General features: G+C 37.6%; 14 protein-coding genes and 1 pseudogene across 15 annotated transcripts; 9 read left to right on the top strand and 6 right to left on the bottom strand.

Annotated features, from left to right (window-relative positions):
• Positions 1-2,499: 2,499 nt before the first annotated feature.
• Positions 2,500-5,352, top strand: LOC145209259 (uncharacterized). The gene has a single exon (XM_080079526.1). The coding sequence runs from the start codon at positions 2,500-2,502 to the stop codon at positions 5,299-5,301; it is 2,802 nt and encodes a 933-aa protein (XP_079935652.1). The 3' UTR covers positions 5,302-5,352.
• A 3,491-nt stretch (positions 5,353-8,843) lies between these two features.
• LOC145209256 (uncharacterized) lies at positions 8,844-12,244 on the top strand. Its single transcript, XM_080079522.1, has 2 exons — positions 8,844-8,919; positions 9,312-12,244. Exons 1-2 carry the CDS (start codon positions 8,844-8,846, stop codon positions 12,242-12,244), a joined length of 3,009 nt encoding a protein of 1,002 aa, XP_079935648.1.
• Positions 12,245-26,280: 14,036 nt separating this feature from the next.
• Positions 26,281-29,618, bottom strand: LOC145209249 (putative adhesion G protein-coupled receptor E4P). The gene is made up of 5 exons (XM_080079517.1): positions 29,452-29,618; positions 28,445-29,160; positions 28,022-28,253; positions 26,992-27,507; positions 26,281-26,441 (listed from the first exon to the last, which is right to left on the bottom strand). The coding sequence occupies exons 1-5, from the start codon at positions 29,564-29,566 to the stop codon at positions 26,281-26,283; spliced, it is 1,740 nt and encodes a 579-aa protein (XP_079935643.1). The 5' UTR covers positions 29,567-29,618.
• A 5,218-nt stretch (positions 29,619-34,836) lies between these two features.
• LOC145233778 (striatin-3-like) lies at positions 34,837-50,990 on the bottom strand. Its single transcript, XM_080098565.1, has 18 exons — positions 50,858-50,990; positions 47,996-48,109; positions 46,108-46,211; positions 45,974-46,041; positions 45,194-45,269; positions 43,831-43,989; positions 42,885-43,050; positions 41,955-42,036; positions 41,615-41,719; positions 41,243-41,341; positions 40,701-40,822; positions 40,097-40,320; positions 39,218-39,339; positions 38,693-38,857; positions 37,779-37,916; positions 37,343-37,435; positions 36,880-36,966; positions 34,837-36,618 (listed from the first exon to the last, which is right to left on the bottom strand). Exons 1-18 carry the CDS (start codon positions 50,903-50,905, stop codon positions 36,449-36,451), a joined length of 2,142 nt encoding a protein of 713 aa, XP_079954691.1. The 5' UTR covers positions 50,906-50,990; the 3' UTR covers positions 34,837-36,448.
• Positions 50,991-51,940: 950 nt separating this feature from the next.
• LOC145233798 (WD repeat-containing protein 25-like) lies at positions 51,941-55,364 on the top strand. Its single transcript, XM_080098588.1, has 7 exons — positions 51,941-52,265; positions 52,460-52,597; positions 52,665-52,802; positions 52,961-53,075; positions 53,382-53,552; positions 53,835-53,975; positions 54,543-55,364. Exons 1-7 carry the CDS (start codon positions 52,060-52,062, stop codon positions 54,771-54,773), a joined length of 1,140 nt encoding a protein of 379 aa, XP_079954714.1. The 5' UTR covers positions 51,941-52,059; the 3' UTR covers positions 54,774-55,364.
• LOC145233805 (peroxisomal membrane protein PEX13-like) lies at positions 54,487-59,526 on the bottom strand. Its single transcript, XM_080098596.1, has 9 exons — positions 59,391-59,526; positions 59,150-59,246; positions 58,651-58,823; positions 58,203-58,333; positions 57,915-58,008; positions 57,719-57,837; positions 57,373-57,503; positions 55,373-55,578; positions 54,487-54,927 (listed from the first exon to the last, which is right to left on the bottom strand). The coding sequence occupies exons 1-9, from the start codon at positions 59,520-59,522 to the stop codon at positions 54,877-54,879; spliced, it is 1,134 nt and encodes a 377-aa protein (XP_079954722.1). The 5' UTR covers positions 59,523-59,526; the 3' UTR covers positions 54,487-54,876.
• A 34-nt stretch (positions 59,527-59,560) lies between these two features.
• Positions 59,561-62,032, bottom strand: LOC145233788 (vacuolar protein sorting-associated protein 45-like). Its single transcript, XM_080098575.1, has one exon. The coding sequence runs from the start codon at positions 61,623-61,625 to the stop codon at positions 59,982-59,984; it is 1,644 nt and encodes a 547-aa protein (XP_079954701.1). The 5' UTR covers positions 61,626-62,032; the 3' UTR covers positions 59,561-59,981.
• Positions 62,033-62,644: 612 nt separating this feature from the next.
• Positions 62,645-65,226, top strand: LOC145209003 (cytokine receptor-like factor 3). The gene has a single exon (XM_080079253.1). The coding sequence runs from the start codon at positions 62,896-62,898 to the stop codon at positions 64,315-64,317; it is 1,422 nt and encodes a 473-aa protein (XP_079935379.1). The 5' UTR covers positions 62,645-62,895; the 3' UTR covers positions 64,318-65,226.
• An 818-nt stretch (positions 65,227-66,044) lies between these two features.
• LOC145239331 (uncharacterized) lies at positions 66,045-69,260 on the top strand. Its single transcript, XM_080102643.1, has 6 exons — positions 66,045-66,211; positions 66,561-66,665; positions 67,078-67,237; positions 67,579-67,726; positions 68,125-68,270; positions 68,610-69,260. Exons 1-6 carry the CDS (start codon positions 66,056-66,058, stop codon positions 68,738-68,740), a joined length of 846 nt encoding a protein of 281 aa, XP_079958769.1. The 5' UTR covers positions 66,045-66,055; the 3' UTR covers positions 68,741-69,260.
• Positions 69,261-69,327: 67 nt separating this feature from the next.
• LOC145232275 (uncharacterized) lies at positions 69,328-71,842 on the bottom strand. The gene is made up of 3 exons (XM_080096860.1): positions 70,951-71,842; positions 70,633-70,749; positions 69,328-70,257 (listed from the first exon to the last, which is right to left on the bottom strand). The coding sequence occupies exons 1-3, from the start codon at positions 71,804-71,806 to the stop codon at positions 69,521-69,523; spliced, it is 1,710 nt and encodes a 569-aa protein (XP_079952986.1). The 5' UTR covers positions 71,807-71,842; the 3' UTR covers positions 69,328-69,520.
• A 1,938-nt stretch (positions 71,843-73,780) lies between these two features.
• On the top strand, positions 73,781-78,233 carry LOC145205886 (GPI inositol-deacylase-like). Its single transcript, XM_080078484.1, has 5 exons — positions 73,781-73,894; positions 73,967-74,128; positions 74,518-74,667; positions 74,892-77,218; positions 77,591-78,233. The coding sequence occupies exons 2-5, from the start codon at positions 73,988-73,990 to the stop codon at positions 77,832-77,834; spliced, it is 2,862 nt and encodes a 953-aa protein (XP_079934610.1). The 5' UTR covers positions 73,781-73,894; positions 73,967-73,987; the 3' UTR covers positions 77,835-78,233.
• A 1,488-nt stretch (positions 78,234-79,721) lies between these two features.
• Positions 79,722-99,839, top strand: LOC145233769 (protein dispatched homolog 1-like). The gene is made up of 6 exons (XM_080098553.1): positions 79,722-80,015; positions 80,384-80,507; positions 81,008-81,142; positions 94,464-94,602; positions 96,914-98,783; positions 98,915-99,839. The coding sequence occupies exons 1-6, from the start codon at positions 79,906-79,908 to the stop codon at positions 99,786-99,788; spliced, it is 3,252 nt and encodes a 1,083-aa protein (XP_079954679.1). The 5' UTR covers positions 79,722-79,905; the 3' UTR covers positions 99,789-99,839.
• Positions 99,840-105,505: 5,666 nt separating this feature from the next.
• On the bottom strand, positions 105,506-106,466 carry LOC145209244 (uncharacterized). The gene is made up of 3 exons (XM_080079511.1): positions 106,203-106,466; positions 105,848-106,023; positions 105,506-105,782 (listed from the first exon to the last, which is right to left on the bottom strand). The coding sequence occupies exons 1-3, from the start codon at positions 106,464-106,466 to the stop codon at positions 105,506-105,508; spliced, it is 717 nt and encodes a 238-aa protein (XP_079935637.1).
• Positions 106,467-109,408: 2,942 nt separating this feature from the next.
• On the top strand, positions 109,409-110,625 carry LOC145209366 (protein dispatched homolog 1-like). Its single transcript, XM_080079642.1, has 2 exons — positions 109,409-109,569; positions 109,701-110,625. The coding sequence occupies exons 1-2, from the start codon at positions 109,415-109,417 to the stop codon at positions 110,572-110,574; spliced, it is 1,029 nt and encodes a 342-aa protein (XP_079935768.1). The 5' UTR covers positions 109,409-109,414; the 3' UTR covers positions 110,575-110,625.
• A 6,144-nt stretch (positions 110,626-116,769) lies between these two features.
• On the top strand, positions 116,770-119,696 carry LOC145209238 (protein dispatched homolog 1 pseudogene; annotated as a pseudogene). Its single transcript, XR_013855038.1, has 3 exons — positions 116,770-116,785; positions 116,845-118,302; positions 118,418-119,696. The product of XR_013855038.1 is annotated as a protein dispatched homolog 1 pseudogene (transcript).
• Positions 119,697-128,069: the final 8,373 nt, after the last annotated feature.

Raw genomic sequence — 128,069 nt, 5'->3', positions numbered from 1 at the left:
TGACTAAAATAGTACATACAAAACGATCGTGTACGTCATATATTCATGTAGACTAAGAAATACCAAAAATAGTTGATTCGCTGAACTATTCATTTGTTAAAAAATATAATTATGTTGATTTGTAGCATTTTTGTGGTGAGTCAGCAGTAATTGCGCAATGCAATTCGTCACCGTCTTTTATTTACCTTGTAATATGTTGCAGTGATTTGTCATGCTGCAATGATTAATTCCTGCTATAAAACTTTCTCTTCGCAAACCAACATGTATAGCAACCTCTTATTTCTACATAACATTGAAACTATCCGACAGGGTTTCGCTTTATAATACGGTGTAGCTGCAGCGCGTTTTGGTATCATCCACCAACTGTGCCCTTTACTGTTTTGCGCTTAATAACGTTTTAACGTTGCGCAGCTATTTCCGGTTTGGTGACTGTTTTAGTGCAATTGTGTCACTATGTTTTTTTTTCACCAAGCGAAATAAACTGAGCTCAACATAAGAGTTAAAAAAATAGGTTTCTGCTCTATAACTTCTCATGGCAAAAATGATAGTAAAAATAATTAAACAGAAACACAAGTCTCCACCGAAAGTTTTTCTAAAAATCTGAAAAACTCAAAACTCAAAAACTCAAAAAAGTAAGCAAAGCATTGGTTCTCAGTTAAAGAACTTAGACACCGAAATACATTATAGCATGCGTTTACGCCTTAATAAGATTATGTTAAAGCAGATTTATTAGCAGAACCAATATTTTTGGATCTTAAACTGGTAAACGTTATGCAAAAAAATTTCTCTTTTTAAAGTAGTTTTAATTTTTCATGAAACCATAGGTTCTTTAAATTAAGAAAACATTATGTTGTAAAACTTTATTAACTGCAAGAATCTTTCTTAAATATGCAACGTGGTGGATAAGCATAATAAATGTTTGACATCTGCCCGCTGCTTCTTTATAAACTATATGACATCAGTTGCATCAATTGAAATATTACCCCGAAAATTCGGTGAAGTTGCTCGAAAAAACGTTGAAAATTGAAAATAATCGCGATCGGTTTCCCATCGTCCTTACGTCTTGTCCCCTGATCGATGGCAGTGATGCTTACAATGTTTTCAGATGATTAGCGTTAGTTAAATCGTTTATCAGCGTTAGTTAAATCGTTTAGTCACGAAACAGAAATATTAATTTCGCCTATTTGGAAGGCATCGTCAATTTTCGTCCAAAAGAAAACAACAATAAAATGAAACGGAAAAGCTATAACGTAAAATACTAAAATGTTTTGGTATTTCCACATGTTGCTATTTGTTCTTTAAAAATACGCGAAGATTGATAAATGTTGTAAGTTAGTTTTTTATTTTTTTTATTGATTGACAGCTTATGTTGAATTAATTTTTGTAAAATAATGCGCTAGTTTTACCCCGAAACAATACAGCGTAAAATTTAAATTGGTAATCGTTCAACATTTCGTCCTGGATATACAAACAAGATATTACAAACCAGCTTTCAATTAAAAATGCAAAAATCACCATTACTAAACATATACGATGTGATTATTGCATCACATGTGACGAAATGAATAAATCACCATGACACTAAATGAAAAAAATTAGCATGTGACTAAATAAAAGCAAACCGATATGAAATGAAATATTCAGTGCATGTTATACAATCATCATTACATCACCATAGCGCTGATTTGGTCAAAATAAGTAGTTGTTTTCTAGCTTTTTGATGTTACCATCAACGAGTAATAGTTGTCAATGACGCCCATATTGTGTCACATATTTTGAATCCTACGTAACGTATTGTTTCCGCTGCAACAAATCCTTACTCATCGGTTGAAGTCAGGCAAGCGATATTTGTTGAGACCGTGTTTGAGAATATATTCATCAGCAAACATTTAATTAAATATAAATATTGAAAATTATTTTAGAAACACCTTTGCAAATTTTGCCCGTTTGTGTCTTCTTTGTGCTTTAGATAAATAATTAAAATGATTAGGACCCTGATATTGTTTTCTGTGGTTCGGTTGATCAACAATTTCCCATCGGACGGGCTTGTAACTTACGGTAAGTAAATTTAAGTTGTATGTGTAGTCTTTGATTAGTAGTTGAAATAAGTCATTATGATTTATAGTTTTTTAACTTAATACCCTAAGGCCTAAGCTGATTCACTTGTGTCAAAGACCAGTCATTAATGTCATTGATATTGTCAGAGAAAGTCTAAGATGTACTGATGACGATGATGAGTTTATTTTATGAAGTGCCCTTTTTACAATCAACATGGTTGCTTTTATTTTTGCTGCAAGTTTTTGATTAATTTCGAAGATAAATTACGGTATCATTTTTCAAAGTTTGTAACTGAAACGATGTTTTGCAGAACAATGTCGGCTTGAGCAGCAGTATTGTTACCCCGAAGAGCTTGTGGTGTGTGGTTGTCCACCAACAAGGCCGGACAATAGTTCATCTACATTTCATTCGTATTATTGTTTTCCTTTCGAATGGTGTGATATGTTCAACAAAACAGCGTGCAATGCAAACCAATACCAATGCGGCTGTTTTCCAAGAGACAATAATTGCACATATGGATTGGGATGTTATGAAAAGACACAAATATGTGATGGAATCTACGACTGCTTAGATGGAACGGACGAAGTGAATTGCACTTGCCCAGTTGATGAGTTTCAATGTGCATGTTATGAAAGTAACACATGTGCTGGATTGAGTGGCTGTTTGCCAAGCTCGAAGGTATGTGACAGGGTCGATGATTGTAAAGATTACAGCGATGAAGTCCTTTCCAACTGCCCTTGCTGGGAACATGAATTTGAGTGCGATTCTAAATGCATTCCTTTATCTTTAAAATGTAACGAGAATTTCGACTGCGAAGACACCAGTGACGAAACTAATTGCACATGTAGTGGTGATCAAGTAATGTGCGGATGCATTTATGGTGAACAGATATGTCCTGCTACTGGACAATGCCTAACTAACACATTGGTGGCCGATGGTACACTAAACTGCATTGATCAAAGCGATGAGCCTTGTCAGTCGTTGGGTGAACTTTACGGCATAAACTGCAGACATAATTTATTTAACTGCACCAGTAAAAAATCGATGGAGAGATTTTTGAAGTACAAAGAAATGAATTCTTCGCATTGCATTCAGCATCACAGACCGTGTCAAGGCCAGAAGGATGAAGTTTGTACTGATGATTACTGGATATGCAGCATTCCTAAATGCCAACCCCTTGGCGGGGTACTGCCAGCACCACCGGTTTTTTATCAGAATCATAACAAAAAAATTCTGAGCGCAATGTTTCATTTCTGTCCCTCAATATTTTCATGGGACTACCATATCCATGCACACCCAAGTTTCAAATGTCTTGGATATTGGTTAACATATCGATGTAGCTTGCCCCAAATCAATCTCTACGATCAAGACGCCCAGTGCGCTGACAAATCCGATCTGTGTTTCGTCAACGGCGAATTCCGATGCTTCCTTTGCTTGGACAAGAGACTGGTTATCTCAAAGAATCAGGTGTGCGATGGAGTGATTGACTGCTACGACCTGTCAGATGAATGCTTGTGCGAGAATCAGACGGTGTGCAAAGCTGTCCTTGGCGATTCCCAATCCACTTGTCCACTAGGTCATATGCACTGCTACAACCAAACAGATTGTCTTCCAATAGATTCTGTGTTGTGCAACCAATCGATGAATTGCTTGGACATTAATAACACCAAATATTGTTATCCACAACTTGACTTGACCTTATGCAGATCAACGTATGTCGTAGCATGCGACGGAAGACCTGAATGTGTTGGTTTAGGGGATGAGTGCGACAATTGCCCCAATCCAGCACCTTTCTGCAATGACACTGAGTTTATGGCAAGTACAACATTTGTGTGCGATGGGATACAGCGTGGCTCCTACAACGAATCACTTTGTCCCAAACGCTATATTTGCAGCAGTGGAAACTTCATAAGCATTGACGTCATGAAAGTTTGCGATGGAAACTACGACTGTGACGATAAATCGGATGAGGCAAAGGATCGTTGTAAGAATAAGAGATTTTATTGTCTTAATGGGAATCCACTCTCAGTGCCCATTGCAGAAAAGGAAGACGGAATCAAAGACTGCTCGGACGGCAGTGACGAATGTCCACCTGTCAGCTCTCGTAACACTGTTTTCTCCAATCAGAAAGAAATGATTGCCAACCCTATTTTGACTGCGTTTATATGGATCATGGGTATCCTTGCATTGATTGGGAATATCCTAGTGGTTGCAACCACCGTCAGAAAGTCATACCGAACCTGGAATCTTAATAACAGTGTAAACAAAGGCACTCAAATTTGCATTGTCAACCTATCAGTTTCCGACATGTTAATGGGAATCTATTTACTTGCTATTGCAGCTAAAAGTGCCCAGTTTTCAGGAAGTTATTGTTATTTTGATTCTGAATGGCGTTCAAGCACACAATGCTCGATCCTAGGTGCATTGTGCGTCATTTCATCTCAAACATCGGCTTTAACCATGGCATTGATATCAGTCTATCGACTTGTGTCTGTGTGGAACCCATTTCTTACTATGTCTCTGGGGCCTAAATGGATTTTATTGGGGTGTTTCTTCACTTGGTGTGTTGCTTTGGTCATTGCCATCATTCCCACAATTAATTTTGCATCTGGTTACTTTGTAACAACAATCTGGTTTCCTAATTTTGTTCACAAACGTGATTTTGTTTCTTTTGAAGCTGCAATGCTTTTGGCACAACGTATATCACCCACCAACAGCACCGTGTTATCATGGCATGACGCTAAACGAGTCATCGACATTAACATGCCAGGGCAATCAATCAAAGGAGAGTTTGGTTACTACGCCAAAACCAGCGTGTGTTTGCCGAGACTCTTTGCTTCAGAAAGCCATTCAGCTTGGGGATATTCACTGTTTATTATCACATTGAATTTCATCATGTTTATTTTCATGGTTGCCGCTTATGTCCTCATTTATCGACGCAGCAATCGCATGGCCAAGTCCAAAAGCAATGATACCAGCGCCAAAATGCAAAAGCGCATTTCCAGATTGCTTCTTACCGATTTCTGTTGCTGGATTCCGATTTGCATCCTCAGTTATCTGTCGCTTGGTGGTGTAGTATTGTCGGATATCGTTTATGTGCTTGCAGCTGCGGTTTTGCTTCCGATCAACAGCGCCCTCAATCCGTTGCTTTATTCTTCTGTGATTGACAACGCATTGGAAAAATGTAGGAAAGTTCGAGTTGTTTCTGAGGGGCGGACGACTACAGAAATGGTTACTACCTGAAGCTTCATACTTAATCCTTGTTCATAACTTGTTGTTTTGTTCCAGTGTTTCCCAAACATTCTATCTATGCACTTTGTGATCAATGTGTCTGTTTTAGAGCTTTAAGGCTTTGTCATTATGCTCTAGTCTAGAACTTGATTTGCAAGTTGCACTCTTGCACAATGGCGGCGAGGTAAAAAAACTACTTGATTCATCTGTACAAATTTTCTAGCCCTGGGAGAAAGCATGGCCTAGAAAAGATAAGTTGTTGTATTTGTGTTAAATGTTGCTTCAGTAGATGTCAATCATGGAGCAATTGTTGTTTATGTTTGTTTTGTGTTTAAATGTAAATAAATGTACAGCGTAAAAAAATATGTCGCAAATATTACAAAAGAACCTTCGATAACACGAAGCTCAAAGTTTAGCTGTTTGAGTTTAACAGTCACATTTTTATGAGAATAAATGTAGAAACACGTGTGCACCCGCTGAAGAGGAAAGAGTCAAAAGCAAAGTAACTAGGAGTTTGTAGCCGCCAAATAGCGCTTTCCGAATTTCGGTTTAACTAGCAAAAGAGATTGTAAAACAAATGTGCAAATAATTTTTTTGCTTCCAACGTCTGGTTGTTAATCAAATACACCAATGAAAAATGCACAATAAACATGCTTTGATCAGATATTTACATATATACGTCAGCTGCGCTAAGCTGCAGTAAACTTTGGTTACTCCCGACTCGTTTGGACCAAAAATATTGCCTGGATTTGGCAAAAATCCAGGCTGCATTTGTAGGCTTAAACAAAGTCTATGTAGATATCTGCTACAGTATTTTAGTGGTCAATGTCAAAAGATTGTGCATTTTTACACGAGACCATGTAACAGCATAAATAGGTTTTGGTTAGTTACAGCAAAGGAGTCAAGGATTTTCAGCTTTTAGTTTAGTTTTGCTTTTCTTTCCAGAGATGTAATTTTTTCCGGCCTCACATTTGTAGAAAACATCCTTTATTTGACAATGTGCTTGTAAGTAAGCTCCCAGTCACTTTTTGTCATCACACACATTGTGTTTCGCGACGTGATTGAAATGGAAAATTAAGTTTTCTAGCCATATCCGCACTGGAACCGCGACCAAGCTCTCTTCACAGCTTCTCTCACTTCTTCTTGCATCACACAGTAGATGATGAAGATGAATAAACCGTACAATTTGGATGCATGATTTATCTTTACTTGTTTAAAAAACACTAGCTTGTAAAAACGTTTTTAGACCCTTTTGAGCTGTAATAATTTCGTTCTCAAATTTCCTGTGTTGAAGATGGCAGTTACCAATGCATTATGACAGTTTTAATTCTCAAATGTAGTGAGTGACCAACACTGATATGCGTGAGAACCGAACAAATATGTCCTGTTTGGTTCTAGTAAACAACGCTGCCAATCTATCTTTGACAAGGGACACTTGTATGGTAATACTTAAGAGGTCGGTTTAAATTAGTGTAATCATTCATTAAGGCTGTCCTACCATGATCTATCTTCAAAAAGCGTTGTTGTTAAAAATTAAACACTTTTTAAAATGCAAGCATATTCAACATTGAAAGTTCCTTGATGGGATGTTTAGAAGCGTGTTGTGCGTCTTTTAACACTAATGTGGGAATTTGAAAACGTCAACTTTTGGGAACGTGCTCGTCAGTCGGGTGTTCGCGAGCAATTAATGCATAATGTCAATGTACTACACTTCTGCTTCTAAATTGCACGGTATAAAGTGTTTGTGATGACTCACCCAATTTGAAACAAAGCTTGACACTGGGCGTAACATTGCAAAACATGCGTCAAAGGTTTAAACCTAATTAGTTTTGTGGGCTGAATTGAATAATACATACAAACTCATATATTCATGTAGACCAGATGTAATTGCGCAATCTGATTAGTCAACGCCGTTTTATTTCTTTTGTACATATGTTACAATGATTCATTTCTACGATAAAACTTTCTCTTCACGAACCAACATGCATATCAAGCTCTTATTTTTACATAACATACTGGTGTAAGAGTGGAAAGATATTTTACTATTAGCGTTGTAAACAGGTTATATAGATTTTACAGTGTTCTTACATAAGAAGTTATAGAACAGAAACACAAAATTTGTACACAGAAATTTCATTTGAATTCAATAACTAAAATCTAAAAGTAAGTAATGCATTGCTTCTTAAGAACATAGCCACCAAAATACATTTTAGCATGGGTTTACGCCATAATAAGATTATGTTAAAGCAGATTTATTAGCGGGACAAATTATTTCGGATCATTTTTACATATTTTTTAAAACTGGTGGAAAGTTATGCAAAAATTCTCTCCGTTAGTTTATTTAAAGTAGTTTTATTTTTTCATGAAACCATCAGTCCTTGAAAAAAAGAAAAATTTTGTGTTAAAATTTTACTCTAACTGCAAGAATCTTTCTAAAATAAGCAACGTGTTGGAGGATAAGAATAATAAATGTTTATCATCTGCCAACAGCTTCATAATAAACTATATGACATCAGTTGCATCAATTGACATTTGGTTAGGTTCGCTTGTAAAAAGTTGCTAAAAATAATCGCGACCTGTGTCCAATCGTCCTTACGTCTTGTCCCAGATCGATAGCAATGATGCTTACAATCATTTAAGATTGTTGCTTTAACTCAGATAATTACTAAGTGTAATATGTATTAACATATTACAGAATTAGCCTGTGTAACAGAGCAGTGACCGACGGATCTGTCTTCAGCATCAGTTAAATCAGTTTTTGTCCTAAAGAAAACAACAATAAAAGAAAACATAAAAGCCAAAAAAACGTTAAATACAAAAAAAGTATTGCTGTTTGCAGCTATTATTATTTACTATTTAAAAATACGCAAAGATTGATAAATATTGCAGTTTTATTACTTATCATTGATTGTTGGCGTTTGTTGAGTCGAAGTTTGCAAAGTAATCCCTTAGTTTTAACCAGAAATCGAACAAAACAGCAAAGCAAAGTAAAATAGAGTTCAACCTTTTGGCCTTGATGACAAATAATAGGAAGCTTTTACAAACTAGCTTTTAATAAAATGTACAGTACATGCAAAAAACATCATTACTCAACATACACAATGTGATTCATTCATTAATATGTGACGAAATGAAACAATCACATCAAATTAAATGAAAAGCATGTGACTAATAAAACGTAAACCGATATAAAATGAAATATTCAGTACGTGCAACAATCAACCACTATGACGCTATTTTAGTCAAAAAGGGCGTTGTTGTTTTGTAGGTATTAACATCTACGCGTAACAGTGTTCATGACGCTCATATTGTGTCAGATATGTCAAGCTTAAGTACGAATTGTTTCCGCATATGCTGTAACAAAGCCTCGCTGATCGGTTTAGGCCAGTTAGGCGAAATTTGTCGGGACTGTTTTTGAGCAAGTAATTATAAGGTTTAAAAAAAATCGTAAAAATAAAAAAAAAATAAGAAATATTTTTGAAAACACTTTTACGCAAACTTTGCTCTGCTTAAAAAAACTGTGTCTTCTTTTGTGCTTCAGATCAATGAATAAAATGATTAGGACTGTTGTGTTGTTTTCTTTGGTTCTGTTGATTAAAAAGTTCCCATCGGACGGGCTTGAAACTTACGGTAAGTAAATATTAAGTTATGTGTGTAGTCTTTGATTAGTAGTATAAATAAGTCATTATTTCGCAATAGCTGCCAGCGCCTTTCTATAGGCCTTTGCAATAGCAAATTGGGCGCATTACATTGCATAATTAGATCAACGATTTATACTTTTACTTTAATACCCTAAGGCCCAAGCTAATTCACTTGTGTCAAAGACCAGCCAATCATGTCTAAGATATTGCCACAGAAAGTCTAAGATGTATTGATGATAATGATGTCTGCAATTGTTTACTAAGTTCCATTTGTTCTGCAGTGTAGCATGGAAATGGTTGCTTTTTTTGAGTACTGTTGAAACTAAATTATGGTATTCAAATTTTAGCAGCGTGTGTAACTGCAACGATTTTCTTTTTTAGAACAATGTCGCCTTTGGCACCAATATTGCTACCCCAAAGCGATTTGTGGATGCCCACCAACCAACTCAGACAACAGTTCATCTACAGTTGATTCGTATTATTGTTTTCCTGTCGGCTTGTGTGATGCATTCAACAAAACAACGTGTAACGCAAACCAATACCAATGCGGCTGTTTTCCAAGAGACAGTAATTGCACATATGGATTGGGATGTTATGAAAAGACACAAATATGTGATGGAGTCTACGACTGCTTAGATGGAACAGACGAAGTGAATTGCACTTGCCCAGTTGATGAGTTTCAATGTGCATGTTATGAAAGTAACACATGTGCTGGATTGAGTGGCTGTTTGCCAAGCTCGAAGGTATGTGACAGGATCGATGATTGTAAAGATTACAGCGATGAAGTCCTTTCCAACTGTCCTTGCTGGAAACATGAATTTGAGTGCGATTCTAAATGCATTCCTTTATCTTTAAAATGCAACGGGAAGTTGGACTGCGATGACAGCAGCGACGAAACCAATTGCACATGTAGTGGTGATCAAGTAATGTGTGGATGCATCTATGGTGAACAGATATGTCCGACTATTGGGCAATGCATACCTAACACAACGGTGGCCGATGGTATACCGGACTGCATTGATCAAAGCGATGAACCTTGTCTGTTGTGGGCCGATCTTTACGACATAAACTGCGGACATTATTTATTTAATTGCACCAGTAAAAAATCGATGGAGAGATTTATGATGTATCAAGCAAACAATTCTTCACACTGCATTCAGCATCACAGGCCGTGTCAAGGACACAAGGATCAAGTTTGTACTGATGATTACTGGATGTGCAGCATTCCTCAATGCCAACCTCTTGACGGGGTACTGACAGCACCTCCGGTTTTTTATCGGGATTATAACAACAAAATTAAGAACGCTATGTTTTTCTTCTGTTTCTCAATATTTTCATGGGATTACCACATCCAAACACACCCGAGTTTCAAATGTCTTGGATATTGGTTTACATTTCCATGTAGCTTGTCCCAAATCAATCTCTACGATCAAGATGCCCAGTGCGCTGACAAATCTGATCTGTGTTTCGTCAACGGAGAATTTCGATGCTTCCTTTGCCTGGACAAGAGACTAGTTATCTCAAAGAATCAGGTGTGCGATGGTGTAATTGACTGCTACGACCTGTCAGATGAATGTTTGTGCGAGAATCAGACGGTGTGCAAAGCCGTCCTTGGCGATTCTCAATCAACTTGTCCACCAGGTCATATGCACTGCTACAACCAAACAGATTGCCTTCCAATAGATTCTGTGCTGTGCAACCAAGATGTAAACTGCTTGAACATGAGCAACACCAAATATTGCTATCCACAACTTGATTTGACCTTATGCAGCGGGAGCCTTACATATGGTGTAGCATGCGATGGAAGACCTGAATGTTTTGGTTCAGGGGATGAGTGCGAAAGTTGCCCCAATCCAGCAGCTTTCTGCAATGACCCTGAGTTTATGTCAAGTCCCACATGGGTGTGCGATGGTATACATCGCGGATATTACAACGAATCACTTTGTCCCAAACGCTATATTTGCAGCAGTGGAAATTTCATAAGCATTGACGTCATGAAAGTTTGCGATGGAAACTACGACTGTGACGATAAATCGGATGAGGCAAAGGATCGTTGTGAGAATAAGAGATTTTATTGTCTTAATGGGAATCCACTCTCAGTGCCCATTACAGAAAAGGAAGACGGAATCAAAGACTGCTCGGACGGCAGTGACGAATGCCCACCTGTCAGCTCTCGTAACACTGTTTTCTCCAATCAGAAAGAAATGATTGCCAACCCTATTTTGACTGCGTTTATATGGATCATGGGCATCCTTGCATTGATTGGGAATATCCTAGTGGTTGCAAGCACCTTCAGAAAGTCATATATGAACCGGATAACAGATAGTTGTGTAAATAAATGCACTCAAATTTGCATTGTTAATCTATCAGTTTCCGACATGTTAATGGGAATCTATTTACTTGCTGTTGCAGCTAAAAGTGCCCAGTTTTCAGGAAGTTATTGTTATTTTGATGCTGAATGGCGTTCGAGCACACAATGCTCGATCCTAGGTGCATTGTGCGTCATTTCATCTCAAACATCGGCTTTAACCATGGCATTGATATCAGTCTATCGACTTGTGTCTGTGTGGAACCCATTTCTTACTATGTCTCTAGGGCCTAAATGGATTATATTGGGGTGTTTCTTCACTTGGTGTGTTGCTTTGGTCATTGCCATCGTTCCCACAATTAATTTTACATCTGGTTACTTTGTAACAACAATCTGGTTTCCTAATTTTGTTCACAAACGTGATTTTGTTTCTTTTGAAGCTGCAATGCTTTTGGCACAACGTATATCACCCACCAACAGCACCGTGTTATCATGGCACGACGCTAAACGAGTCATCGACATCAACATGCCAGGGCAATCAATCAAAGGAGAGTTTGGTTACTACGCCAAAACCAGCGTGTGTTTGCCGAGACTCTTTGCTTCAGAAAGCCATTCAGCTTGGGGATATTCACTGTTTATTATCACATTGAATTTCATCATGTTTATTTTCATGGTTGCCGCTTATGTCCTCATTTATCGACGCAGCAATCGCATGGCCAAGTCCAAAAGCAATGATACGAGCGCCAAAATGCAAAAGCGCATTTCCAGATTGCTTCTTACCGATTTCTGTTGCTGGATTCCGATTTGCATCCTCAGTTATCTGTCGCTTGGTGGTGTAGTATTGTCTGATATCGTTTATGTGCTTGCAGCTGCGGTTTTGCTTCCGATCAACAGCGCCCTCAATCCGTTGCTTTATTCTTCTGTGATTGACAACGCATTGGAAAAATGTAGGAAAGTTCGAGTTGTTTCTGAGGTGCGGACGACTACAGAAATGGTTACTACCTGAAGCTTCATACTTAATCCTTGTTCATAACTTGTTGTTTTGTTCCAGTGTTTCCCAAACATTCTATCTTTGCACTTTGTGATCAATGTGTCTGTTTTAGAGCTTTAAGGCTTTGTCATTATGCTCTAGTCTAGAACTTGATTTGCAAGTTGCACTCTTGCACAATGGCGGCGAGGTAAAAAAACTACTTGATTCATCTGTACAAATTTTCTAGCCCTGGGAGAAAGCATGGCCTAGAAAAGATAAGTTGTTGTATTTGTGTTAAATGTTGCTTCAGTAGATGTCAATCATGCAGCAATTGTTGTTTAGGTTTGTTTTGTGTGTAAATGTAAATAAATGTACATCGTAAAAAAATATGTCGCAAATATTACAAAAGAACCTTCGATAACACGAAGCCCAAAGTTTAGCAGTTTGAGTTTAACAGTCACATTCTTATGAGAATAAATGTAGAAACACGTGTGCACCCGCTGAAGAGGAAAGAGTCAAAAGCATAGTAACTAGGAGTTTGTAGCCGCCAAATAGCGCTTTCCGAATTTTGGTTTAACTGAGAAAAGAGATTGTAAAACAAATGTGCAAATAATTCTGCAACTATTCGGCCTTTTTTGCTTCCAACGTCTAGTTGTTAATCAAATACACCAATGAAAAATGCACAATAAACATGCTTTGATCAGATATTTACATATATACGTCAGCTGCGCTAAGCTGCAGTAAACTTCGGTTACTCCCGACTCGTTTGGACCAAAAATATTGCCTGGATTTGGCAAAAAACCAGGGTGCATTTGTAGGCTGATACAAAGTCCATGAAGATATCTGCTACAGTATTTGAGTGGTCAATGTCAAAAGATTGTGCATTTTTACACGAGACCATGTAACAGCATAAATAGGTTTTGGTTAGTTACAGCAAAGGAGTCAAGGATTTTCAGCTTTTAGTTTAGTTTTGCTTTTCTTTCCAGAGATGTAATTTTTTCCGGCCTCACATTTGTAGAAAACATTCTTTATTTGACAATGTGCTTGTAAGTAAGCTCCCAGTCACTTTTCGTCATCACACACATTGTGTTTCGCGACGTGATTGAAATGGAAAATTAAGTTTTCTAGCCATATCCGCACTGGAACCGCGACCAAGCTCTCTTCACAGCTTCTCTCACTTCTTCTTGCATCACACAGTAGATGATGAAGATGAATAAACCGTACAATTTGGATGCATGATTTATCTTTACTTGTTTAAAAAACACTAGCTTGTAAAAACGTTTTTAGACCCTTTTGAGCTGTAATAATTTCGTTCTCAAATTTCCTGTGTTGAAGATGGCAGTTACCAATGCATTATGACAGTTTTAATTCTCAAATGTAGTGAGTGACCAACACTGATATGCGTGAGAACCGAACAAATATATCCTGTTTGGTTCTAGTAAACAACGCTGCCAATCTATCTTTGACAAGGGACACTTGTATGGTAATACTTAAGAGGTCGGTTTAAATTAGTGTAATCATTCATTAAGGCTGTCCTACCATGATCTATCTTCAAAAAGCGTTGTTGTTAAAAATTAAACACTTTTTAAAATACAAGCATATTCAACATTGAAAGTTCCTTGATGGGATGTTTAGAAGCGTGTTGTGCGTCTTTTAACACTAATGTGGGAATTTGAAAACGTCAACTTTTGGGAACGTGCTCGTCAGTCGGGTGTGCGCGAGCAATTAATGCATAATGTCAATGTACTACACTTCTGCTTCTAAATTGCACGGTATAAAGTGTTTGTGATGACTCACCCAATTTGAAACAAAGCTTGACACTGGGCGTAACATTGCAAAACATGCGTCAAAGGTTTAAACCTAATTAGTTTTGTGGGCTGAATTGAATAATACATACAAACTCATCGTGTACGTCATATATTCATGTAGACCAGATGTAATTGCGCAATCTGATTAGTCAACGCCGTTTTATTTCTTTTGTACATATGTTACAATGATTCATTTCTACGATAAAACTTTCTCTTTACGAACCAACATGCATATCAAGCTCTTATTTTTACATAACATACTGGTGTAAGAGTGGAAAGATATTTTACTATTAGCGTTGTAAACAGGATATATGGATTTTACAGTGTTCTTACATAAGAAGTTATAGAACAGAAACACAAAATTTGTACACAGAAATTTCATTTGAATTGAATAACTAAAATCTAAAAGTAAGTAATGCATTGCTTCTTAAGAACATAGCCACCAAAATACATTTTAGCATGGGTTTACGCCATAATAAGATTATGTTAAAGCAGATTTATTAGCGGGACAAATTATTTCGGATCATTTTTACATATTTTTTAAAACTGGTGGAAAGTTATGCAAAAATTCTCTCCGTTAGTTTATTTAAAGTAGTTTTATTTTTTCATGAAACCATCAGTCCTTGAAAAAAAGAAAAATTTTGTGTTAAAATTTTACACTAACTGCAAGAATCTTTCTAAAATAAACAACGTGTTGGAGGATAAGAATAATAAATGTTTATCATCTGCCAACAGCTTCATAATAAACTAAATGACATCAGTTGCATCAATTGACATTTGGTTAGGTTCGCTTGTAAAAAGTTGCTAAAAATAATCGCGACCTGTGTCCAATCGTCCTTACGTCTTGTCCCAGATCGATAGCAATGATGCTTACAATCATTTAAGATTGTTGCTTTAACTCAGATAATTACTAAGTGTAATATGTATTAACATATTACAGAATTAGCCTGTGTAACAGAGCAGTGACCGACGGATCCGTCTTCAGCATCAGTTAAATCAGTTTTCGTCCTAAAGAAAACAACAATAAAAGAAAACATAAAAGCCAAAAAAACGTTAAATACAAAAAAAGTATTGCTGTTTGCAGCTATTATTATTTACTATTTAAAAATACGCAAAGATTGATAAATATTGCAGTTTTATTACTTATCATTGATTGTTGGCGTTTGTTGAGTCGAAGTTTGCAAAGTAATCCCTTAGTTTTAACCAGAAATCGAACAAAACAGCAAAGCAAAGTAAAATAGAGTTCAACCTTTTGGCCTTGATGACAAATAATAGGAAGCTTTTACAAACTAGCTTTTAATAAAATGTACAGTACATGCAAAAAACATCATTACTCAACATACACAATGTGATTCATTCATTAATATGTGACGAAATGAAACAATCACATCAAATTAAATGAAAAGCATGTGACTAATAAAACGTAAACCGATATAAAATGAAATATTCAGTACGTGCAACAATCAACCACTATGACGCTATTTTAGTCAAAAAGGGCGTTGTTGTTTTGTAGGTATTAACATCTACGCGTAACAGTGTTCATGACGCTCATATTGTGTCAGATATGTCAAGCTTAAGTACGAATTGTTTCCGCATATGCTGTAACAAAGCCTCGCTGATCGGTTTAGGCCAGTTAGGCGAAATTTGTCGGGACTGTTTTTGAGCAAGTAATTATAAGGTTTAAAAAAAATCGTAAAAATAAAAAAAAAATAAGAAATATTTTTGAAAACACTTTTACGCAAACTTTGCTCTGCTTAAAAAAACTGTGTCTTCTTTTGTGCTTCAGATCAATGAATAAAATGATTAGGACTGTTGTGTTGTTTTCTTTGGTTCTGTTGATTAAAAAGTTCCCATCGGACGGGCTTGAAACTTACGGTAAGTAAATATTAAGTTATGTATGTAGTCTTTGATTAGTAGTTGAAATAAGTCATTATTTCGCAATAGCTGCCAGCGCCTTTCTATAGGCCTTTGCAATAGCAAATTGGGCGCATTACATTGCATAATTAGATCAACGATTTATACTTTTACTTTAATACCCTAAGGCCCAAGCTAATTCACTTGTGTCAAAGACCAGCCAATCATGTCTAAGATATTGCCACAGAAAGTCTAAGATGTATTGATGATAATGATGTCTGCAATTGTTTACTAAGTTCCATTTGTTCTGCAGTGTAGCATGGAAATGGTTGCTTTTTTTGTATACTGTTGAAACTAAATTATGGTTATCAAATTTTAGCAGCGCGTGTAACTGCAACGATTTTCTTTTTTAGAACAATGTCGCCTTTGGCACCAATATTGCTAACCCAAAGCGATTTGTGGATGCCCACCAACAAACTCAGACAACAGTTCATCTACAGTTGATTCGTATCATTGTTTTCCTGTCGACTTGTGTGATGCATTCAACAAAACAGCGTGTAACGCAAACCAATACCAATGCGGCTGTTTTCCAAGAGACAGTAATTGCACATATGGATTGGGATGTTATGAAAAGACACAAATATGTGATGGAGTCTACGACTGCTTAGATGGAACAGACGAAGTGAATTGCACTTGCCCAGTTGATGAGTTTCAATGTGCATGTTATGAAAGTAACACATGTGCTGGATTGAGTGGCTGTTTGCCAAGCTCGAAGGTATGTGACAGGATCGATGATTGTAAAGATTACAGCGATGAAGTCCTTTCCAACTGCCCTTGCTGGGAACATGAATTTGAGTGCGATTCTAAATGCATTCCTTTATCTTTAAAATGCAACAGGAAGTTGGACTGCGATGACAGCAGCGACGAAACCAATTGCACATGTAGTGGTGATCAAGTAATGTGTGGATGCATCTATGGTGAACAGATATGTCCGACTACTGGGCAATGCATACCTAACACAACGGTGGCCGATGGTATACCGGACTGCATTGATCAAAGCGATGAACCTTGTCTGTTGTGGGCCGATCTTTACGACATAAACTGCGGACATTATTTATTTAATTGCACCAGTAAAAAATCGATGGAGAGATTTATGATGTATCAAGCAAACAATTCTTCACACTGCATTCAGCATCACAGGCCGTGTCAAGGACACAAGGATCAAGTTTGTACTGATGATTACTGGATGTGCAGCATTCCTCAATGCCAACCTCTTGACGGGGTACTGACAGCACCTCCGGTTTTTTATCGGGATTATAACAACAAAATTATGAACGCTATGTTTTTCTTCTGTTTCTCAATATTTTCATGGGATAACCACATCCAAACACACCCGAGTTTCAAATGTCTTGGATATTGGTTTACATTTCCATGTAACTTGCCCCAAATCAATCTCTACGATCAAGATGCCCAGTGCGCTGACAAATCAGATCTGTGTTTCGTCAACGGAGAATTTCGATGCTTCCTTTGCCTGGACAAGAGACTAGTTATCTCAAAGAATCAGGTGTGCGATGGTGTAATTGACTGCTACGACCTGTCAGATGAATGTTTGTGCGAGAATCAGACGGTGTGCAAAGCCGTCCTTGGCGATTCTCAATCAACTTGTCCACCAGGTCATATGCACTGCTACAACCAAACAGATTGCCTTCCAATAGATTCTGTGCTGTGCAACCAAGATGTAAACTGCTTGAACATGAGCAACACCAAATATTGCTATCCACAACTTGATTTGACCTTATGCAGCGGAAGCCTTACATATGGTGTAGCATGCGATGGAAGACCTGAATGTTTTGGTTCAGGGGATGAGTGCGAAAGTTGCCCCAATCCAGCAGCTTTCTGCAATGACCCTGAGTTTATGTCAAGTCCCACATGGGTGTGTGATGGTATACATCGCGGATATTACAACGAATCACTTTGTCCCAAACGCTATATTTGCAGCAGTGGAAATTTCATAAGCATTGACGTCATGAAAGTTTGCGATGGAAACTACGACTGTGACGATAAATCGGATGAGGCAAAGGATCGTTGTAAGAATAAGAGATTTTATTGTCTTAATGGGAATCCACTCTCAGTGCCCATTACAGAAAAGGAAGACGGAATCAAAGACTGCTCGGACGGCAGTGACGAATGCCCACCTGTCAGCTCTCGTAACACTGTTTTCTCCAATCAGAAAGAAATGATTGCCAACCCTATTTTGACTGCGTTTATATGGATCATGGGCATCCTTGCATTGATTGGGAATATCTTAGTGGTTGCAAGCACCTTCAGAAAGTCATATATGAACCGGATAACAGATAGTTGTGTAAATAAATGCACTCAAATATTCATTGTCAACCTATCAGTTTCCGACATGTTAATGGGAATCTATTTACTTGCTGTTGCAGCTAAAAGTGCCCAGTTCTCAGGAAGCTATTGTTATTTTGATTCTGAGTGGCGATCAAGCACACAATGCTCGATCCTAGGTGCATTGTGTGTCATTTCATCTCAAACATCGGCTTTAACCATGGCATTGATATCAGTCTATCGACTTGTGTCTGTGTGGAACCCATTTCTTACTATGTCTCTAGGGCCTAAATGGATTATATTGGGGTGTTTCTTCACTTGGTGTGTCTCTTTGTTCATTGCCATCATTCCCACAATTAATTTTGCATCTGGTTACTTTGTGACAACAATCTGGTTTCCTAATTTTGTTCACAAACGTGATTTTGTTTCTTTTGAAGCTGCAATGCTTTTGGCACAACGTATGTCACCCACCAACAGCACCGTGCTATCATGGCTTGATGCTAAACGAGTCATCGACATTAACATGCCAGGGCAATCAATCAAAGGAGAGTTTGGTTACTACGCCAAAACCAGCGTGTGTTTGCCGAGACTCTTTGCTTCAGAAAGCCATTCAGCTTGGGGATATTCACTGTTTATTATCACATTGAATTTCATCATGTTTATTTTCATGGTTGCCGCTTATGTCCTCATTTATCGACGCAGCAATCGCATGGCCAAGTCCAAAAGCAATGATACGAGCGCCAAAATGCAAAAGCGCATTTCCAGATTGCTTCTTACCGATTTCTGTTGCTGGATTCCGATTTGCATCCTCAGTTATCTGTCGCTTGGTGGTGTAGTATTGTCGGATATCGTTTATGTGCTTGCAGCTGCTGTTTTGCTTCCGATCAACAGCGCCCTCAATCCGTTGCTTTATTCTTCTGTAATTGACAACGCATTGGATAAATGCAAAAAAATTCGAGTTGTTTCTGAGGTGCGGACGACTACAGAAATGGTTACTACCTGAAGCTTCATGCTTAATCCTTGTTCATAACTTGTTGTTTTGTTCCAGTGTTTCCCAAACATTCTATCTTTGCACTTTGTGATCAATGTGTCTGTTTTAGAGCTTTAAGGCTTTGTCATTATGCACTATAGTTTAGAACTTGATTTGCAAGTTGCACTCTTGCACAATGGCGGCGAGGTAAAAAAAAACTACTTTATTCATCTGTACAAATTTTCTAGCCCTGGGAGAAAGCATGGCCTAGAAAAGATAAGTTGTTGTATTTGTGTTAAATGTTGCTTCAGTTGATGTCAATCATGCAGCAATTGTTGTTTTTGTTTGTTTTGTGTTTAAATGTAAATAAATGTACAGCACAAGAAAAATAGTGTCGCAAATATTACAAAAGAACCTTCTATAACACGATGCCCAAAGTTTAGCAGCTGGAGTTTAACAGTCACATTTTTATGAGAATAAATGTAGAAACACGTGTGCACCCGCTGAAGAGGAAAGAGTCGAAAGCATAGTAACTAGGAGTTTGTAGCCGCCAAATAGCGCTTTCCGAATTTCGGTTTAACTAGCATAAGAGATTGTAAAACAAATGTGCAAATAATTTTTTTGCTTCCAACGTCTGGTTGTTAATCAAATACACCAATGAAAAGCTCTCGTAACACTGTTTTCTCCAATCAGAAAGAAATGATTGCCAACCCTATTTTGACTGCGTTTATATGGATCATGGGCATCCTTGCATTGATTGGGAATATCTTAGTGGTTGCAAGCACCTTCAGAAAGTCATATATGAACCGGATAACAGATAGTTGTGTAAATAAATGCACTCAAATATTCATTGTCAACCTATCAGTTTCCGACATGTTAATAGCGCTTTCCGAATTTCGGTTTAACTAGCATAAGAGATTGTAAAACAAATGTGCAAATAATTTTTTTGCTTCCAACGTCTGGTTGTTAATCAAATACACCAATGAAAAATGCACAATAAACATGCTTTGATCAGATATTTACATATATACGTCAGCTGCGCTAAGCTGCAGTAAACTTCGGTTACTCCCGACTCGTTTGGACCAAAAATATTGCCTGGATTAAAAAAAAAATCCAGGCTGCATTTGTAGGCTTAAACAATGACTATGAAGATATCTGCTACAGTATTTTAGTGGTCAATGTCAAAAGATTGTGCATTTTTACACGAGACCATGTAACAGCATAAATAGGTTTTGGTTACTTACAGCAAAGGAGTCAAGGTTTTTCAGCTTTTAGTTTAGTTTAGTTTTTCTTTCCAGAGATGTAATTATTCCTGCTTTACATTTCTAGAAAACATCCTTTATTTGAAAATGAGCTTGTAAGTAAGCTCCGTCACTTTTGTCATCATACACATTGTGTTTTGCGACGTGATGCAAATGGTAAATTAAGTTTTCTAGCCATATGCGCACTGGAACCGCGACCAAGCTCTCTTCACAGCTTCTCTAACTTCTTCTTGCATCACACAGTAGATGATGAAGATGAATAAACCTTGCAATCCGTTCACCGTCACATTGGTGAACATGAAGAACTCGTTGCTCTCAGTTGAACCTATCCCTGCAATAATAATAGGATGGAAATGTGTTGTATTTTTATGAATTTGGTGTTGCGAATTGCTGGTGAAGCAAAACGTTTATGGTAGTCAACCGATGTAAACTTGATTTAATGTTTCTTGACACACACAAGCTCACTGAGTACACTGAGGACCACTTAGAGTAACATTAAATAACCACGCTGCTATTTACACCAGTTTATGAGCAAAGTTTTTCATGTATCTGGGCATACACGCAAGCTCCCTTAGTGCCCTGAGGACCACTGTGAGCAACATTAGATGTGCGCGCTGTGGCCACACACCAGTTTATGTGCAGCAAAGTTTTTCATGTGTTTGAGCACACACACACGAACACTCTCAGTACACTAAGGACGACTGTAGGTAACAAGAGATGTGCACGTTGTGGCCGTACACCAATTTGTGTGTTTTTGGGTGTTTAAGCATACACTTAATCTTTCGGAAGAAACCTTAGATGTGCCCACTATGGTCTCATCCTGTTTTATTGTTAAGCATATAGGGACTGGAACTCGTGAGTAGCGCGCAGAAGTGACAGAAATATCCTTACCTACAAATATTCCTAGCACTAGTGGGATTCCCATGACAGGAGTGAGCAGCAGCAACTTCTTTGCGATGTCACCCACCACAAGAATCTTGACCTTCCTTGTGATTTTCTCATGCGCGTTTGGGCGACGGACGCGGCCTCGGCGCGGTTGGTCAGCGTTTAGGCGGGAAATAAAGACAACCACGTGGACGAGAATGAGAAGGTTGATGAGAATGCAGAGACAGATCGGACCAATCACCGACCAGTAGAAGGGATGGGATTGATGGTCGAGGAAACAACGCAGGGTATTGTCGTACATGGAAGTGTTGAATCCTGCTTGATACACCGCACTTGGAAGGAGGTAATTCTCTGTGAAGACGAAACCAACCACTGCTGCTGCTGCTGCTGTAATGATTGAGGGGATTCCCCAGCCGACGAGAGCTCTGATGACGTTCAGCTTGGTCGGGTTGATCGCGTTGAATTGAAGAGACTTGGACGAAGTTTTCATGGCAAGTGTGATTCCCTCCACCAACATCCAGAACACTGTTGAACAACATTCAATATAAGTTTATTCAAACAATGCTCGTAATCAAAACTTGAAGCTAGAATTACCCAGTCCGTGCTTAAATTGGTGGATGAAGACTAATGAGCTTAATATAAACCGTAAACGACTAAATGTATTTTTCTAAACTTACATCCAAGTTTATTTTAGTTTGTAGACCAGTGTTGCACAGAGTTCACAATTATCATGATTTTTCAAAAAAACATTACAGCACTGTTGATCAAACAAAGTTTGTACCTTTTAGATTCATATTTTCGTGAACAGTTTAATTTTATTTTGGAAAATAACCCTAAATTTTATTTTTTTAAATTGACGTGGATTATTAGTTGTATAGTATTGAAAATCACTCTGGTGCCGTGTCTTCAAAAGGTGATGACCTCGCTTATGTCTTGGTGTTAAAACGTGTTGATTATCCTTTCATTAAACTATAGGTAAACCCTGTTGCGTGTTATTGAGACAGAATATTACCGGAAGACAGCAGGAAGTAGTGCATGGCAACCGCCAGAGCCTCGCACAGCAGTGGATACGTCATAGCGACGTCATGGATTAAATTGAGTGCGTGGAAGATCATGAGAGCCAGTGACAAGTTGATTTGAACAAAGATTCGGTCGTTCACGATCGCATGGCGGACGTTGAAGATTGTGATGACAGTAATAATAAGAAGCAAAACCGTTGTGCTTTCAGTGATGTAAGACAGGATCTGATAAAAAAGTTTGTGTTTTAAAGTCCCAATAATTTAAGCAATGTTCCCAAACTACTGAGCAAAGTACTAATAACAATGTTGCTTTTGAAGTTTGCTTTATTATATACGTGTTTATACACTGATGATATAGCCGTGTTCAACGTTCATGTCTGTATACCCATGCATTTGATTTACCTTAATGTAAGCTGGTAAAATGACAGCGTCCACAGCAAGAAGCACACTAAATATGGTGGTGTGATTGCAAGCACATGAAACTTGTGATCTATTCACACTACTTGTCAGTGCGCAGCCATTCCTTGAAAACACATACGTTTCAGGGTCAATGAAAACGCAAATCCAATTGACTGATTTGACAAGAACATCTCTACCACCAGCTTTCTTCATTAACTTTGGCTCTATTTCTGTTTTAAAGTTTGTGGTGCCTGGAACCGACAAAGAAAATGCCACTTTGGTTTGAAATAAATCTTCTGAATCATCCAAATCTTTCGAATCATCCGAATCTTCCAAATCATTTTCTTCATCGACGACTATAGAGACCAAGGGTAGGTCGTCTATTGCGAGAACATCAGTTAATCTTTTTGTTGTCAGTTCAGTCGTCAGGTTGTTGAAAAGCTCTTTGCTAGAAGAGTTGATGTTGATGACCGACAAAGCAGCAACGAATGGCAAAGTGGAACTGGTGGAGGTATTATTGAGTTGAACGTCATCAACCGACAAATAAGGACCAAAATTGGGTGTTGTTTTGTTAAACCTTCTTGCCTCAGATTTTTTATCCTGGTAGATCAGGGATGTTTCGGTGAGCATGTTCAGAGCTTCATACGAATTAATTTCCCCTTCAAATTCGATGTCTTCTTTTCTACAGCTATCTGTAAAACATTTTTCCGAGATAATATTAAAAGTTACTTAAGGTAACGATAGCTATAAGCCCCAAAAAAGAATAGTAGTATAATATCTTTAACGTCACATCTAAACATTAAAATTCCGATGCAAAATCTAGGTTAGTGTTAAAAATACGCGGATGTGATATAGGTTATCGTCAATTAAACATTTTCATTAATCGAACTTACGAGGCATACAACTGTTTATAAGATATATAGAAGATATAAGTGGATAAGATTTGAAAATACTTAAAAAGGGAGCTATGCATTTCAAAGGTATTTACCACCACATCCTTTGCATGAGAATGTTATCAACATGTAGCGTCCGTTTCTCCAAGCTCCTGAAGGAATTTGACATTCAGTCTTTTTGCGACAAGTGCCTCGTATCATTCGCACCCTCTGATGATGTTTCTTTTGTTTGATGCAGCTTGATGTCACGTTGTAGCTAGCGCAGTTTCTTCCCGAACACAATGAAATGCAAAATATTGTGATTTTCAAGCAGCGGATTTCAAACTGTCGTGGAAGGTATAGCTAGGTACGTTCCCAAATAAGTTAATTTATATAATACAAAGTTAAATGACTAATTCTTCGATAGTACTCTCAATGTTAATTTGGACTCAACTAGCAAACTAACAACGTTGTTGCGGGTTTCATTTCTGCATCTCAGAATTATCACCGTTGCACAACAAACTGTATTGTTTAAAACTACTTACTGATTACTTTCTATTTTACAAAAGTCGACACGAAATCTCCGCATTTTTCCTCCGTCTGCAGAACTAATATTTCTGTATCCATCAGCATCACACACTATAGGACAAAATATTCAAGTGTTAATCCATTTATATTATTTTTAGATTTAGCTCACCAAAGCATCTTCTGTAACCCTCTTTGTCCTCATATCGTGCGCAGTTTGTTTGAGAGCATACTGTAGTACAATAAAGGATTTAATTTTTTAGAAGTTTTTCGAAACCTTCTTACAGTTTGCTTTAATATATCGTTTGTATTTTTTTGGCATTTAAATTATTGTTACATTCAACAATGGACAACGTACCTTGGACGACGTTTACTAACAGCAAGAAAACACACAAAGCCAGTTTGCTGTATTTGCCTGTCATAATTTTGTTGTTAATTGTTTTTACTGCACTAACATGCTAAACACATTGTAACCGTTCAGTGGAACAAAATTTCAACCACAATCTTTTCAAATGATGTAAACATTGCCTCTTTACAGTCATTCCTTATTAATGCTGTAGAAAATGAAAATGACTTATAAATGATAACATATTTTAAACTGGGACAAAATGAGCTTAAAACGTTTTACCACAAACAAGCTTTGATCCAAGTCTAGGCAATTTCATGGCTTATCTCTGGACATAAATTATCCAGTTTATATACAGTACCAGACGCTAACCTGAATTCACGTACTAATACAGTGGCTGTATATGCTGATAGGAATGACAGATGATTTGAAGCCATTGCAGTAACTGTATGACGCAGTAAGAGCAAGCGACTTTCCCGTTTCATAACAAGAAAACAGAGGATAACCTGAGAGCGTGAATCGAATATTCGACAGTCATTTTGACCGAATCTTAAGGCGTCACTGACATTAAAACATAAGTTTGTCTATCGGGCAATTAGCGCAGAATAATTGAAATAGAAAATGTTTCAAAAAATATAACAATTGACGCAATTTTAGTTGTGATGTAGTTTGAAAGAATGCGTGGTACTTTACTAAGCTGTGTTCGAAAAAGAAAAAGACTAGAATCTTCATACTTAATCCTTGTTCATAACTTGTTGTTTTGTTCCAGTGTTTCCCAAACATTCTATCTTTGCACTTTGTGATCAATGTGTCTGTTTTAGAGCTTTAAGGCTTTGTCATTATGCTCTATAGTTTAGAATTTGATTTGCAAGTTGCACTCTTGCACAATGGCGGCGAGGTAAAAAAACTACTTTATTCATCTGTACAAATTTTCTAGCCCTGGGAGAAAGCATGGCCTAGAAAAGATAAGTTGTTGTATTTGTGTTAAATGTTGCTTCAGTTGATGTCAATCATGGAGCAATTGTTGTTTATGTTTGTTTTGTTTTTAAATGTAAATAAATGTACAGCACAAGAAAAATAGTGTCGCAAATATTACAAAAGAACCTTCTATAACACGATGCCCAAAGTTTAGCAGCTGGAGTTTAACAGTCACATTTTTATGAGAATAAATGTAGAAACACGTGTGCACCCGCTGAAGAGGAAAGAGTCGAAAGCATAGTAACTAGGAGTTTGTAGCCGCCAAATAGCGCTTTCCGAATTTCGGTTTAACTAGCAAAAGAGATTGTAAAACAAATGTGCAAATAATTTTTTTGCTTCCAACGTCTGGTTGTTAATCAAATACACCAATGAAAAATGCACAATAAACATGCTTTGATCAGATATTTACATATATACGTCAGCTGCGCTAAGCTGCAGTAAACTTCGGTTACTCCCGACTCGTTTGGACCAAAAATATTGCCTGGATTTGGCAAAAATCCAGGCTGCATTTGTAGGCAAAGTCTGTGTAGATATCTGCTACAGTATTTTAGTGGTCAATGTCAAAAGATTGTGCATTTTTACACGAGACCATGTAACAGCATAAATAGGTTTTGGTTATTTACAGCAAAGGAGTCAAGGTTTTTCAGCTTTTAGTTTAGTTTAGTTTTTCTTTCCAGAGATGTAATTATTCCTGCTTTACATTTCTAGAAAACATCCTTTATTTGAAAATGAGCATGTAAGTAAACTCCGTCACTTTTGTCATCATACACATTGTGTTTCGCGACGTGATGCAAATGGAAAATTAAGTTTTCTAGCCATATCCGCACTGGAACCGCGACCAAGCTCTCTTCACAGCTTCTCTAACTTCTTCTTGCATCACACAGTAGATGATGAAGATGAATAAACCTTGCAATCCGTTCACCGTCACATTGGTGAACATGAAGAACTCGTTGCTCTCAGTTGAACCTATCCCTGCAACAATAATAGGATGGAAATGTGTTGTATTTTTAAGAATTTGGTGTTGCGAATTGCTGGTGAAGCAAAACGTTTATGGTAGTCAACCGATGTAAACTTGATTCTTGACACACACAAGCTCACTGAGTACACTGAGGATCACTTAGAGTAACATTAAATAACCACGCTGCTATTTACACCAGTTTATGAGCAAAGTTTTTCATGTATCTGGGCATACACGCAAGCTCCCTTAGTGCCCTGAGGACCACTGTGAGCAACATTAGATGTGCGCGCTGTGGCCACACACCAGTTTATGTGCAGCAAAGTTTTTCATGTGTTTGAGCACACACACGAACACTCTCAGTACACTAAGGACGACTGTAGGTAACAAGAGATGTGCACGTTGTGGCCGTACACCAATTTGTGTGTTTTGGGGTGTTTAAGCATACACTTAATCTTTCGGAAGAAAACTTAGATGTGCCCACTATGGTCTCATCCTGTTTTATTGTTAAGCATATAGGGACTGGAACTCGTGAGTAGCGCGCAGAAGTGACAGAAAGAGCCTTACCTACAAATATTCCTAGCACTAGTGGGATTCCCATGACAGGAGTGAGCAGCAGCAACTTCTTTGCGATGTCACCCACCACAAGAATCTTGACCTTCCTTGTGATTTTCTCATGCGCGTTTGGGCGACGGACGCGGCCTCGGCGCGGTTGGTCAGCGTTTAGGCGGGAAATAAAGACAACCACGTGGATGAGAATGAGGAGGTTGATGAGAATGCAGAGACAGATCGGACCAATCACCGACCAGTAGAAGAGATGGGATTGATGGTCGAGGAAACAACGCAGGGTATTGTCGTACATGGAAGTGTTGAACCCTGCTTGATACACCGCACTTGGAAGGAGGTAATTCTCTGTGAAGACGAAACCAACAACTGCTGCTGCTGCTGTAATGATTGAGGGGATTCCCCAACCGACGAGAGCTCTGATTACGTTCAGCTTGGTCGGGTCGATCGCGTTGAATTGAAGAGACTTGGACGAAGTTTTCATGGCAAGTGTGATTCCCTCCACCAACATCCAGAACACTGTTGAACAACATTCAATATAAGTTTATTCAAACAATACTCGCAATTAAAACTTGAAGCTCGAATCACCCAGTCCGTTGCTTAAATTGGTGGATAAAGACTAATAAGCCTTAAATATCTATATCGTTAAAACTAAAGGATGAACGACTATATGTTTTTATCTGAACTTACATCCAAGTTTATTTAAATTTATAACTAATGTTACACAGAGTTTAATTATCACAAATTCGCATCATGATTTTTTTTAAAACCATCCAAGTAAAGTTGATCAAACAAAGTTTGCACTTGCACATTCATATTTTCTTGAAAAATGCGAATAATTTTACTTTAGAAAATCACCTAAGTTAAATCACCAACAATCTAGAAATTGACGCTTATTGTCAATTAGATAGTATAACACCATGTGTTTTCAAAGGTGATGACCTCGATTATGTCTTGGTGTTAAAGTGTGTTGATTATCCTTTAATTCAACTATGCAGAAGTCATGTTGCGTGTGATTGAGATAGAATATTACCGGAAGACAGCAGGAAGTAGTGCATGGCAACCGCCAGAGCCTCACACAGCTGTGGATACGTCATAGCGAGGTCATGGGTCAAATTTAGTGCGTGGAAGATCATGAGAGCCAGCGACAAGTTGATTTGAACGAAGATTCGGTCGTTCACCATCGCATGGCGGACGTTGAAGATTGTGATGACGGTAATGATGAGAAACAAAACTGTTGTGCTTTCGGTGATGTAAGACAGGATCTGATAAAAAGTTCATGTTTTTCTCAACAATTTAAGCAATGACTCCAAGTTCCTAAGATACTGGTACAAACTACATTTGATTAACTAGTAACATTTTTGCGTTTGAAGTAAGATGTAATATGTACGTGTTTATACACTGATGATATAGCTGCATTAACGTTCATGTCAGTATACCTATGCATTTGATTTACCTTAATGTAAGCTGGTAAAATGACAGCGTCCACGGCAAGAAGCACACTAAATATGGTGGTATGGTTGCAAGCACATGAAACTTGTGATCTATTCACACTAGTTGTCAGTGCGCAGCCATTCCTTGAAAACACATACGTTTCAGGGTCAATGAAAACGCAAATCCAATTGACTGATTTGACAAGAACATCTCTACCACCAGCTATCTTCATCAACTTTGGCTTTATTTCTGTTTTAAAGTTTGTGGTGCCTGGAACCGACAAAGAAAATGCCAATTTAGTTTGAAACAAATCTTCTGAATCCTCCGAGTCTTCCGAATCCTCCGAATCATCCGAATCTTTCGAATCCTCCGAATCTTCCGAATCATCTTCTTGATCGACGACTATAGAGACCAAGGGTAGGTCGTCTATTGCGAGAACATCAGTTAATCTTGTAGTTGTCAGTTCGGTTGTCAGGTTGTTGAAAAGCTCTTTGCTAGAAGAGTTTATGTTAATGACCGACAAAGCAGCAACAAAAGGCGAAGTGGAACTGGTGGAAATGTTATTGAGATGAACGTCATCGACCGACAGATACGGACCAGAGTTGGGTATTGTTCCGCCAAACCTTCTTGCCTCAGATTTTCTATCCTGGTATATCGTGGATGTTTCGGTAAGCATTTTCAGCGCTTGATACGAATTACTTTCCCCTTCAAATGCTATGTCTTCTTTTGTACAGCTTTCTGTAAAACATTTTTTCCGAGATAATATTAAAAGTTACTTAAGGTAACAATAGCTATAAGAACGAAAAACAATAGTAGTATAATATCTTTCACGTCACATCTAAACATTACAATTCTGATGCTAAATCTAAGTTAGTGTTAAAAATGAGCAGATGTGATATAGGATATCGTCAATTAAGCATTTTCATTAATCGAACTTACAAGGCATACATTATACGATATATAGAAGACATAAGTGGATAAGATTTTAAAAGACTGAACAAGGGAGCTTTGAATTTCAAAGGTATTTACCACCACACTCTCTGCATGTGAATGTTATCAACATGTAGCGTCCGTTTCTCCAAGCTCCTGAAGGAATTTGACATTCAGTCTTTTTGCGACAAGTGCTTCGTATCATTTGCGCCATTTCCTTATGTTTCTCTCTGTTTTTGCAGCTTGAACTTACGTTGTAGTTAGAGCAGTTTCTTCACAAAAACAACGAAATACAAAACATTGAATGCGGATTTCAAACTGTCGTGGTAGGTTGCTAGGTGCGCCCCAAAAATAACAAAAATTTAATTACTTTGATACAAAGTTAAATGACTGATTCTTCGATATTACTCTCACTGGTAATTTGGACCCAACTACCAACCCATTTCGCTTTCGTTGCTAATATCAGTCTCATTTATCCATTTGAAGCTTCGGGAATAGATTTTAACATTTTTAGCTGGTAACAGGAAAACCAGGAATAAAAACTTGCCATGAACTTAAAAAGTTTGAGAACCACTAAACCAGGCCATTTTTGATTAAAAGGTGTGTAAGGCCTTAAAAGAAACAAAACGGACATCTGATTAAGGTAACGATTTTAACCGAATGAATACGATGTACAACAAATCACATAAATAAAAATTCCTTGACTTTAGACAGGGTAGCCCAGTTCATACGAACACCACAAGAATTTGATTGAGTCGTAAGCCGTTTCTACTTCCAGTAGGAATTGTTTATAGCCTTTTACATATAAACACGATAAAGTTACAAGTAACATTTTCAATTTCAACATTTACATTTTCAATTTCGAACTTATGTTCCTAATTTGTCAGCGAAAACAACGAACGACGTTGTTGTGGTTTCTGTTCCTTCTTAGAATTACAAGCATTGCGCGAACAAATTGCTGTATTGTTTAAAACTATACTTACTCATTACTTTGTATTTTACAAAAGTCGACAGGAAAGTTCAGCATTTTTTCTTCGTCTGTACAACTAAGATTCTTGTATTCACTTTCTTCACAAACTATAAGACAAAATGTTAAAACAATTATCAATGATTTATTACATTTGATTTAGCTCACCAAAGCATATTCTGCGGTCCTCGTTGACGTTTATGCATGACTCGTCTGTTGTTTGTGAACATACTGTAGTACAATAAAGAATTATATATTTTAAAAATTGGGCGAAACCATGTTACGACTTGCTTTGATATATCGTTTGAATTTTTTTAGCTTTTAAGTTACTTGCACTGTAAACCAATTTGGGTAAATCGATCGAGAGAACTTTGGGTACAGCAGCAACATACCCACATATTTTGGGTAAACTGTTTTGTTGCCCAATGGTTTGGTGACTTGGACGTCCCACAGAAATAGATTGATACTTGGAAGTAAGTTTCACATTAATTATTAATGGCGTTTATGGTTGAAAAGAGATTTTTTTGGTAGCCCTATGTTTTGTTAAATTTTGCGTATGGGATAGCATATGGTTTGTATTTGTCTAGATTTGGTAAATTACTATGTTGTTTTTGTTTGTTTGCTGGTAATATTTAAATATTCAGGCAAACACACCATTTGAAGGTTCGGGAGCAGCATTGGGTGATCGTCAGCAACCCTTCTGGGTTGTACATGGAGAGATTTCATTCGCTCACAAAAATAACCTTGTTTTCTGAGCAAAACCCTGTATACTGAAAGTGAATGGTATCATCAAAGGCATCAAAGCCGTATTTACATTGTATTGTGTACTTTACTATGAATACTGTCTGCATGTTGATAAAGTTTTACAATTTTTGCAAGTATCATTTTGATATTCCAGACTTGTCAATGTATGAATAATTGTGTTGTATGTTGTAATTAGTTTTTTCGTGTTTTTTCTTCTGTAGCTAGTTTGGAAAAAAGTGTGTTTCTTCTAAAAATAAAACATGAAATCTGTATGATTTTTGTGTAAAACAACGTTCAATCAATTTTGGACATTTTTGGGTAAATCAATAGGGCAAAACTGTATTTAACCCAACCAATTTTGGGTTCAAACTACCTAAAAAAATGGGTTTCCCCACCAAGATACCCAACGCTTTTGGGTTGTTTTTACCCAAATTGGTTTACAGTGTGTTACTTTTAACAAGCGATTGCGTACCTTGGACAACGTTCACTAACAGAAGCAAAACACACAACGCCACTATGCTGTATTTGCCTGTCATAATTTTGTTAATGTTGTTATTTTCTGTTTTGCACAAACATGCTAAACACGTTGTAACTGCTCAGTTTTCAATCACAATCTTTTTCAAATGATGCAAACTTTTCCTCGTTACAGTCATCCTTATTAATCCTGCAGAAAAAAATGAAGATGTCTGATAAATGATTACAAATATTTTCAACTGGGACAAAACCACAAACAATTCATAAGCTTTGAGCCAAACCTATAGCCAGTTTCATGGCTTATCTCTGGACTTGAATTATCCAGTTTATATTCAGTACTAGACCCAAACCTAAATTCACTTACTAATACAGTGGCTGTATGTGTAACAAACAAAAAAAGATGATTTGAACCCGATGAAACCGTGTGACGTAGTACGAGCAGCGCCTTTCCCGTTTTATTACAAGAAAACAGAGGTTACATCAATAGCGTGCTGGACTGCTTTGTAATGGATAGAATGTCTTGTTTAAGCATGTGGAAAATTATCGCTGCCTTTAAAATGTCACATTTATATGTAAATCACCAATCGAAATGTAAAATGACAAAAACTTTATTTACAAATAATGGCCAGGGCTAGACTAAGCACTAAGCTGTGTAAGCGTGCTTAGAAGTAGTGATGTACCGAATCGGTTATATTTCGGTTCGACCGATACCGAATATTTGACAGTTTTGTCGCATAAACTCGGCCGAATCAACCGAATTGTTTATGACGTAAGAACATAAGTTTGTCTACCAGGCAATTAGTGCAGAATAGTTGAAATAGATAATGTTTTAAAATTATAACAATTTACGCGATTTTAGTTGTGGTGTAGGTTAAAAGATTGCGTGGTACTTTACTAATCTGTGTTCGTAAAAGACCAGGTTTCGGCCGAAACGTAACAAATTATTCGGCCGAAACCGAATCTTTGCAATAATGGCCGATTCCGCTGAAACGATTCGGCAAACCGAATGTTGGATACATTTTTACTTAGAAGGGCATTAAGGATGCGTATCTGAAATTTTTCGGTGCTAAATATTCATGGCACCTCAGCACATAAATGAACCACCACACCGTTTTTCTTTTCTTTTCTGGAGATTGCCGTTTGTGATAATTGCTGAAGGGTCGTGTTATGTAAAGAAACTATAATTATTGCACAAATGTAAAAGCATGTTATATCGAAAAAGGGTTTTAAATAGAGGGCAAGTCATCGTATAGTTGCGTATCGTCACGTCATTGTGCCTTACATTTTGTTGTTTCTTCATCAACAAAAAATATTCATGCAACTTTGAAATAAGTCCCTCTTCAACATTTGCGCCATCTATATCTGGGGAAAAAGACCGAACTGATTTTAAGCCACTTGTAAAGAGTGCATAACCCGACTCTGGCAATGACTTACCATAATAGCTAATAATTTTCTTATTTCGGAGAAGTCTTTTAACATGCCACCAAAACACAAACAGTTAAACCAAAGCGAAAGTGCTTTATAGTTTGTATGTGGTTTCGTATGCTGGGTTAATTCTTACTTGTTTATGTTGAAATGCACCAAAGATAATAAGGTCTACAATGCGTTGTAAGACGAGAATGTGTAATTTTACAAAACGTTCATAAGTGAAGCAACCACTCAGGTTAAAGCTTTAATTTAAGTGCAAGTCTGATCGGCTGCAATGACGTTACATCGACCACCAACAAAAGAAAAACAATATTTCAGACAAAAGACAATTCGAAAATTATCCAAATGTCGGCGGTGGTCATAGTTTGCGTATCGGCAAGACCGGCTTAAAACTTTCCTTCAATCCATAATTATCAGTTATGTTTTGTATTGTTTTTTTTTGCAGTTGGGTATTTTTCTTCTGCTGGTTGGATTATGCTTTTGCAAGGCAAAGTGCCCAGAATGTTATGAGATTACTTACGGCATTTGTGATTGTGTCACCACCATACTTGGAGGTTAATGCTCAAAGTGAAGGTCCGAGATTATCTGAAATCACCCAACACACTTGTAATTAAATAATAAATAATTTTCATTACTCTCGAGTAAAGTTATTGTGACATCGAGTCACTACGTGGTGCGCTGAGAAGGCAAGTTTAGCCAGGGCTTGAACGTTTTTTTTTTTCAGCCAATCTTGAAGCGTGGATCATATACTGCAAGGCTTTGTAAATATAGAAAATAAGCGGACTTAGTTGTGCATGCAATAGGCAAGTGACAAGGTTACCAATGAGGGATAAGCAGCAATGTTTAGGGTTTCGTGTTTAATGTTGTTTCCTCAGGTATTTTTCGCAAACCATTTGCATGGGAACATTCAGTACACAGTTTAGTAATAAAGCAGAGTTTGTAGTAAAATGAACTGGTTACAGACGCAGTTTCTGAGTGATCATTGTTCTAAGCTAAACAGGGCGATTCATTTTGAATAAGTTTAGGTTTTACTCGTTTACAGGAATTGATTATACCAAAAAACTTTGGTAAAATATTCTTCACAAACCTCGTGTCTAGATCGATTGATTTTGTTTGACTTACGGTTTTGTACACTTTTTTCAAAATTACACAATGTAGTTTAATACTTACGCTCCTCTTGAAATCAGTTAGTCCCGCAGTAAGTTAGGGGTGAGCTTATGACAGACTAACGTTCCAGTCTAAAACACTTGCAACTAAAATGCGACGGATGAAATTGCTTTTTATCACAAATGATCTCACAATAAGAAAAATATTTTTAACCGATTTCTCTTGTGGCAAAAGGAGTATATCTGTCGGTTTAACGTGGCTGAAAAACAATGTGATAGTTTGCTGACCAGAACCCAAATGGACAAAAACACAACAAAACATTTACGTGGGAGATCCACCTCTTTCTGCATACGAAACCGGTTAATCAAGTACACCGTTTAATTACAAAGGTATTGTAATCCAAACTCAGTCTTACGTTTGTTAAGAAAATCGTCCGCCTAATCGCATAGAAAAGCATGCCATACTGGCAATGCGATTAACCACATTCGGTTTAGTGGTCGGTGATTCTTAACCGTTGTTTCCTCATAAGGACATCCAGATCACCAAAAATGATGTCACAGAAGGATGTCAAAGGAAAAAAATGTATTTACCCCCAGAAAAAATATCAATTTACTCATTGGTGGCAATTACTCGCACGTTAAGATCTTAGCTAATTTAGACTTCTGAAGAACATATCGACCCCTAAACTGATCGCACTTATAATCCCTAAGTCTGCTTGTTTTTACTCCAAACCTGAATAAGCCTAATCAATACACCACACAAAATTATGAACAAAGCTAGTTATCTATTGAAATTGTGACAACACGTCACGCAGCACAAGGCGACATCGTGTGTCGATAAAAATACGACTGCCGTTTTTCAGAGGGTCAAGCTTCACAAGCACAAGATAGGGAAAAAACTGGAGATATGTGTTGCAAAGTCAATGTCGCGTCGAAACACGAATCAAAGTCAATTTGCTTTTACAAAACTGTTGCAGATAAGAAGATGGTAAATGATAAGAATTTTGTGTAAAGGATCAATCACGCAAATATTTGTTTTGGTATAAAATCAAATTGCTCTTAGAAGAACGTCCACATGAACTAATTTCAAAATCAACATGAACTGATTACGGTTTAGCGCTGAGATGTCTAAAGTTTTTCAACGTGTGGCCGCATTTTTAGGGCGATTTGGAGAACTTCCCAATAGAAAATCTCTAACAAACACTCGCGTTTATGTAAACATATAGAATGAGGGAAACCGTCCTATTCATCGGTGTTGAAATAATTTTTTGTCCAAGGTCCCATTTTCAGTCGCATACAGAAGATACAGCGCAGCAAAGAGATTTTTCAGGTAGATGAAATACATTTGCCCGGGCGGCAAAACACAAACGCAAGCGACGTTCATATTATGTATTGGGGATATTTATCGCTCAAGGAAACTGAAAAGCAATGAGCTTTGCCGGGTTTTGAAAGATTCTACATCTTACAATATAAACTGGACCGGTTTGCTAAAATGAAACAACACAGCCGGTTTTCCACGTGACTGATACAGCCAATCAGCTCCGAGAACCGCTCGTTTCAGCGAGTAACTATTTTCTACAAATGGGAAACACAGAAAAACAGGGCAAATTGACACTGATTGGTGCGGAAGCAACTTGAGTACATGTGCTGAATTAAAACGGGAATCGCACGAATCGGTGTGAAGATCACCAAGTAGGATAAGAAGTGTTTCGGGTCAAAGCAGCCCTGGAGGATACCTCAATGATGAAGTGATGAGATGCAGAATGAAACTTTGCACCAGAAAAGCACCGAACCCTGCAGCGCCCTCTGACGGTGCCGTACGAATATAAATGTAACCACTAGAGGCGCAGTTTCTGGACTTCCATAGAATTGTGTCCAATAGAGTTTGAACTTTAGATTTCGTTGGGCGAAGGCAGAGGTACGAAACCACGTGACCAAACCGAATCAAGCGCGACAAGAAAATACTTGAGCAATGCGAACGAGCATTTCTACACAACGCATTATGACGTAACAAAAGCGGCGACCGTACGGAGCGCGATAAATAATCAAGCTTACAACATTTTCTTTTCAAAGTTACGCGTCATCGAGGCATGCGACACGAAACAACAGCTATAAATGACGTCACAGAGCTGGTCTCATAAACGACGGACCAAAAGCACTTGATTGGGCAGTGACGTAACTGGAATCAACAAGACCACTAAAATGGAGTAAGCAACTGCACGATGTCGTCACAAGGCTGACCTATGACGTCATAATAGCGATATCCTATGACGTCAGACGTGCCGCAGGGTTTCTACGTCACTTTACGGTATCGTGACGTCACAAATAGCCTATTACAAGTGGACTATGACGTCACACGCGTCGTATTGTGACGCGTTCATACGAAGACCTTAGCGAGGGCGTCGGCCCCTGCACTTGCGATGTAAGTTGCGCTCGGATGAAAAGCAACAGAATAAATTGATTCGTCGAACTTCTTGCGATGTGACGTCAACTCTTGTATGCAGGTTTTGCTGTCGAGATTCCACAGTCGAATTGAGGAATCGTGACCTGCAGGGGGAGATTGGACGGTTGGTGGTAGATTTACGAATTAAAATTACTTCAAGTTATACCTCATTTGTACACTACACGCGATATGCAGTGCAAATTTTGTTATTTTTTTTCTGTAAAAGGGCCACATATATTTACAACTCAAAAACATCAATTAAACCGAGTAACTTCAGGCTTTTCGTAAACTAAACGTGTGTCAAGAGCGAGTCTAGTAAAGATGTTGACGTTTTAAAGAGTTAATTTCCGTTTTCGTGTACTTACTTCCTGAAAGAAGGTAGAGACCGTTTGGATCAACGGAGAGACTCGTCACCGAATCAAGATGGGCAACCATAGAATGGATCAACTTTCCTGGAATGAAACAGTTCAACATATGAACCCGAAACACCGTAATATGACTACAAGAAATAGCTAACATTAGTTGAAAACAATTAACATGCGAATTTGTATAAAGACTAATGTGAGCAACTTTGAATGCACGCTGTGGCCACACACTAGTTTATGCGCAGCATGCATTTTCATGTGTCTGGGCAGGCACACAAGCTCACTTAGTGCACTGAGGACCATTGTGAGCATCATTAGATGTGCACACTGTGGCCACACATCAGTTTATGTGTAGCATAGATTTTTATGTGTCTGTACATACATACACACAAGCTCTTTAAGTGAACCTACGACCGTTGTGATCAACATCAGACGAGGTAACCCGACCAGCAGTTTTTTTTACCTGAGGAATTGTCAAAGAACTTGATGTGACGATCGTCGTGTGCTGTCATGGTGATAGGCATGGTTGGGTGAGTTGCGACTGCATTTACTCGACCTGAGATTAAAATATTTGTCACGTGATGTATTTAGGTTAATTTGCTGTCAAATCTCCAAACAAAATAAATTCTGCAAAGTTGTAATTTAGTTTATATTCTAGCGAGCCAAATTTAGTAACCAAAGCATATTTGTCATTATTTCAAAATTAAACAGTAACGTATCGCACCAAAAACAAAAGAATTAGAATGCATATCGATAATCAGAGAGAAATAATGCAAAAAAATCGGTAAATTAGGAAGTATTCTAAACAGAATCAATGCAATCAATTCATGTCAATATTGTAGTACAAAAGCACAAATATTCATAGTTAAACGACATAGCAGATTCTAAATCGATTTTACCTGTGTCGTTTTCAGAGAGAATAACAGGTGTTTTCCCTGTTTCGAGATCATACAAGACAACTTTTCCGTCGGTATGCGACACCACCGCGTGGTTGGAATCACATTGTACAAACTCAACACAAGTGGGCGTTGAAGGTCCTGCAGAAAAACATCAATTATTCAGCTTGAGGCAATTTCGTACATGAGATGTGTGGTAGGATAATTGTGCAAGGTTAACAATGCAATTTCACAGTTTGGTCAGTCAATGTTAACTAAGTTGTTTTCTGTTTTAATAGCATTTTCTTCATCAATCTGAGTTTGAATAGAGTTGAATAGAGATTACATTAGTTGTATTCCTGCAGTACATTTGTGAGTATTTCAAATACATCGGTTAATACGAAGGTTCAATCAACAATGGTAGGAACAAGGATGATATCACATGAATTTGCTCCCAAGGGTAATTTGCGTGTTGACCTCTTTTGTAACCATGACAGGAAAATTCTATAAAAATCGACAAAAACTTTCGCTTTCTCCAATTTGCAAAATAGAGACAACATTTGTATTTGTGGTAAACCTGCGTGTTCATACTAAAAACCTGGCCAACGTCATGTCAATGATTATAAAACACACCTTTACGTCACACGTACTAAGCAACTGAAGGTCACATCAACCTTTTGTTGTGTATTAATTTCACCAGCCTAACTCTGATATCGATCTTGCTTTTTACCATGCATGTAATGCCCGTTGTTGTTAGATACGGATGGTGCATGACAACTTAATTACAATATATACACTTTATAAGGTTGTGGAATGACTTAAAACCGAGTGTAAACAATTTCTTAGTTTTGCTAAACTCCACTTACCAACCACAGTGTAATATTTAGTCACACAACCCAAGAACAAAACAGTTGCCGTCGCATGTAAACTCAACTCACCGTCAACAGTGTAAGTCTGTACAAGCGGATCATTTGAAGTCGGCCTCCATAATTTGATGGAATTATCAGCTGAAGCAGATAGGAGCTGTTGACGAGTGTTGGAATACGAGAGCGACCAAACAGCGTCTGTGTGTCCGACCAATATCTCTCCGGCCAGTGAAGAATCTGCCCATGAAATTCCAAACATTTTTGTTGAACAATATGAAACAGTCAACTTTACACAATTAGGGAGATAGTTTACAGAACAAACAACAAAAGTAGCAAATTACGTCACGTCTAAACGTAACGTGACGTCATAAAAGATGGTTGTAGACACAAGGACTTTTTACGCACTTCTTACGTAATGAATAAAACTTCACAATACATGTCTTCCATGAACGTCAAATAATGACGTTATATCCAAATAGTTAAATACTGACGTAATTATAATGATAAAATAGACTTTTAATACAATCAATTTTTAACTGAATTTTAGTGAGGTAATAAGTTTGGTTATTGGATAATGAAAAGAGCAATTCTCCTTACCGTATGTGTCGTACGCATCAATGTTGATATTAGGAAGAGCCCAACATCTTACAGATGAGTCGATTCCTCCACTGAAGCAGAAAACCCCATCAGCGCTCACATCCAGACACAAAACTGCTCCTCTGCAAAGATTTAAGAAAGTTTTTAAAACATGAAACTGAAAAAAAACTTTAGCTGGCGCGGAAATAGATCTTCAGCAGTAATCGTCGTTGCAATTACAAGACGAAACATTTTCGGTCTACGGTCTAAATTACAGAAAACACTAAGGACAACCAGGTCGTACTTGGTCTAATGGGCAAAACTTGCAAATTGAATTGTATACATAGTGTATAGTACGAAAATACAAAAATATATGCTTTTTAGTTAAGATGAACATTAAATCACAACTGGTATCAGCCCTGAAGCGTCTATTCAGACCAGCGATCACGGCACACTCATATATAAATCATAGTACGCCTGGCCCGTTGAAGGCGTCATTGAACAGCGTATTACGATATGTTTTTGGTTAAATCACAAACGCCTGATGAACTGCAAAAGGCGTCATACCGAGATAAGCCGTGCGCAAGCATTGTCACATGCAAATTGCAAAGCATGGTCACTGAGATTATGTGAACATGTAAATATCAGTGCCGTTTTTTCGCATGATGTTATTACAAATACTGTAATAAGCAACAAACTACAGGTTTTATCATAAGTTGAATTCGTCAATAAATTTAAATACGTATTTGGTGTAAAACTTGACTCGACAACCCATGTTTTTTTCGGTGTCCTTGCTGTTTACTTAACCGTTCAACAATGGAACTGTGATGATAAAGTGAAAATGCAAATAAAATTTGACTTGACTAAACAAACATATTCATAAGTTTTCAATTTCCTTACACGTGTCCACGGAAACTGTAGATCGGCTCAACATCCAAAGCTTGACTCTTCTTATTCGGAAGAGGTTTGTTTAAATTCCACAATTTCATCGTGTTGTCTTCGGACGCAGTTAGAACCGCTGACTCGGTGGGAAGGAACCGGATCGCCCGGATCCCGTCAAAGTGGCTCCGGAGCGTGAATTTCGGGCTCCAGGTTTTTCGGAAAGTCTCCTTAGTAGCTGACATCTGTCGTGTAAGGTTCGTTTTAAAAACATTATTTCAAGCTTAAGTAGCATCAAGTTTATATACTTGATGTTATGCCTGGGAGCAATAGCTTAAGTAGCATCTTGAAATGGAATTAAACACAAAACAACAGTAATTTGAAAAGGTTGGAGAATCAACCATCAATTTAAAGAATTTTTCGTGTTGAAAAACCAAGCATTCTTTGCTCCGGACATGCTCTGACATCATAAGTATATCGTAACAATCAAATGTATGTCATAACACAAGTAAACAATTGTTACATCATTTATTGCATCAACACTTTTATCCCATTTAAGAGGAAAAGTTCTATTACAACAAGCTATGTTAACACGAAAACGAAACTCATTTAATTAAGTTCATACATCGTAAGCAAGTGGATCCGCTTCATTGGCCACAGTAAGTCCGGCTAAAGCTCCAAGTCCAAGTGCAGTCTCGATTGATTCGTCGCCGGTCTGACCCCCTCCGACGGTGAATGGGAGGTTCTCTATAAAGTAAAACATCATATAAATATCCATTCACAAACATAAAGTACCTGTAATGTAAGTATAATGTTAGAACAGACTGCATGAATCAGCCTGTGTAACAGGGTAGTGACCGACAAATCTGATCGCACCATGTGTACGCTGCGTTTTAGAATCAATCCTGTGTGCAACTAGTGATGTACCAAAGCTTTCGTTTAATCAGTCAAATCAGCATAGAATGTGCAATTCATTACATATAAATACTGTTCAATCTTTCCACCACACGGCAGAAAGTTACTTCGGTTAAATCGTATTTGGTTAATCTGGATCATCACCTAATCCGGGCCATATCCCTCTGTGATGGGTGATGGGATTTGAATCCATGGCTATTCGGTACTTATCAGATATACTTATGTCGGCTTTAATATTAACAACCAACTAACCTTCTTCGGGTATATGGATATCAATGTCATCATTTGTTTTTTGCATCTCGGCTCCTTGAAATGTCTGAAGCATATCTTGCAAATGCTTCTTTGCTGGTCCTGTGAGATAATATGGGATAAAGAAAGTTAAGTCAAAAAAAGTCTACACGTTATAACTTATAACATATCTTGTGGTGGTGTTTGAGAGAAAAGCTATTGCTTCATGGGAGCTCAAAATGAAACGCTTATGGAAACAGACAATACACTAGTTGCATGTTCAGTACATTAGTGCAATGGTATACCAACCATATGTTTTCAAAGTTTGTAATTCATGTTTAATGCAGTTTTTCTTGTCAAAAAGTCACCAAATTTGGGGAAAAACAGTTAACTCACTTTTCATTCCTTTCTTTTTCTGTTGCTTTTTCTCGAGTAGAAATTGTTGTTTCATTGCATTCAGTTTGTTCGGGTCAATCGTCCAATCAGTGGCTTTCGTATCGTCTGTAAAAGTGAAGGTTGTCAACACTTTGTATTGTGAAGTGAAATTTTCAACAGCCACAAAAAGCAAGTTTTACCCACTGCAAGTTTAATTGTTTGTCAAACAAATTAAGTTAAGCAAACAAAATCAACAGACATCTACATAAAAAACCTTCAGTGTATGGCTTAGCATCAAGGACATAGTTCATGTTAGTTTTGACTTTTTGACTTGTGTCTATCGTTTTTCCAACAAACTGACCTGGTTCTTCAGCATCTGGGTTCAAGAAATCAAACTCTGCGATGGCTGTAGCAGTTTCAACACTCATCCCATCCACCTCATCCTGCAAAGTAAATACAGGTTTTACATAAGAACTCTATACACTGAAATCTGTTCATCAATTTAGTGATGCTCAGGCCTTCAAATATACACTAACAATGTTTCACAAAAAGTTAAAACAATAGCTGTTAGTGTGAGTAATATAGATTAGCCCAGTAGCAACTTTTCGTGGACCATGGCCTCCCAAAAGCCACTTTTTGACCTTGTGGCCTCCTTCAAGTAACCCTGTAGGACCTGTGGCCCCCTTAAAAAATGTAAATGGCAATCTCGTATTGGAATTCGGTACCAATTTCGGCTTTAAACTGGTCGCATAGATTAAACAAGAATCCGTAATCGTGATAAACCTAAATATAGACAAATAGTATGTGAAATAGCCGATTAAATTAGGGAATAAAGTTAAAACGAAAATGGCTTTTAGTGGGTGTTTCTGGTGAATCTACACCCATGGCCCTCCGGAACACAGTTCGTGGCCCCCCTTGGTGGCCCTGGGCGCTGGTTGAGAACCACTGGATTAGCCTATTATGATAAAAGATAAACTTATTTACAGAAACAATATTCCACATTGCCAAGCCTGTACAATGATTAAAGCGACAGTTTATAAACTTTTTCTGGATTGGGTTTATGTTTCATGGCGCTAAGATGGAGATTAATCCGCCTTATATATTGCTGACAGATTGGAATATTTTTTGTTCTTAGCAGACTAAATATATATGAAAGGGTTTACACAGAAACGTAAAGAAAACATTTTAAAACAAACCAAGACTAAATTTGGAAGAAAACCATAAAAAAAAAAAAAAAAAATATGATCTGAAACAATGAAAAAAAAAATAGTCAATGACGCAGATACTTTACCTTGTTAGCTCTCGCTTTTCTCTGGTGATCCCCGGATGTAATGACATCTTCGTCTTGCATCTGGACGTCATCATCATCATTATCAGCGGTGTTGAGGAAATCAAAGTCATGTAATACTTCACTGTCTGCTTGGTCGTTGACAATCGGGATATTGAAACTTCCAGATCTGAATAAGAGACACAAGTTTACAGCAGGGGTTCCCAAAAGCATTTTCCACCAAGCATTTTGATTGACCAATGCTTGAGGAGGATGTTTTTTGACAGATATATGTGAATGTAAATTGAAACCTAATGTTTAACTTTCCGCCCCATCAGTGCTGGATTAACCATTAGGCAAAGTAGGACCGTGCCTACAGGCCAGTCAAAAATCCAGGCCACTTTACAGCAACGATCTTTGTGACAAAGATTTGGCAACACTGATAATTCTAATTTTTAAGTTGGCAACCCTGATTTTCGGGCCACTATAAAAAAAAATTTTTATTTTTCTAACATACAAAATATTAACTAATTTTAGATTTTGCTCAGCTGTGTCATTTACATCTAAAACCTACTTGAAACAAACCCATTGTGCTAGAAAAGTCAAGTGTTACTATTCCAGTGTTACAGAGATTTATTAGAAAGCTGCCACACTGATGCATTCGGTCATTACGGGAAACCAGAGAGCAAAACCAGCATCAACAAATACTAACAGCATTTTTATGGCGAAACTAATCTCAGCCCACACCTGACACCATGGTTGCATTAGCAATCCCTGCAGTAGTGGAAGGGTGATTATGGTTTATTTTTTACATTGAATCTTGTGACTGTACGAACACATATCTTGAGAACACATACAAATCCAGTCAATTGAATGTATAATTTGGCTATTTGCATACAAAAAAGGTTGTCAAATTGGATATGTGATAATTCAGATTGGTGTGCACCTATATCATTCAGTTGAAACTCACTTGTTTTTTGCTTTCTCTTCATCTGACATGTCACCATTCACCATTTTGTTGTCGTTTTCCACTGGTTTGTTCATGTCATAATTGTTTCCAAGCAGAGCCTTCACTCTTTGTGACCTCACATCGAGTATTGTGTCACTATATCCAACCTCCTGCAAATATCTGAAAAAACATAAAATAAAATTTGTTCACAATCACAATGCCAAGGCATCTTGTAGACGTTAAAGCTTAAAATATTGATTGAATGAAAAGTAGGTTGTGTTTCAAAAGACTGTTTATTGCTTTGCCATTTACAATTTCTGGTTGCATGATTAAATTGAGAAAGAAGAACCAAACTGTGAAATGTATACATGCCCAAAACTTTAAACACATGTTCTGCTATTTGCAGACAAGTTACAAGTTGACTTAAATGTACAAGAAAATTTTAATGTGACAAAGACATGATATTGAATTTATCTGGTGTGCAAATTGACACAACAGTGTTATCTCTTTTCTGTTTGCATTGCATTCACCAGCAGTGTGTTATGTACTTAGCACTGATATCAGATGAGAAACTAGATGCACAAATGCTTATAGTAAAAGGTTTGAAATTTTAGTGACCGACCCAAGGATAGCTTCTTTTGCATAACTCCATTTACCCCAATTAGGTAGGAAAGTTGTGCAAAAGCAGAAACAGGAAAGGGTGTCGCATGTTATGACAATGGCTAAAGTAGGACAGATTTTCAAATAGTTCTAACACAGTGTCGCTAGGACTGTATGGATCTTGTAATGTAACAACAGATATTGAATGACACTGTTTCAATTATTTATATGTTTTATGTTGGGGAATTAAACTGACTTGAGTGGCTTGGGGTGGGCACAAAGGTAAATACTGAAACATGTGAAAAAACGTGATTCTGTCAATCAATAGCACAAAATCATTCATGCTTTCCAGCCAATAAGTGTTTTTACTCACATGTTATAGATTACATACACACATATACAGGTTTTTTTAAGGTTTGGTTTGGGTGACCGCTAAGTAGTTTTAAGAGACCGCAAGTGTTTCATTTAAATACCAAAAATAGCCATATTTGCAAAAAATAGCCATAAACCGTTTCGGTCCCCCAAAACACCTTAAAAAAACACTGCACATATATATTGACATTACCACAATCCTTATGTCATTCTTAAATGAAGTGTAAAACCTAAGCAGCAAGTCAACCAAGTAAAATTTACACTGATCTAAAGGATTCATTTAAGCTTGAGTCAAATTTTGTAAGTCTGCAATTTGAAACAAGTCTGTCTGTGTGAAAAGTAAACACAAAATTGGATTATCCTAGTCACGTTATTCACTGTTTTCGGAATATATTAATGTACATCTACTTACTGACGAAGCAATTGTCTTCCATGTCTCCATGACATGTTGGCATTTGCAGTTGGAATTTCAGTGGTTTTGGAGTCATCTGAAAAATTTTGAATGTTTGGTAGAGAACCAAAGCATTGTGCACTGTATAAATTATATCAAGAAGAAGAAAACATTGCATTTCTACACAAACATTATACAGCCATGACAAACACTTAGAAATGAGTTATTTAATCGAATATAATTTGAGAAATAGAAAGGTGGTGAAAATGTTAAATATTGTGACTGCCTTTACAATAATATTGGCCAGTAATGATCTGGCATTTTGACGTCCTATTTTGACGTCAGGTTCATCAGGGTAAAAAAATACATTTGCCAGAAGAGTTTTATAAACAGGGTTGCCATACTGTCCTAATTTCTAAGATTTGTCCTTATTTTAAAGGGCAATGTCTTAGAAAAATGTATTGTCCTTCTTTCTACGAAATGTCCTTCTTTTTGACTTGCATCCTTATTTTCAACAATTACAAATCCCTGCTACAAGTATAAGTAAACCTAGACCTGGCATGTTGTGAAGTGCACAAGCATTTTCTACCACCAAGGGGTTTCTGAAACAGATTGTTTCTGGCAAAAAAATATGACATATGATATATCAAGGCTCATATAAATGCAAAGATGTATTCGAAAATGTTTGTTTCGTTTCGTATGAAAATTTTTATTTTTTCGGTTGTCCTTATTTTTGGCTTCATGCCGATGGCAACCCTGTTTATTAGAGTGAAAAAATATTCGGTAATATTTGAAACTTACCATTAGCGTCGTTAATTATTTGGTCCATGCTCATTTCATTTCCAAATCTCAACTTGTGGACTTTGGCTCTGAAATGACAAACATATATCAATTGAGAAGCAATGTTTTGATTAATTTATCCATTTTTAATTTACCGTTCTTGTTTCAGTGCAAATTCTAACATCTTTATTCTTCTGATTAGATCTCGTTTCAAATTTTCTTGTCCCTTTCTCTCTCCTTGCAGGAAAGCAATTCTAGCCTGTGGAGCAAGTATACAAACAATTGATTAAGGTGACATTGACGATGAAAAGTTAAATTTACATCATGAAGCAAAAAACAAAAAATCCTTGATTTCGAATGTACATGAAATTTTTTTTGTTTTTATCCAAAATCTTTTTCAAGGATTTAAACAGTTTAATCAACTTGAGTTTAATAAATGACATTTGTTTTCAAAATTGTATTTAAAGCTTTATATAAATTACAAAAAAAACACATTTAAAGTTAATATATTTTAGAGTTCATTTTAAAAACTTTATAATGTTTTGTAGCAATATTTCCAAAACTTATTTTTACAGATCATGAAATTTTAATAAAGGCATTGCTAAAACAAATTGAAAGTTTGGGAAAAGGTGATTATATTGTAAACATTAGGGAATGGAACTGGCCAACAGACTCTATTACTTCTAAGCAATTTATGTCTCCCTGTTATTGCCTGGGACACAAGTCCATTAATAAATTATGTGTCACGCAACATGTGGCCAAAAACCACTCACTGCAAACCAGCGGTAAAGGAGGAAAATAGAGGGACATTGTGGTGAAAAACAAAAACCATATTCAAAACACAAATGCTAATATGCTTTAAACTGGGTTATACATGTGCACATCTTAATTTAACAGACATAGGATAAATATTGACGGATTAGTCATGCATGACCTACTCATTTATCTAAATTAGAATTAAGCATTTTAGTCTTATGGCTTGTTTTAAGGTTGTAGCAAGCAAGTCACAGTGGCTGCTTTGAAAATAACACAAAAAAAGCTTGGAATCTACAACCTAATGGTGTAACATGTTCAAAACACTTTAGTCAAAATCAAAATAAACTTTTTAAAAACTGTTCAGAAACATTGAAACAATGTATTATATATACTTGAATGTTAGTACCAAAGCTTACAAATTTTTCAGTTTGTATGAAAATAATCCTTACATTAATTTGTATATGTGTCTTTAAATGTATATATATATATATAATGCATTAGATTTATGTAACTGCATATATATATGTTGGTGATGTATTTGTATTGACACTCAATTGATATTACTCAGGTCATGAACTTTCAAATAACCTTAGGTGCATTTAAATATTAAAATAAAACCAATAGAGTAGATGAGTATGAATCAAGGTCAACTGTAGTTTCACTTTATATATATATATATCTTTTCAATGTTACAAATTTGTATGTGACATGATTAATAATCACAGCTGGCAGGTTTAGTTCTTGCTCTACCACATAAACTGCTGAGAAATGAATGCCTCCCAAACAAACAAAGCTAACTGTTGTAATTTGACCCCATTATGTTAACTGTATGTGTAACAACTATCCCCTAACCCAGAAGACGTCAATCTTTAAAGCTAGAAGAGCCATTTGTTTGTGAAATTGTACATAAAAAAGTAATATACTCTTGATTTATGGGATGTCAAAAATCGAAAACTGATGGAAGTGTTGTTTATAGATTATTCCTGGCAGCAACAGCTTATTTGTATAAGTTGCATTGCAAACAAATAGTCTCCTTAGAAATAAGAAAATCTGCAGCTCTTTAAATGGGACCAAATTTGAAATGATATGAAACTATATATATGTATGCGTCTATTAGTGTTTGGACATATGCCAGTTTTTAAAAATCTGAATGGACTTGGCAGTTTGGCACCCCTGTCCCAAACCTGCTATTCCAATCTAAGCAATTTGAGCTTATCACTTCTAAACAATACATAGAGGATTAATCTTGTCAGAAACAAACATACAAATACATAAATAAATACCCACCTGCAGTTCAGCTCGCTCTACGTCCCATTGAGCTCTTTCCATCTCAAATCGCGACCATTCATGCTGAATGAAGTGGAGAATTCCTGGCATGGAATATGTTGGTTTCCCATCTCCCTGAAAAGTGAAAACACAATGATCAACTTCAAACACTGTGGAACTATTACATATATATACAATGTTTATTGTATATTTGCCCCATTGCTTAGAGCAGTGTTTCTTTAACTTTTAAAGCTTGCACAAACTGATAACAACAGAAATACTTGTGCACAGTAAAATAATTTTCTGCAGCACATTTAGAAGGTTAAAAACACAAAATAGTTAAAACAAATGTTATCATTGTTGATATTTCATAAATCTATTGGCACACAGTTCAAGAATCACCGCCCTGGAGTATAAAAGATAAAGGCCAGTAAGAACAAAAGGTGACAAGTTTTATAATCCACAAAGGGGAATCAAAAAGCTTTCAAATAAGCTTCATACAAAAGCACTAGTCAGTGTTTTGACAAACAGACAATGATACAATGGTTACCAATTAATATTTTACGTTTCAGGCATTTAAAAAAATTATATTTCAAAGATACATTTTCGATGTTTCTGCAACACACAATTAAATGCCCCAACATTATATTGTATAGCTTAGGAAACACATTTTTTTTCAATAATGATGTTAACCAATTATCTCCTCAAGTTTGCTTGTTAACAATTCACTGGCACTATGGCCTGTCAATCAAACTGTGGTAACAGAGTATCACTGAGATGTTAACTGGGCCGTTACTTCACTGCTGTGAACTCTGCGTGCTTGGAATAGTGATAGGGCAATGTTTGGTATGCACAAAACACAAGTAAGGACAACACAGCCATCATACATACGCCACAATTGTTGTTTCCTACATCTGAATTTGATCCGGAAGTACCAGTGGATAACATGTTGCAGCTATTAATACACATGTGTATCTACAAAACTATGTATATCTGCATGCCTTAACAATCTTTTATTCACATTATATCTGCATAACAAACTATGTATATCTGCATAACTTCAACAATCTTTTATTCACATTTAACATGTAACTTCCACAGAAAATACATTTAACCAAGATAAGTCTAATTGTCCTGCACAAAAACTTGCTGTCAACAAAACTGTAATGAACATTCACATATCCCCTCCTTTCTGAAACATGCATTAATTTAAATATTTCAAAGAATTGTGCCTTTTTTTGTTCCTCTTTAGCAACAAATTAGTTAAATGTAGGATGTATTTGCTTGCCAAGACTACTCGGAAAGAGCCCATTAACATGAAGTAAAAACATGCCACCCTAATTACTCACTATTAATATGTTGTCCTCGACCATACCGGGGTCTTTAAATACTATTTTTAGAAACAATTCAGAAAGACATGCAAATTTGGAAATCGTGATAATTTTATGAACACTTAGCATTTAATGGGATGAAACTGAATTTTAATGTTTTACACATAAAAATTTATGAGAGAATTTATAGTAATGCATCTTACATTAAAAAAACCCATTGATTTTCATTTGTGTTACTATACCAGTGGTTCTTAACCTTTTTGGTGTGGTTTCCCACTAAAGTAAATCACCAAGTTCGAATTTCCCACTCTGTTATTTTTATAATGATGTTTTGTGCCCAACATTAACAAAAAATGATTCTTTAATCAAAAAAAATTATGTGAAGCGATTTGGTCGGGACCTTAAAGGTATATACTGCAATCTTATTTAGTGATTTCGTGGGTAAGTAAATTGTGTGGGATTTTGAAAAATCTCATGTGCTTGCAATAGTTATTTATCGCATCACAATCAACAGACCAAATGCAATTATTCGCGAACAATAACAAAGTCATTGATACTTTTAGTAATGTCTGTGACGTAACAAACGATTTTTGGATTTTTATGTGCCTTGTAAAACTAGGTAAAGTTAATCTTACATGTTGTTGCGGAATTTAAATTATTAACTTTCAATGGTTGATTTCAACACACGGGCCCGAGTTTGGTGACTTCTGACTCACATAATTTCCCTCTAAAAACATTAAATTTCCTTAAAAAGATTAAAAAAAGAACCACTGTACTATACAATCCATCAAAGCATCTGTCATTAAAACTGTTGATCAGTTTCATCACTTAACAAACATGTTTTAGGGTTTGCTGTAGCAGGGATTCACGGCAATGTTGTAATCATTAACCAGGCCAACAATACATCTTGTTCAAAAAACGAAACCCATTTTACATGTTAACAGAGCATATTATGCTGCTGACCTGGTTTAACTCCACTGATATGTGATGTACCAAACAATATATTATTTAGTTGCACTTTTTAAAATACAGTAGTACTGTACTTAACACTTTATTAGTCAAAATTCAATGCAAAGTAAAAATGAGTGAAACTGCAAGATTCCCTTCACTTTAACTTCCTGGCTAAATAAACAAATGACTTCACAAAGTTTGGCAAATTTGCATCACCAACTTTATATGTAGCTCTCTATTACGTACATATATATATATATTTATCTTTATGTAGCAACATGGGATTGTCACAAAACTATAACATTGTTACTATTTCATACCAAATTACACAACACAAAACACAAAATACACTCTCAGCTCAAATACATTTGACCTTAATCCAGCACTCAAGGGGCATTATTTCAAACCGATTTCAGGTCACTTGAAATATAAATCCATCTTAAAGGTTGTTTAACATATCACTTCATAATATTGAAAAAGGACATGGTTTATATTTGTCAGTAAAATTCACAATTATATTTATCAAACACTTAATTCATCGTCATTTTTGAAGCCACAGAATTCCCAATACTTAATTAAACTTCTGTACAAAAGAACTCACCGAGTCGCCACCTTGGCTGTTTGTTCCACTTGGTTCATCAATCTCCATAATGAAGCAGCACAACAACAACCTACTGATTGTAATATGTGTGTCCTGCTAAAAACAACTACAATACATACAAACCTATTAGTTTAGGTCAGTGCTGTTTTAAAATTCCCAATATGTTTTAATCATTTATGTTATTTTGTAAATACTATCGTACAATGCGGTTCTTGGAATTGATGACATATTTAATTGTCCCAAAAGATTTTTTCAACAAACAAACTTTTACGGATTTTGCAAACCGTAATGGTAAAAGATAATTATTACATGTTATATACAGGGATCACAAAATGTAGGTTTATTACATCAATATTTTGCCTTTATTGTTGGTTAATCAAAAACGATTTTTTGGATTCTATTATTTGCACAATGCAATGATAAATACGCTTTTAAAAACAAAAAAGCTACATATATGTCAACATTAATAAAGAAGAATTCAACTTCCAGATTTTGCATACCAAATTGTTACAAAGATACTACACATGCAACCATCCAAGCCAAATAACATTGTTGTGCAACTTTTCATTCATGTACAGTTTTCTTTTTCCAAAAAATAGGTCACAAAACATTACAATTACCAATTATAATGACACAGATATATTTCGGTTCAAGCAGTTTAATGTTAAATGCTATAAACCTGCAGCGAAATTATAATCATTTTCTTAAACATCAAGTCAACGAGATCAGCTAAAAACTAGCAACAGCCGGCAAACCTTTTGTGAAACCTTCGAAGATGTAAAATAAGAAATTCCTGCTTTGACAGACACATTTATTCACAACGATTCGTAGCACGTAAATACACTGTTTAAACACTCGATAACTTGGTACGAGTGAACAAAAAGTCGGAAATCGGCGTTTCTTTCACTTTTTATTCTCAATCCGGTTTTTGTTTTCGTTTATTTTGTTTAAGAATCAATAAAAATTTTCTCAAAACGTGGCAAACTTTCATATATTTAAGCAAGTTAAGTTTAGGAAAGTTTAAAGTATTTTTTGTGTGTTTTGACGTCATACAAAAAACTGGGAGTTTATGGTTACTCACGCGTGAAGCAACAAAGATCGTAGCAAACAAATGGAATTTTTGCAAGAACCAGCAATTTTTGCTGCAAATTTTTGCTTTTTTATTGCAAACCGTTCGATATTAAAGACGTTTTACAATTTTAATGGAACCTCCAGCCAAAAAGCTGCGTCCCTATGTAACAAAATTCCAGCGACGGAAAGCTGAAGAAATTGAAGGCAAAACTGGAAGTGAAGCCAACAATGTCAATCATAACGAAAGCGAGGAACGAAACGATGTAAAGGAACTGTTTATTTCAGACGAAACAGTCTTGGACTACGACGATAGGGTTTATAGAAGTGTTCTACCCAGGTAAAATAGCAATTTTAAGACATTTCACTTTGACTAAAACATTTGAACAAATGTAAATTTATGGAACATTAAATGTTTATAATTGCAGTTGGCTTTTGCAGCTTTGAGGCAGCAGAAACTCATACCTACAGTTAAATGTTATCATCATACAATATTCAGCAACTGTTATGTGTAACATTTTATTTTTTTCTTAGAAAAGTTGCTCGAGCAAGTCGGATATCAAAATCACCAGTTTGGTGTCTTCGATGGTGTCCAAAGTTTAGTCATTTGTTGTCAACATGCAGCGACGATGCTGTAAAACTGTACGATGTGATGAAAAATGAAAAAATAAAGTAAGCTTGTATTTTATTTGAAAACAAATTGCAATACAGAACTAGTTTAAACTATCATCTTGTTCAGGCTTGTAAGAACTTTACATCATTCGTCGCCGGTAAAACACTGTGACTGGTCACGCTCAAGTCGACAGCTTCTCACAAGCACATTCAGTGGAAATGTCAATGTATTTGACTTTCTCAACCAAGGCACAATTAGCAACAAGTAAATCTGTAAATTCAAAACAATGTTTTTGGGTGCAGGTTAAAATCCAAAACTTTTTGCAAAACAACATACCATCGTTTACCTAAAAAAAGAGATTCAACATTGCATTGCTTTTTATGCTCAAAAATCATGATGTGCTGTCATTTTACTCAACTTAGGTTAAAAGTAGATGAACAACTTTCAGTTGGGAAATGGTGGAAAGGAGATGACAACATGGTGTTGCTTGGAGGAGAAAATTCATTTCTAGCATCATTTGACATGAGAACTGGCAAGGTTCATTCATTTTATTTCTAAAGATAATTTGCTCTATGCCTGGTTGATTCAACTTTTGCATTAAACCATGGCCTTGTTGCTAATTTTAAACAAGCTTTCTGTGACTGATCGTAACACAGACTTTAAAAGATAATAAATAATACTTTGCATGTTTTATGCACTTGTTGCAGTTTTTGTGTTGTCGTTGCGAAAATGATGTAGGGCCTGTAATATAAGCCATGTGCTTTTGTCAAATTACAAATGTTTTTAATCAACACAAACAACTTTGATGATTTCACATTTGTTGACAATAACTTTGCATTTCAGGAAGCTTGTAAATACAAATTCAAGAGCGGCAAGATTTTGTCATTTGATTTTCTTTCTGGTTCTACAAGTTTTATCGCCAGTAGTGACCTGGTCAATCGACAATCTGCTGAACACAATCTCATCGTCTGGGATCTGCGAACAGGCGCAAAACTCTCCAGCCAGATTTATCATGTAATTTGGAGATATAATTACAAATTCTTTCTGTTTTAAACCTGCAATGATAAAGTAGCTATATATATTTATGAAATGGTAATCAAAATGAAAGTATGCCCCTTTTAGGGACAGTTCGGACAAATCTTCATATTTTTCATTTAATTTCATTTTTTTTTTGTAAAAGAGTAGTTACTAAAAAGTAGTATAGGTTTGTTCAAGTGTGTTGCTGATATATTGCTTACTTTATACCATGGAACCTTAAATTCTACCTATATTTTTATGCCTTCAATCTCTGTTAAGGAACGGTACACTTGCCCGTATGTTGTGGTTCATCCAAGTGGAGCAAATATTCTTGCTCAAACCACTGGAAACTACATTGCCAGGTTCAGTTCTCAGAAACCATACAGACTTGACAAATTTGTGCGCTACCAAAACCATACTGTAAGTAGTAAAAAATATTAATTGAGCTGCAGAGTTGCAGAACATAACTGTATGTAAAGTTTATGTTAGAAACAGCAAGTTGCACGGTTATTTTGGCTTCATATAACTGACAATAATATTGTAGACAGTTCCTGTTATTTGCAAATGTTAATATTTTTAAACCATATTGAATGTGACATACTGCTAGTTAGGAAAATGTTCATTTATTCACCAGAAAGATCCTAACATTATGCTACGAACCAAAACTGTCAGTTGTAATTTAAAATGTTGCCTTTTTGTGTTAGTCTGCATAGAGGTAGGGATGAACCATACACAATGTAAAGCAAATTACATATAGTTCTCCATCTCTTTGGTTTCATGTTATGACAGTAAGAGCAAAATCTGTTCTGTTGCCTACTGAATTCCGAAGTGTTACCCAAAATTATTTGGGTAAATATTGCAATTATTCACCAGAGAAAACTTGACCAGTTAAAGTTTTTAGTAACCAACACAGATAGTAAACACAACCCAGTCACAATATAAAAGAAATTACATTTATTGCACAACTGATTTTTCTCTGTATCACAGGTTAATCAATACCCAGTCGCTTTTGACACAACAAAAGATGGACATTTTGTCATTTCTGGCAGTTCAAACGGCACTGTGGTCTGCTACAAACACAACAATGGGAATTATATGAGAACTGTTCCACTACTGGTCAAAGATGAAGTATCATGTGTTGATGTGCAGTGTCATCCTGTTATACCGGGAATGGTTGCCGTTGGTGACTGGGACGGAACATTGCATGTTTTGACGTAGCCAGTATCTCCCATATTATGTTGCAATAAGAAGAGAGTGAAACAGATCATTGAAGGCGAGAACACCTTCGGAAAATTGTCATCACAGAAAGAGCAGCTAACTTTTATACATCAGCACTCGAAGGATTTTGTGAGCTGCTGTGGATGTTTTCCCACTGAAAAAAAGACGAGGAATTGTTATTGTTGTAAAAGTCATTTCTTTTCACTTTTTATGATTTATTGAGAGGTTTTTAAAAGTCGTATTACACATTTTCGTGCAATGCTGCATTGACCAGCTTTTGTACAAAGACCTCATCGTGTTCTTAAGCATGTTTTTCCATTTGTGGAGGCAATTATTAAAAGTTTTTGATATTTTATTCTTTAAAGCATGTTTTTTAATTGGAAACATTTGTAAGACCTAACCTCATATTTCACAAAGTAATATATTGGTCAAAAACTAGCTGCTTTTTCAGCAAAAAAAACAGGGCCTACCAAAAACCTGAAATATATTGTACTTTGTTATGTTACATTTAAAGTTTATAATACAGTTTACCGTGAATGGTTTTACATTTACTGCTGTGTAATAAAAATATTTTGCCTGCCACATTCTAAACTTTGTACCTCTTGTTCCGAAACTGTTGGTAACTTTACACTTGTAGTTGCAACTGGTTGAGAAGCTGAAGGATTTGAATTGGTTTGAGGCGTTGCAGGGGACTTTCCCCTTCCTCGCTTAAGGCCAAGGATTTTAACATAATTAGTCGGTAAATATCCGGTGGTCTTTCCATCTTTTGTTCCTATCACCCAACCATTAATCCGTGGCTGCAACTCTGCAAAATATCATTACTGATTCAAATCTACAATTTTTTAACACTCTTCATTTTATCTAATACACTAAATGTTGATTTACACAATACGGGATTGTGTGTACTATTATGGGGTGCAAGGGCGTCCGCACATAGGGGCAAATGGGGTCAGCTGACCCCCCCTGGAAAATTGTTGTATGAAAAATGAAAAAGCGAGAACATGCAAAAATAGGCAATTTTCTGAAAGGGGGGGGAGGAGTGAAGGTGATACGAGTGATGACTGGCTAGTCAAGCTCTCCAATTGTGATCATCACCCTTCTTCGGGAGTATCCCACTTCCTCTATTAATTTACGAAGATACCTACGAGCTACCCGTAATCGCAAAATTCGACAACTTGAGCTCCTGTGCTCTCAGAACCACATTACTAGTGCGGGCACTGGCTTTATCTCACACAAATCTGAAGAAGGATAATTCACAGTTTCAGATAAAATCATCTCGTATTTCGTGAATTCAATGAAGCTGTTCGTAACATTGAATCATACAGAAAAGAACAATCAGCCACCAGTTTAGTTCATCAGTTCTTGAATAAAAAGTTAAGTCGACGTGGGTCTTTGCCAAATTTTTCTATGACTTTTTGGATGAACGAATTTTTGTCGCAGTTTATTCGGTTTCTGTGGACACTCATCATACACAGCCCGGGTAGCCTGTCGTCAGACATGGTTGATCTGAGCCATGTTTTGACCCGCCTCATTGTGCTGAATGATCTTTCTACTGTACAAGTAGTGGCGGGGAGGGTCAGTAATGTTATCATTGCTTGAGGTACAGCTGGAAAAAGTTCCATATTTTTCACCAAGTCCACAAATTCCAATTCTTCCTGGTCTTCGGACTGAGGAAATTTTCCTTTTATGGTTATGTCATACCACGACATGGCGACCTGCTGAAAATTGTCAAAGTTGTAGAATTGGTGTATGGTTTTGACCAGGGCTTTGTAGTCTGAACAGTCAGTTTTCTCCATTTGCGCTGGATGCAGTCGGTATAACATGAATGCCGGCATGTTCGTCTCTGAGAAGTGGCTTGTCAGAGACTGGATTAAAGAGTCCATGTGAGGAACGTAAATGGAGCGGCGATAGTATTTCTCACTGGTGCCATCAGTATTTGCTCTGAATACTTGAAGGACACATTGCCGTGGGTCATATATGGTGACACCGATTTCTTCGGCTGACTTCAATGCCGCTTTATCAATGTTTTCTGCAAAAAGTGTTTCTGCATTTTGCTGATGATCACAAAACATTGATACGAGTTTGTCAATGTGCTTCTTGACACCTAACATGTTCAGTTGGACTGCCTGAAGGGCTTGGGTGACAGGCTCCAAAATTGATGAATACATGGCGATGATATATAGTGTTACTACAAAAGTAGCGGTTCCAGAAGCGGTCCGCAGCTGGTGTGCGGTCTGCCGTCCCTTTGCATTCGATTCGTGCTGTGCTAAATTCTCCAGCTGCCTGTGATTTTCGGTGAAATTAAAAATTTTTGCATCCGGCCGAAAGGGCAGAGTGAACCCACCTTGACCCCCCCTAACCGAAAACCTGTGGACGCCCTTGATGAGGTGGGATGTTTTAATAGTTTTGATTTTTTCCGATTTCAACAGACAACATTCATACCAAATTCTGTTTAATTGCATGTTTGGTAAATCAGTGTTTCTTTAAATTCTTTGTACAGTATTTCCACAATCAAATGTATTTATTACATACATTTACGTATGTCGGGCTGCTTGTTTTAACAGTTAAACGACGTAAAAATCAAATTAACAACACCTACGTTTTGGTGCAAGAACTATCGTCTCTCCAGCTTGAATACTTAATTCTTCTTCACCATCAGCTTGGAAGTCAAACTCAGCACGAGCGATCACATGATCACCTTCCCCTGTAACCCACGATTGTGTGGTCGGTCTGAAAGAAAAACAAGTATTTTGTGAGGCATTAGGTAAGTGGTCCATATACTTGAGGTTGCAAACAAACAAGCTGTGTCTGTTTTGCTGTACAGCAGCCCTATTAAAAAGTAACCGACGCTTCACTTATGTACGTAAGATGTATTGAAGTTGGTAAAGGGAGCAATGATTGCCATGTTTATCTTTTGTCTGTTTATGTGATAAAGAAATACATACTTTTGAGAAGTGATTCCTCTTAATAATTTCCAAATGAGGTATGGTCCTCCGAGGACAACAGCTACAAATAACATAATTGGCCATGACTTCCGTTGGGAATTTGGGTTGCACACTGTTTTCTGAAAAAATAATACATTAACCAAAATTTAAACAGAAGAGGTAAAGCTATGCAAGAAGTTACAAAGTAATTATTTACCGCTGTATCTGAACCTCCAGCTCCATCCCATGCATCATCATATGGACGTAATCTCAGCAGTGCCAAGGCACGGCGGTATAGAAATCTTATAAACCTGCAAAGTAACCAAAAGTACATGAGACTTCACAACACAAGAGTAATTCAACCACTCACTAGTAGCAAAAGCAATTTTAATGTTTTTGGTATAAATGATTCTTTTACACTGGTTATCACAACACATTAGGAAGTAAAGTAATGTAAGTGTATTCAGTCTAAAAATGATTCTTTATGTTGATTTTGTTGAATTACCTGAAAATGGCGATGGAAGAAAGTATATCGGTGAAAGTTGCCCTCACTCGAGAGAAGTGGTCAGCTACGTCCAACACTGCACGGAACGAACTGTACACAGCCCCTAGTGTGGACTCAAGCATAGCAGATACCTGTGGACACAAAATAAATCATAAAAATGTAATAGAAGACTGGTGATTTCAACAAAGGCAAAATATATATCTCCTGAAAACAACTCATTTATCAACAGCGTTTCACAAACAAGCACTGTTGATTACTATTATTATATTACTCGGACGCAGTGATAATCAACGTTAGCAATGTTGTGTGTGCTGGTTGATTGGCAGATCCCAGGCAAACCACAGTTTGATCTACTCATTATGTCTTTTCAATGTAAATATCATTATGTTGCATTTAGAGTTAAGCTTCATACAGAACACACAACTAATGCTGAACATTTTGAACTTACAGATGTGAAGGCACGGACAATGCTTTCCACAGATTGAAAAGCCTGCCTTGTGCTGTCCTCCGCTTGTTGAGTAAAGCCTCCATTCATTCCTGTGGACCCGTATGGGCGATATGAAGATCCGTACATACCTGATCCGCCATACATTCCACTTCCATACATACTCCCATAGCCTCCTGTACAAATAAATAGGCAAACAATGTTACTGCAACTTTAGTTTTTAGACAATACTCTAATGCAGCATAGTGAACTTTCAACTTCAGGTTTTATATTTTATGTTCAACAACAAGCTTGGTGATTGTATGAGTAAATACTAGTTTGTAATTCCCAAAATAAGTTTATTTCACTTGGTAAGAAAAACAAATAGCAACACAATGGCAGTGAACAATCACCAAGCTGGAAATTGCAATGTTTAAATGTTATGGGGCACAAAATAATGGATGGAACAATTGGTGGATCATGACTAGTAAAAAGATGTAAAAAATTTTGCATCAAAACATACCAAGCCCATAACTGGATCCATAACTTCCAAGTCCACTGTAACCCACACCTCCTATCCCACCTAATCCACCATATGATGGTTGGTACAAGGATGACCTCTGTTGAAAAAATACAGCTTGTTGGAGGTTCATGAGCAAAGCGAACTACTTTTTAACATATTATTACTGCCATTTGTCAACATAAATTTCGATCCATCAGCAATTGGCTGTCAAATTAATACATATATACATATAAAACATCACCTGTTGTGTTGGCCTTGCTGGCACTGGAGGCGGTGTTCTTGTATCAGTTATATCAGCAGAAGAACGCAGGTTTCCCAAACTTGCACCCCGATTTATTTCCCACGGTTTCGGAGGGGATCCATTTGAAGCCATTTAACCAGTTGCTTATTGTAGCTAAGTACTAATGGTACCTAAAGACATGTATTGCACATACACAGATGAAAACTAATGTCACAAAAAACTTCATAGAGTTACAATCAAATGCACCAGTCTATTACGACAACATAACAAAAATATCTGCACAACTTGAAAGTTAAGCACATGTTTTTTCCTTCATCATGTGATATTAACACATTTTGGACAAAAAGACAAAACAAATAATATTTTACGTTTTACAAATATACAAACAAAACCACACATGCAACATATTATAACTGGTTCCGACAAAAACACACAGCAGCAAGTTTGGGACATACAAATACATTAAACCAAGATAATGAGCCAGTAAAGAGTTGTCTTTTGCTGTTACATTGTGTTGAAAAAATACTAAAAATTAACATGTATATAACTATTAAATGCACCACAGTTTTAAAAGCAGTTTATTTGCAAACTTTACGATGCTGTTGCTGTCATAAACTCATCTATAAATGACAAACCATTGTGGATAGTTGTGCCACCAAGAATTATGCGAACACCTGAATTGCTGGAATTGATTGAATCAACACATGCAACTTCTTCATATGTTGTGCCTCCAACAATAAACACTATCACATCACTTGGCCTTTCCGACATTATTGATGACCCAGCATATGGGTAGTCTGACTCCCTAAGACGTCCTTTCAACAACTCTTCAATTGTGTCTTTTATTTTTGGCACATGTTGAGTGTACACATTTTCTACACCTTTCAAGCCCTTGAAAAATTTTCGAGTCATGGAAATTCCAGGAATTTCAGCAGCTTGACTCAGTCGTCCGCCAATAGAAGCATATTTCAGGAGACCAGAAATAATCCTACGACTGTCTCTAGAAGCAAGTTGGTCAGTCAAGGACGTGGTAGCATTGTTTGAGTGTGAATCATAACGCAGTGAATACAAAGCCACAAGGCGTAAAGCATCCACACTACTTGTTGATGGTTGCCGTAGTAATGCTCTAACCTTTTGTATTGCACTGGAGTGATCACTTTGACAAGCAATGTCTTGTTCACACTCAGATATTTCAAGTAGATTGTTTGCGCCAACAATTTTGGACAGTTCCCCAACAACTGTAACATGTTTTGCTACAGTTCCTGACATCTTTTTAAACTGTGGGTAATTTTCAACAAATGCTTTCATGTCATCTATTGATTCAACTTTCTGCTGGCTTCGTGTCTTGGCCTGGAAATCATCCATTAGCTCTTTAATGCTTGAACCAATTTCACCAAAATTCTTGTAAAGGTTTTCTCTGTAAAACTGATCATGTAGTGGAGACAGAACCACCTCATGAAGATCCTTTTTGACTCCTGGCCTCTGTGACAAATCTACACGACCATTTTTGATGCCCAGGAGCTCATGGGTCATGGCTTGGTAAGTCCACTGATTCAGTAGGGGTGTTACCGGGTCAAATCTTCGATCTAAGATGAGCAACATGGGAGTTGAATCAGAACGCCTGAAGTCAAACAAAGAAGCTTCTCGAGAAATTAACAGCTTCACGCTGTCTGCCAGTTGATGGCACATTTCAGAATTCGCCTGGTAACGAATCATAGGACATTTCTTTAAAGCAAGAAACACTGACGTCAGTCCATGGCAGGTCCTCGTCAAGTGGTTTTGACTCCATATGAAATGTCGAGCACAGTTTGTTATATTCAGTGTGAAATGGTGAATATCAACCGGATAGAAATCAGCAAAGTACTCGTTTATGTCACTTACACATTCATGTTCATCACTTTCAGCAAGAACTTTCACATCACTTTTACTGAGGGCATGACTGAAATACAAGTAGTACTTTCCATATCGCGGATTTTTGAGCTCCTTGCACAAAAGCTGAACATTTTCCTTCGTTGGTCGAACAAATACTATTGCGTTCAGATGCTTCATTACTTCACCATGTTCATTTCCTATATTTTCAAAGAGGTAGACTTCTTTTTGTAATATTTCTGATCGTGTGTAGACCATGCTGACAATGCCAGTTGTCTCTTTATCCATCATAAGCACTCTCATACCAGTGCCACTGTCCGCAATCATTTTCGAAACATACTTCTTCACTGCTAGTACAACATCCATGATGGACTGCTTTTATACCTACTCAAGCACTGATTAAACAAAATTGCAAATAAAGTTTAATAAAACAGTGGTCATCGAAAAAAATGTCTCAACTCTCAATTAGAGTTCCTTCTTGTTGAGAAATTCTCGAGAAATCTTGAAAAAATCGAGTCTCGATTCTCGAGAAGTAAACAAAAATTTTCTCGAGAAAATTACGTGTATTTTTCGTTTCAACTCGCCTCTAGAGCGGACTGGGCACATAACTTTCTTTTTTTGCTTCCGAAACAGCGTTGTTAACGTGCGTTGCCGCTAAACTTTCACCTTTCCCAGTGAATAGTCAAGCCTGGTTGCATAAGATCTATAACAGTCGCTTCGTTTTGGGCTGATTTGCTAGCGAATCACTACTTGCGATCGCTACTAGAAGCGAAAAAACGTACAATCAGAATTATTTTTGTTTGTTTTTGTTACAAAATCAGGCTTAAATAAAAATTTCGGGACCTCAAGATTCTCAAGAAATGCATTTTTAATTTCTCGTTTCTCGAGAAACGAAAAAGTCGAGAAATAGAGGCACCCTACTCTCAATAGCTAAAATTTTGATATTCATGAATTTTTAAAAAATACGTTGTAGAACAACATGTTAAAGTTAATAATAAAGTTACACAAGAATTATCGATTGTGTTGCTGAAACCAAAAGTGCAAAATTTTCTCAACAAACAATTTAGCAGCAAACATCGTGTTGTAATTGCTAATGACAATTTTGAAGAACGCTTCAGTTCTGTTTGAAGTCAAAAAGACAGATTGACTCTTTTATATAGTCTTTCGCAATTTAGGTTTTGCATGACTGTTCTTTAAATTGTTGTTTTTTTTTTTTATTAAACTTTAAATTATTATCTACCTGCTTGTCGAACTCGACAAAATTGCAAAACAGCATAATCACTCATGCGTAACATCAAAAAATTCCCATCAGAATATTAATGGAAAACTCCCTTTTTCAAGAAACAAACAAAATGAAATCTGACAATAATCAAACTAATTGCATTTAAAACGCACATAATATTGTTTGCGAATGAGGCGACGATCAATAGGAATTTTTGACAGTAGTTTGAAAATACGATGTGCATGCATGATGAACGCGTCATGCCATGAAATTAACTTCCGTCACTGCGTATAGGCGTTGTTGACTGGTATACTATACAGGATCTGTGAAAGAAACTATATAGATAACCGGCTGAGCAGCGTGATATGTTTACGTGTTTTTATAACTAGCGGTCGAAAGGACAACGAAAGGCTAATGGAACAAAACGTTCAGGACGCTATCGAAACTGTTGACAGTGCACGAGAGCACAAATGCGAACTGGAAGGTCGCCAAAACCAGCTCAATGCCGCTATTTCGCAAGTCGAAACCACCGCTGAAATTACTCGCAAGGAGATCCAGCAGTACTTTGCAGAGTTACAGCAGAAAGTGACGCAAGAAATTCAAACAAGGGTTAAAGTTCTGCTGGAAGAAGTCAATCAAATTGAACAGAATTCGATTGACCCTCTGAGAGACTGCAATGTAGTCATCAAAGAGAGCATTGACGAGGCCTCGGCTGTAGTCACTGCTGGTGACAATTTACTCAATCAAGACATTGATTCTGAAGCATGTGAAAAACAGCTCAAGAAATTTGTTTCAATGGCTGATAGTTTGCCCTTAGATAGTCTTCCTGAAGTTCCTACTGTCACAGAAGTGCCAAGTATTTCAGTTATTTTTGATGAAGGTTTTGTGCAAACTATTCAAAAAGCAATCCGTTTGGAAGGAACAATCAGCAAGCAGTCACCTGTGCAAATTATTGATATGCAGCCGAGACCTGGTGGAATAATTGTAAAGTGGAATGACATTGATGATGATGTTATTTCGGAGCTGAAAGAGACTGGACACAAATTGTTGTATAAAGTGCAATGTTGCTTGGGTAGAGTGAGCAAGACTTCCATCAAGGGAAAAAGGGACATGAATACATTTAGAGAAGAATACATTGGCCCTGAGACTGTGTGTACAGTGCGAAACCTCTCACCCAACACAGTGTACACATTTCGAGTCTGTCGCTGCATATTTCAGGAGTCAAATGGACAGGTGGAAGCTAAGCAATGGAGTCCATGGAGCATCTATCAAGAGAAAATGACTACTATGTCTGGATTCAGATGGGCAACTCTAAAGGACTCTGATTCATTTGCAATCACCGAAAAGTTTAAAACTGCAAGTAAGAAGAATGGATTTGGCAAAGTTCTTTATTCTGATGTCTCAGACAATCTGATTGGATTTCCAGTAACTTTGAAAATAGAGGCAGAAGGAAAAACAAGGAACAAAACAGACTGCATTGCCTTGTGTACCAAACGAGACCCTGATGCAACTGGCTTGCATACAAAAGAGGGTACACTCTGTTTAATGGCTGATGGACATGTATATGTCAATGGTACATTAGGCTCCACCAAATTTTCTAGTTTTTCTAGAGGGATTTTTGTCACTTTTAAGCTAGAAAAAGTGGACGAAGGAGAAAACCAGTCGGTAAAGTCAAAAATGACAAAACCAACAACTTTTCGAGTATCAGTTGTTGTTGGAGAGAGGGAAGCGGTATTCGATTGGCATCCCTTCAAGTCCCTGACTCCTTGTTCATCACACAACCTTGCCGTTGCTCTTATGTTTTCTGCCTCCGGATGGAAAATATCTTTCATTTAAATTCTTTATGACTTCCAAATCTTAAATATTCTGCCATATTAAGTGCAAGATATATGTTTGAAATATGCATACAGAATTGGTGTGTTAAATTTTGAATGGTTTAATATGTAATTGTGAAATGAATCACATGCCTCAAAAGCCAAGCCTTTTTAAGCACATTGTTTTATAGCATGTGTTCCATTATGTAGTATCATTATTGAGATCAGGCCTCTTTACTCATTTGCCCACTTGTACATTATGTTTGAAAACTAAACAGCTTTTTGCCCACAAATGTAGTCTAAGCAGTGTTGTATGACTGTACCTTGCCCACTAGCTTTACAAAACACTTATAGCCTTGATTTAGATCATTGTCTTGCCACGCAAAATAAAATTAGCTCCTAATGTGCTTTATTATGTTTTGCATTTGCAAATATTGTATCCATGCCCCTCAAGTTTCACTGCATTTTCACCACCAGTGTGCTGTCACATTGGGTGTCTGAGCTGCAATAACCAATGCAGGAAGCTTGTTGCTTTCATTTTTGTGCATTATGTGAAGTGTTACCCACTGCAAAACTGCCTGCATTTATTTACAAAATCCTTGCAGTAATATTTTACACAGTGCTTCCATCATGAAACAAACAAGAATTCGTCAAGTTCTTATTTTCTTTTTTACATAACTCACAAATTTAATTACATAATTGTGTTTATAAGTAAACGCTTTTTTTCTGAAAAACGCTACTTGTAGTAGTTTACGTCGATGAAATTTGTGTAAGTGCCTTTAATATTGCTTTACAAAGCGTCCCAGCTTGGAACAAGTCGTTTATTGTCGCATTTATTTGTGCTAAGTACACACTTTATCATGGCGCTGATTGTTTGTACAGAACTGCGTTATTTTTATTTTCATTAATACACAAGAATAAGCACTTTGAACTTAGTTTGCGTTGTGTTTTCCAACATGTTATACAGCACCCTTTATGTAATTATATCGTTGGCAACAGCTACATAATCGTACGTAAATGCCTTAAATTTATCATAAGAAAGACGTCTGGATTTATAGAGCCAATAAAACGTTCCTTATGGACTGCACAAAGCTCAATAACAAACTGTTTCGGGCGTTTAACCGGTTACGTAGCAAACCAGATTGTGCTAAACGCATCAGCACCGAATTCCTGCGATTTACATAGGAACAATAGGCGAGCACAAACGGAAACGCAAAACGGCTCTATATGTATACGTACGTTGGTGCGGCGTTGTCAGTGTCTAATGCCCAGCGAGCAAGGTGTGCTTATTAATTTAGACATGTCAAGGAAAAGTGAATTAATTAACGTATTCTCGTTCGAAAATGCTGACTTCCTTGTCGCCGCTTGTTGAATACCGATTGTGGGAACAATAAATGACACAGCCGTTGCAGGAAGACGCGTGTAACACAGGCTTAGAGTGGACTTATATTCAAACATTAAAGCTTATCTAAGGAATTAGGTGGAGATTGTTAGGCAAAATCGTTTAGTATCTTGGCAAATTGGTTATTAGCACTGGAGATTGAGAATAAACAGCAGCAAACAAGTTAATTAATAATGGTTTTAAAGTCAGGTGAGCTAATGTTTTTGACTCAAAGTTACTGAAAGCGTTGCCTAGGAACCGTTCACCATATTTACAGCCAGCTTGTTATGAAGCTAAAATCTTTTTAAGATAACCCGTATCGCTGCATCTGTCACATCGAACTTTTTGTTTGTCAAGCGTAAGTACTATTTCCTAACAAATGGGACAGATAGTTCTGCAGCTGTTAATCGCCATATTTGTTGGACTCGGTGCTTTTCTGCTCTTCATTGATGTTCAGGAACAAGCACAATATCACCGACCTCCTCCACCCAAACAATGTGTACCTCATCCACCACCTCAATGTAGACCACGGCAGGTAGGATAACCACTAACCAGAGTTGCCATACCGTCCTTATTTCTAATATTTGTCCTCGTCAGTGACTCGAGTGCATACTCTGCCTTGATTTCCACGATAACAATTCAAATCCCTGTTACAATTACAAGTAAATGCACGTATTTTTTACGAACATGGAATTGCTGCAAAGATTTGTTCCAAAACGTTAGTTTCGTTTTGTATGATTTTTTCAGTTACCCTTATTTTGGGCTTCATGTCGATGGCAAACCTATATATAACTAATGAAGGCAAAGAACCAGTCTGTAGGGTTCTGCAAAGATGTACAGTCAAACATAGAATATGACCAACTGTACTTAATGATTTGTTGCAGCCAAAGAACAATCGAAGAAGCTCGAGGAAGCCGAAAAAGGTAAACCTGCCCCCGGAACCAACCATCGCGATGAGCATAAAAAACAAAAAAGAAACGAAACCGAAGGTAAAGTTATAGCTGAAACCAACGTTTGTAAACAAGGATTCAATGTAAATGACCGCATGTACTTTGCATCGCCTAATCTGAATCAACCTTATTGACCAAAATACCACCACGTTTATGCCGAAACAACAAACGATAGGAACAAGAATTTGCGTAGAAGTGTTTTCGGTAGAGCTATTTATTCTGATTTGAAAACCATTAAAAGCAACAGGTTCATAAAAGGAGGGTTTTTGCTGTATTGCATCGTCGTCGTACCGTTCCCCAAAAATGGCAAACTGTGAAAGATTTAATTACAAACAGTTTATAATTATAATTATAATTACAAACAGTTTTTTTTTTTTTTGCTTTACCGGCTGCAATGACAGACATACTTCTACACATAGAGTTTGAATTAATTATCCGAATTATTCAACAGAAGGAAAAGTCTTCGTTCAAAGGTACAAGGAAATCACAAACATCATATCGGTCTGGTTATCGAGAAAACTTACCGATTCTTAGCGAGCCGGAAAAAAATATTAACTGTTTGAGAAAGACCATCAAGTCTTTGCGGGAGCGACTGTTTCGTCAAAAGACAAGTAACGTAGAAATTGTTATTTTTTGTTAGACTTGGTTGCAAATAAATTAAAATTACACTTCAAAAGACTAATTGAAACCACCTTTTTCAAAACGCATTAAACCAACACAGTGTAAATAGCCGCACACTTAATATTTGCTTTTATCGGAGCTTAGTTGGGACAGATTTTTGGAACACCCTTCTCTGTACGCCTGGGTTATTGAGGGGGTTATAACGGTATGTAATCAAACCAGTTTCCCAAGCATTAACACATGGCAAGGCACAGACCAGAAAAATTGGTCTGTAAGAACGCTTCAGATCTGCTTCCAGTATGAACGTATGTTCACCCCTCTATGTGTGCAGAATTTCGTGACTTGGCGTGGTACAAGAGAGAGCATGAGTACTTTTACGTAAGCGCTGAAAAACTGACGTGGCAAGAAGCGAAAGAACACTGCGAAGATATGGCGGCTGATCTTGTGTCCGATGCCATTGAAAATGATGAAAATTACAGGTGATTCAAATTTCCCGTTGTTAAGTTTCACCTGTGGGTTCGAATCCCACCAAAAGTAGAGTTTTGGGTCTAGTTTGGCTTACCACAAGGAGATAGTTCAGAAGACGGTCAATTCGACGGTTAAATTCCACTTATCCTTTTAGACTGGTGTAACTGTGCGGTAGTATGTTTCAATTGGGTCCACTTGTGTGGCAAATAAACACTTCCCTCTTCCATTTAAAAAAAATACCCAGTACTCCATACGTATTTATAACACACTTTTATGGACACAGATACATAAGACTTATAACTTATAGATTTGATATTTACATACAAAAAGATTTGTAATTCTTATAGTATACAACCTTGCAGGTTTGTCCATGAGATATTGGCTGAAAATAACTAGTTTTAATTGTCAGGTTTTTGCAAACCGATCTTTTTCCGCAACATACAAACGCTACATTGTGGACCGGTTTAAAACTCACTGGTGGTGCGTGGAAATGGACGGATGGCAGAACTGAAGAGAGGGAAACCTTGTTACCACTAAACGGCGCTCTACGCACAGGTCTTTAAATTTGTCACTCATATAGGGGCTTTTCGGCAACAAATTTAGTTGGTTGCAAATGTCAACCCTATAGTTAACGCACGTAAAAAAACGCTCAATCATCAAACTTTCTTTTGTGAATATTTTGAATAAAAGGCCTATAAAATGTATGCATAACACTCGCTGTATCGAGGCACATCGACAGCTGCGTATATTTTCAGTGTATTGACCAAACTATGTGCTGTGCCAATAACGTATTACTTTAATGACATCCACATGTTCCAAATTATAACAGTTTACTAAACTTAAGAACATTTCAGCTTAACAACATTACTTAAAGAAACTTTTTATCCAATCCAGATCCTTTGCGAGGTCGATGTACAGTTATGTCGAAGCAGTTTCCCCGTCTACTTGTTGCGCAGAGATGCAACGAAAACAGACACCACGCTTTCTGCTACACCAACCAGGATGGTTTTTATATCAGCGGTTGAAAGTTGTGAAATCTCGTTGATTCACTGTGATTTAAGCTACGTTGGTGTATAAGGCAGGGGTCGGCAACCTTTTTTGCACTGCGGACCGGTTTGGAAACTAAAATTTTATCGCGGACCGGTCTTCAAAAAACTACAAATATATAGCAATAAAAACGCTTAAATTAGTTTATCATGCCCGGGATACATGGGCAAAATGTTTTATAGCATTTAACCTGAAAAATTATACGGCCCGGTAACGAACTCTTCGCGGACCGGTACCGGGCCGCGGACCGGCGGCTGCCGACCACTGGTGTAAGGTTTAGTGTTGTAACCGTGCAAGTATTTCGAGGTTTTATTTTTGAAACGTACACCTGTCGTTCAGCTGTTTGTTGTAATCGCTACCACTGTGCAAGAAAGTGCAAAATATATCCAGCTTTTTACCCTCTACTTGTCGGTTAAAAAAATGTTTTTTATGTTTCGTCCTTCAAAATATGAAGCTGTGACATGCTTTTGAAAGTCAAAATAAAATCTGTTTCGGTAATTTTTGTGGAAAATATTTGAAACTTGATTCGAAAAAACTTCAGGGTGAAAACCACTATATTGGTCGATGTATTTTATTTGTTTTAAGACATTTCTTTGATTGCGAACAAAATCATTGCAAATCAGACAACAGCGATTTATTTAAATTTTACGATAAGCAACAAAGCATAAACTTGAAATCCGAGATAGCTACCACACAAAAGCAAACCATCAAATACTACAAATCAGTGAAATACATGCATCATCTTATTCCAACTAATGTCAACGCCTTTTTTTGGCAAACTGCAAATTTATTTCGCAATTGTCCAGAAGTTGTTGACGCCATTCCTCGTTCAAACGCCCACACTTTCTGAACGCATCAATTGCGTCTTCGTAACATTTCACGGCCTCCTCATCACGTGATGTTTCCTGGCAGACAGCTCCAAGGTTGTTCAACAAGTAACCGTAGACGTCGTGTTCCACGGCGTAATCTCCAAACTCGCGTTTCAGTAATCCTAATGCATCCCTGATAGTTTCCTCTTTCCGTTGGAGTGAATCCGTCAGGCTAACCTCTTTGTAATGAAGACACGACACCTCGCATAAACATCGAACTCTGTCGTCGACTTTTGGCAAACACAAAATCAGGAGTCGCATTTCAGATATCAATGAGATCACGTGATTGCGCACAATGGTGTTGTTTGTGACATGATTATCTGCCATTGATTCCTTTGTATTTTTCAGTTCCCACGCGCAGTCCTCCACACCTTTCGCGGCGTCGTCGGGACTTTGTTGCTTTGCATAAAAATCTGATGCAATATGGCAGAACAGGATCGACTCGCAATATTTCTTCGCTTTTCGTAGGTTTACAGCAAAAGTTTTCAATTCATCTGCTGAGGGTTTGACTTGATCTTCAATTAACCTTGAAAGTTGCCGTTTTATTGAATTTGCTTCATCATATTTTCCCCGTTTCACAGAATCTGAGTAACTCTGAATCAACCGACGGGTTTCGTTGCTTTTAACTGAAATGTACATGAACATATAAACATAAATAAGTAAATAAAACAAGCAGAATCGTGAAAAAGGGCCCAGTCAAAAACATTTGTATCAAACTCTTATTAAAATACCCGCTGCTAGCAAAAACATTGCTGTATGATGAAATAGAGCAAAAAAGTTCGATTTATGACATGCGATGAGCGCTACTGGCAGATTTAGTTTACTGTTTTGTCGTGTGGTGGCGGTAAAGCGACATGGAAATCCCCAAATAGTTTCGGTGAGACAAACACGTGATCAAAACCAACTGCTCGGTACGGTTTCTTATTACCACTGGGATTTAAAAGCAGATTTGCCAATTTCGCAAGCAGTGGGATTTTAATCTTAATGCAAATCCAAATTACTTAGTTGATGTAGTGGTGTGTCGTCATATTCCATTTGAACTTGTGGCGCCCGTGAACTCGGCGTGGGGTCAGGTTCAGCACTGGAAGGTTCGATTTTGTTTTCTGGCCTGCTCCATACTGCGATACACAGATACCAGTGTTAAATGTAACGTACCAGATTACCTCATTAAGAATCAGTCACAGGACATTGGAGCTTTTTACTATTAGGGAAGTTGTTCCTCATAAACCTAAAGTATATTTCAACACATTTTATCTGCGGTGGGATTCGACCCACGCACTTTTGTAGAGTTTTCTTAAATTTAAACCTATTGTTATTACCTTGAGGCGTCAAAAATGTTCGTGTACGTGGTGAAAAGTGACAAAGCGGGACGAGCGTATCTTGATTGACAGGGGCTTCTGGTAAATGCATCTGCTTCACAGCGCCTATTACTTGTTCCAGGACTGCTACTGGGTTTTTCTTGTCAAGTACCGTTTGAAATTTGTCTCTAACTTCAGTTATAGCTGGGCGATTGGTGGGTTTGTGATCCCAGCATCTTTTCATTTCTTTTTCCATCACTTCGGCTGCTTCTTTGTCGTTGTTGTTGTCGAGACTTGCTTTTAAACCATCAATCGCATCACAAGCTGGTCGCTGGCCCTGAGTGATTGCATGAAACAAAGCGATTGCATGAGTTGGCGGATAAGGCGCTTTGCAAGTAAGAGACATATGGATAACTAAGCCAAACCCATACACGTCATGATCTCTTTTGGGTTTCATAGTAATGTTTTCAAGTTTTTCTGGAGCGGTGTAAACAGCTGTAAATTGAATATCTTCTTCTGCGTTTTGGACTTCTAAAGTGGTTGATCCAGTTGCAGCAGCCAGCTGGGAGCTACCGAAATCAGCAAGTTTAGCATGAAGATCTCTTGTAAGCATGATATTGTCGGGTTTAATATCGCTATGTATTAATTTGTGACCAGGCAAGTTGTGAATGAAAGCTATTCCCTCTGCTGTTTCTATCAACTGACAAAGACGGAGTGGAATTCCTTTAGTGATTTTGTCATTAAGAAGGAAATCTCTGAGGTTACCACCTTCATAATAATGCATGACAATTCCCATGCCACACGGCAGCGTCAACCATCCATATGTCTTCACTACGTTTTCAGTTTGGGCGGCCTGCAACTTTTTAAGCTCTTTCATGACACTGCAAACAAAAATAAAATCCAAGTTGCACTTTTTAAAGCTAAAGTTAACATAGAAAAGTGAAAGACAATACTTCGACAGTAAACCTTTGGCCAATAAAACGTTAGCGTCACAGTTACTATTCACAACAAAAACGACGCGTCTTTTACAACCCGCTTTGTTTTATCACACAATGAGCACAATACTTTTGATCACGTGATTCGCTTTTTTGTGCAACAGTAAATCGAATCGGTACTTTTCTTTCTATACATTTTTAAAACAAATCTTTAAACGTTAACTATAGTAAGTATATAACTGGTATACCATTGCGTGTTGCAAAATATTTGTTTTTACAACCAATCTACACGTGCAGCTCACTCATTTTTCATCCGATTTTTGGTTAGCACTCCGCCCTTGCATTCCATGACTTTAACAGCGACTTTGTTGAGCTTATTGTGTTTTCCCACAAGAACCACTCCGAAAGTTCCAGAACCCACAATACTTGACTTTGTGTTTGGGTCACACAGAATATCATCAGCATCAAATTCACGCAACTGAAAATTAATCATTTTTTTGTCAGGTTTGTCCGCAATTAGGCTTTTCGTTAATTTTATAGCTATGACTTTTGTTATATTTGTATATTTGTTATACGATAGCTATGACTGATTTTACCCTTGAAACCAACTTCTCCAAACTTGTATGACATGAAATTGTTACAGGAATTGTAACAGAGTAAAGAATGATTCTCAAAATCAATTTACTAGGATTCTGATTATAACACCAAACATTGCAAAATATCGCAAGATTCACAACTCAGATTTCCAACGAGGTTTGAGTGTTTGTATAACCATTAGAATAAAACGTACATGGACAATAGAACTTAAAAATTAGCTTTTAAATATTTTCTTCTTTTTGAGCTGTTTTGTAAAAACGCTGTCACAGTGACAGCTCGTTCTTTAACCCGCTTTATAAGGATGCAAAAGTCATATATGCAAGTAGGCTAACTTTAAAATCACGTCGTTTTGGTGGGTGCTTTAAATCTAAAATACTTACATCGGGTTGACTTGGTTGATCGCATGCCATGGTTGACAATTGTTTTCGAATCTTGCGATCTTCAATATTTCACTCTGTTACGATTAAGTGCCTGCTCCGCAATAAATGATGGAAATGGTTCCTTATCAACGGCAACTATGAATACGAGCTATGGGTCATAATGACAATGGGAGCCACGCGTCCCCGCACACTTTTTTGTTTATTGTCGAAGATAACGTAAAACACCTGAACGTAACGTGATCTCTTTATTGGTTCTCATACTCGTGTGAAGATTTTGACCTATTTGTATACGTTACATCGGGACAATGTTGCGTATTCAGTGTTGTGTACTCTGATACGTCAGACTTATTTATCTCAGATTAATTTAAATATTTTGTACATCTCCCATTAACTTCCAATCGGTTTGTGTCTGCATTGTCACCAATTTCACAGTGATTCCTGCAGTGTAGGGATAACTTTATCAATAATAGGCGAAATAATTTCAAATTGATGGGGCTGCGAGGCGCGAGTTGTTCTATTAACAGCTGTGTTGTTGCATGCGGATTTTTGTACATGCTAATACAATAGAAATTAATCGCAAAAGATTTTAGCTCAATAAAACGAAACATTTTGATCGGTTTTCGCTACAAAAACCATCTTGACTTCAAATTAGAGTTTATTCGCTGCGAGGTTCGTCATCCGGTCATGTAAGTTTTGTGTTAATGTCCATTTTTGGGAAATGCAATGATGCTCTGACTTCTGCTTGCTTAGAAGTGATTTATTCCAAATCAAATTCATCAAATAATACCGAAAAAACTCTTTAATGTTCTTTGATAATACCTTGGGGGATTTACCACGTTGCAACGCCGGGTGGGTCATAATTTAACGAATTCTATAGAAATACGAGCATGCGAAATCATTTAAAAAAAAGAATAAAGCGACTCGAAAACAAACTAATTGTACTGTTTGATGTAACTGCTTTCATAAAATACTCATTTTCAAGACATTTCAGCTTTAATGGATTTCAAACCACATGTAAAGAGGAAAGGCTGTGCCCGTAAAGTGCTGTTTAAAGTATGTAACATGAAACAGCATTTTGTTCAAGCATATTTCGAAAGTTTAAATTTTTTTTTATGAAACTTGCAGTTGTAGGAAAATACAAAGGTAATGGCGGTTTCAGGCGGCCAAAAGTTTTTTCACTCACTGATCTTGCTGTTTCTCTGCATCGGAATTTACACAGTTCGATTCGACACTGAAGAAGATAAATGTGTAATGACATACATGTATGAATATCCACAATATGCCAAGGTAAACTTGGGTTTGAAGTATGTTTATACAATGCCGTTATGCTATTACTACTGATGCCATCTCCGCATAGTTGCTGTATTAAGTTAATTTGTTTCAAATTAAACCAAACGCTTTATAAAGAGTTTGCATTATTCGAGATGCAACAGAAAAATAAACTGGTGGTGTTTTGATTAGACATTTGTGGCTTTACAACGATTTGTATTCATTCAAACTTTGTTTTCTAAAAAATATTAGCAGTGTGGTGGATTGTCTTTTTTATAATTTATTTAAATTTCATTTTTCAAACAACTTTGATGCTTGCACAGCAAAATATATTGTTTCTGATGTTAAATTTGTAAACACTTAATCTATAGTATTTTTGGTTGAAATGAAAGTTTTATATTACCCAGGTTCCACTTGATCCAAATATCGAATCTGCATTTTCCAAATACAATCTTTATTTGTATGGAGAAGGTCAATATTTTGAACGTGTGAAAAACTTGCAGTTACATGGGGTTCCTGTACTTTACATCCCAGGTCATGGAGGTAGTTACAAACAGGTATAGAATAAATTTTTGAAAAATACTCATAATTGCCAATAAAACTGAAGTCAATATCCAGTGGTTGGATTCAGCTTGTTCTATAGAATAATAGAACCATCAGCAAACTGGTTACTGTCAATGGACTTTTTTGCAATATGACTTTTGTGATAAAACTGACTGACAAAAAATCTGAAACCCACCACTGTCATTATCTATGACTAAAAGTCAATATATTTTCATAGGCTCGCTCAATTGGTTCTGTCCTGCTATGGAAGAATATACACAAACCAGGTGTAAATCATTTTAACGTCTTCACTGTTGACTTGAATGGAGAACTGGTTGGATTTTATGGAGGAACACTTGAAGCACAAACCCACTTTTTACATTTTTGCATCCAAAAGATCCTCTCACTTTATACAGCTGATCCAAGGCCAAGATCGGTTGCTGTTGTAGCCCATTCGATGGGCGGAATCATAGCAAGGGGCGTATTTACATTACCTCACTTTGACCCTAGATCCATAAGCACAATTATTATGCTAGCAACCCCAAATCTATCACCGGTAATAAATGTAGACAAGTATATTGCTGAGTACTATGAAAAGGTCAACTGCTATTGGCTTGTGCATGCTGCAGGGCTAAAGGATGTTTCGATTGTTTCCATTGGTGGTGGTCCAAGAGATTACCAGGTACCACAGGCTATAACAAGATTGCCGTTGAATAGCAGCAAAAATACTTACTCTACATTGGCTACTGCAGTACCAAAAGTCCATGTATCCACCGAACATCAAACCATAGTGTGGTGTAATCAGCTTGTATTGGTTACTGCAAGATTCCTGGTAGACATGCTTTCAACCGATACCAAACAACTTACTAGTGATGTTACTAAGAGAACAAGACTGATGAATTACCATTTTAGGCAAAATCCGGGTTCAGGAGTAATCCCTAAAAGTGATTCACCTCGTAAAGTTCGACTTTCACCAACTTACCACTGGTCAGAAGTGGATGAATACTTTTGGTCATTTGACAAGGATGCTGCTGGGCAGGGAACATATTTTACTTTTTCTATCGACAAGCTTGTTGAAACCAATTCACCTAACTTTGTTAGTCGCACTGATTCAAAGCGAGAAAAATGGATAATTGCCTGTAAAATGGATAAAGGATCAAAGTGCACAGAGGGTTTTGATCTATCGGGCCAAGCATTCTCTACACCTAAATATAGAATCATACACTTAGACCTTGTTGAGCTTAAGGAGCAGGGTTTTACACAAATCATTTATCCAATGACAAAATCTTCACCCACCAAAGTTCTTGATGTTAACAGCCTCTCAGATCTTGAGAAAATTACCACAGTACCAGTCCCACATGTATTCTCGAACCTGTGGACTTGGAACAAAGGTTACCTTTTTGACATAACCGATGACACCTCGGCCTCAAGATTTTACTATCAAATCAAGCTAGATGGTTTCCAGAATATCTACCAGGCATTTAAGCTTACAGTTCATGGCAGTTTTGAGACACAGCACTTAAGAGTGCAGGTCCCTTGGGATGACGGTCAAACCATTTATGCTGAAAACAGTGTAGTTGCCTCATTACACAGCATCCCAATGAACATGAATCAATCAGTTGTTTTGCATGTTTATTCAGATTCTTCTGATCCGCTTAGTCTTGAAGTAAAGGTTGATTTTTTTCAGGTGCTTGGAGGTATTATCCGCAACTTGGGAGTCTCTTTGCCTGTATATGTGCTAGCCAATGTTGTACAAACCTTCATGTTTCAACTTAACCAGGTGCAAGCAGGAAAACCATGCTATGCAATCATTGATGCTGTAGAAGTTACTTCAAAGCCGTACAAAGTTCAACCCTTTATGAGCATGTTGAAGGCTGTTTATTTTAAGCCCACATTTGCCGCCATTTGGGCTGTGTCAATGTTACCAAGACCTGATATGATTATACTGGAGCAGGACAACCAACAGTGGTTTAACTTTGCTCCACTATTTTTATTTCTTTTTGCAACTGAGCTTTTTGCTGTAATAAGAGTCATACTCACCTTAGTAATGCTACTAGTTAGCCCAATTTTGTTTAGATTATACAAGCTGCCATATGTTGGTAGTCTTAAAGATTCATCCATGGTTAAATTCATTTTGCATTCACTGGTGCTGGCAGTGTGCACAAGTAAGTGCAGCTCATTTGCTTTCCTGTACATGTTTATTGCATCTTTCCTGAATGTTTGCTTCCTGAAAAAAACTGCTCTGCTTAATCCAGCAAAGAAACCCCCCTTGCCTGAAAAACAGTCTGATGAAGCACAGCCGTCTGATCTAGAAGTTAAAGATGGAGAACCACAAGATGGATCAGAAGGCAATGCTGAACCAACTGGTGCAACTGGTGACAAACAATCTGACGTTGATGGTTCAAAAGTGGAAGAATCCAAGAAAGAAAGACCAATCACAAATGAACCTGATCGTACTAGCCCCGAAGAAGACTGCTTCTCTGTTAACTGCATCCTCCTTCATTTGTGGTTGTGGCTCTTTCTCTTTTCATTGCCTTCCCTGGGTGTCCTGATTATCAACTTCAGGTTATGAAAAAACTAATTAATTTGCAATAAATGTCTGTGAAAAGGTATAATGACACTTTTTTGCTTATTTAAATGCATCGGGATTGTAAAACTTTGGCCCATCACTTTACAAAATTGTCTGTCTAATCACATAAAAAAGAATTGCTTGTGGAATTAACTTCATTTATCTTTACTGCCTGCATTGAATGGTTATGAACCCTGATAATGGCAATGTTAAATAGAACATTAAAATATTTTAATGCAAAACACAATGCCAAATATTCTTTTTATGTTAAATTTGTTTCGATTTAATTTTGGCTCACAGTTCTGGCTGTGTTCATTTGTTGCTACTGTACAACTTCACTGACTTAAAATATTGTGTTTTTTGTTCAGAGCTGAGATGAAGTTGCCGAGAGATCCACTGATCCTTCAAGCCACAATTGCATCCCTGCTGTTCATTATTCAATCCATGTTCCCTGGTTATGATGGGATCAAAACTTCCAAGCTCAGATTATTATCGTGGTTTAAATTTCCTATTATGGTTCTAATGGTTGTATTCAGTTCCCATTCCCTTCATCGAGCTCCTTGGTTTATTTTGGCCTATCTTGGATTACATACTGTTACACAAATTATTTGATGTGTTGTCACAAAGTGACAGATGTCCGTATTTAATTAGTTTTGCTGTGCTCAATCAGTCACCCTTCGCTATTTTGTTGCATTATGTCTGTGATATTGTAATTCCATAATGCAGTACTTTGATCTCAGTTGTAACACAACATGTTTAATAACAAGAGTACGGGTGATATGCTTTTTGCTAGGTTTCAAAATTGGTCTAAAATAACATCAAAAATAGAAGATATTTGTAAGATAATGTAGCTGTTCAAAGTTGCTACATCTTTTACAATTTAACAACAATTAAAATTATTACAAATCTGTTTTTGAAATTTGTTGCAGTTTTTGAACTGAACATTTGCAATGTTGATCTTTGATCTTGTGTGAATGTACGGTCGCACACGAACAAAAGTGATTTGTCTAAGTGTGTATTTAGTTTTGAAATGGCCCAAATGTTTGAAATAGTTTTGATTTGCAAACAAAACACAACATACTTTTTTATGTTCCATTTGTTAATGCCCGAACTGTAATTGAGTAAGTCATTTATGTTTCCAATAATAATCTTATGCTAAATAGTAATACGGGTTTTTTACTATCCATTTATCTGTTATTCAATATCAGATAAACAACTGTTTATCTTCTAAAAGCATAGCTTACTTTAATCATAAAAAGCAAGGCTACACAATTTAGGCTTGTTTTGCCATAATTATGACCATTCAACATTCAAAATTGATGTTTTCCTTAGATCTAAAATGGCTAAAATAATGGGTTTTTATTGAAAAGATATAATTTAAAGAAACTGATGCCAAGGAATGTACCGCACCTGTTCTTTAATAAACAAAGCCGGCAGTGATTAAATAATTACTTCATAAATAATGTGAAAATCATGTCTAACGTGTTGGAAGTTTGGGGAAGTGTTAAAAAAATCAGGTTTTTAACATGGTTTGGAAAAGTCCAGCGGTTATTCAAAGTTACCTGGACATGCACCATAGGCACGTCACTTAGCCGATTGATGTCCACACTTGGTTGAAGGCAAACAAGATTAGGATTCTGCCACAGTTACGCCGTTTTTTGCCACCTCAAATCCGAGCGCCGTGATCCTATTAACTTCCCTCGCCTTTTTCGCGCTAGTTTGTCGAAACGCAGTCAACCGAAAAAAAGCGCGCACGCTTCAATGGCCTTTTGACGCACAACTACTAATCGACCTATCTTTGCCGCTGGCGTCTCGAGCTCGCGACCGAGAGGGCATCACTCCGACATCAGTCACTGAAGGGCCGCAGTTCCTCACTGATTTTCCGGGCAGACCCGGTTGACAGGCTCGACAAAGAGGCTGACTCTATTTCAGTTAAACGTGGGCGGTTTGTGTGCTGACGGAGAGGCCAACGAGGCGACCGCTATTAGATTAGCGGGCAGGGAAAAGGCCGAGAGTGGGGTAACATTTCAGATGGCACAGTTGGTCAGTGATTGGACAGAAAAGCACTTGGTTTGCATGTGCGTGGCGCCAGAGTTAATTGTGATGGAATAGCGGGCCAGCGGGGTCATGTTTTGATGCCCAAACTCCATACGTTTTGTCAGCTCTGTGCAGAAGGTTAGGAAAGTTTTGAAACTTTGTGATTTTTGTAAGCTCATTAATTACATGATTGTGTTTTCAAGCGCAGCTGTGCTTGTAATAAAGAAGAAGGCACCAAACCTTGTGCCAATCCGTATCTATTTTTTCTGTATGTTTTCTTTACTATAGATAGTGAAGGGAAGTAACCCATTGTTTACTTTAGACATATACTGCAAACAAAGAGGCATTGGAATCTATTTCCAGTGGTTTTTTAAAACTCAGCTTTAACCAATGGAAACCTATACGTTTGTTTTAGTTGTTATACTTCAAAAGTTTTTTAAAAACCAGCATGATATTTGTAATATATTTTCTATGTTTAGGTTTTCTATAATGTTCTGTTGGAAATCATAACAAAAGTGTTCTTTGCTTAAAAGTTTAAATATTGGAAAATGTTGACTTCCAATCCTAAAGTTGTTCCACAAGAAGTGTGAAGTTTTGAAGTGGAACTTTTGAAACCTGAAGTTTAGGTTCATTCGAGTTGTACAGAATGTCCCATGTAAGTGCCAGCACATCATCTGAAGGCACTTCTGAGGAATTATTGAAGGGAATTGAAAAAAGGAGACAACTTCGTGAAAAGGAACAACACAATATAGGATGGTATGAAATATGTCACTGACATTTAGTTTTATGTCCATCTTTTAAGTAACACAAGTTATGTTCTCTGTGGTATTTTTTGCATGCGGCAATTGCTTTTCTGTGTGTGTGTCAATTACTTATCTAAAACACATAATGTAACTAGCATTATAGTCACTTTTGAAGTTTATAAACAGTAAACAACTGATGGGTCACTAAAAATTTGCCTTTACAACATACTAAAGTTTGTATATTTGTGTCTTATATCTTAGACATGCTGTATGTATGCTACAGTATTTGTATGCTATAAAGTGCCACTTAAAACTATAGCTGAAATATGATACTATATGTATGTAAATAATTCATATATATAATATATTTTTGCATTTTAGGTACTTTTGGCTCTTGTCCGAACACCCTCTTCTGGTTTTAATACTTTGCTTCATGCTTTCACTTGTTCTGTCTGTTGTTGGAGTTGTTTTTACAGACTATCCTGATTTCAGTGACCCCTCAAAGGTAAAACCGCTGCATATTAATGCTGTTGGCACATAACCACAAAATGTGGGGTAAAAACACTGACATGAGAGACTACTTTTTAGACCATAATAGCCAATTTTAAAATTATTTTAAACTTTAGTGTTGTGTTTACTATGCTGGATCTTTGGTGTGTGTTTTTCAGAGGAATTTATTTAGGTTTGGTTTACTGGCCACCCATGGTATAATGCAGCTTTAATTTCAAAAGCTTGACAGTTTCAGAAGCTTTTCATACCGCAGTCATTTATCTCAATCTCAATTCTTTCAAGCGCTACAACAGCACTTGTCATGTTGTTGTTTATGTTTTTTGGATGATGTTTCAGCAGTGTTAGAAAATGTTTTTTTTTTGCTTTTTGTTTGGAAATAATGTGTAATTTTATTCAATATTTCAGAAATCAATTTTAAATTTATAAAAATTTAGCTTCTTAATTTGGTGTTAAATATATTATTGCCACTGTAATGTCAGCTCTGCTTGTCCACAGGGCTTTGAGGTCAGAGGGACTGAACTTGCTGACAAACTTGTAACATGGCGAAATATGTTGAATGAAACGGGATACAACTCAACATTGTCCAACTATCCCTACCACTACATGGAGAAAAAAGCTCTGGCCATTCAGGTTGGTTTGTGTTGTTTATTCTACTGTCTAGTCAGTGATGTCAAAATAATGACTACATGTCTACTGAAAACACAAACCCTGCTTAGTCTGTATATATGACAGGACATATAAATGTGTCAGCTAAAATGATTTGATACACTGTGTCATATTGGAACAAATTACTAAGTGGGCTTTTGTTTAGTATTTCATTTTCCATACCTCTTATTTATTTATTTTTTGACAACAGAAGTAGAATTTGTAGTACAGTATTTCAAGACTTTCTGATTGAAAATGACAATTTGAAGCAAGTCTTAAAACGAATTCCACCTTTGCTGAGTTTCAAGTTAAAATGCCCAGAAGTCCAATAAATCACTGTCTCACCTTACAATAATACAGTTGGATCATCATAGGAGTCTTTACCCAAAGGTTTTCACAAAGCTAGGAAGCTTGTGGGTTACACCCGGTTTCATTTTCATTTGTTGTTTTAGTCAGATTTAGCTTGTGGATCATGATTTAAACCTATGCACTCACTCAAGTGAAAATAAACATCCTGTGTACAGACTTGAGTGACTCAAAAAGTCAAGATATCATTTTAAGTTTTTCAGTGTTTGTCAGATAGGAAAGATTTTTTTAACAGGATTTGAAAATAGTAAAGGTTAGTTTTAAAGTTTGTTTTCAATGTTTATTATTACATGTCAAAGAGACTTAACCTGAAACTATATTACCTCACCATAATGTTCCACAGCAAATGTTATACAATGTCAAAACATAGGTTTATTAAAAGTTTCTGTGTTTCGCTTTTCATTACATTAAATTATACTAAAAAGTATAAAGTAAACTGAGGTCCATTGTGCAAGTAAATGTTTGAAACGAAGTAATATTGTGATGAACATGAGGTTAAATCGAACTGGAAACATTTTCAACGTCAGAATTTTTGCTCTTCCCTGCATTTCTCCGCCAGCAGCAATGACTGGTGACATGAGCTGGCCTATTTTTATCGACGGCACAGTCACCAAGAGCGGAAACTGGCCTTGGAAACAGGAAAATCTCCACTGTTATTTCCCTTCGCTCGTGGTCTTGGTGTGCTTGGATTCGTGCGTCGAAGCACCGAGACTAAGATTGTTGCGTTGCCGTTTGGGATGTTTTGTTGTTGGGCGTCATTGAAGTTGGTGACGCATTTTTCTGTGATATCGCGGTCGGTGTGGAATCAGTGTGACGCCTTCTAGGTCATGTAGAGTTGATAACGCCCGCAAGTTTTCCCTACCTATCCCCAACCTACCTTGGCATGTGTACAGCATATTTGCAACGTTTAAAAACGCTTTATCTTAAACTGCATGGCTTGAGGTTTTAATTTGAAAGATTTGTTTGTTTAACATATTGACACAAATGAAATATCGAGTTATGGCCTTCCTGAAGATTTTTAAACTATTTCTTTGCTTTTTTACATGTTTCTTCGCACGCCTTATTAGTATAACACAGTACGCACAGCCCAAGTGTTTTAAACCCTCAAAATATGAGTAGGTTTAATAGGCGGGGGCTACTTTAAATAGAAGTTGGCTTTGTCGCACAAGTGTTTCATAGAACATGGGAACATGTTACAAATTGCCTATTCCGTATTGAATAGTATGTTGGTTTTCTACTTCTTTACTCGGTTTGAGAAATGCTCTTTGACAAGTGTTATGGATTTCTGCTTTGTAGTGGGCGTTGATCTAATTCCAAACACAGCGTAGTGTATCTGGAGTTGTCAAAACGGGAAGCTCGCTTTCCTACATCCTTCTAAAGACAAAACGTTTACACGAACCCACAGTGAATCGGTAAATCCGCTTTGTGTCACACCTGCCACGTGTTGGCAAACCGCCTAGCGCTCAGTCAGTCGTGATTGACAGCAAACCTCGTTGTCTCAGCACTCGTGGGTTATGTTACCCAGCACCACTCACCCAAACCCTTCAGTCGAGATTCCCGAACGGATTCACGTCGGCGCTCACAAACAAGGCATAGCCTGTGCGCCTGCATGACTGCTATTTAATAATCACAGCGCTGCCGTTTAGCTTCTGTTGTGCCTAACATCTCAGTCGGGCACAAGTGGTACTTGTAATGCGATATTAGGAGCAATCTTACGCAGGAAACCACGGTTGTTTTGGACCAGAGCCAGGTAATTTGATTTGCAATCTGGCCGCGCGCTTTAATCTATTCGGCCCCCGTCGTGATAGAGATCAGCAATTGGCCGTGTTTAGCCGAGCATGACGGGGCGTCTGTCTTACTGGAGAAGTGGCCGCTGTAGCAGATCAAGTGCTGGAGATTTGTGGGTGAAATAACTGAAACGGATCAAATGCGTCTCAAAAAGCAACTTAACGCTTTGTCACCATGTTTCAAAGTGATTGAATTTGACAAATTAAATGTGACAAAACCGAAACTCTTCACATTCTTAATATGTGCTACTCTCGTGCAAACATGCTCTTGCTGCATTTACATGCGGTGCCCCAAGCTGCAATGCTACCAATAGTTACGTACGATTTAGAATTGTTATGGTCGGCATTGGGTGATTTTAACTCCATGTAATATTTCACCAATATGTTGAAATACCTTTTCAATCAGTACTACTGATGGTTTCAAGTATCACAATCTGTTCACTAAATTGCAAGGTTTCGTATTTGGTTTCCTATTTTGTTTTAAAAATCAAATTTAAATGTGGGACAGAATGATTAAGAAACAGTTGTGTGGAGCATATGGCAGTCGCAACTCTTGATATTTCAAACCAGTTATTAGCCGCTTACAGGATTTCAACCGTTTTTATGCGAAAGGGCACCACCAAATTCTGCGACGACTGCTCAATTATTCCTCGCAAATTACTATTTTCTACGCATCTTTTGTTGCAGACCGTCACAGTGCCTTAAATAATTAATGAAACATCACCTGTTACTGTTTATCGGTTTATGTATGTGTCGGGCATATGCCGGAAACTGATGGTCAGGATGTAGTGACTTTGTAGTAACCTTTTCTATAATGTTGTTCGTCGTTTTGGCAAGAATTTTATGAATGGCACATTGTGAAAAGGTTGGTTGACTTGCCCTCAAACCGCGATTTGACATGGTCCAATTTTTGCTGAATCAAGTGAAAAATCCTCGCTGGGTTACAACATACTTCACATTTTTATTTGAACGTCGCTGTTGAACATTTTTGTGGTGTATGTGTAAAATATTTTATTCTTACAATTTTTTGAATAATTTTGAACAATTGACACAGACAGGGATAAGTAACTTGACTAAAGAACTAAACACTTGCTGCCTTAACCATAGTCCTGCTGTGGATTGAGAGTACATATCAACCCAAACACATCAATCGTTTCATTTCCCCCAATTCCATAGCCAATCCCATTCATGATAGATATTAAGCCACCAAACCTCAACAATAAAACCCACAAGTAAAATCTATTTAGCCTCCAACTTGGGGCGGAAATAAGGTATACAGATCGTCGTCACGGTATGCTCTTGCATCGGTTTGTGGCTGATTGCGGGAAAACAAATTTATGCTCGATCTTGGTATAGATGTTGGCAAGTCTGATTTCGTCACTTAGCAATATTGCGTTTGGGCGTTGACAAGAAGGAGCAGGGGTCCCCGGGGTTTCATCCTTGGTTTCTGGCGTGTGAAAAGATGCCATGTGCTGATGGGATGTAAAAGTTTGTGGCATGTTGTGCAGTTTCTTTCAGCCGACGAATTTATTACAACCTGCTTGTTGTAGAACGTGGAACTGCTCAGGTTTTTGATGTCATATGAAAGGAGTAGAAAATACATGTTTTTATTACCACGTAACTGCTTTAACATGTAACTAAGCATCTGGGAGATGGAAGTTACTTCATAAATGTTGGTTTTATTTTCCCGAAGAAGGCAATATTAAACATTGAAATGTACCAAAATCAACATTTCTAATTTCTTGCTTAAAATGACATTGTGCCCCACAAAGTAAACTTAATTGCTATCTACCGATCTTTGTTGTACATCCTAAAATACAAGGAATGTCATTTCCCCAATCAAGACTGGGTCGAACTTACTGGACAATGCGTCCATTATCAAACCCTGTGGTCACGCAAGAGTCCTTGTTTACCAGTGTCCATTTCATGCTTTACAACTCGGTTGTCCAACGGCTCGTGCGTTATCAGATGCATCACTCGTCAATCAGTAAGCAGCGAAGGGCAGGCCACCCTGAGTGACCAAGGTAGAATTAGTGTTGTAACTGCTGCTACGACTCATTTAAGTCCGCGGTTCGCAAACATTTTAAGGTTTGCCGAACACTGGAGAACTGTTTTTGTTTCGCGGCACGCTTTGCACACTGAAACACAAAAACTTCAATGTGATTGGTTAGGCTTTTGGCAACAAGTAAAAAGTACATCCATATCGTTATCTAGCCCAGAAAATGTGTTAAGAGTTGCACCATCCAAAATCGAATATTAACTTCATAATCTCTCGCGACACACAGTGAACATTAGACTGTTCTGCGGCCCTTGTACCCTGGGGATACGCACTTGTTGTTTCTCTACCGACCTTGTTAATTTCGGAACTCATTACATGTCTGTTAATTGTTTTCGTGGTTTGGGGTAATTGCTTCTTGGTTGCACGGCCGATGCTTCGGATTTCGTCGAAAGATTGATTCTTTTCAGGCTGCAATTTTGTGGTTAAATTTCGGTGTAACTTTCACTAGGCTTTAACACTGCTTCTTTGTCTATTTTAGCTTAGAAATGTTGGTGCATGTAATGAATTCGGGTAAACAACATATTTTTCGGTGTATTGGTTTTAGCTAAGGATAACCTGCAACATGACATGGCAATACCACGTTTGCTCCGATTACGATGAAGACATTTTTTCAACTAAATACTGCAGACTTTGTTTTATCTATCAGCAATTCATGATTGTTTTGTGAGTAATGTCACGGAATATGTGAATTGGTCAGATAATTTAGAGGAAACTGAAACTTCTCATTCTTGACAAGACGCGTCACTTCCAAGGGTCTAACACACTTTAACCACCACAGCTTCTAAAAGTGAAACAAAATAGCTCCTGATATAAATGTTTGAATTATTATTTATACTTCAACAAAACACGTCAACTAAAAGGGAAAACAGTCATTTTTATTGTTTAAATAATTTTTTTCATTCAAAGGGATCAATGAAGTTGGACCATCTATTATGCTTTTAAGCTACTACAATAATGTTTGGATTTAAAAAAAAACTTCTAAGTTACTGTTACGTGCTCTACTGGTTGGTATATGTGGACTTGATATGTGTTTCACTCACTCAAGTTATTCACATCAAACAATGCAAGCGGATTCGGAAGTGTTGGAACCGCAGCCCACATTGCCATGTCAGTTTCCATGTTTACTTCCAAATACGTTGTGGGCTTCTCATAGCGTGATAATCTGTGTGAAAATATATGTCTCCCAAAAGGTTGTACATAAAAGCTGCAATTTTAAGGTTTGGTTTTGACCAAAATGACTATTAGTGTGGACATAATTTCCAAATTGGTGTTGACATAATTTCTCAGGTTTGTGGTTAACATGCTTTGACTTAAGATTTCTGCAAAATATTTAACATTTTTATTTGCATGTAAAACCTGCCAGCTTTTAAATCAATTCCAAATTGTGCACAACGTGGCAATCGTTTCTCCGCACGTTTTCTCGTTCTGGTGTGTTTTGAGTAAGTAATTTGTTCGACACGGCGCAAATGTCAGCTTGAACGGGGTTACAGACGGGTGACATTTATTTCTCAGCGTCTGCACTTAGTCGTAACACAACGCCAAGGCATTAATTACACGCGATTTTCGCATAAAGTTACGTCAGTTGTTCAGCACTCGGCAACGCCACTGGCCTTGTAAATTTTAAACAATCACTGACGCTTCTGGCCTTCGTAGCTATATTAAGACGTGGAGTAAAGCTGTCATTAGAGGTATGTTACAATCGAAGATTAACGTGGCATTGGCTTGTCAAGACTTCAAGTGATCATGTCAAGTTCGTACCTGTGGTTGAGATGCTGGTTTTACGTGTGGTTCAATACCAGTGTTTTAGAGTGGGTGTAATGTATGGAGCTGTTGTGCCGTTTGACACCAGTTAATTTGCCCCGTGCGTAAACCGCCAATAACTGTTACGATTCTGCTCTCACAAGGCTTTGGTTTTGTCCGTTTAAGTGTTTAAGAGCCACACTTGTGCATACATTGTGCAATAAGCCTCCTCTTGGTAACGATAAAATGCCAATTTTTATTTTGGGTGCAAATACTAAATATTATTTGGGCTTCAATAGGGTTTCTTTAATTTGAATAAATTTCTTTGCAAAAGATATTGTAAAAAACCTGTGAAAAAAAGCCTTGTTCAAGCTTAGCCTTTTGACTGTGTGTGAAAAAAGCGAAGACGTACAATCAATTGTCGTGTTCGCATAGAATAACATTTACAGCCACGACCTTTGTATTTTAATTGGAGGTTGTTATACTTCATTTACATTGTACATACAATGTTCACAAGACAGTATTGAATGAAAACTGTTAGGATTGTACTGTGAGCTGCCAAATCAAAACTATTGTTTTATTAACACTTAGCTCATGTTACTGAAATAAGGTCCCGGCCTCAATAAATCTTTACCTTTGCTTGACATTCTAGCGAGCAACTGTGAAGCGTTAAATGAAATTCAAGTCGGGATGGCCATGCTTTGTGGGGTATCAGCACGCTTCAACCTTGTGTGACTTGCACATACCGAAACGAAACCCCTTTGCATTTGCAACGGCGTAACACAACATAATGTCAATCCGTTTCAATGAATTTCGACGCCCGGTCACACGGAATGTATTAATTTCCTTGCCACATAAGCACCACTGAAAAAATCTCCAACCCACTTGATGTTTGTTTGTTTCATTTTGGTGTTTGACTAGGCAAACAGAAACTGGAATTTCTAATGATTAAATGTATGAGAAGGTTGAGTTGCAAACAGTAACCCTAGAAACGGTTAGTTTTGTGATATGTAAATTTAACAGTTATGTAAGAGGATTTGCCCGCAAGTTGTTTCCTGCTTTACATAACTTGTCAATTTTGTGCAGGTAGCACGGTACAACGAATTTTGAGGAAGTTTTTCGGTCATTGTTGCAAAAAACTGCAATAACATTCCCTGTATAAATGCACTTTTAGTTTAGTAGAGTAATGCATATTTTCTTTCAAACAGTTTCTCTATGTATAATATGACAAAAATCCTCAAATTTGTTTGACTTTGAGAAAAGAAAACGCCCCATGTTAATGGCAAACCAACTGTTGTCTTTTCTGCGCAATGCAAAACATTCCATCATGAATTGAACATGTTTTCTCGAGTTGGGTCAGATTGTCAAAACAGTTTTCGGAGCCAAACATTCAAATCGATAAATAATTTCTTCTCACCCAATTTTTCGGGACGTTGCGCTAATGTATAGGGCGCTCATAATTTGCTTTTAACAATTTTCACGGTGTCCTTGCGCTGCTGTGGTGCTATCTCCATGAAATCTATAATCACCACTGCGAGGTTTTGATAAGCTCGCCGTTCTCATGGGCATACACGTGGAACTCTGTCCAAAAGCAAAGTTTTACACGCGTCTCACATTGCTTTAATGTCCCTACATGCCATTTCGCCGGGAATGTTAATGAGGGCGTCTTATCGATAAATATGAATCAACCCTCGGGCGAAAGCTGGAGATCTCGGCTTGATGCGAATTCGCCCCTGAATTCGTAACTAAATCTCTCTCAAGTTCGTGCGTTGTAAAACACCAAAACATATGAGATATGGTGTCCTTGTGTGAAAGTTGTTTCTTTTGTTTGCATATGAGACGATATAGAAGATCCCTACTTGATTTGAATTCCAAGGAATTCGTAACTGAATCTCGTTCGAGAGTTGTGCATTGTGAAAAAACACGAGATCTTCTTTACATGAAAGTATAGTTGACTTTTGTTCGCATATTAAACACCATTGAAGATTTCCTTTGGATGTGAATGCGCCGAACTCGTATCTTAATCCCGTGCATTTTCTTTGCCAAGTCTGCGCATTTACAGCAACAAAGGTGTGTTGTTTCCTTGCAAGTATGTTTTTTTGCTTGCATAGCATACGGTATATGGATGCGGGAAGCTATACCGACATCGGAGACGATATGCCCTGCTGGACACACATACACAATTTGCTGCGCCTAAAATGCCTCGTTAGTGGTTTCCAGACTTTTCTGTAAATCACTGGAGTGCTTTGTGTACTGATACGAGTAAATGATGTTGGTGATGTTTCTCACTAAGTTGTATATTTGGTCCCACCTGGGTTGCATTGTTTCAACCTGCTAACTTGAACTGCTGAGAAAAATCGGATAATGTTTGTCCAAAAACTAATTTTGGGAAGAACAAAATTTAGAACGTTCGGTTGGGAATTAAAATGAATTTTTTCTTTAGCTAAGTATTCGTTTAGCACTACACAAACTGATAAATGCAATGCAATACATAGATGAAGATTTGAGTAAGCTGTTTGTTAGCTGACAATTCGAACACAACATAAACTGTAAAACATCTTAGGCCAAGACCTTAAATACAGTACATTAGAAGGTAAAATGTTGTTGTATTTCAAAAGCACATGAAGACATGTTACCTATATTAAAACGATCCGTTATCGAATGCCCAAGTGATTCAGTAGCGACCGTCGGTTTACGTGTTGTTGCCTCCCCTTACATCGGGGTCATACGGGTTCACCCGCTGTAGATTGTAAACACTGATGCAATTAAATCGTGAAGAACACGACTCAGGAAGCTGTTAGATTGCGTGGTGGTGACATCTACTATAAATATCTCCGCAGTACGACAGGGTCGTTATCTTGTGTAATAAGCGCAACGTGGCTGCCTCAACGCTGCCTAATTTGTTCGCAATCATATGCATCTACTGTAAACGTTCAATTGTTGTGGTGAAGAAAAATGAAATAATTTTTTCAACTTATTTTCCACTTTTACGAGACTTGTTTTTGCCCTCTGTTGTTCATCATCGGACAACGTTGCCTGGTACTTGATTTCTGTATTTTTTTGTACATTGAGCAACATAGCAAATATTGTTTTGTACTTGATTCTTGTTTTGCAAACGATACAAATAAATATTATTTTCGTTTTCAACAACAGGCGTTATTTTTGTAAACACATTAACGCTCTTCTGGTAAATCTATAATGTTTGCATAAACGTTTTGGCGTTGTGGTTAAATATATTTTGTGCAAAAAAAGAGCGTCACTTCTTCTGCATTCCCAAACAGACGTACATAAGTTCTGACTAAACTTATTACTCAAAACAGTTAAATGAAGTCATGTTTGAAAACGCGAATGTCTGAGCGCAGAACGTAAGACTTTGTATGTCGCAAGCCGATTCTATTTGAATCAGGTGCCAAAGTAACTGGTTTTGAAATAAATATGTGTGAACTTATAAAGAGAAAATGTAACTTGAATAGCAAATACTTGGTGCATACGAATCATAAAAGGAACTGAAGATTCTACGTTGCGAAAAATGTATGTAATATATCATCTGATTTCGTGACTTAGAAAATATTTTAAATTCTTAGTTATTTATTCCCATAAACGATGATCGTCGATGACCAACGAATGGGTCCGATACTGTTCATTTCAAAAACTCTGTAGCAAACCAATTCAAAATTAGGTAGCCTACAGCAGGATGGTACGGACATAAAACCTTCAAAACTGGCGAGGTAGTAGTGCAACCATTTACCAAATCTACACAAACTCGACAAGCGTCGTCTTTTGTTTGAATAACCAGCAACGGGATCTTGTTGTGAAAACACGGAAACCGATTCATGCTCATGCACTGTTCCCGGGCAAGACTTGATTAAAAATCTTCGGAAACCGCGAGCACATATTTCCCTTCACGCTCGGGGAAGCAGCACCGATCTAGAATGCTTTGATCCAATTCATTTGCCGCTTCCTTGCTGAAGCTTTCTGATTGGCTGATGCACCCATGCGTGTCTTTGTTTGAAGTAAAGGTAATTGCCTAATTGACTCTAACTTGTATTGACCCTATTTAATTACGAGATCAGTTTGAAAAGGGCCTCAAGACGTTTTTGAAACCAAACGTCTTTTTTGTTAGGGCTGGAATTTTTAATTTAGCATTTTGCTTCAAATAAAAGCGGTAGCTGTTCGTTTGACAATCTTCATTTCTATTGTGCATGCACGTTTAAAATATTTGAAGTATTTGAACTAACAACAGGGCTTAATGTTTCATACCAAACTTGAGGTCTCAAGCATACACGTTACACATGATGTGCTTTGATTGACAGATAAAATGAACAACCGTGTCTTCCTCCATTTTCTGAAAAAATGTATAAGTTACACTGACGCTGCGGGTTGAGCAAAATGCCGACAGCGATTTAGATATTTGCAGAAAACAGTTTAACCTTTAACGGCGAGGAATAATCGTTGCTCGGATCAGAAACATGTTCCCCTCTAGTTTACTGACTCAACACGATCACATTCTTGTGTAGCGCCAGTCCAACACGACCCAGTCGCTTGGCAGATTTGCTAATCGGCTTACAGCGAGTTTTGGGTCAACAAACTTTGGATTAATAGTTGTAGTATTTGTTGATGCCCATTAGTACCTTACAAAGTAGCCGGAGATCGGATACAGTTTCAAATCGAGGCGCCATTCAGGCCACAAAACCGACAGATAACTTGACCACTGTTTACCGTTGTGATTTTGGGAAGTCGTGCCGCAATTTTCTTCTGTTGCCACTATTTCAAAAATGGAGTTCTTTATTAAAGTACAAGAAAGAACTGCGTGTTGTGTTACCAATGTTTCAGTGGATCCATCTTAGTGTGACAATTTTAAAATGTTTTTTCACCGTCACACAAAATCAAGCACTAAGCACAGCGGGATAAGCAAAACATAGTTACAAAAGGTTGCATTTGTGCCCACAAAACAGAAAAGCCTATCAAAAACTTTAGAACATGAAACTCACCTGTCCATCAAACCTAATTAGCTGATCAGTAACATTTTATTCACGTACAAAAAGGCAAATCTAATTTTCGCGACCTTTGCCTTATAATTCGCATTAACGTGTGTTGTCGTAGGGTAAGATAACCGCCTGGATCTTTTCTAATCCGCTGACCCAACATTCTTTCATCCTACGTGTTCTTTCAGCACCTCAGTTAATCCCTGAGATTTATAGATTCTTCCCTGCCATGGCGATGCTCCGCTCGTATCAAATTTCAACAAAACTGCCCCGAGTCTCTTGTTGTGTGGGTTTTCAAAGCGACTTCACAACGAACACTGTGTCCATTTTACTTTAAGAATCTCGGTGTAGTTTGCAAAGAAATGTGTTACGAATGTTTATGATTTAATAATTCAATGCAGAATTATTGAAGGTGTCACGTTTTAAATAAGTCCAACATTGCCCAGAACAACATGTTTTCATTTCAGTTTTAAATATTTATCACAGCGCTCAAAAAGTATGTTATCATACAAAAAAACGTGTTCTAGGCGATGATTCCAGTAAAAAAAGGTTCGTAATGCAACTTGTATGTTTCCTTTGGCAATGGTATAAGAGATAAGAGTTTCAAATTTGATGTACAATCCTTATTTAAACAGAATCAATGTTCACAAAAATAATTACGTGCAAAAGGCAAAGTGTGTCAACAATTGTAAACACGTCAAGAATAAAGTCAATCTCACACCTCTCTTTCTCATGTGTTGGTCAAGTATTTGTTACTTTGTACAAAAACACTTCGGGTTCCTACTTGTAAAAAACTCGCGTCGTAAGTTGGGAGAAAGTCATCTTAACGCTCCCGGAAAGGTCGTTACAAGTGTCAAGCACCCAAGAATTGAGTGTGTGACTCACCGACAAATTGTAAATCAAATTTCCTCGCGGTTGAATTCTCCGGTGACCGATGTTTGTGAAACAACTTTCTGTGGTCTGATAACTTTCTGTTCCTGACCCACTGAGACTTAAAATACACTTGATTGTCCGAATAACCTCTCGTTCAACCCGTGTAGTTTTGTTTCTCGCTTGTGAAATAATGTAATATTACTATTTCGAAGACTTGAAACATCAAAATATAAACACTAGACACGGTCAGAGTGGCTTGATTAAAAACAATTACAATAAACTGGTACATGCTGAATACATTGTAAACATTTCAACATGTGCTATTGTTGCTATCTCTACAATATAATACATCTCCCCATCAAAAAGTACTCACCGGTATGTAGGTTGTCTGATAGTCATGTTTTTGAAAAAAAATACTTGTTTTTATGGCACTTCACATAGGGTTATGTTATAACTTAATGTTTTTGCTAATTTTGTCGAGACATCCTTTGTTGTCATGCGAGCAGAGGAATAATGATCACAGCATGGTCTTTTTATTGGCCGTAAATTTTGCTAAACCAACAGGTTTTATGTCGCAACAGACGGTGAATGAGAAACTAGACTGCCATAAAATTAACGATTTGTCACTTTTTGTGGGAAATTCCAACTGGCGTGTTTGGTAAAACAAATCGTCCGAGCTTATAACAACTTTTCTTTGTGATGATATACGTATATTTACTGGCTCTAATGTGATTGGTGCTTTTGTTTTATTTTAATTTTTGTGTGAAATTCAAACGCGTGTAATAAAAAGCCAAGAGTAATTTCACTAACCAACCACAATCGCTCCACCAATCAGATCACGCCACGTGTTTAAATTACAGCCAATCAGCTGTGTTAGTTCATCCTGTTCTGGTGAACGATTGTGTCGCTTCCCAACTGATTTTGAATGATTATTTTTCACCCTAGCCTATTACGTTTCAGCGTATTTCTTAATTGCTACCCGTGGTTCGCTGTCTTGTGTCATTACAACTCATTATAGAGCTGGTTTGGTGGTTGATTTGGTAGATGGGAGTGATTGAAGTTTAATGACAGTGCGATTTTGTAATTGATAGCATGGTTATCAGATACCTCAGTTTCGTTTCAGGTCATGCACATAAGTACCAATGTTTTATCGTTAACTTTTTTGGTAGTTTGATTGGTTATTTCAAATATTTGTTCCATTTTTAGAACACATTATTACAAGTGTAGGCCTACCTTTATTACAAATATACATGCACAAAAAATGTTTTATCTGGACCGTTTCCGACAATTTTATTGGTTACTTCAAAGATGTATTGCCTTTATTAGATTACATTATTACAAATAGAAATGTACAATCTGTATAAAGTTGGATATTTGCCAGTTTATCAATCGCAAGTAAATTTTGTAGTTTTTTAAAAACTATCAATATGTTTGGTGCCCCCTGATTGGTTGCTTTGAATTTCCATCAACCAATCATGTTCTGCATTTCTATGCAGCGCACCAATCGCAAACGCTCGAAGCCGAAGCGAAATCGCAAAGGGAAAAGACGAAAGAAGAAGCGAAGACGAGCTCGTCGGTCCAGTGATGCTTACACGTGGGATTTCCAAAGCAACGGATATTTCTGTGAAAACCCGGGTAAGATTGAACATATTGTTTTTGAGCAAGTAGGATGGCTTTTGAAGAAATGATTAGTAATGGTTTTGGTGTCGTCAGGTGTTATTAATTTACACAGAATGTCCTTTGTCAGTTAGTGCAGGGGCGACAACCTTTTTTGCACTGCGGACCGTGTTGAAACTAAAATTTTATCGCGGACCGGTCTTCAAAAAACTACAAATATTCTGCAATAAAAACCTAAATTAGTTTATCTTGCCCGGGATACATGGGCAAAATGTTTTTTATCACTTAACCTGAAAAATTATACGGCCCGGTAACGAAGATCTCGCGGACCGGTACCGGGCCGCGCACCGGCGGTTGCCGACCACTGCATTAGTGAACGTCGTTTAGTCCTTATTTTATGTGGTATAGAAATATTGCAAACGGCATCAGAGTAAATTAAAATGTTGCTGGTTGCACTCATATTCACGTTGCACAACTGAGCACAGTAATAAAACGAGATTGAACCGATGCTTTTGTAAACCAGTGTAGATAAGATTATCCACAGCTATTAATCCAAAGGCTTCGAAATTAAGCGGGGACCTTAAATCATTCCTTTCATCATTCGAAAATTCAAAGATAGATCAATAAATTCACCCTACTTAAGCCGTATCTGTATTTGAAACAGCCCATTATTATTATCCCACACACTATTCCCGGTCAATCTTCCTTCACAAATATTGATCGTGTAGCAACAATTTAATTTGTTGATGATTGAAAATGACAGCTTGCTTACGATCTGGATGGTTCGTTCGGTTTCGTTCGTTTGTTCTTTATTTTTGACCCAAAATGATTATAATAATTCTAAAATCCACATGGCATTTGCTTCGAAATAATAGAGGATGGAAAGGGTCTCCAAAAAGCTTGCGTTTAAACCATTTTGCTTTTTTCTTAATAAAGCAAAACAAAAACCAGTCAAATTAAGTTTGTGTTTTTGTGACAAACGCGATGAGTAAAATTTTGTGAGTAAAACATTTCCAGTTGCGACTGTGATTATAAATGAAACAGAAACTTGACCAAACTTTCACCAATTGCATGTTACTTTGCAACGGGTATTCATACAACGATTATCCTTCTCTAAAACGGAACCACGTTCTGCCTAATACATTCCCCATCCCACACGTATCACTACACAGACGTATATGAAGCAATACATCAAGTAGCCATCCCTGATTGGTGCAGCATGACAATGCGAAGGCTCCATGCTGCCTACATTTGGGAATATTACATAGGTCACCGGAAGCTATTGCTCCGATCGGTAAACGAGTCTGGCTTGCGATGCTGGTAATGTGTCCCCGTATTATCGGTCCACGACGACCTTGATTCAACAGCGGTTGCACCAAATTGGCGACACTTTCTCCTGCACAAGCTCAAATCCTGAGATTTTTGGTTGTCAACTCAGTTTAAACACTTGCCAAAGTATTGTTTATAACTTAGTTTCAATTGTTTTAATCAAGCATAGATATCAAACCGTGTGTGTTTGATTCTCACAACCCAATTCAAACAATCGTTAGTTTTAGCGTGGCGATGCGGATTGTATGATAAAATGAACTTTAAATGTTTATTTGGTTGTCATTTATTTGCCCCCTTTTGTGAATACTATACACATAGTTTTCGTTTTCCTTGCCTTACATGTGTGTTTTAAACTGATTTAAATTTACACACATAATAGCTTGGTTATCTGAACAAGTTTATTGTGATGAGAGGATATATTTTGCAATGGTCAATAAAATTGACAATTAATGTTACAACACATTGATTTTCGTCATTGAGTAGTGAGTTGAACTTCGAAAATATTCACCAATCACCACCCTTATTCCATTTGGGCACATCTATTAATAGCATCTCTACTTTTGGCAACAGTAACATGTCAATCAAGCAATTCAACGGCAATTAATACGACTACTGACGCCTGTGAGTCGTTTCCAGACCTTGCAACGGTTTCTTGTATGGCGTAACTCATGTAAACGACATCAAATCAACTATTCTAGCCTAGTTATGTTGTTTGTTTAGCCTGTTCGTACACTTTGTGGCATGGTACGTTTAGTGGATTCAAATAAAAGGTTATAGATGATATACGTACTCTCTGATCGTTTTTTCCGTGTTCAGCATAAAACGTTTATCAATTGACCTTCATAATAGGGTTAAATTCCACAAAAGCACATTTACAACATCTTTGCAATATTGCGATCAAATAACACTGTTTACAGTGCGTTGGTTGTATTTACATGGCGGACAATCAATGTATTAGACAACAATAACAAAAAGTGACCTTGATTCATTCTCTTTACAGATCCTTACTACGCGAAATGGGTGTACAAGCTCAAAGACCCGAATCTTCCCTCATTATGGACCGTCCCAGCAATGCTCTCTATATGTAGGAGCGAAAAACGTCTTCTCACCCACCCAACATATCCGGACCTGTGTCTCAAGAAGACAGACTCGACCTGTTGTCCGACTCTCTCGCTGCCCAACTATGTAGCGTACTTTGCTGGTCTGGATTCATGCGAGAGCATCACAACCAAATCACTTCGCAAGACTGAAAACTTGCTTCAAACCTGCGCGCCATTCTATTGTCGCGGAGAATTAACTGCAAACTGTTGGAAACCCGCTGATGCAACGTCTAAATGTTCGAAGGATATTCCTAAGCAATGTACCAAGCACAACGCCGTCTTCACAGTGTTTCACTACATCCTAACCTCGGACGTGGCATGCGAGGAATTCTCCTACCTTTCCGCATTCAATCACTCGATACAATCCACCATAGCCCTCGCGCCCGCCTTCAAGGGCTCCACACTGACCCCGCTCTACTACGACAACTTTGCTATGACGTCACAAACCAGTGATGACGTCACAGAGGTGAGCGGCATGGACCTGGGAGTGCAGAATGACGTGTTTAGCGATCTGCTTTACGCCGACGCTTTGTATCCCGCTATAGCGATCGGAGCGGTTCAGTTGATAATCCTGCTCTACACCGGCTCCGTTTTTGTCACCATATCCAACTTTTTACTCGGTGCAAGCGCCATGCTCATCGCCTACTTCATCTACTCCGTTGTGCTGAATTTTGCGTTTTTTCCTTTCCTGAACATCACAGCTGTTTTGGTGATGCTTGGACTTTCAGCTGACAACGTGCTCGTCTTTACAAGTGCTTGGCGTCACTACAGCGAAGAAGACAAACAAAAAATCTGCCCCAGTCAGCGTTTCAAAACAGGGGATTACCCGATAAGATGTCGTATCGGTGTTGTGTTGAAAACTGCGATGAAGCATATAGCCTGGTCACTGTTTGTGACCGGTTTCACGACAGCAGCGGCTTTCTTCGCAAACTACTCAAGTGCAGTAACGGCAATAAAGTGTTTCGGAATGTTCACCGGTCTCACAATCCTCTCTAACTTGTTTTTGAGTCTAACTTGGCTCCCAGCGTCAATAGTGCTTCACCATAAACTCTTCAAATTCTCCTACTGCCCACTTCCGTATGACACAAAGACCACGTCATGCTGGATGACGTCACAATGCGCTAAACTCTGCCAAACGCTTTCCGAGATGTCGCGGGTTTTCTTCCATCAAATCCAAGTCCTGCTCATTGTGCGCTTCCGGTTTGTGTGGATTTTGTTTTTCCTCGCTACAGCGGGAGCCAGCGTCTACGTAACCGTATTTAATCCCGGCTTAAAACTGCCAAACTCGAAGAACTACTTCCAGTATTTCAAGTCCTCGCACCCGTTCGAGGTTTACGCGTCACAAGAGGCGCAAAAGTTTTCATTTGAAAACGACACAACGTACTTAATGCCAGTACGGATTGTATTCGGGGTTCGAGCAACCGACAACGGCAACCACAACGACCCGGATAATCTGGGTTCGGTGACTCTACGGCCCCGGTTTAACATGTCTTCGACCAGAAGCCAACGTTGGCTTTTGAAATTTTGCGAACGTATTCGTAATTCGTCGTACTATCGACCAGTTCCGGAGCTAGAGAGCTACACTCACTGCTTCATTGAAACATTCAAACATTGGATGGAGGCTCCTTGTTCGAGCGAGAGGCCAGTCTGCTGCGAGACTAGCAAGTTCCCTTACCGCCCTCACGTGTTCGAAGAGTGTCTAAAGGAGGCGATGAATGAGATTACGTTGCAACCTGGCATGATGTTGAACAAATACACACCTGGTCCAAGGTTAGTATTTATTTGGTCATGTAAATTATCGTGTTGACCGGGCCTTGTTATAATAGTAACAGTTATGAAAGTTCGGTTTTATACAAAAGTATTGACAAAGCAGCTTCAAATGTTCATCCGTTTTTTTTTAGGTTTGACCGCAACGACAAACTGATCGGTCTGATCGTGGAAATGCCGACAACTCAACCCTTGAGCGCCTCCTTCAAAGAAATGGACGTTTTCTACACTCACTTGGAGCAATTCCTCTCACCTCTGCTCAGGTCTGCGCCGTTCGGTCTCGCCAGTGGATGGTTCATCGGAGATTTCCAATTCTACTCTCTACAGAAAGGTCTCTACGATGGCACGCTTACGTCAGTGGGACTTTCCCTTCTCGTAGCGCAGTTCGTCATACTGGTGACGTCACGCAACATTGCCATTGCGCTGTTCGCGAACCTCTCTGTTGCGTGCGTCATTTTCGTCACAGCTGCGTCATTGGTTCTGCTCGGTTGGGAACTGAACGTTCTAGAATCGGTGACGATTTCGATTGCAGTCGGTCTTGCTGTCGACTTCACCGCTCACTACGCGATCGCTTATATCGTGGCGCCATCTAGCGGTGATCGACAGCAGCGAGTTGAGTTTGCAGCAAGCCGCATGGGGGCAGCAATAAGCATGGCTGCGCTGACGACGTTTATAGCAGGAGCGGGTTTGCTTCCGTCCAATGTGCTCGCGTACAACCATTTCGGCGTGTTCATTATGCTGGTTATGGCTGCGAGCTGGTTGTACAGCAATTACTTCTTCCTGCCCGTGCTGAGCGCCATCGGTCCTCAGGGCAGTTGCTGCGATCTCCGTTGCAGCTCGTCGTGTTGCACTGGCATCGCGACAGACAGCGACGAGCACACCACCATAATGACAGAGACATCTAGTGTCAAGGTGACATGTGCCACACCTGCCTCGTCACGTGCTCCCATGCTGTCAAGTGTCAGTTCCAACGCCACCGAGATCATCGAGCGACAGACAGTGATATGACGCGATGGTGATGTCACATCTGGATATATGATATATTGAAAGCGGGTCGTCATGAAGACGAAATGTGTTTGTCGACGTCACAAAAGAACAAACTCTAGTGGAATGGTGGAGTTAAAGTGATTTGACTTGAAATGGCATCAGATATTTTTTGAAACATACTTTGAAGCCACCCATGCAAGTCAAATATCTGAAACAAGCCACTGTTTTGCCACACTTTGGACAAAGTGAAAAATAGCCCTTTTTCTACTTTCGTTGATTAATTAAGTTGAAAAGGTGTCGTCTCACGTTCCGCTCAGCCAATATGTGTTTAATTGTCTTCAGATATTTCTTGTAACCAATCAAGAAATTGTGAAAAACGACCACAAACTGTTTTCTACATTTTAATAATTCCGCCCCTGAAAGATACCGATTTCTCATTTAGCTATCACATAACAACATCACTTCTTAACACTTTGCCTTGAGGTCAAACATTTGAATTGGAACATTATGTATGTTTCCGATCAAAAACACCACAACTCCTTTTTATATTTTTATTGTCTTGACTTGCCCTTAGGTTTGCATTGTTTGGATGCTACCAGTGTTAAAGAACTTTCTCATAATATTTAAATAAGTTTCGAAGCAGCTTTTTTGTAACATCCAAACATTGCCTGTCGTAAATATCACTTATTGGTGTTTAGTCGTTTTAACCTGACCGTTTAATTCTACAGCCGTTATGAAAATACATTACGCCCTGTTTTCAAAGTGGGTGAAGTTCACTTTTCTGCTCAATTGCTTTTGAGTGGAGACATTTTTTGTATTTTATCTGAGTGCAATACCTAAATATTTGTGTTGAATTAAGTAAGCTTACATTACAAAAGCTTACTGCATGTGTTGAATATATTTTATCGCGTTTTTCACACTGTTTCGCTCAAACTAAAGTTTTATGTCGCTCCAGTTTTTGCTTAAAGTGACCAAATACACGGAACTTTAAATACACAAGCCTGTTTTAGAATGTTAGAGCATTTTTTCGAATGTGTGAGCATTGTCCGATAAAGAGCACAGCGTTTTAGCCTAAAGGTTATTTTATGAGGAGTATGGAAGAGAGAGAACAGTAGCGTCTGATATGATTACGTCGCATGTAAATAAAACAATGTAAAATAGAGACAAACGCAATTGAAGTCAAGGACAGAAAATGTAATAATGACGAAATATAACGTACTTGCAATCACGTGACAAAGTCACTCTTATGATATTTGCGGTAATTTGTTGCTGCAATACACGATACTCCACAATATCATATTTCGAAACGATTAATTTTAATTAGCAAACAGCAAGTCAGGTTTGTCTCACAATTATGATAGGAGATAACACAATAAGGGCTAACCATGAAATTAAGCCACAAATAAAAACACAAAAAAAACACATATGAACAAAAATTGATAAAGTTAGCTTGCATATAGACATTATTGCAGACAGTGCGCGTTTTTTTATTTGAGAGAGAGAGAGATTTCATTGCTATTAATTGCTACGTTATTAGAGATTACAGAATGTATTTGCGGATCGATGCTTGTGGTCGGAGAGATGGGATTTAAATCACCACGAACCAATTAATAATTACATTCTTTTATGTTCTCTTACAACAACAACAGCGAAAATCAGTAAAAATGCACACAATAAATTAATCGCGTAAACGAGGTTGTAAACCTCGCGAAATGAACCATCGCGAGAAACCCAGAACCCACCGATAAACAGCCACACACACCAACAGCCAAAACAGAACACAATAATGATCGAAATGAAACATTGAGCAAACAGCCAAACCATTGGCACAATCGATTGTCTGATTTGTTTCCAGCAACTTCTTTGACGACTTTCATACTTAGGTTGTGAATCTGCCAAATAGGTTTGATATAATTTTATTTAATATTTTTGAACTATAAAAATCAAAATAATGCTATCCAGAAATCCAGTTCGTAATGGTCACCAAACTATACAATTAGACATCCTTAATGGAAATGTTCACGAAAACAATTTTTAACATAAAATACTTACGTATGCACATTTGGATCTTAAGTAAATTTTAGTTTGCGTGACTTTGTTTTAGCGAAAACGTCAAGCGTTAGTAAGAAACAGAATAAATTAAGTAGTAACCATCCAAAATAAAATCAAACATGTGTTGCAACTAAAACACACTGAAGGTGCCTATGAAGGGCTGGCTTTCTGTCTCATTAAAAAGTTGTGAAATAGTTAATTAAATGCAGAATTTTCCATGTTATAAGAAAATAGAACAAAAAGAATGACAAAAAGTATTTCGGCAAACCGCAAATTAATACGTTGAAACACGTTACACTGCGTTTAAACAATATAGTCCAACTTGAAAGATATGCAAAAATCAAAACCAATGTATATTTAACCACCTTCGTCATATGTATTTTCACAAGCTGAATTAACCGATCTATTTTCCACATCTACATCGTTTGTTACGTGCACCGCTTTATCTGTTGTTTCATTTGCTCTTTCTTGTTTATTCACGAACCAATTTAACTCTCCCGACACTGTAAAGCAGAGAAATCGGACTCATGAGATCAGCTGGTGTTTTAAGATAATACAAATTGGAATAATGTCAACAAAAATACAAACTTAAGGAAGAAAGTAACGGTATGTTAACTTTCTCACGTCGTTGGACGCATATTCGTTTCTCCCAACAGTCAAATCAAGGTAGGAAACAAGGTCCCTTAAAAAAGGTCAACGTTCTTATGCCTTTTTAAAAAGCCTAGAAACCATTGTGAATCTTTCTTATACTTTGATTTGGTTGAAATACAAGCAACGTTGTTAAGTTTAAGACACATAACCAGTGGCGGCTCGTGCCTAAAATTTGTAGGGGTGCTGCTCAAAATTTTAGCCATTATTGAACATATATAACTTGGCAATATATAGAAAACCTACATTTATAGTTTTCTAGCCATTGTTTTGTGTAGAAAAACAATACAAATCTTAATTAGGAACTCCATTGTGACGTAATTTCTGTTACGCAATAATATACACGAGTGTAAATAGCAGACGGCATCATTTGTGTATTTTGTTTACTTGCACAACGACGGCTAAACTGTTTAGCCTAAACACCATAACATGCAGTAATAATGTAGAACAAAAACACACGTGACACTGACTCGAAACTAAGCGGTTGTAAATACGGTAAAACACAACAAGAATATAGAAAAAAAGTAATGATTCGAAAAAGGTGGTCATGTTTAACAAAATGGTCATGTTTCATTTAAGTAACCTTAAGGTCACAGTCAGCGTTTTAGCCATACAGCTGTTTATTGGTATCATAACTGACAAATTTAACAACCACTTTACATTTGTGCCAGAACATGTTTATTTTAACATCTTTTTTTGAATTTTTGTGTACAGACTATTATTTGTCTTTCAGATTTTTAACTGCTATAATTGCTGCTTTATTTGCTGGCAAATAGCTTATAATTGCTTTTTAGTGCAAAACTCCTTCAAGCTTTAAAATTTACAACACTCTCACTTAAATTTAAACCATATTATTAAACCTTGTGCTTCCTTTTTACAACCAAAAATGAATCATAAAGTTATAGTTTGGGCATGATAATTGATTGCTTCTTCTTTGATTCCAAATGACAACTGAAACTGTTTTTCTATTTAGTAGTACTAGCACTGCAAGTGCAAGTCTTTTGGAAATAATGGTGTTCCTAACAAAGGTTTGCATCCAAACTGTTTTGCCTTCAAAGGACTCATGGAAACAGCAAATAGGAGTTTTCATCCTAGTAATTTCAATTGTCAAAACATCATCTAGATTATTTTCAAAGTATTCATGAACATCAGATCTACAGAAACATTTTCATTTCAGTAACTAGTATTTCTTTGTCAACAATAGCATGTGCTTGGTGGTCAAGGTCACTATTATCTTGTCTGTAGAATGTTCATTCTTAGGAAACACTTCCTGTGAAGCAATTTAGCAGCTACTGTTTAGACAAACAGTACATGTCCATTATATCAATACTCATCTTTTTCATCATGTCCACGTACGGGAGTTTCAAAGTTTCCACAGAACAAAATGCAGTCTATTAATTTGGACAAAATTTCACGATTTTTTTCCACTTTTTTGTTGTGTTCAATAATTGAAAGTCTATATACGCCTCACTAAGTTTTTCCTTAATATTTATAGTTCCCAAAAGTGAAAGTGAAACATCATTGTCCACATGCTTCTTTGACTTCTCATGTTTTTCTGCTTTCTCAACTATTGATAACTTGATAAATGCGAAATCTTAAGTTGCTGAAGCTCACTTACAGTCACCGAATTAGAATCTCGAAAAGCACAGATTAACTTTTCAATCAAAAACTGTAAAAATGAATAAAAAAGAATAACTGTCTTACTGTACTCATTGTCGAACCTGATGGTACGTGTGATTTGCTTTGGCACACAATAAACGCGGAACAGACAACTACTTCCGGGTGCCCAGGTCACACGCTACGTGATTGGTGGAGCTGCGTGAGCCGCAGCACCCTGGCTCCTATTTCGCCCAGCATGCAGCTTTTCAAAGTGCGCATGCGCAGAACCGCAAAACGTCTTGAAACACGGAAACGTCAGAAAACTGGAGCTGCAGTTCCAGCATAGATATACATTAGTGTTTCAAAAAAAAAATTTTTTTAATGAAGAAAAAAGATGATTAGGGCGGAAATTATGCTTATTATATTTTGCTAAGGAATAAAAAAATAAAAATAATGAAAGTTATTTGTAATATTATGGTAGGTGTATTAAGTAAAAATATCTAGGGGGTGCTGCAGCTCCGCAGCACCCTAGCACGAGCCGCCCCTGCACATAACTATAAATGACCGCTTGTCAGTCGAACACCAATGAAACTAAATGAAAAATCACATTCCAAAAACTTACTATTAGCACTTACGTCTCTCTAAGAAAGCAAAAAAGCTATTTTTGTGCATACCAGTAGCTTATACTAATAAACACTATGAAAAATGCCCAAAAGCCTTATTACCACCAATGGCTGACAAACAAAACCGTAATAAAATTTATTTCAAGTAATTCCTTTTTCCAGATTGAATAATGCTTCAATCAAACTAAAATGCCCCCCATACCGATATATCTCATATTTTATATCGACAACCAAACATTTTAAAAATTATTAGAAGTTGTAAACAAACACTTTCAAATTTGGATTGGTCGCAACAACTAATATACAGAACTTTGCAAAACCTCGTAAGTTCATATAAATTCAAAAATTAGATCAAAATGTAAACGTTTCTACAAAATAATAAAATATGGTTAGTGGGCCTTATTACCTTTCGGGCCTATGCACCTTCAGGTACCTCATAATGTTTCGCAGGAACTAAACATATTCTAAAACCCTGTTTTAATGTTTCAAACACTTTGTTAACTAAATAGTTCGATTTGAGGCAAAAAACAGTTCGATTTGAGGCAAAAATCTTTTGACTTGGATTGTGTGCGAAACGCGCAACTCTTTTGTTGCGTCACAAGTCTCGTTGACCGAACCGAGAAGTGCACGAAAATCTCTAGTGCCACGTGTCACCTCGGCTATTCTTTTTCGGGTTTCTTTTATTTGTTTCGTAGCAAACAAGGCCAACTCTCGCAAAACTAAAAAAACGATGTTTGGTCAACTTTCTCGAGACTCTTTTAAATGTATTGACATTACTGAAAACACGATGGAATTTACAACGGGGAACTCACAAACTTAATGAAGTAATAACGTTTTCCGAAAAGGCTGCAAGAAATAGTCACCTTCACTCATTGTTGGTCTTTTTTCTGGCTCTGGTTGCCAGCAACGCTCCATAATTATCTTCAAAAATTTGCAAACCTCATAGTCTTGTGATTTTAATGATTCCAATATTTTGTTGACTGGATCAAGACTCGGTCGTTTAGAATTACCCACAATGTCGAAAATGCAGGGAGTTTTTTCACCTTCGTAGATTTGTTTCCTGGTGATCAATTCGTACAGCACCATGGCATAACTGCAACAATTCAAAGTATTGTTTTAAAGGTAAAGACAAATAAAACCACTCAATCACGTATTTACCTGTACACATCCATCCAAGGTCCAATATTTACTTTAGTAGTGAGGTATTGACTATGTTGAAGTTCGGGTTCAGAATAGAAATCAGGTTTTAGGTCTTTTTGTTTTCTGTTCAGTGACTCCATTGATGGGGAACGATTGTTGATCACTCGTGCGAAACGAAAATCGGTGAGCTTCACCTGATAAAGTTAAAATGGAATGTTTGAAATAATGGTAGACTTCGTAACTTAAAATGAAGTTATCTAGGTAAAATCTGGTAAATTTAGTTGGAAAGTTTCAACTAATATTTATTACATTTAAATATACTAAGTGCTATGAATGACGACAAGAAGGTATAACATTAAATTTAAACCGTTACCTCCTTTGTTTCGCTTAACGCTACGTTTTCAGTCCGAATAGCATTGCGAACTATGGATTTAGAATGTAAGTGACTCAATGCGTCAGCAATCCCTTTGGCAATCTGTAATCTTTCATCCCAACAAACATCTTGTTTTCCCAGCAGAAGAACCTGAAGATTTCCTTTAGTTTGTTCCAACATGATTCCCACTGATTGAGAAGACCATCGAATTTCTCCATGGCATTTTTGAATGTTTGGGTGATCACAATATTCCAATATCTTCATTTCTCTCTTTAAACTGCAAACATGTCAACGTAGTGAATGTTTTTTTTTTTCTGAAGCAAAGATTACTCTATACATTGATGATTATCTCATTATAATGACCAAACCGAATAAATAAACAACAACAAACATGCAATTGAACTATGATCAAGCATTACTCCCAGGTTCAACCCTAAAGTTTTAATGCAGACTAGTGTTCAAGACAGACAAAGACGTGCAATACCTAATGACAAAGGCGCTGAGTTACACAAAATGCAAGGTGGTGGACATAAACTGTGACATCAATTGATGTGGCGTCACTAATACGGACAATTTCAAAGCCCAACAAACTTACAAAACAATGCAATGTTTGTCAAAATCACACAAAAAAAATTAAAATACTACTCAAAGGCGCCGAGTTTCACAAAAATACAAGGTGGCGGACGTAAACTATGACATCACTTGTTGTGACGTCACTAATATGGACAAGCTCAAAGTCCAACAAACTTCCAATAGAATGCAACGTTCGTCAAAATCACATTTTTTTGGAAATACTACTTATTTGGAACACTTTGCTGCACCGTTTATTGTTCGTTTAGCAATGTTTAAAAAAATGTTTCGTCACGATGTTGTGGCCGTGAATGACCTGAGATAGCCGTTTGTGAACAATCACATTGTACACAATAATAGCCAAACATTTACAGACAAACAAATGATTGTTTGGCGTCAAAAACAAGGCACTACCCAAAACTGGTAGGAGTTTCAAGGCACGTTTTGTTTCTTTAACGCCAAAACGCTTGTTTAAAAGCAAAATCGTTCCTCAGATTTTGGATATTTCATACAAAACCGCTACAAACAAACTAAAAATATACACGGCGGCGTTACCCCGCCACCGCCTAGTCGGCACCTATGGCTGATGTAACCGCCCTGTCTAGCATAGGACCCAGGCAACTACGTGTCGGGGGTTCGAATAGCATCACAGCCGAGAATAGTTCAGATCATGAGGGGATCCGTGATCGGTGTAACGCCTCTAAGTCTGACATTTTGTGACGTTTGATTGAACTTCTAAAATTTATACTCACTCGTTATTGCATTTGTTTATTTTCCACTCGGGTGCAGCTCTTAAACGAACTCGTTTGATCATAACATTTCCCAATTGTGGGTGGTTTGCTTTATGCAGTAGCACATTGTCGTGACATTTAATCGAAGTTCCAGGCATACATTCCAGTTCATAACGATGAAACGTTGAAGTTTCAACAGTGACGCTCATTATCAAACTTTAGTGAGCTGTTTATTGTTCAAGATTGTACGGCTTTTCTTTAAATAGGGTTGTTTATTTCCACCAGTACGACCCAACATATGTGATCTTTCTGCACAAAAAAATATTGATGGTTTAATGTGGTTTATGTGACTTTTTCTACAATTTTAGATCATTATAATAGAAGTAATGGTTACTTTAAGCACGTTGCTCGGTGAAACTACATACCTTAAACATAACTAAACTTCCTCGGCCTAAATACTCTGTTGCAATTTTTGAGATGTTTTTCTCCTCTGTATGCAGGATACTTCAAAACAACTGATCTTTAACACTAAATTCCCCGAATTAGATGACATCTCTGCGTAAGGCTATTAGGAATAACTGGTACCAAGAAACGCGTTCAGCCATTATATTGTTATTAGGGCATTGGAACTCGTGACAGAAACCCTAGTGTGGTTCCCTTATGTTACTTATTACCCAGATTTAATGGATGTTTTCCCTATTCCGCTGTAAGCTCTGCTGTTGTTTATGAGTTTGAAGTGTCTGGATCCTAAAATAAAATAAAAATACAAGACAAAAATATATAGTTGTCTACGCTCTACGTATATTAGCAACCGTTGAAAAGTTATGCAAAATCAGAATTGCAAGTCGGGCCGGGCTTTTCGGGCCTGTTTCGGGTTTGGGCCGGGTTCGGGCTTAGGTATTTGTGACAAAACGGGCCTGACTTTACGTTCCGTGTCCGCCATTTTTTTAAACAAAATCACTCAGCTAAGTAACAAGTCTCTGGCTTTGAAACACTAAAACATATAGTTTAACCCATTGTCTACTATTGTTCATTGTGTTTGTTGTCTTTCTCTTTTTTTCTCTCTCATCCTTTGTTGCAAGGGTTTCGTGGATCCTAAACTGGCTTTGCAAAAACGCTTCAGGTTCGGGCCGGGTTTCGGGCTCAGATTTCGCGCCCGCTTGCAATTCTGTGCGAAACTACTTTTGGTTTACATTTTTCATCCTATCAACAACAAACAGAGAATAAGTAGTTTGTTTAATTTATGTTTGTTTACAGTTTATTCGGATATTTGCAAAGTCATTGAGAAGGTTTTCTAGTGGGTTTGTCGCAATCCATTCCTTACAAACCGTTTGCATCCAATTTATTGCGCGTTCATTAACTCATTTTGCGGTTTTAGACTTTTTCGTGAAATGTTTTTATGATGGAAAAGTACAGTATCGTACCCAAGTGCAAAGCTGTCGAATGTTTGCTCACCTTGGAAAAGTACCGAGGAGTAATGATTTTGTTGTCAATACATGTTTAACAACCTTGTTAATAATTAACTCTCGTGTTGCAACACCCAGTAAACCAGTTTTTATTGTTGCGATTTTAAAAAAACATTCTATTCCAACCAAATGATGCTTTACTTAACCAAGGACACTATTTATGTTCAACGTACTACATTAACAATAGTATGCGTTTCAATTTGCAAACTTACCTTTTTTGCCAGTGCTTATTGATTTCGGGGTTCGAGCAACCGACAACGGCAACCACAACGACCCGGATAATCTGGGTTCGGTGCCTCTACGGCCCCGGTTTAACATTTCTTCGACCAGGAGTCAACGTTGGCTTTTGAAATTTTGCGAACGTATTCGTAATTCGTCGTACTATCGACCAGTTCCGGAGCTAGAGAGCTACACTCACTGATTCATTGAAACATTCAAACATTGCATGGAGGCTCCTTGTTCGAGCGATAGGCCAGTCTGCTGCGAGACTAGCAAGTTCCCATACCGCCCTTACGTGTTCGAAGAGTGTCTAAAGGAGGCAATGAATGAGATTACGTTGCAACCTGGCATGATGTTGAACAAATACACAGCTGGTCCAAGGTTAGTATTTATTTGGTCATGTAAATTATCGTGTTGACCGGGCCTTGTTATAATAGTAACAGTTATGAAAGTTCGGTTTTGTACAAAAGTATTGATCTATAGCTTCACATATTCATCCGTTTTTTTTTTAGGTTTGACCGCAACGACAAACTGATCGGTCTGATCGTGGAAATGCCGACAAATCAACCCTTGAGCGCCTCATTCAAAGAAATGGACGTTTTCTACACTCACTTGGAGCAATTCCTCTCACCTCTGCTCAGGTCTGCGCCGTTCGGTCTCGCCAGTGGATGGTTCATCGGAGATTTCCAATTCTACTCTCTACAGAAAGGTCTCTACGATGGCACGCTTACGTCAGTGGGACTTTCCCTTCTCGTAGCGCAGTTCGTCATACTGGTGACGTCACGCAACATTGCCATTGCGCTGTTCGCGAACCTCTCTGTTGCGTGCGTCATTTTCGTCACAGCTGCGTCATTGGTTCTGCTCGGTTGGGAATTGAACGTTCTAGAATCGGTGACGATTTCGATTGCAGTCGGTCTTGCTGTCGACTTTACCGCTCACTACGCGATCGCTTATATCGTGGCGCCATCTAGCGGTGATCGACAGCAGCGAGTTGAGTTTGCAGCAAGCCGCATGGGGGCAGCAATAAGCATGGCTGCGCTGACGACGTTTATAGCAGGAGCGGGTTTGCTTCCGTCCAATGTGCTCGCGTACAACCATTTCGGCGTGTTCATTATGCTGGTTATGGCTGCGAGCTGGTTGTACAGCAATTACTTCTTCCTGCCCGTGCTGAGCGCCATCGGTCCTCAGGGCAGTTGCTGCGATCTCCGTTGCAGCTCGTCGTGTTGCACTGGCATCGCGACAGACAGCGACGAGCACACCACCATAATGACAGAGACATCTAGTGTCAAGGTGACATGTGCCACACCTGCCTCGTCACGTGCTCCCATGCTGTCAAGTGTCAGTTCCAACGCCACCGAGATCATCGAGCGACAGACAGTGATATGACGCGATGGTGATGTCACATCTGGATATATGATATATTGAAAGCGGGTCGTCATGAAGACGAAATGTGTTTGTCGACGTCACAAAAGAACAAACTCTAGTGGAATGGTGGAGTTAAAGTGATTTGACTTGAAATGGCATCAGATATTTTTTGAAACATACTTTGAAGCCACCCATACAAGTCAAATATCTGAAACAAGCCACTGTTTTGCCACACTTTGGACAAAGTGAAAAATAGCCCTTTTTCTACTTTCGTTTATTAAATAAGTTGAAAAGGTGTCGACTCACGTTCCGCTCAGCCAATATGTGTTTAATTGTCTTCAGATATTTCTTGTAACCAATCAAGAAATTGTGAAAAACGACCACAAACTGTTTTCTACATTTTAATAATTCCGCCCCTGAAAGATACCGATTTCTCATTTACCTATCACATAACAACATCACTTCTTAACACTTTGCCTTGAAGTCAAGCATTTGAATTGGAACATTGGATTTGTTTCCGATCAAAAACACCACAACTCCTTTTTATATTTTGATTGTCTTGACTTACCCTTAGGTTTGCATTGTTTGGATGCTACCAGTGTTAAAGAACATTCTCATAATATTTAAATAAGTTTCGAAGCAGCTTTTTTGTAACATCCAAACAGTGCATGTCGTAAATATCACTTATTGGTGTTTAGTCGTTTTAAACTGACCGTTCAAGTATGCAGCCATTATGAAAATATGTTACGACCTGTTTTCAAAGTGGGTATGATTTACTTTTCTGCTCAATTGCTTTTGAGTGGAGACATTTTTTGTATTCTTTTTTCTGAGTGCAATACCTAAATGTTTGTGTTGAATTAAGTGAGCTTACATCACAAAATGCTTACTGCATATGTTGAATATATTTTATCGCGTTTTTCACACTGTTTCGCTCAAACTAAAGTTTTATGTCGCTCCAGTTTTTGCTTAAAGTGACCAAATACACGGAACTTTAAATACACAAGCCTGTTTTAGAATGTTAGAGCATTTTTTTCGAATGCCGCTTCGTGGCAGAAAACTGTGCCGTTTTAGTCGCCTTTAGAAAATGCTTTTCAGAAGCGGCAATATTACTTTAGGTATTTAAGGCTTGACGACCAAACGCAAAGTTGAACCTTTTAAGTTGTCAAGTGTTATCTTAATTATTGCAATCAATTTCAAATAAGTTGCTTTAATAAATGTATTAATTTTTTGTTCCAAGGTATTACACAAACAAAACCGTAGTTTGCAAGTGTCATGACAACTTAAAAATAGTAAAACACGGTTTAGAGATTCATGCTTTTCCTGTAATTCAATACAGTATTGAGTTTTGTTATATTGTAGGGGCTGGTCAGGTTGTCGTCATCTGTAGTATTTTTGTCTGAATACATTTTATCTCTTTAAGTTTTGGGCTGTTTTAGCTATCTGCTTGTGTGAGCATTGTCCGATAAAGAGGACAGCGTTGTAGCCTAAAGGTTATTTTTTGAGGAGTATGGAAGAGAGAGAACAGTAGCGTCTGATATGATTACGTCGCATGTAAATAAAACGGTGTAAAATAGAGACAAATGCAATTGAAGTCAAGGACAGAAAATGTAATAATGACGAAATATAACGTACTTGCAATCACGTGATAAAGTCACTTGTATTATATTTGCGCTTATTTGTACTGCAATACACGATACTCCACCGTATCAAATTTTAACGACAGGTCAAAATCGTCTCACAGTATATAATAGAAGGATAACAGAAGAAAAATCGTTAAATAAACACGATTATCAACATAAAATCAACAAAGTTAGCTTGCATATAGACCTTAATACCTACAATGCGCGTTTTTTTTATTTCAATGCTATCAGTCGAAACTCGCTACGTTAATGGAGATTATGTACAACAGAATGTACGGGATCGGTGCATGTGGTCGGATGATTGAGATTTAAATCACCTCGAACCGATTATTAATTGCACAATATTATTTATTTCTGTAACAACAGCTAAACAATAAACCTGTAAATATTACACTATACATGTAAACGTAATCGTAATTATTTGATGGACCATCTTTGGAAACCCAGAACCTACCGAAGCACAGCCACAAAACCCAACAAGCTAAACTGAACAAAAAAATGAGTGCAGCAAACGACATGACCGTTGAAACATTCCATCGCCTTTTTTGATTACCGCAACTTTTTTGATGACTTTCATGCTTAGGTGGTGGAACTACAAAAAAAAACGTTTTATTTAATATTTTTAAACAATAAAAATTAAAATATTGCACTCCGTTGTCCGCAATCGTCACCAAACTTTGCAATTAGAAATCCCTAATGGTAAACAGTCTACAAAATAATTTCCTAACATGAGAGATGTCTGTACATTTGGGTGGAGCTACTAACATCAGAATTCACATTAGACGGGTTCGCTAATTTCAAAGAGGTGGCGCGCTCTGATATTTTATATCCAGTTTGTGTAAAAAATGCTGACGGTTGGGCAGGAACTTAGCCGAATGGTCTGGCGAGCCTGACCCATATACAGACACACAAAAAAACAATCTTGATCGGGATTCGTCCCCGGGAGTGTTGTGGGTTTGAAACCCATGAAAAAAAAATGCTGACGGTTAGGGTTATTAGGGTTAGTCTAATGTTTCATAGCAATAGTAACAACAAGATCAAGCTAAACTTTGGTTTCTATCCTTAAATGTAGTGCCTAACGCCATTCCAGTCTCACAGTTAATTCAAATAACTTCGCTCTGTCGTTTTGTAACAAATTAGTTCTAGTGTGCAAGTTCTTGTGCTCGTAGCTCTACTGTGTTAGTAGCTCCACATTTTGGGCTTGGGTCAATTTCAGTTCGTCCGACTTTTGGTTTAGCGAAAATGTTAAGCGTTGGAAAGAAACAAAACAAATTCAGTAGTAATCATCCAAAATTTTAAAAATTAAACATGTGTTACAATTAGAAAACAGTGAAGGTGTTTATTAGGGTTCTGCCTCATAAAAAGCGTGATTGTTATCAAAAAATTGTAATGTTGGAAATAAAAATTTGGGATATTGTTTAGTTAGCATAAAATTAATGCACAAAAAGTATTTGAGCGAATCGCAATTACCAGCGGAATAGATCCCTTGAGTTTTTTTAAACTAAGGAACAAAATAACCACTTTCTAGTTTATTTTACTTAGTTGGCGCAAGTGTGATTAAACAATATCCTACCGTTTAGGCTTCTTTCGACTGGCGATCCTGCAGTTCGATTTGGGGCAGAAATATTTTGACTTGGATTGTGTGCGAAACGCGATTCTTCTCTCGTTGCGTCACAAGCCTCGTTGACCAAACCGAGAAATGCACGTAAATCTCGTGTGTCACGTGTCGTCTCAGCTTTTCTATTTCGGGTTTCTTTTGCTCGTTTCGAAGCGAACAAAGCCAACTCTCGTAAAACTAAAAAACAGTGTTTGTTCAACTCTCTTGAAACTTTAATGGTGAAAGTAACGGCCCAAATAGACGTAAAAAGCGACATGCTTTATTGTTCAAACGAAACGAACAATAAAGCATGTCTCTTTTAACGTCTATTTGGGCCGTTATTTTTACCATTAAACTTATGAACAGATCCGTATATAGTGTTCTCTTGAAACTCTTTTAAAAAATTAATCGTTTTAAAAATGATATCCGAAATTATTACAAAGTCACCTTCACTCATTGTTGGTCGGTTTTCTGGCTCTGGTTTCCAACAGCGCTCCATAAGGTTGCGCAGAAGTTTACAAATCTGAAAATCTTCTGAATCCGGTTTCAATAATTCCAATATTTTGTTGACTGGATCGAGACTTGGTCGTTTAAAATTAACCACGATATCGAATATAAAGGGAGGTTTTTCACCTTCGTAGATTTTTTTTCCTGGTGATCAATTCGTACAGCACCACGGCATAACTGCAACGGTTTAAAGTAATAATAAAACGTACAGACAATACAAAACCAAACAAGTATTTACCTGTACACGTCCATCCACGGTTCAGTGTTTACTTTAGTTGTGAGGAATTGACTATGTTGAACTACAGGTTCACAGTAGAAATCAGGTTTTGGATCTGTTTGTTTTCCGTTCAGTGACTCCATCCAATAAGGGGAACGATTTTTAATCATCCGAGCGGAGGTAAAATTGGTCAGATTCACCTGATAAAGGTAATGTTTGAAATAGCGGTGAACTTTCTGAGGGTTAAAAATAAGTTATTTCGGTAGAATCTGGTAAATTTAGTTGGAAAGCGTCAACAAATATTTATTGCATTTAAAAATACTAACTCCTATAAATGTCAACCTTATACCGTTACCTCATTTGAATCGCTTAACGCCATGTTTTCAGTCCTAACAGCGTTGTGAACAATGGATTTAGAATGTAAATCACTCAATGCGTCAGCAACTTCTTTGGCTATCTGAAATCTTTCATCCCAAGAAAGTTCCTGTTCTCCCAGCACAAGATCTTTAAGATTTCCCTTAGTGGCTTCCAACATGATTCCGACTGATTGAGAAGACCATCGAATTTCTCCATAGCATTTCTGGATGTTTGAGTGATCACATCTTTTTATTTTTTCATTGAAGCCTTCATAAAGATCAACGTTCAATGCACATTTAGGCGTATAATACCTAATAAACCTATTCTCTAATCATAGGGCACTGGGTAGCTACATGTCGTGGGTTCGAATCCCATCACAGGTGAGATCATGCTTTGCTACAAAACGAGCGAAACTCGGGGGACAGGATCGGTGCAAAGCATCTTAGCCTAACATTCTATGAAGTATGATTTAACTCACAAATTTATACTCACTCATTATTGCTCTTGTTTATTTTCCACTCGGGTGCAGCTCTTAAACGAAATCGTTTGATAATATTTGTCCCCAATTCTGGATGGTTTGCTTCATACATTACCACATTGTCGTGACATTCAATCAAAGTTCCAGACATACATTCCAGTTCATAACGATGAAACGTTGGGATCTCAACAATGGTGCTCATCACCAAACTTTAGTGGATTGATTATTGTACAATAATTTTAGAAACACGATTGATTTCATGCACAAGCACATAGTGGGAAAAAACTGAAAACAAGCCATGATGGTTTTTGCACAAACGGTTTTATAATTTTATTGTGATGTGATTTTTTCTCATTAAAATGTTTTTATACAAACAGGAACAAATTCATGGCAATATTTATACTTTTGCTTTACACCGTTGTATTTTCAAAGTGAATTTTCATTACTTAACCGATTTCTGCCTGACTTTATACGTTGCAGCCTTGAAAAGCCTGTGTGTGGCACAAAAAACACCTTGCAGCCAATGTTTCATACCGATCAAAAACAAAACTTTAGGTTTATGTATTGCGTACCTTGACACAATATCACACCACTTAGAGCAAAGTTATTTTCATGTTGAGAAGAACAGAACGTAGTTTCACCTTACATCTCACTTTAAGTCTGAACTATTTGGCAAGAGAAGGGCCAATGTAAGCGCTTTATATGCTAAACTATCCTTTGGCTTAAATTCGCTGGATCTGCCAAAGAATCCACCAATTGTATCTAATTCTGGCGGTTTACAGTTTAATCTGGTATTTGCAAAGTCATAAAAAGAGTTTTATAGAGACACTGTTGCAACATGATCTCATGACACATTTTAAAGAGATAAATTTATGTATTGCTTGGTTTAATATCAAATCCTGTTTCTATGCATTGCACGCTAACCCCTGAATTGTGTTTTGTTGGCGATTTTAACAATGTTTTCATTTTATTTATGATTAGTTTGGAAACTGACCATTAGATTGGAAAGTTTTCGTCAAATGTTTTATGATGGAAAGGTACAGTAGCACACTCCATCACCTTTTAAAGCTGTGTCCCAATGTTTGCTCTCCTTTGAAAAGTACCGAGTACTGAGGATTTTTGTTTTCTAAACAGATTTAAGTACCCTAGTGTTAATATTTAACCCTCAGGTTTCAACACTAAGTACACAACTTTTTATGACGGATCGCTTTCATCCAACGTTTTTAACTTAATGACCAACTGTTCCATTAGTTGATCTAACGAACTCCGTATATTTTACTTATTGAAAGGAACACGACAATGTATTGCATTTGCCAAAAGGACAGTTACAACTATAACAAAATGACAACCATTATAGAATTATGCTTGCAAGGACATGTGTTTAGTTGATTTAACTTTTAACGAAATCAAGCTCAAAAATATGACAGCCATAAAAAGTAAAAATACCACAAGGGCGATAAACATCGGTGACCAGCAACGCCAAACAGCATATGAGGTTCAAGCATAAAACAAAACACCCACCCAACATATCCTGAACTGTGTCTCAAGAAGACAGACTCGACCTGTTGTCCGACTCTCTCGCTGCCCAACTATGTAGCGTACTTTGCTGGTCTGGATTCCTGCGAGAGCATCACAACCAAATCACTTCGCAAGACTGAAAACTTGCTTCAAACCTGCGCGCCATTCTATTGTCGCGGAGAATTAACTGCAAACTGTTGGAAACCCGCTGATGCAACGTCTAAATGTTCGAAGGATATTCCTAAGCAATGTACCAAGCACAACGCCGTCTTCACAGTGTTTCACTACATCCTAACCTCGGACGTGGCATGCGAGGAATTCTCCTAACTTTCCGCATTCAATCACTCGATACAATCCACCATAGCCCTCGCGCCCGCCTTCAAGGGCTCCACACTGACCCCGCTCTACTACGACAACTTTGCTATGACGTCACAAACCAGTGATGACGTCACAGAGGTGAGCGGCATGGACCTGGGAGTGCAGAATGACGTGTTTAGCGATCTGCTTTACGCCGACGCTTTGTATCCCGCTATAGCGATCGGAGCGGTTCAGTTGATAATCCTGCTCTACACCGGCTCCGTTTTTGTCACCATATCCAACTTTTTACTCGGTGCAAGCGCCATGCTCATCGCCTACTTCATCTACTCCGTTGTGCTGAATTTTGCGTTTTTTCCTTTCCTGAACATCACAGCTGTTTTGGTGATGCTTGGACTTTCAGCTGACAACGTGCTCGTCTTTACAAGTGCTTGGCGTCACTACAGCGAAGAAGACAAACAAAAAATCTGCCCTAGTCAGCGTTTCAAAACAGGGGATTACCCGATAAGATGTCGTATCGGTGTTGTGTTGAAAACTGCGATGAAGCATATAGCCTGGTCACTGTTTGTGACCGGTTTCACGACAGCAGCGGCTTTCTTCGCAAACTACTCAAGTGCAGTAACGGCAATAAAGTGTTTCGGAATGTTCACCGGTCTCACAATCCTCTCTAACTTGTTTTTGAGTCTAACTTGGCTCCCAGCGTCAATAGTGCTTCACCATAAACTCTTCAAATTCTCCTACTGCCCACTTCCGTATGACACAAAGACCACGTCATGCTGGATGACGTCACAATGCGCTAAACTCTGCCAAACGCTTTCCGAGATGTCGCGGGTTTTCTTCCATCAAATCCAAGCCAACGTTGGCTTTTGAAATTTTGCGGACGTATTCGTAATTCGTCGTACTATCGACCAGTTCCGGAGCTTGAGAGCTACACTCACTGCTTCATTGAAACATTCAAACATTGGATGGAGGCTCCTTGTTCGAGCGAGAGGCCAGTCTGCTGCGAGACTAGCAAGTTCCCATACCGCCCTCACGTGTTCGAAGAGTGTCTGAAGGAGGCGATGAATGAGATTACGTTGCAACCTGGCATGATGTTGAACAAATACACACCTGGTCCAAGGTTAGTATTTATTTGGTCATGTAAATTATCGTGTTGACCGGGCCTTGTTATAACCGGGCCTTGTTTTGTACAGAAGTATTGATATATAGCTTCACATATTCATCCGTTTTTTTAGGTTTGACCGCAACGACAAACTGATCGGTCTGATCGTGGAAATGCCGACAAATCAACCCTTGAGCGCCTCCTTCAAAGAAATGGACGTTTTCTACACTCACTTGGAGCAATTCCTCTCACCTCTGCTCAGGTCTGCGCCGTTCGGTCTCGCCAGTGGATGGTTCATCGGCGATTTCCAATTCTACTCTCTACAGAAAGGTCCCTACGATGGCACGCTTACGTCAGTGGGACTTTCCCTTCTCGTAGCGCAGTTCGTCATACTCGTGACGTCACGCAACATTGCCATTGCGCTGTTCGCGAACCTCACTGTTGCGTGCGTCATTTTCGTCACAGCTGCGTCATTGGTTCTGCTCGGTTGGGAACTGAACGTTCTAGAATCGGTGACGATTTCGATTGCAGTCGGTCTTGCTGTCGACTTCACCGCTCACTACGCGATCGCTTATATCGTGGCGCCGTCTAGCGGTGATCGACAGCAGCGGGTTGAGTTTGCAGCAAGCCGCATGGGGGCAGCAATAAGCATGGCTGCGCTGACGACGTTTATAGCAGGAGCGGGTTTGCTTCCGTCCAATATGCTCGCGTACAACCATTTCGGCGTGTTCATTATGCTGGTTATGGCTGCGAGCTGGTTGTACAGCAATTACTTCTTCCTGCCCGTGCTGAGCGCCATCGGTCCTCAGGGCAGTTGCTGCGATCTCCGTTGCAGCTCGTCGTGTTGCACTGGCATCGCGACAGACAGCGACGAGCACACCACCATAATGACAGAGACATCTAGTGTCAAGGTGACATGTGCCACCCCTGCCTCGTCACGTGCTCCCATGCTGTCAAGTGACAGTTCCAACGCCACCGAGATAATCGAGCGACAGACAGTGATATGACGGGATGGTGATGTCACATCTGGATATATGATATATTGAATGCGGGTCGTCATGAAGACGAAATGTGTTTGTCGACGTCACAAAAGAACAAACTCTAGTGGAATGGTGGAGTTAAAGTGATTTGACTTGAAATGGCATCAGATATTTTTTGAAACATACTTTGAAGCCACCCATGCAAGTCAAATATCTGAAACAAGCCACTGTTTTGCCACACTTTGGACAAAGTGAAAAATATCCCTTTTTCTATTTTCGTTTATTAAATAAGTTGAAATGGTGTCGACTCGCGTTCCGCTCAGCCAATATGTGTTTAATTGTCTTCAGATATTTCTTGTAACCAATCAAGAAATTGTGAAAAACGACCACAAACTGTTTTCTACATTTTAATAATTCCGCCCCTGAAAGATACCGATTTCTCATTTACCTATCACATAACAACATCACTTCTTAACACTTTGCCTTGAAGTCAAACATTTGAATTGGAACATTGGATTTGTTTCCGATCAAAAACACCACAACTCCTTTTTATATTTTTACTGTCTTGGTTTGCATTGTTTGGATGCTACCAGTGTTAAAGAACTTTCTCATAATATTTAAATAAGTTTCGAAGCAGCTTTTTTGTAACATCCAAACAGTGCATGTCGTAAATATCACTTATTGGTGTTTAGTCGTTTTAACCTGACCGTTCAAGTATACAGCCATTATGAAAATATATTCCCCCCTGTTTTCAAATTGGGTGTGATTTCCTTCTCTGTTCAATTGCTTTTGAGTGGAGACGTTTTTTGTATTGTTTTATTTGAGTGCAATACCTAAATATTTGTGTTGAATTAAGCAAGCTTACATTACAAGTGCTTACTGCATATGTTGAATATATTTTATCGCGTTTTTCACACTGTTTCGCTCAAACTAAAGTTTTATGTCGCTCCAGTTTTTGCTTAAAGTGACCAAATACACGGAACTTTAAAAACACAAGTCTGTTTTAGTATGTTAGATTATTGTTTTCGAATGCTGGTTCGTGGGAGAAAACTGTGTCGTTTCTGAAGTTCCCTTTAGAGAAATGCTTTTCAGGAGTGGCAATATCACTGGACGTGTTTAAAGCTTGACGACAAAAAGCAAATCTAGAACTTCTTTTATGTTGTCAAACGTGATCTCTATTACTAGCTATTACAGAAATTTTAAATCTATTTCTGTTGCACAAACAAAACCGTAGTTTGTTAGTGTTATGACAACTTATAGTAGGTGGTGAAACACTGTTTTAGAGGTATATACTTATTCTGTTTGAATACAGCATTAAGTTTTGTTATATTGCAGGGGTTGGTCTGACTGTTTTTACAACTTTTCAAGTGTTTGGCTGTCTGAGTTATCTACTTATTTTTCCCACCGAGAAAACACCGTCTTAGGCTGACGACAAGTTAATTAGAAATAATTAAGAGAGATATCAGTAGCTTCTAATATCGTATGTGAATATACCGTATAGATAGTGGAAAGGTGATGATGGCATAACTGGTAGAAGGTGTTAAACAGGGACAAATAGCAACTGAGGTCAATAACTTTAAATGTGACGATAACAAAATAAAACGTTCATGTAACCAAAAGTCACTGGTATGATATTTGGGCTTATTGGTAACTGCAATACACTATATACTCCACGATTCATATTTTAAACCGGTGGATTTTAGTTAGTAAACTTTACAGCAAGTCAGGTTCGTCTCACAAACAGAAGGAGATTATAAAATAAGCCTACCGTGAAATTAACACACAATTATGAACATAAAATTAACAAAGTTAGCTTAAATATAGACTTTAGTGCCGATAGTGCGCGTTTTTTTATTTCAGTGCTATTAATCGCAATGTTATTGGTGATTGCGTACAACAGAATGTATTTGCGGATCGATGCTTGTGGTCGGAGAGATGGATCACCACGAACCCATAACTGCATTATACTGTATTACTCCTTTGAACACAAAGATGCTATTACAACTGCAAATAATAGATTAAACATGTAAACATAGTCGTAAATCGTTAATGGACCATCGAGAGAAACCCAGAACCCGCCGATAAACAGCCACAAAACCCAACAGCCAAAACACAACACAATAATGCACCAAATGAATAGAGCAAACAGCTGAACCATTAACAAAAACGATTGGCATATTTGTTTCAAGCAACTTCTTTGACGACTTTCATACTTCGGTGGTGGATCTGCAAAATAGGTTTTATTTAACATTTTTAAACAATAAAAATCGCAATAATGCAATCTATTATTCGCAATCGTCACCAAGCTTTACAACTCATACCGTTTAGGCTTCCACCGACTGGCGTTCCTGCAGTTCGGCTTGAGGCAGAAATTTTTTGACTTGGATTGTGTGCGAAACGTGAATCTTCTTCTGTTACGTCGCAAGCCTTGTTGACCGAACCGAGAAATATTTTCACATCTCGTTTGTCACCACGTGTCGTCTCATTTTTTCTTTTTCGAGTTTCTTTTGCTCGTTTCGAAGCGAACAAGGCCAACTCCCGCAAAACTAAAAAAACAATGTTTGTTCAACGATCTTGGAACTCTTTAAATGTGTAAAATCAGTTGTTTCAAAAATTGTGCAAATTGACATTTCTAAAAATACCATGCTATTTACAACATGAAACGAACAAACTAGTAACAGGGTTTTCCTAAAAGGCTTCAACCAATAGTCACCTTCACTCATTGTTGGTCGTTTTTCTGGTTCTTGTTGCCTTTAGTAGTGAGGTATTGACTATGTTGGAGTTCGGGTTCCGAATAGAAATCAGGTTCTGAATCTTTTTGTTTTCTGCTTAGTGACTCCATTGAAGGGGAACGATTTTCAATCATTCGTGCTGAGCTAAAATTGGTCAGCTTGACCTGAAAAACTTGATGTTTAAAATAATGGAGGATTTTACATCACCTAAAGTGCATTCATAGCAAAGTATGGTGTTATATGTTGAACCAAATAACATGAGACTAATAAATATTTAGTTACCGTATTTTACGGACCATAAAGCGCACCGGCTTATAAGGCGCACGATCAATTTACGAGGGAAAAATAAGGATTTAACTTGCGCCTTATGGTCCGTAAAATACGGTACATTAGACAAAGTGTTATGCTTTGTCATGTTTGGCATCAAAAAAGCGTTTAAACAATGAGATGTAAACATTACCTCTTTTGCTTCGGTTAGTCCAATATTGTCAGTCCTAACAGCATTGTGGACAATAGATTTAGAATGCAAGTAGCTCAGCGCATCAGCTATTTCCTTGGCAAACTGTAATTTTTTGTCCCAAGTGAGTTCGTTTTCTCGATGCAAAATATCCCGGAGATTTCCTTCAGATTGTTCCAACATGATTCCGACCGATTGAGAAGACCATCGAATTTTACTATGGCATTTCTGGATGTTTGGGTGATCACAATATTCCAATATTTTCATTTCTCGCTTTAAACTGCAAAATTGCGTTTTGATATGTAATGACATGCTTAAAATATTTCATTGAACGAAAGGTAACATGATGTAAGATTAGTAAGCATGATAGTAATATGCTTTATGTGTTTTGAAATACAAGTAGAGATTATCGGCTTTCAGAAATAAAAATCAACAGCTCACTGACTAAACTTTAGACAAGAATTATAATTCTTGAATTAAAATCGGTATACACGGGTCACACAAATAATATTTACATTTCGCCAAGCTCATCGTTGGTGAAATTCCCAATTAAACTCATTTCTGAAGCATACAAGCCAGGCTCCTGTCGTGGGCTCGAATCCCACTGCAGTTTAGATTTTTCTAGCCCACGCCTTGCCACATGGAAATAATTGAGAGACCTGACTGATTCAGTATAACGCCTCTCCTGGGTGTGGCATTCTGTGGTGTATAAAATAACCAACAAAGTTTATACTTACTCATTATTGCTTTTGTTTATTTTCAACTCGGGTGCAGCTCTCAAACGAAATCGTTTTATTATAACATTTCCCAATTCTGGATGGTTTGCTTCATACAGTAGCACATTGTCGTGACATTCAATCAAAGTTCCAGACATACATTCCAATTCATAACGATGAAACGTTGGGATTTCAACGATGGCACTCATCACCAACGTTCAATAACTACAAGATTTCCATATCGGTTTTTCGTTACACTGACTAGTTCGATCGTTAAATTTTAAAAATCTAAATATATTACAGACCAATAAATAAGCTGTTGTAGCAGACTGTTACTCTTCCAACAGGTTGATTAATTATCAATTACACATTACAATGCGAGTGAAAACATTTTCTGTTTCATATGACAGTGGTGTCCAACCTGGCTATGTTTCGGCATTCAAACAAACTAAATATTTGAAGCTGATCAATTTAGAAACGACAAAAGAATAAACGTAATCGCAAGACGTTAGAAAATCATTCCCACTTTATTGTGATCCTTTTGACAGTTTTTGATCAAAACATTAAAACAAACAAAGCAACTTTAGGTCTAGCATAAACATCCAATTTTTACTATCAAACCCTAACAATTATAGTTGCGGTATTTGAATACAAATTTTTCTCGACAAGCTTGAAATCGCTCAGTAGAAAACTTCAGCCTACACGCAACGCAATGGTTCCTCTTCACGCTTGAAATTTTACCCAAAGTGCCACATGTGTGAAAATCACCCCAGTCTACGTATGTGTTGACAAAACAAAGTTGTTCAAGCGCATCAAGTTCGAATGCGACCTGTGTTCAACGCTTCCTCTATCACGTGAAATAGTATCAGTTCAGTATTAACAAAACAAGTAGGCTGTCCAGAAGCAAGTTTAAGACATTCATTCTTTTTTTCTTCAAATTGTCAAACAAAGCTCTGCTCACTACGGTACTAATGTAATAATTCAACTGAATCAACTAAATGTTAACCAAATATTCAGACTATTAACAAACCATCCACCCTTTTCCATCCTGGAAATTAATACCCTTAAAACTCTGCGATATGAGCTAAATACATGAAACATCGCGTTGTTCGCGAACCTCTCTGTTGCGTGCGTCATTTTCGTCACAGCTGCGTCATTGGTTCTGCTCGGTTGGGAACTGAACGCTTTAGATTCGGTGACGATTTCGATTGCAGTCGGTCTTGCTGTCGACTTCACCGCTCACTACGCGAAAACGCATTAATGTATTCGAATAAATTTACAAAGCATATCAAGTTTATGCGTGGATCTGTTTTTACGAACAAAGTAAATTTAAATGTGCTTTTAGCGTTGTCATGGCAACCGGAATTTCGCCACCAACCAGAAAAGAAGTTTAGCACTCGTTAAATACAAATGTATTTACATAATCCATCAGTTGAAAGACACCAGCTTACACGTCACACAAAATTTCCTTATTACGCTTTAAACTTAACCCACTAACTATGTCAATACCTACCAAGCACGTATTTGTTGCCGAAACGGCGTTGCTTACGGGCACAAGGTTCGATTACGTCAAATCGGTTCAACGTTACCTTCATCACGTAAACTCGTGTCTGTGGTGTATTGATAAAACGTCAGTTTTCGGACACTAGTAACATTACTGAGGCAAGTTAAACACATCCATGCTTTATCAATTAAAAAATGCCAAATAAAGTTTTTTAACTGTTTAAACTATGAACAAAATCTCTTTTAAATTGCACTAACTTTGGAATCAGTAATGCAGGTCTGTTATTTTTCAGTGTGATAAGAATAGTTTCAAAACTGGCAAAGGAACTACTTTTATTGCAGTACATGCGGCGTTTTATCGCAACAATATATGGTATCACACGATATATTCCAAAACTCCAAACAAAACTCCATTTACAAACCAAAGAACTAACGTATAGATTTCAAAAGCAGAACAACGTATATAAATATTAACAAGTTAAATACGTGGAATACCGCAGCACAGCACAAAATTTGTTAATAAAACTTTTCTCACAAGATTAGGGTTCTAATCCTGTTTCAATATCTTGTTCGTTTCTTAGGAACAAAATTTGAGTTAATTTGGGAATGCAAGTGAAAAACAACCATTTTAAAGTAATTACCAGGCAATAAAAGACTTGGATTAAAATCTGAATTAACAAAACTGCTATCATGATAAGCACAAAAACTACCAATCCGATCATTACCAACAGTACAATCGAATCAATTCCTTTGAAGCAAGCCTGTGAATCCGTAAATGCACCAACAAACGCACAAACAAAACCACTAAGCAAAGTTATAATACCATAGCTGATCAGATACAGAGCATAAAAGTTAAAAATACACGAAGACCAATCATTTTCGCAACAAATCTTGCTACATCTGCGTGCGGAAATCCTGCAATCTGTCAAACAAACATAAATCGATAAGTTTTTTGGCGTAGAGACATTTACATTGCATAATTTGTAAGAGCCACTTGGATTTAAACGCAAAAAGAATTGTAACAACAGTGATTTAAGCTTAATAAAACTTACAGTTGCAACATTCTTTGTGGCGTCTACTTTCTGCCATAAGGTCATCTGCAAAACAAATCTTTGATATCAGTAAGAAATATATGCGACTATAAAAACGTTTATCTTGTGTATGAACACTAGCATGTAACCTGAGTGTTGAATTAGAGTCTTATAATCATTAGACATAAAACAATGCAAAAAATAATCAAGAAAATTGCATTTAGATTTCTACTTGGGCTGATAAGATAAGTTTCCTTTTTTATTTATATTCCTAGAAATTATGCCGATTCTATAGGTCGTTTTAATACAAGAATGTTTTATCTTGTTGAATATTTTGTAAAACCCAAACCTATTTTCGTAGCATCAAACGCCTCCTTGTCCAAACCCAGGAATACATCTGCATCTCTTGTGTCACGTGTCGCTTCAGCATTTCGTTTCCGGGCTTCTTCTGCTCGTTTTGTGACAAATCTCGTAAACGCTTCTGAAACTGCACACATTTTTGAATATGTTAAATATTTGTTTGAAAGAAGAAAGGACAGAATGAATTGCAACCAAACGCCACCTTCACTCATTGTTGGTCGTTGTTCTGGTTCTTTTTGCCAACAACGCTCCATAATGTTCTGCAGAAGTTTAAAAGTCTTAAAGTCCTCTGAATCCGGTGTCAATGATTCCAACACCTTGTTGACTGGTGTTAGACTTGGTCGTTTGAAATTAACCAAAATATCGAAAATACAGGGAGGTTTTTCATCTTCGAAGATTTTTCTTCTGGTAATCAGTTCGTACAGCACCATGGCATAACTGTAACGATTAAATTGCTTTGGTTTTAGCAACATGGAAATTTTTTTCAAACATATCCGTTACCTGTACACGTCCATCCAAGTTTCCCACTTGGGCTCATTAGTGGTGAATTGATTAAGTTGGAGTTCAGGTTCAGAATAGAAATCAGGTTTTGAGTCTTTTTGTTTTCTGTTAAGTGACTCCATTGAAGGGGAACGATTTTTGATCACTCGTGCGGAGCTGAAATTTGTAAGCTTCACCTGACAAAGTAGACGTTTGAAGTAAAATTAGATGTCACATAACTTAAAAAGACCTCATATCGAAAAAAAACCGTCCAATGTGATAAATTGAATGGGAAGCAAACAAATAAAATTGTAAGATTTTAAAATTCCCACGGCTATGTATGACAAATGAAAGGCTTCAACATTAAGGTTAAACCGTTACCTCATTTGTTTCGCTTAACACCACGTTTTCAGTCCGAACAGCATTGTGAACTATGGATTTAGAATGTAGGTGACTGATTGCGTCAGCAATCCCCCTGGCAATCTGAAATCTTTCATCCCAACAAACATCCTGTTCTCCCTGCAGGAGATCTTGGAGTTTTCCTTCCTTTGTTGGTTCTAACATGATTCCGACTGATTGAGATGACCATCGAATTTTTCCATGGCATTTCTGGATGTTTGGGTGATCACAATACCCCAATATCTTCATTTCTCTCTTTAAACTGCAAAAATATTAAAAGTTATAACTTGGTAATAATAAAAAATAGGTTAGCAAATTTACTTAAAATTGTTGATGTGTATAATTAGCATACAAATGCAGGAACTGTTTTTGAAAGCAGCAAGCAAATTACTGTGTTATGTACAGCACTAATTCTGGAATCATACTTAAGGCCTTTATGTAGACCAGTGTAAACCTCTACAAACATATAATTCAACCTGTCTCCCAAACATGGGTCACAAGGTATCCAAAAGCCTAACCCCTCACATGGGAATTTATCGAAGCCGGCTTAATTGAGTGATTTGAAAATAAATTAATACTAACACATTATTGCTTTTGTTTATTTTCCACTCGGGCGCAGCTCTTAAACGAAATCTTTTGATATGATTTGCCCCCAATTCCGGATGGTTTGCTTCATACAGTACCACATTGTCGTGACATTCAATCAAAGTTCCAGACATACATTCCAGTTCATAACGATGGAACGTTGGGATTTCAACAACGACGCTCATTGTCAAACTTTAGCGGATTGCTTATTGTTCAATAATTTAAAATATTTTGTAAATACATCCATCAGTACGACAAACTAGAAAACCAAACAGCGGTGAAAACATACGAATTAAAAATTTGATGTCTAATCATTCATTTACGTCAGAAATGTGACCCAGTTTATTGTCAGTGTAGAATCCCTTTTTATTTAAACTTACACTTAACCTCATCAAAAACTCAATCACTGCTCATAATCGCTCACAATCATGACTGCAAGATTTTAATTGAATAAAAACCAAGTTACTCTAAAACAGAATTACTGCACAAAGTTTGAACAAATCCTATATTTAACTTCCCTCCGTGTGGTATAACGTTTCGTG

Source organism: Phallusia mammillata, chromosome 1, assembly GCF_965637545.1.
Source record: "Phallusia mammillata chromosome 1, kaPhaMamm4.hap1.1, whole genome shotgun sequence".
In the NCBI taxonomy this organism is placed as follows: Eukaryota; Metazoa; Chordata; class Ascidiacea; order Phlebobranchia; family Ascidiidae; genus Phallusia; species Phallusia mammillata.
This window is presented reverse-complemented; position numbering and strand designations above follow the sequence as displayed.

Excerpts from the sequence above, each read along its gene's own strand:
- LOC145209256 (XM_080079522.1), top strand. The coding sequence starts at position 8,844 with ATGATTAGGACTGTTGTGTTGTTTTCTTTGGTTCTGTTGATTAAAAAG. Across the intron at positions 8,920-9,311 it reads GGACGGGCTTGAAACTTACG|AACAATGTCGCCTTTGGCAC; the intron begins GTAAGTAAATAT and ends TTTCTTTTTTAG.
- LOC145205886 (XM_080078484.1), top strand. The coding sequence starts at position 73,988 with ATGGCGGTTTCAGGCGGCCAAAAGTTTTTTCACTCACTGATCTTGCTG. Across the intron at positions 74,129-74,517 it reads AATATCCACAATATGCCAAG|GTTCCACTTGATCCAAATAT; the intron begins GTAAACTTGGGT and ends TATATTACCCAG. Across the intron at positions 74,668-74,891 it reads ATGGAGGTAGTTACAAACAG|GCTCGCTCAATTGGTTCTGT; the intron begins GTATAGAATAAA and ends ATATTTTCATAG.
- LOC145239331 (XM_080102643.1), top strand. The coding sequence starts at position 66,056 with ATGGGACAGATAGTTCTGCAGCTGTTAATCGCCATATTTGTTGGACTC. Across the intron at positions 66,666-67,077 it reads AAAAAGAAACGAAACCGAAG|AAGGAAAAGTCTTCGTTCAA; the intron begins GTAAAGTTATAG and ends ATTATTCAACAG. Across the intron at positions 68,271-68,609 it reads AAACGGCGCTCTACGCACAG|ATCCTTTGCGAGGTCGATGT; the intron begins GTCTTTAAATTT and ends TATCCAATCCAG.
- LOC145232275 (XM_080096860.1), bottom strand. The coding sequence starts at position 71,806 with ATGAAAGAGCTTAAAAAGTTGCAGGCCGCCCAAACTGAAAACGTAGTG. Across the intron at positions 70,750-70,950 it reads AACATTTTTGACGCCTCAAG|TATGGAGCAGGCCAGAAAAC; the intron begins GTAATAACAATA and ends TGTGTATCGCAG. Across the intron at positions 70,258-70,632 it reads CACACCACTACATCAACTAA|TTAAAAGCAACGAAACCCGT; the intron begins GTAATTTGGATT and ends TGTACATTTCAG.
- LOC145233788 (XM_080098575.1), bottom strand. The coding sequence starts at position 61,625 with ATGGATGTTGTACTAGCAGTGAAGAAGTATGTTTCGAAAATGATTGCG.
- LOC145209003 (XM_080079253.1), top strand. The coding sequence starts at position 62,896 with ATGGAACAAAACGTTCAGGACGCTATCGAAACTGTTGACAGTGCACGA.
- LOC145209244 (XM_080079511.1), bottom strand. The coding sequence starts at position 106,466 with ATGAAGATATTGGAATATTGTGATCACCCAAACATTCAAAAATGCCAT. Across the intron at positions 106,024-106,202 it reads CGTTAAGCGAAACAAAGGAG|GTGAAGCTCACCGATTTTCG; the intron begins GTAACGGTTTAA and ends TAACTTTATCAG. Across the intron at positions 105,783-105,847 it reads CCTTGGATGGATGTGTACAG|TTATGCCATGGTGCTGTACG; the intron begins GTAAATACGTGA and ends GAATTGTTGCAG.
- LOC145209249 (XM_080079517.1), bottom strand. The coding sequence starts at position 29,566 with ATGGCGCAAATGATACGAAGCACTTGTCGCAAAAAGACTGAATGTCAA. Across the intron at positions 28,254-28,444 it reads TTTTACCAGCTTACATTAAG|ATCCTGTCTTACATCACCGA; the intron begins GTAAATCAAATG and ends ACTTTTTATCAG. Across the intron at positions 26,442-26,991 it reads AGTGCTAGGAATATTTGTAG|GGATAGGTTCAACTGAGAGC; the intron begins GTAAGGCTCTTT and ends TTATTGTTGCAG.
- LOC145233805 (XM_080098596.1), bottom strand. The coding sequence starts at position 59,522 with ATGGCTTCAAATGGATCCCCTCCGAAACCGTGGGAAATAAATCGGGGT. Across the intron at positions 59,247-59,390 it reads CAGCAAGGCCAACACAACAG|AGGTCATCCTTGTACCAACC; the intron begins GTGATGTTTTAT and ends TTTTTTCAACAG. Across the intron at positions 58,334-58,650 it reads TTGTCCGTGCCTTCACATCT|GTATCTGCTATGCTTGAGTC; the intron begins GTAAGTTCAAAA and ends TTGTGTCCACAG.
- LOC145209259 (XM_080079526.1), top strand. The coding sequence starts at position 2,500 with ATGTTCAACAAAACAGCGTGCAATGCAAACCAATACCAATGCGGCTGT.
- LOC145233798 (XM_080098588.1), top strand. The coding sequence starts at position 52,060 with ATGGAACCTCCAGCCAAAAAGCTGCGTCCCTATGTAACAAAATTCCAG. Across the intron at positions 52,266-52,459 it reads TATAGAAGTGTTCTACCCAG|AAAAGTTGCTCGAGCAAGTC; the intron begins GTAAAATAGCAA and ends TTTTTTTCTTAG. Across the intron at positions 52,598-52,664 it reads ATGAAAAATGAAAAAATAAA|GCTTGTAAGAACTTTACATC; the intron begins GTAAGCTTGTAT and ends CATCTTGTTCAG.
- LOC145209366 (XM_080079642.1), top strand. The coding sequence starts at position 109,415 with ATGGAGGCTCCTTGTTCGAGCGATAGGCCAGTCTGCTGCGAGACTAGC. Across the intron at positions 109,570-109,700 it reads AAATACACAGCTGGTCCAAG|GTTTGACCGCAACGACAAAC; the intron begins GTTAGTATTTAT and ends TTTTTTTTTTAG.
- LOC145233769 (XM_080098553.1), top strand. The coding sequence starts at position 79,906 with ATGTCCCATGTAAGTGCCAGCACATCATCTGAAGGCACTTCTGAGGAA. Across the intron at positions 80,508-81,007 it reads ATTTCAGTGACCCCTCAAAG|GGCTTTGAGGTCAGAGGGAC; the intron begins GTAAAACCGCTG and ends GCTTGTCCACAG. Across the intron at positions 98,784-98,914 it reads AAATACACACCTGGTCCAAG|GTTTGACCGCAACGACAAAC; the intron begins GTTAGTATTTAT and ends GTTTTTTTTTAG.
- LOC145233778 (XM_080098565.1), bottom strand. The coding sequence starts at position 50,905 with ATGGAGATTGATGAACCAAGTGGAACAAACAGCCAAGGTGGCGACTCG. Across the intron at positions 43,051-43,830 it reads GAAGAGAAAGCAAAAAACAA|ATCTGGAAGTTTCAATATCC; the intron begins GTGAGTTTCAAC and ends TCTCTTATTCAG. Across the intron at positions 36,619-36,879 it reads TCTCTACCTTCTTTCAGGAA|GTCACGATTCCTCAATTCGA; the intron begins GTAAGTACACGA and ends CTCCCCCTGCAG.